General features: G+C 37.5%; 1 protein-coding gene across 1 annotated transcript; it reads left to right on the top strand.

Annotated features, from left to right (window-relative positions):
• Positions 1-54624: 54624 nt before the first annotated feature.
• Positions 54625-131943, top strand: ACSS3 (acyl-CoA synthetase short chain family member 3). Its single transcript, XM_037042806.1, has 7 exons — positions 54625-55206; positions 88199-88343; positions 109411-109599; positions 116337-116471; positions 120315-120455; positions 131650-131730; positions 131811-131943. The coding sequence occupies exons 1-7, from the start codon at positions 54899-54901 to the stop codon at positions 131916-131918; spliced, it is 1107 nt and encodes a 368-aa protein (XP_036898701.1). The 5' UTR covers positions 54625-54898; the 3' UTR covers positions 131919-131943.
• Positions 131944-144179: the final 12236 nt, after the last annotated feature.

Here is a 144179-nt window from a genome sequence, read left to right as displayed (position 1 = left end):
CCATCCAACTTAGAGGTGTGCTTTTCTACAATGGGCCATGCTACCAAGACAGGAGTCAAAGCAGTTCTGCCTAATACACAGAACCCCCCCCCCCCACAGGGAGGCTACAAAAATGAGGAGGCAAAAAAAAACATGCCCAAATGAAAGAAGAACAAAACTGCAAAAAAAACTAAACAAAAAGGAGATAAAGGCCCTGGCTGGCGAAGCTCAGTGGATTGAGCGCGGGCCTGCGAACCAGACGATCGTGGTTTGATTCCCAGCAGGGGATGCACGAAAGGCAGCCATACATTGGTGTTTCTCTCCCTCTCTCCTTCCCCTCTAAAGATAAATAAATAAATAAATAAAATATTGAAAAAATCTTTAAAAAAAAAACAAAAAGGAGATAAGCAATCTATCAAACACAGAGTTCAAAGCAATGGTTATTAGAATGCTCAAGGAACTCATTGGGTACTTCAAAAAAAAAAAAGACCCAGGCAGAAATAAAGATACACTAAGTGAAATAAATAAAAATTTTCAGGGAATCGACAGTGGAATGGATAAAGCCAAGAATCAAATCAATGATTTGGAACATAAAGAAGCAAAAAACACCAAGCAGAACAACAAGAAAAGAAAGAATCCAAAAAACAAGGATAGGCTAAGGTTCTTGTGTTGCAGCCTATCAAGGCCTGGCAGGCCCACTCCAGCTTCAGGGAGACAGAAAAAGGTGCTCAGAGCCGTGGTGATGCTTGACATGCCTTTATTCACGGGTGGGCAAGGCATGCACACTGCAAGCTGCATCTTTCTCTAGTAAGAAGTCCCTACCTGCTTAAGTATTAGAGGTGAACAAAGCCAGCTTCAAGCCAGAAAATTATATAACAACATACTTCTGCACATGTGAGCCCATTTCGTGTTATGGCACAGGTGGCAAACACAAGGTCCATCAGCCGAATTTGGCCCTCCACCTTGTTATATCTGGCCCAGCACCTTGTCCCCACCCAGCAACAGGACTGAACTCCTGCTTAATTTTTAAGGAGTAGTTACATTTATACGATCCTAAAATTACATTTGGCCCTTTGAAGGCAACTGTGAGGTTCATGTGGCCCCTGGTGAAAGAGTTTGACATCCCCGTTATGGGAACAGTTTATCAGACCCAGTCTCAAGGCTATGAGACACTACTTATCAGGCCCCTTCGAGGCTTTGAGAACACTTCTTCCCTTGGTTACCCAGACACTTGGGTGAGGAAGCCAGACTGCCTCCACATACCCTACAGAGCCCCTGGGACAACTTCAAATGCACCAACATTCAAATCATAGGGTTGCCAGGAGAAAAGATAGATCAAGAAATTAAAAACATATTTGAAAAAATAATGAAAAAAATTTCCCCAATTGGGTGAAGGAAATAGACATGCCAGTCCAGGAAGCACAGAGAGTCCCAAACAAGATGGACACAAAGAATACCACAAGAAGACACACCCTAAGTAAAATGCCAAAGATTAAAGAGAAAAATCTTAAACACAGCAAGAGAAAAGCAGATAGTTAACTGAAAAGGAGATCCCATAAGACTGTCAGCTGAACTCTCAAAAGAGGCTTTGTGGTTAGAAGGGAGTAGTGCCGCCGCCCGCGGCAGCAAGGTGTTCGTGAGGTGAGGCGATGGACTTAACTTAATTAAAAGAATGGAGAGGTCCAAGTGCTCTTTACTGGCAAATGGCGAATTTATTCAAGGAACTGCTGGCTTATATGCAGAACTGCAGTGGCCTGAGAACAATGCTGTTTTACAAAAGTTTGTACATTCCCGAAAGCTATCAAGAGGGCAAGATGTTCTCACATCCTGAGAACATTAGCCCACAGATAACAGTGTCCTCATGACTATCACTTTCCTGGATCATGACACACATACCAAGACCTTGTTCTTTCCTTCAAGGCTGAGAAGGAGAAGGTCCGGAAGATGTCAAGATACCCGCCGGCTCCCGGGACCAGAAACCAAGTCCCGCCACCGTTTTCACAGTGGGGGTCTGTCCTTGGTTCCCTGCGGCCTGGTGGGCTCCCACAGAGTAGCAATTATTCAAAGTGATGAAAAGCAAGGACCTACAACTTAGATTACTCTATCCAGCAAAGCTATCATTTCAATGGAAGGGCAGATAAAGTGCTTCCCAGACAAGGTAGAGCTAAAGGAGTTCATCACGAAACCATTGTTATATGAAATGTTAAAGAAACTTATTTAAGAAAAAGAAGATCATAACTATGAACATTAAAATGGCAATAAATTTGCAACTATCAACAATCAAATCTAAAAAACAAACTAAGCAAACATGCAGAACAGAAACAGAATCACAGATATGGAGATCATTTGTAGGGTTATCATTGGAGGGGGGAAGGTACGCATAGGTACAAAAAGACAGGGGAAGGTCAAGAACAGTATAGAAAATGAAATAGCCAAAGAACTTATATGTATGACCCATGGACATGAACTAAAGGGGTTGAATGGTGGAAGGAATGGTGGGTACCAGGTGGAGGGGGGAAATGTGAAAAAACTGGGACAACAGTAATAGCATAATCAATAAAATATATTTAAAAAACTTTATTGGTATATAAAAAGAGGAAATACTTTCCAATGATTTTTATGAGAACAGAACAAACCTAATACCCAAATCTGACAAGAACAGTGTAAAAAAGAAAAATTACAGGCCATATCTCTCAAGACATATAAACAAATCCCTTAAATAAACATGAGCAAATTAAATAAAAATTAATATATAAAATATATAATTCATTATCATAAAGAAGAGTAATTTCAAGAAAGCAGGGTTGTTTAATGTTAGAAAAGTTATAATTAACCACATTAAGAGAATAAAGAATAAGAATATAATCATATTATTATATGCAGAAAATCATTTGACAATATTCAAAACTCAATAATGATAAAAAAAAGCTTTCCACAAGTTGCAATGGAAGGGAAGTATGATTATTCAATTGGTAAAAGATATTTACAAAAAAACATAGTTAACTTGATACTTAATGCTGAAATATTTAATATTTTCCTCTTAGGTCAAGAACAAGACTAAAATGCCTCTATTTTAAAAAGTATAGCAATTGGGGAGAAGGGGAATTAACTAACATAATTGTGTATGTGTATAATTTGGTAATATTTATAAATAAACTAGTAAAAGTTTCTGTGTGCATTTAGCAAGATTGCTGGATTCAAAGTTAACATGCAAACTAAATTTTATTTCCATATGCTTAAAATATGNATGATTATTCAATTGGTAAAAGATATTTACAAAAAAACAGTTAACTTGATACTTAATGCTGAAATATTTAATATTTTCCTCTTAGGTCAAGAACAAGACTAAAATGCCTCTATTATCACTTCTTTTAAACTTTGTACTATATGTTCTTTCCCATAAAATAAGAATTTAAAAAGTATAGCAATTGGGGAGAAGGGGAATTAACTAACATAATTGTGTATGTGTATAATTTGGTAATATTTATAAATAAACTAGTAAAAGTTTCTGTGTGCATTTAGCAAGATTGCTGGATTCAAAGTTAACATGCAAACTAAATTTTATTTCCATATGCTTAAAATATGAATTTAAAAATGACACTAAAATACCATTTATAACAATAGAAAAAAATACAACTTCTAGGAATAAATCTTCCAACAGATTTGCTAACCCTCTGTAGAGCAAAACTGCAAAATATGGCTGAGCCCTGACTGGTGTAGCTCAGTGGATTGAGCATGGGCCTGCAAACCACACGATCACGGTTCGATTCCCAGTCAGGGCACATGCCTGGGTTGCAGGCCAGTTCCCAGTAGGGGATGTACGAGAGGCAACCATACATTGATATTTCTCTCCCTCTCTCCTTCCCTTCCCCTCTAAAGATAAATAAAAATAAATAAAATATTTTTAAAAAATATGGCTGAGAAAATATTCAAATGGCATGATAAATACAGAAAATACAATGTTCCTGGATTGGAATATTTAGTACTTCCTACTACAAAGAATTTTAAAATGAGCCCTAATGATTCAAACTTTGCCACAGTCTCCTCCTCTTGACTGTGAACTGGACATTTAACTTGCTTCCCCCAGAGACGATGCAAAGGTAAAGGGATTTTGCAGATATAATTAAGGTTCCTAATTTGTTAATGTTAAGAAAAGGGCAATAATCCTAGTTGTGTCTGACTAATCAATCACATGAGACCTTTAAAGAAAGCAAAGAAGGAATAAGACAGAAATCTCTTCTCCTGGTCTTGAAGAAGCAAGCTGCCAGGAGTTCTATAATAGTTGAGGAACAAATACTGATTCCTGACCTCTGAGGGTCACTGAGGCAGATTGAACTGGCCTCAGGATAACTGGAGATAAATCACACAACCAATGAGCTGGTAAGGACCTTCATGGCACTCTTAATGCAGGGACCAAGGTAAACTCATACCCACAATGATCTGGGCCACAATAAACTTCAGGATTCACCCCTCACAGACAGCTCAGGAGATCCTAGAGTCCTCAAGAACACTGTGGCTGATGACTGCATCCAGTTCTGTGTGTTGAGTGGCTTTTACCCCTGCTTGTCAGCACGTGTAACAATCAGGCCTTAGATGGCCAGCTGTTCCACCACTCACATAGTCTGTCTTCCCAGAAGTCAATAATGTCCCTCAGGTCCTTGTATTGGCAACACAACAGACACTATACAAACTTCACCACAGGCATCTGTTGGTCAATCCCATCTACCCCCCGTTTCCAGGCTTTAGTGCCATTAAAGGAATCAATGAGAAAATCCCAGTCCAAGCCTACAACACACAGGTTAATTTTATCTTTGAGTTGAGTCAGATTGCTGACGCAGACCTGGGTCCAGTTTCTCGCCTGCACAAACTGTGAAGTGGAGGAGTCCACTGGAGTCCTTGTCCTTGGGCCAAAAGTCATCCAAGTGGAAAAGCCAGTGTTCATACAAGTTTGGTCAAAACCACATTGCAATACATTGCCCAAATACCTTGCTCACTCCAAAACCCATTCAAGGAAAAGACCTGGGGTAAGTGAGAGCCAGCAGGAATCTGGTTCTTCCTTCCTCCCAGTATCTTCATCCTCCCACTGACCAGTCTTCTTGTCCCTCTCATCTTGGAGGGTATCTAGGTTGTTTGTCTTCTGCTGGTTGTTTACGTACTCCTCCCTCAAGGCCTCAGTTATCAAATGCAGAGTTGAAAAATCTCCAGCAGGTTGTACATGCCAGAAGTGTTGAATTTAATTTAGGGCGGCCTTCCCTAGGGCTTATATATTTCTACTTACTGTTACTTTCTTTCCTGCTTCCCACCCCCTCTTCCTGTGTTATTTAGCTGTCTCTTCATCTTTTCTTTTCTGCCCCACATTCCTTCCCTTCCTCTCCAATTTATTTTGTATCTGCAGCAGGATATAGTCAAATTGACACGTTACCATAATTTTTCAACAATTAGTCAAAGTGATCTATGCAGAAAGAAGAAAAGGGACAAATACTTGAAAGTGGACCCAGAGCCTCAAATCCTACCTCAGACCCCAACAAGACTTTGACTGCAGCCTTGTGAGCGCCGGCCCTGGACAGTGAACCCAGACATACCATGTTCAGACTTTCGACCAAGGAAAAAGAGATCATTAGTAAGTGTTATTTTAATTCCGTACATTTGTGGTAATTTGTTAAGCAGCAGTAGAAAACTAAAGCACTAAAGATTTTTTACCCATCCAAATTAATCTACAGATTAAACAAAATCCCAATCAAAATGCCAGCAGGTTCTTAAATGAAAATTAACAAGCTAATTCTAAAATGTGTAAGAAAGTGAAAATAACTTATATCAGTCAAGAAAATCTTGAAGAATAGCCAGATTACTTATATTACTATATATGAGACATATTATAAAGCTACAGTAATACTAACTCATAAACTGGCAGAAGGACAGACATAGATTAAAGAAACAGAGAGTTTAGAGATAGATTCATAAATATTTTTATCAGTTTTGTGATAAGAACAGCACTAGAGTTTTTGGTTCAAAGATGGTCTTAACAATAAATGGTGCTAGGTCCAGGGATATTTATAAATACTATGAATGAAACTTGATTCATAAAAATTAACCTGATATGGGTCATAGACATACATATCAAAGGTAATAATATAGGAAGATATCTTGATGTGTCTGAGGTATGCAAAGATTCCTGAAACAGTTCATAAGAAACAAACTCTAAAGGACTGACAAGTTGGCTTTTATGAAATTAAGAATAGCTCTTCCACAATGGACGTAGTGGTGAAGAATGGAAAGATAAGCCAGTGACTGGACAAAGGTTACATGCATCCATCAGAAAACCTGTGTTCATATACGAATCTTATTCAATATATAATCAATCAAAAAGATTAAATGAATTAATCAATAAGAAAAACATAAATTTCAAGTATAAAATGGAGAGAACAAAAAGGCTTAGAAAAGAAAGAAGATTCAGTTGGCTAAAAAAAGCATGAAAACATGTTTAGCATCATTAATCGTCAAAAAATGCAAGAAAATGCAAATTGAAACTGCAATAAAGTGTCATGGCACAGAAACTAGAATTGTTAAATTAAAAGACTAATAATAACAAATGTTTTCTTCTTGCAACTTTCCTTTTAAATGAACCAGGATATAATGTACAATTCAGATTCCTGTTTCAAGATCAAGTTGGAATTGATAATGCAGCATTCTATTTTTTTCTTTTACTCTACATGTTAATCTTCATGGTGGCAGTTACAGATATTAACTATTTAGCTTCTTGAAAGAAAATCTGTAGTTCTTCATGTTAATGAGTAAGTCTATGGTACTATCCAGTACAATGGAAAGATCAAACAAGCAAAGAGAAAAAGGTCATAGAAAGCTTCTGAGTGGAACTGAAAGTGTAAGTTACTCTCTTATAAAAAATATGTGAAAATACATCTATAGATATAATATCCAGGGAACTGATTATTGCACTTCTGAGTATGAGGTCTTAGTTATTATTTGTTTTGTTTCTGTATTTGTTTTCACTTCTTTGCTTATAGAAAAACATTATTTTAGTGTAATCGATAAAATATATTTACTTTATTATTTTTTAAAATTTAAAACACACTTTACATTTTTTCTTTTTTTATAAATCCAATTATAGTTATTTTATTTTATTTTTTAATTGTTGTTCAAGTACAGTTTTCTGCCTTTTCTCCCAACCCCTCCCCACCACCCCAGCACTTCCCACCTTCTTCCCCTGTTTCCAACCCTCCTTGTTATTATCCATGTGTCCTTCATAACTGTTCCTGTAAACCCTTCACCCTCTTCCTACATTATCCTCTCCCCTCTCCCCTCTGGTCACTGTCACCCCATTATCAATTTTAATGTCTTTGGTTATGTTTTGCTTGCTTGTTCATTTTGTAGATTAGGTTCCAGTTAAAGGTAAGATTATATGGTATTTGCCTTTCACTGCCTGGCTTAGTTCACTAAGCATAATGCTCTCCAGTTCCATCCATGCTGGATGGGTAGGAACTTGGAAAAGGTAGGAGCTTTTTCTTTTTTTCTGCTGTGTAGAATTCCACTGTGTAAATGTACCATAGTTTTTTGATCCATTCATTTACTTGTGGGCACTAAGGTTGCCTCCAGCACTTAGCTATTGTAAATTGTGCTGCTATGAACTTTTGCGTGCATAGGTTCTTTTGGATTGGTGTTTCAGGGCTCTTAGGATATAATCTTAGCAGTGGAATTGACAGGTCAAAAGACAGTTCCGATTTTAGTTTCCTAAGGAAATTCCATACTGTTTTCCATAGTGGTTGTACCAGTCTGCATTCCCACCAACAGTGCACTAGGATTCCCTTTTCTCCACATTCTCCCCAACACTTGTTTGTTGCTTTGTTTATGATGGCCATTCTCAATCGTGTAAAGTGGTATCTCATTGTGGTTCTAATGTGCATCTCTCTGATGGCTAGTGATGTTGAGTATCTTTTCATATGTCTCTGGGCCCTCTGTGTGTCCTCCTTGGAGAAGTGTGGGTTCAGGTCCTTTGCTCACTTTTTAATTGGGTTGTTTGTCTTCTTGGAGTGGAGTCATGTGAGTTCTTTCTATATTTTGGAGATCAAACCTTTGTCTGAGGTGTCAATGGCAAATATGTTTTCCCATACAGTTGGTTCTTTTTATTTTAATGATGTTTTCTTTAGCTGTGCAGAAGCTTTTTAATTTGATGAGATCCCATTTGTTTATTCTTTCCTGTATGTCCCTTGCTCTAGGGGACATATCAGTGAAAATATTGCTGTGTGGAATATCTGAGATTTTCCTGCCTGTGTTCTCCTCTAGGACTTTCATGGTATCACAACTTATATTTGTCTTTTATCCACCTTGAATTTATTTAGGTGTATGGTGTAAGTCGGTGCTCAAGTCTCATTTTTTTGCATGTAGCTGTCCACTTCTCTCAACACCATTTGTTGAAGAGGCTATCTTTACTTCATTTTATGTTACTGCCCATTTTGTCGAATATTAATTGACTGTAGAGACTTGGGTTTATTTCTGAGCTCTCTATTCTGTTCCATTGATCTATGTGTCTCTTCTTATGCCAGTACCAGGCTGTTTTGATTACAGTGGTCTTGAAATACAGTTTGATATCAGGTATTGTGATCTTTCCTACTTTACTTTTTTTTTCCTGAAAATCACTGCAGCTCTTCAGAGTCATTTATGGTTCCATATGAATTTCTGACATGTTTGTTCTATATCTGTGAAATATGTCATCAGCACTTTAATAGGTATTACATTGAATCTATAAGTTGCTTTGGGTAGTATGGACATTTTGATGACCTTAATTCTTCTGATCCATGAACATGGTATATGTTTCCATTTGTTTGTGTCTTCCTTATTTTTTTCTTTAGTGTTGTAGTTTTGTGAGTACAGGTTTTTTACCTCCTTGGTTAGGTTTAGTCCTAGGTATTTTATTTTTCTTGTCGTTATATGAAATGGGATTCCTTTTCTTGATTTATGTTTCTGATACTAGAAAAAACATTTTTTAAAGAATAGTATAATGATAGAATACTTCCAGACAGCAATATCTTATTCCTAAAGTATTCTATAAAAATTGCTAATTAATATTGTCTGCCATCTCTGAGTATAAGAATCTTAACTACAATTTCTGATGGAAGTTCCTATTGCCATAATTATATTAGAAAGCTTTCTTTGACTCAAATTATGAGAAATTGAATGAGAATGATTCAGCTCACACTACGGAGAAATCCAAATGTTCTATGCAGTTAAACACAATTAAATAACTATAAATAATTCATAATTTTTCCATCCATATTATGAAAGCACTTGCTCAGACCCTTAGACATAAAGTCAAGGAACTGCCTCTGTGAAGTATCCTTTCTTTTTCTTTGTCCAGCTTCTACTGATCTCTGTGTGTCCCAATGTCCTCCAATCCTACTAAGCACCGATATAATGCTGTGTCCTCTTGTTGGGAAGATTATTATTCATAGTGACAACTGATCAGTTTATGATTTACACTTCTCCTTTTTTTAAACCAGAAGATTCTCCCTCCTGGATGTAGATGAATGAATCATTTATGGACATTTAACCCTAGCTGGGCCAATTGGATTCTCCCTTCAGGAACTTGAAAGGATGATTCAGAGACAGGTGGGCAGTCATTGTGCGTACATAGTTATCAAGCTGCAAACTCAGGAGTTGTAGAGTTCCTGGGCTTGAAAACTCATGCTGATTAAAGAGCTTTACCCCATAGCAGTGGTGTGTATATATATGTGTGTGTTGAGGATGGCAATATAAGCATTCTTTCTTGTAGTGACTTATTCAAACTATAAAAATAACTCCCTTGGGCATGGATTTCTGTAAAAGAGACTTACATAAGGGTTCACCATAATGTGTGCTACTACATAAAGGACTATAATAGTCTACGGCCATACCACCCTGAACGCGCCCGATCTCGTCTGATCTCGGAAGCTAAGCAGGGTCGGGCCTAGTTAGTACTTGGACGGGAGGACTATAATAACCTTCCACAAGGAAACTAGCTATTTGGAGGATGAAAAGAGTTAATATATATAACAAATTTAGGATGGTCCTTGGGAAATAATAAGGACTCAATAAATTTTACCTATTATTATAATTATGAAAAGCTGGGTTGATGAAATGATACAGAATCTCTTACAATTAGAAGTGAGGTGTGGGGGAACAGTGAAGAAAAGAGGAATGACAAGTTTATCAGAATATGTGAAAATTCTATCTTGAGAGTTCACGAGACTGGTCAGAAAGGAAAATAAAACTATTGTACTTAGTGGCTCAGTTCTATAGAGGATTGATGAATAACTACAATGAATTTTATTCCCTTCAATTTTCTCAAATGTGTTTTTTAAAATGTACTAATTTTCTTTTAATACTTTTAAGTGTTCAGCCAAAATTGGTGCATTTGAAAGTGTATCACAAATAAATGCAGCTTGAGATACAATAAACTAGTTAATGAAATTAATGTAGTTTTTGTTGCCAAGTCAACCGTTGCTGAATGACTCATTTAATTTATAAATATTTTTCATGGAAAAAATCATGGAGGGTAAGAGCAAAAACTTGTTTGAACCAAGTTATATTATTTGACTGTCTGTACAGGCAAATTCAGCAAATTAAATAACACCTGTCCAATCTTGTCATATATTCTAGAAAAAATTTCTAAGATACTGTATATAATCTTGCCTTCCATATTTTAGTGTCTGTTAATAAAATGATCAAATAAAATGAAAATAAAATGCTTAAAACATTACCATACTGTTATCTAATGTTTATGTATATTTTACTGTGTGTCAGATTTTTGCTGGGCATGTTGGCCAAAAAGTTCATTTATTTTTCCATACAATGTCTCTCACAGTTCTTAGTTTACTTTTATTTCTTTCAAAACAATTCTGTTAGATTGTATTGTGATGGCTGTCATATCAGCATGCATTTAATAAAAACATCAAAATTGGTGAATTTTTGTGTAGTCATTTTGATATTGAAGATGAAAGAAAATAAGCCACATTTTTGTCACATTATGCTTTATTCTTTCAAGGTGAAACATAACTGAAAATCAAAAAACAAAAAAAGACAACAACAGAAAAGAAGATTCGTGCAATGTATGAAGAAGTTGCTGTGACTTATCGAACATGTCCAAAGTGGTTTGCAAAGTTTTGCACTGGGGATTTCTCACTGGTCAATACTCCATGGCTGGCTGAGCTAATTAAAGCTGATGGTGATCAAATTGAGACATTAATTGAGACAATCAATGTTATACCGAGCAGGGGGTAGCCAGCATACTTAAAATATCCAAATCAATAAAGTTATCAATGACACTCAAATACGGAACAGGCTGACAGGGTCCAGAGGGGAGAGGGGAGAGAATCATAGGGGAAAAGGGGATGGACTCACATGTACAAGTATAAAGGACACATGGACAATAACTAAGGGTGGGGGGCGGAAATGGGAGGGAGGCGGGGAGCATGGGGTGGGGGGCAGGCAGGGTTGGGAATATAAGACAGAAAGCTGTACTTGAACAAGAATTAAATTAAAAAATTATTTTAAAAAAGTTATTGGTGAAAATGAAAAATGTGTCTTTTATATTATGGAAAAAATCAGACTTTCTGGCCAATCTTACACATAGGTTATTTCTTTTGATTTTTTTAGCCACATTATAAGGCAGGCTACTCAAGACATTGATTCTGGCATCCCCAGCCACTTGTCCTGTCTCTTTCCTCATTGTGAAGTCACTATGTGGCCTGTTTAAAACTGAGCCTACTCCCAGATCAACACATTGGCCTAAATCAGTAACAGTACTCCTTCTCATTATTTGTACTGTAGAAACATTTTTTTAAAGAGAGGGAAAGAAACACCAATGTGTAGTTGCCTCTGTGTGCTCCTTACTGGGGATGTGGCCTGCAACCCAGGTACGTGCCCCAGACTAGGAATTGAACCAGTGATCTTTTGGTTCATAGGCCAGCACTCAGTCCACTGAGCCACACCAAACAAGGCTATAGATATAATTTTAATGGCTAGGCAGGGGACCCTAATTCAATTAAATCAGGATGTAGCTTGAGGGGCTTGTGATTTGACGGATATGAGAAGAGAAAAACTCTCTTACTCTAGAATGAACAGTGTGAGATGGGAGGGGCTCAGAACTAAAGCAGTCATTTGGCTAACCCAAAGTAAGCCAGCATTGGCAACAACCTTAGAAAAATGGATCCAAAACTGTGATCAAAGCATTCCTGAAACCTCTGGACTCTTAATTACATGAGCCACTAAACTGTGGTTTTTAAGTTTGTTTTGAGTAGTTTTGTGAAACCTATAGTCAGACATGCTAAATTATTCATTACATGGGAAAAATTTGATTCAGAAATATTACATCATTGTCTAAAAAATATTTTCTAGAACTAGGATTTGGATTCTGCAAGTCAGAACTCCAGAACCATGAGTGTTTAACAGGTAAGATAGATGGCCTTCTTAAATGGTTATTGGAAATATTGCTTTCACTATCAACGCATTCAAGGAATTTTAGTGTTTCTTTATTATTTCTTCTAATTCAAAGTTATTCATGGTGAGGTTTTTTTAAATTAATTTCTTTGGACAAAGTGAAATGATTGAGATAATTATTTGCATGTTTTGGAATCCAAATGCTTGACATGCTCTGTATAAAAGAATTTTGGAAGATTGAATAATAACAATAATTTTTCCATTTTTATAACTCTAAATCACTGTTGGGCTCTTTAGTGTCTTCTGTCTCTGATGTATTGAAGAATACAATACAATACAAACTGTATCCCAGTTTGCTTGGGATATTGGGAAGAATAAGAATTTATGGAATTAGAAGTTTGGAGACCTTTTATTAAATTCAGGAAATCCCCGAAGGGTTCTACTTGTCAGTCTTTGAATCTGAGTGTCTTCTTCTAAAAAATTGGTTAATAATACTTCCCTTGCTGTTTCTTGAACAGATGAAATGTGATAATAGAACCATCTATTATGGAAGAAAAAAAGCCCTCAGAAAGGATATCTAAATCAAAGAAAATATTTTTGTAAATTCTATAGCATAATAAAGCCAATTAGCAGTAACATCCAATATTTATACATTTTCCCTCAAATTGGCTTCCTTACATGAATTGTGTTGGCAATACATTCATTCCTCCTTTACAACATACAAGGGCACTAAGAGTAAACTCATGATTTTATTGGACACATTTGCACAACTTATCACCCTTAGTTAAAATTCTCTTATCACCCTTCAGGTTCACTCTGTGTTGGACAGGATATTGATTTTGTAGTCATAGAGAGTATAAAGTTCAAATCCTGACCCTGATGCTGTAATTATGCAAATTGATGTTAACATCTCTCAGGTCATTTGGCAAAAACAAAGAAGAACTTTTAAAAAATTAAATAAATGAGTGCATTACAAGAACTAGCATCAACCATAATAATAATATAAATCATATATATAGAATGCCTACATAAATTAGTCGTTACTTTAAGATTCATTGCCATTTGTGTCTCTTGCCTATACCCTTCCTCATCGTCACTTGAGCACTACAGTCTCAGGATAGTTTTTCTGTGTGTGCACCGACCAGTACCTTCCACTTTAATGACTAAAATTTATTCTCTTTGAAATCTGAGTAAATAAAGAAAATTTAGAAAATAACCATCAGAAAGTGCTGAATATGCTTTATTTTCTTTTCTTTTATTGTGTTTTAAATATGTTTTATTAATTATGCTATTACAGTTGTCCCATTATTTTCTCCTCTTTTTACCTTCTGCTTGGCAGCTGCCTTCCTACCAGCATTCCCCCCACCCTTAGTTCAGGTTCATGGGTCAAACATATAATTTCTGTGGCTTCTTTATTTCCTAGACTATTCTAAACTTCCCCCTGTCTATTATGTACCTACCATTTATGCTTATTCTCTGTAACTTTTCCCACATTCTGATAACCCTCCATGTGATCTCCATTTCTGTAATTCTGATCCTGCTCTAGTTGTTTGCTTAGTTTCTTTTTGTTTTTAGGTTCAGTTGTTGATAGTTGCGAATTTGTTGTCATTTTACTGTTCATATTTTGGGTCATCTTCTTTTAGATAAGTTCCTTTAATATTTCATATAATAAGACTTGGTAATGATGAACTCCTTTAACTTGACCTTGTCTGGGAAGCACTTTTTCTGCCCTTCCATTCTAAATGATAGCTTTGCTGGATAGAGTAATCTTGGATGTAGGTTCTTGGCTTTCATAGGTTCTTGGGGCTTTCAAGGATGTAGGTCCTTGACTTTGAATACTTCTTTATAGCCTCTTCTTGCCTATAAGGTTTCTTCTGAGAAATCAGCTGATACTCTTATGGGAACTTCTGTGCACGTAGCTCTCTCCTTTCTTTTTGCTGCTTTTAAGATTTTTTCCTTCTCTTTAATCTTAGGTAATGCAGTTATGATGTTTCTTGATATATACTTTCTCAGGTCCAATTTCTTTGGGACTCTCTGAGCTTCCTGGACTTCCTGGAAGTCTATTTCCTTTGTCGGATTGGGGATGTTCTCCTTCATTATGTTTTCAAGTAAATTTTCCATTTCTTGCTCTTTCTCTCATCATTCAGCACCCCTATCATTCGGATGTTGGAACATTTAAAGTCGTCCCAGGCCTAAAGAAGTTCCTACGCCTCTCCTCATTTTTTTCAATTTTTGTCTCTTCATTCTGTTCTGGTTGAATGTTTCTGTCTTCCTTCTGCTCCAAACCATTTACTTGAGCCCTGGTTTCTGGTTTCCTTCCTTTTACTGTTGGTTCCCTTTATTTCCTTAGCCTTCACTTTTTCCTGTATTTTGCAACCATACTCAACCATTTCTGTGAGCATTCTGATCATCACTATTTTGAACTCTGCATCGGGTAGGTTGGCTATTTCTTCATCATTTAGTTCTATTTTTGGCTTTGTTTTTCAGTTGGGCCATATTTTTGTCTCTACACACCTGTTATGTAGTAAGGGACAGAGCCTTAGGTATTCATCTAGGCAGGAAACCCACATTCCTAGGTTGTGGCACTGTATGTGGCATAGGGGTGTGAGAGAGAACAATGCCACTCAGCTCTCAGTTGGCTTTCAGTCACTTCCCTTGCTACCCACAAGCAAATTAGGCCCTTCTGGTGCTGATTCCTGGGTGGATGGGGTGGGCTTGTGTGTACTCTAGGACCCTGTGGGTCTCTCCAATGAACTCTTCTGTGAGTTTGGGAGTTTCTCCCACTGGTTCCTCAACCCCCACGGATGTTTTCATTTACAGGTTTTGAGGCTTTATTTCCTTGCCCTGGAGCCCCGGGTTGTGTAGTCTCTCTTACTCCCCTGTTGTTACTCCTGGTTTATCCACATGCAAATGTGGGACCACCTGCTCTGCTAGCTGCTATCTCATCCACCCGGGTCCTCCAGCCTCTGCCTAGCTGCGCATCATTTCTTCCTGGCTGCCCACCTCTGCCCCTCCTACTGGTCTGGATGAATGTTTCTTCTTTAACTCCTTGGTTATCACACTTCCATTCAGTTTGATTTTCTGGCAGTTCTGGTTCATTTTTGTTTTTAAATTTGTTGTTCTTTTGCTTGTGCAAGCAGGCAAAGTATGTCTACCTATGTCTCCATCTTCTCCAGAAGTCTCTAAATATAGTTTAAAGTGAGGCTTAAAAGTAAGCCAAACAATATTTTTTGTGTGTCAGACAAGTTAATAAAATCCTTCGAAATACCATTTGAAAATATTGCTTCAAAAACTTCACCTGGCTGAAGAAATGTAGGGTCCTTCAGAAGTGTTTGTTTAATTTTTACTGCAAAAAAATACCAAATTTGTCATGAACATTAGAATATGTTATAATTCCATGTATTTGCTACACATATGCACACACACATACAGAAATCATACACAAAGTAATTTAGTTATCTAAATTATGCAGATTCAAAATCTTTCTTCTATTTATATATATAATAAAATTTTTAATTTTTAAAGCATAAACAATTGTTTCACCTCTCAATTTTTCATGTGCTTTATAGATCAACTTTAAATTTCACACTTTTAAGTTAACTTTGCTTGCTTTTCCAACAGACTCACACTATATAGCATATATAAAACATGTTTTTTAAAAAAACTTTATAATGCATTGTCTTCACTAAAGTAAATTAAGGATTTCTTTCAAAGGAAAAGAATGTCTGTATAGAATATTAATAAGTTAAATGTTCATTTTTGTGGTACCCCATTTCTATTACAAACAACACTGGTTCTTAAAAAAAAGAAGAAGAAAAAGAGGAAAGAGAAGCAGAACAAAGCAATAATCTAAAATAAAACCTGAGCCAGTACAGAGTAAGTCAGTGTTCAGGGCAGAGTAATGGCAACCTCTCCCTCTGGGTACTTGTCGTTAACATGTTTTGCACTTCTCAGTGTCCACAGGAGATTAACCTATACAAAGTAAACTGCATTGGAAGTAGAAGCCTCTCTAAAGGAGAGGTATATTATATAGGGTCTATCATTCTGTGGTCCCGAAACTGGTGCCAACAAGCGAATATATTAGTATGCAGGCATTTGTGTTATATTCTTTTTCCAGTTTTTGTTCTTGGAATGAGCTGTCCCCGTGAAACTTATTAAAGCTCCTATTTCTACAGCTGACACTCTATGAGGCTTGAATAATCTAAGGGGTAAATTGAAAGTTGATATAAATATGCAGACATTTTTGATGAAACATTAAATAATAGGTAACCGAGGAACTGAAAGTCAACACGAGAATTTTTTTTGCTACTTGACACTCTAATCTGGGTTTTAAATACTTGTTGAAATTGTCATGTTCATACAAATATAAGGTATGAGTAGTCTGATGGTATTTAAACACAGAGATGAGAAAATTCAAGTGAGAATTGTAAATTTATTTTCCTTGATCATCTTTAAGATAATGTGTTACATACCTAGGCCACAATGGGGGAAAGGGATCATTATTTAATAAGTTATTTGTGGATATCTGCTTATTACTTTGAAAGACATACTGTATTTTGTTATGTATAATGCATGCTTTTTTGCCCAAAAATTTTAAGGAAAAATAAGAATGTGCATTATACATGGATATAATAATTACATACCATGGCATAATAATTGCATGTATAATGAGCAGAAAAACCACAGGTGCACATTGTACATGGCAAAATATGGTACCCTGGGATTCATAAATAATGCAAACTCACAAAATAGATAATCTATTTTCAACAAGTAATTGTGTAATATATCCCAAATAACCAAAAAGAAAAAAAAATCTTTGTGAAATGGCCACTGATAGAACAATTAACATTCATCAGATTGTTATTTGTAGGAAAGTAGAACTTGTACCTTACTGATGATAGTGCTAATTTGAAAGTTTCTTGGAAGAATAATTTGATGATAGCTAATGAATACAAAAATGAGCAAACTCTTTACCTCAGCACCTGCACGCCTCGGTGCCACCTTTGAGAGACAAATGCTCGTGTGCACACAAGAATGCCTTCTGCCGTATTGTTTGTATTACTGAAAATTGGCTTCACTGTGGTTATTGATGGAGTGAAAATAATTAGAACCATACCTCACATCATACCTCATAAAACCGATTCCATATGGATTAATGACTCAAATATAAAGGCAAAACCATATAAAATGTTAAGGAATGTGTAGAACAATTCTGTTTTCTTATTGGAACAGGAGAGAAGAGAACACAAAAACATAACATTGCGAGTCATATATAAAAACTTGCTGAGAAATATACTCATTAAAATGGCAAGTTTTTTTTAAAAGACACTGATATCTACAAAGGCATATCTTGAACTTAAAAGGGCATTTGAAAATGCATATATAACAGGGTACTGTTTTAGAATAGATAAAATAATTATTACAATCAATAAGGAAAGGAAAAATAAGCCAGAATAAAGTAGGTAGAGGATACAAGTAGGCAATTCAGAGAAAATATGATAAAAATATACTTAAAATGCTATACTTAAAAATACACTTCCAGCCAAGATGAAGGCATAGGTAGATACACTTTGCCTCATTGCACAACCAAAAGAAGGACAACAAATTTAAAAACAAAAAACCAACCAGAACTACCAGAAAATCAAACTGTATGGGAGTGTGACAACCAAGGAGTTAAAGAAGAAACATTTGTCTAGACCAGTAGGAAGGACAGAGGTGGGTAGCCGGGATGGAGAGGATTGTGGTATGGTGTTGGCTGGTGGACCTGGTAGTCCCACATTTGCATGTGGATAGACCAGGAGGAATAAGAGGGGAGTGAGAGAGACCACACAAGCCAGGGTTTCAGCATAGGGAAATAAAGCCTCAAAACCTGTGACTGAAAACATCTGTGGGGGTTGAGGAGCCAGTGGGAGAAACTCCCAGCCTCACAGAAGAGTTCATTGGAGAGACTCACAGGGTCCTAGAATGTACACAAAGCTGCCCACCTGGGAATTAGCATCAGAAGGACCCAATCTGCTTGTGGGTAGTTGGGGAAGTGACTGAAAGCTGACCAAGAGCTGAGTGAGTGGCATCGTTCCCTCTTACACCCCTCCCCCACATACAGCATTACAAAGGAGAGATGTGAATTTCCCTGCCCTGGTGAATACATAAGGCTCAGCCCCATACTATGTAACAGGTGGGGGAGGGGTGTAAGAGGGAACAATGACAAAGAAATATGGCCCAAATGGAATAATAAAGCTCCAAAAATAGAATTAAGTGATGAAAAGATAGCCAACCTATCAAATGCACAGTTCAAAATACTGGTGATCAGGGTGCTCACAGAAATGGCTGAGTATGGTTGTAAAATAGAGGAAAAAGTGAAGGCTATAAAAAGTAAAATAAAGAAAAACGTGACAAAGCCAATAGTAAAGGGGAAAAAAATGGGACTCAAATCAACAGTTAGGAGCAGAAGGAAGAAAGAAACATTCAACTGGAACAGAATGAAGAAACAAGAGTTCAAAAAGATGAGGAAAGGCGTAGGAACCTCTGGGAAAACGTTAAACATTCCAACATTCAAATCATAGGGGTGTCAGAAGTAAAAGAGGAAGAGCAATAAATTGAAAACATAATGAAGGAGAACTTCCTCGATCTGGGAAAAGAGTTCAGGAAGCTCAGAGAGTCCCAAAGAAGTTGGACCCAAGGAAGCACACACCAAGGCACATCATAATTACATTACCCAAGTCTAAAGAAATGGAGAGAATCTTAAAAGCAGCAAGAGAAAAAGAGACAGTTACCTACAAAAAAGTTCCCATAAGACTATCAGCTCATTTCTCAAAAGAAACCTTATAGGGAAAAGGGGCTGTAAAGAAGTATTTGAAGTCATGAAAGCCAAGGACCTGCATCCAAGATTGCTCTATCCAGCAAAGCTTTCATTTAGAATGGAAGGGCAGAAAAAGTGCTTCCTAAGTAAGGTAAAGTTAAAGGAGTTCCTCATCACCAAGCTGTTATTATATGAAATATTAAAGGTACTTATCTACAAAATAAAAGAAGATAAAAAATATGAACAGTGAAATTACAACAAATTCACAACTATTAAAAACTGAACCTAAAAAAAAACAAAAATAAACTAAGCAAGAAACTAAAACAGGATAAGAATCACAGAAATGGAAATCAAATGGAAAGTTATCAGTGGGGAGAGGGAGGGAGAGGATGGGGGAAAAGGCACAGGGAATAAGAAGCATAAATGGGAGGTACGCAATAGACAGGTGGAGATTAAGAATAGTATAGGAAATGGAGAAGCCAAAGACCATATATGTACAACCCATGGATGTGAACTAAGGTGGAAAATGCAGGTGGGAGAAGTACAGGGCAGAGAGAAATAAAGGGGAGAGAAAATGGGGCAACTCTAACAGCATAATCAATAAAATATATTTTTTAAAAAATGCTAAACCTCAGTAGTAATCACAGAGATAAAACTTTACACAATATTTTGACATCACTTTGCAGAAAATAGTTTGACAAAACTGTAACATTCTGATAAATATAGGGGTAAATATAGATGAACTGCTGAATCTCCTAAAATATCGGCCTGAATGTAAATTGGCATAACCATTGTAAATAGCCACTTGTCAATTTGAATTAGTAAACTTAAAGACGTGCACACATTTTGATAAAGCAATTCTATATCTAGTCATATATGTCAGTGAAATTCTAGCACATATGTTCCATGTTAGAAGCACAAAATATTCATATCAGCATTAAAAATAAAATATGATTATATTTTTAGTTCTGTCATCTCATTTCTGAATTTTTCAAAGTCTGATTTTATATGAATTTTATGTATTTATTTCTTATGCAATTTTCTTGATACCTTTTATCTTATTTTCAGATAGGTATGCTGTTTTATATCTATCTATCTATATCATCTATCTATCTATCTATCTATCTATCTATCTATCTATCATCTATCTATATACTGGATGTCCTCTCTGAGGTCTTTCTACTATATGGGTGTGCCTTTGTTCTTGGTTCTTTTTTTACTTATGGGATTCAACTTTGATATTTTTTTCATGCTCATTTTTGTGTGAAATTAGTTGCCCTGAACTTTTGAAGGAAGATTTGATTCAGAAGTAGTCTCTAATTTCACAGAGCTTCCTCTTCTGTGGCGCTCTGTAGTAGCTTGCTTCCTGTTATTCCGACTCTACTCTCTCCCCCACGTTCACCTGGGCATTCCCTTTCCTTCCTCTCTCTTACCTATGTCTTGTTTAGTCTGGATACCATTACCAACAGTCACTCCCTGGGGTCTTGCTCTAGAAACTGGAGTTGGCAGATCAGTTTGGAACCTTGTTAGAACTAGCACGTCCCTACTCCTTTACATTTCCTTACTGCAAGCCTTTGCATTTATCTACATTTGGAACGTGCCCAAACTCCTTCTACCGCCAGCTCCAGTTCTTCCTGTCTCACAAAGCTTTCTAGTGAACTTTAGTTGGCTGCTCATGTGTTCTCTTTTCAGCCTGAGGCATGTGCCTCTATTGTTTTATTTCCTTTTCTTTGTAGCTCTCTGGGTATATTGCATTACTTGTCTCGTAGAGGTCTTGCTGTGGGAGAAGCAAACTGCCATATTGTGAGCTGCCCTATGGAGAGGTCCGACTGGCAAGGAAGCAAGGAAGGCCTCCAGCCAATATCTTGTGAAATGGAACACGATGCTACACTAAGAAAGGATAAAGGATGCTCTTTATGCACTGATATGAAAAGGATATCAATTATAAGTTTAAATAAAGCAATGTACAGAACAGTGCATAGCATGCTACTATTTATTTAAAACATTTCTGGAAGGATACACAAGAAACTAGTAACAACGGGTACCTATTTTGGGTGACTGAGGTGGGTGGGTGAAAACTGGGTGGTTAAAGCACAGAGGTGGGAGGGAGACATTTAACTCGGCATTAGGGTTCTATGCTTATGGACTTTGGAGCCAGGGGAATGGATTAGCTATTCCATAAATTAGGTAATTGTGTAAATGCTTAAAAGGAAAAATAAAATACATATCAGAAATGCATTTACTTTTTTGGAAACAAAATGAAACATAACGTTTAATAACAAAAAGCAAGTTGAATAAGAAAAACCAAAGGAATTCTGTGTGGTGCCTATATATGTTTTTATAGCAGGCAAGTCAAGAATATATAACTTATTGATACTTCCTTATATAGTAATATTTCAAATATACGCATAGTAGAGATAGATTACAAATTGAGGCTAATGGTTATTTCTGAACAGAGGAAGAGGTGAATAGAATTGGGGAAGGGAAAGCTAGGTGACTTCAAATGTATCTTTTACATAGTTCACATTAGGTCACATGGACTTAAAAATTTCAGAGAAAGGCATTATTTTAGGAAATTCATTTAAATATATTTTAGTAATATTAACATTAACTATACTTCTGTAAAAAGAACTGCATAAATTCAAAAGATGGCTATAAATTGATAGCCATTAGATTTATTTTTAAAAGTTTTTGTAAAGGAACATAAAAGGTCATGTATCTATCTTCAATATTAGGAGCTGTAAAAGTAAAAATGCTAGTATTATTAATATCTCTTAATTATTGATTACTTTACCAAGGAAATTTTGTTCTACATTTATAACAGCCAATCAATCTGTAACATAATTAAAGTCCACTTTGAAAAAAACAAAGTGTTATAAGCTCACTTTTAACAGTAAAAGTTAAACCAAACCAACATAATATTTCAAGGAAGGTAGAGCCACTCACATGTAAAATGAGTAATTTTTATAGAACCACCTTAATACAACCCAAGAGTTTATCTGAAATTCAGAGGTCTTCTAGTTCAACCTATTAACCCAATGTAACAACAGTCTCTATAACCTTCTGGAAGGCTGATTTTTTAATTTGCATTTTTATCCAGTTGGTTCTAATATGTCCTCCAGAGAAATGTGGAGCAAACTCAAATCCTCACTGCATTAACCCTTTCAAATATTTGGAAATAGTTTAAAGTGTATTTTAAGTAACCATTTATAAAGTACATATTCATTTTTTTCAATTTTTAAAAAAATTAAAAAGTAATCCAGGCCTTGGTTAATTAATTTCTAAGTGCTTCAATTTGTCAAATTAGTTTTGAATTTTCTTCTCAAAATTACTATATTACTACTCTGGATGCACAATTAGAGTCAAAGTCAACTCCTCACCAGAATTAGGAAGATAAGTCAGGCTTGGTGGAGATCATGGTGACTGTGGCTGCCTCCCACTGTTTGAAGTGGGTGTATTAGTCAGGTTAGGTTAAATGATGTAACCAATAATCCCCAACTCCACATAGTTTAAGACGATATAAGTCTATTTATCATTTATATTACAGTGGAGACTAGCAATGGGCACTCTACTCCCTGTAATATTCAGGGACCCAGGCTTCTTTCATGCAGTGCCTCCATCATCTCTTGTGGCCTTGAAGTCTTCCAACTGTATCCTCTGCATCAGTCAGACATACAGAGTAAGCACTTGGGCATTAAGCATCATATGGACATTTTTTTTCAGTGGCCATTCTTTGAAGTTAATTATATTATCATTAACTATATTTGATTTGTTGAACTCAGTTAAACACTCATAATTAATTTTTTAAGAAGTGTGACTCGGTTAAGTGCAAAGGAAGGAAGGAAGGAAGGAAGGAAGGAAGGAAGGAAGGAAAGAAGGAAGGAAGGAAGGAAGGAAGGGAAGGAAAAGGATTGATTTAGTGCACACATAGCATTGTGTCTTCCAGAGGGATAACAGATACTCAGCTCATGACTGTTAATGACGTGTGGGCATGTTGGCCCAAGTTGCTAGATCTTTGAATTTTTAGGAGAATCTAGAAATTAAATTTTTTAACATGACATCTTCTGATTTTTAACATTGGCTACTAAATCACTCTTTTAATGATTCTGTATGAACCGAACAAAATATGTCTGAACCTAGATCCAGTCTGAAGGCCAACAGTCTACAGACTTTGACTATATTAAAATAGCACACAATTGAGCACTGAGGAGAGGATCAAAATTCAAGATTTTTCTCCGGTGCATGGTGGCTGCATAGTGTTCTAACAGTAACATATTAGTCAGCATGCATAAGAAGAATTGGTGTGTGGTTCCACAGGAGACAGAGGGTGGGATGAGTTTTCGTAAACAACACTGTGTAACAAAATTATACCGGGTAAACTAGGATGAAGATGTAAAGGCCATTTCATCTAGTAAGTCAAAACCTAGGTCCAGCTTCCACCCTGCAGTAAAGTGCTCCTTAGCTTCTTGAAATCTGCAATGCAGGTGCAGAAAGACTGCACATAAATGCAAGTCAGTGTCTGCAACATAATGCAAGCCTGACTTTGTGGTTTAGACTGAATACATAACAGTTCAAAGAGGTATGGTATACCTCGATGAATAAATCATCATTCTGAGGTATGGTAGTGAGGAAAAGTTTTGTGAAGTAGGGAAGACGAAGTAAGGTGCTACAAATTTAATAATGGAGAACTTGTGAATATTGACGTAAGTGGAAATGAGATAAAGAAAAAATGGATTTAATTCAAAAATTAATAAAGCCTTCCCCTGCCCCAAGCTAGACAGGAATTTTAAAGAGCTGGACTGACTTTTAAGTTCAGCCTTAACTAGTTTCCTGGGTGGCAGAGGCTTCTAATTTTGTTCTAATCACTATTCCCACTTCTTTCTCAATTTTTGGCTGGGCACATAACTACGTTCCTTGCCTTTAGCTTTGGTCATATGTCTAAATTCTAGCTAATGAATATAAGGAGAATAGGGTATGCAACTTCCAGAAAATGCTCTTAAAGAGTGCCCTTTTCATCCCTCTCTCCTTGTTGCTAGTTAGAACCAGCTCCTAAATGCTGAAACTGCAGTAGCTATTAAGGGACCATGAGGTGGCCTAGGGGCTGAACACCCTTTAGCATGTCAATAAGACTGAAGCCTGAGCTGGAGATCTTAGAGCTCCCTGAATAGGAGTGATAAATACATTTGTCTCTTATTTCTGCCCCAGGTATTCTCTTTATTATTTTTATGTTAATTTTTGCTTTCCCTCCCCAATACTAAAGCTTGAATATATTACTTTACCTCCTTGAGCCAAAATTTTCTTAAAACGAGGTAGGTAAATTTATTAAATGGTTTCATTGACACCTTCATACTTTAATATTTTGTATGATTTAGAAGGAAATTTTTTAATAATCTATTTAAACAATTTTACTATGTCAGAATTTGCATCAACATGCGTCATAATAAAAATATACAAAATTTAGTCATTTACTCAGGTATTTTTTATTTTTTTATTGTAAAGATTTTATTTGTTTATTTTTAGAGGGGAAAGGAAGGAGAGAGGGAGAAACATCAATGTATGGTTTTCCTCTGGTGTGTCCCCTGCCGGGAACTGGCCTGCGACCCAGGCATGTGCCCTGACTGGGAATCGAACCGCGATCGTCTGGTTCGCAGGCTCGCACTCAATCCACTGAGCTACACCAGCCAGGGCACAGGTATTTTTTAAATGCACAGGTATTTGTCTTTGAGAAAATGTGTAATGATATGCATCACACCTAAAATGGAATAGACTATTTTTCTAATGGGAATTGGAATAAAAAATTCCAAATCAGCTCATTCATTAACATGAAACTCAAAATGAAAGCATACACCATTAGCAATCATATTAAAATAGTCATAATTGAGTCTTTAAAACAAGTGAACAACATTAACATCCACTAAGCCTACATTTTCCAAAGTACAGTCAGTTGAAAAGAAATCTTTGTAAGAAATCAACAAAGTATGTATGCTGGGGTGAAGTAACAGTTTTTCCCGCTTTTATCCATATTTGCTTCTGAGATATTCACCAAACACATTAGAATGAGAAAAGTCCTGAGCTATGTCAAATAAGCAGATAAACAAAAAATTTGTTGAATCAGTTATTTCTGCAACCTATTTACCACAACAATATTTTTCTTCAGAAGAAGGCTTGAGAAAGATTTTTAGATGGTATTCTTTCCCAGATTCTTTCTTATATCCTGCTGTTTCACCATTTAGGAAAGCAAATAAAGCCCCAAGGTAACAGATAAGTCAAAATCAGTTTGTTATTTCACAGCACATTCTGCAAGGAGACTGGGTGTAAGCCACAGCTTGAGGTTCTTGGAGGAAAAGGTGAATGATTGGTGAGCTCAGTTTAGACACTGCACATACAATTTCACCTTTTGTGCTGTGCCTTTTGTAGCAACACTAAGCTTTGAATCCTGTGACCCAGTATCAGTCATATAATGAACATGGGTCAGACAACTGACATACAGACCTGGATTTTATATGCTTGGAAAAAGAGCTTAAGAGAACTTTAGTGGTTGCTTCTAGGCCTTGCTGTGGTCATAAACCTTATAGTTCACATAGGCGATAAATATTTGAGGTGTTTTATATTGGAAAAATGGAAACAAGGAACTAGCTTAAATGACAAAAGTAAAATACAAAACTAAGCAGTTAGTACTTGGAAACAACTCCTTTTTGGGTACAGAATAATTTTTTTTGTTCTTTTAAATGTTTTGTCTACCAAGAGTACAGAAATCTTCTCAGGGACTAGGACACTCCATCTGGTGACTTTGTATAATATTACTAGTAAAAGGCTCTATTTTTCCCAATTATAAAACATCTAAAGACTGATTCTTTTGAGTTTTGTGATTGTGCTGAGGGAAACAGATTTGTCTTTAATTCCTTTGAAGCATTCAAGAAAATAGTCTGAAAGCTATTTTCATCATTTATAACACCTCCATAGATTTGTAATACAAAAGTAAAAAATGGAAAGAAAAACTAGTGCATATCAAGATTAATAAATCCATAAAGTTACTAAGAGTCCAAAATATTTTGAGAAGTGCTGTCAAAACTTACCTTAATATATTTCTCCTGGAACTGTAACTATTAAAAGGCCACAGAGGACCATATTGTAAACAATTGGATTTTGAATAATAGAAGAGATTATAGGTTTTCATTTATTCAGTTGCTTTACAAATGGATGAATCAAACACTTGGTTGAACTTTAATTTTTATTACGTTTGAACTTATAAATCTAATTACATAAAATGGTGTGCTAACAACAGTTAACCAAATGCTATTATAGAAATAATAATAATAATAATAATAATAATAATAATGTAGGATTATTGACTTAAAACTGCTATTTCTGGGAAGAGTCCAGAAATCAGTAAATGCCGCATAGAATATGAAACATTTACTTAGAAACAATGATCGCCTTCACATTTAAAAGTATATGGGTGCTCACACATAGCTCTTTTGGGTAGTGATTAGCATTGATGTATGTTGATAGGTTAAAACAAAGGATAGGTCATACAGGAAAGAGAGGACATCTGTAGGAGATCAGACGAAAGCCTGCCAATTTTAGTTTTTAGCCAAATTGAGTTTCACTGGGCTGTTAATAACTTAATTGGAGGTGACCATTTGTGCTTGGTTTTGGAACCTGTTATTTTGTGTGATAACAAAATGTAATAGTCCATATGTAACTCAGACAGGAAAACATGTTCAGTCGCAGAGGGTTGTATTTTCAATTTTGATCGGAATGTTTATTTGCCCGCAGCAATATTTCACAAAGCCCTTGAACTTATGAACCTGTGCCATTCTACATGGATGGTTTAACATGTACAATGTTTGATCATTTTTCTGATAACCACGAATGTTAGTGTATGAAATTCACAATATTCTATTTTAAAATCCAGCATAACATTTTATTTCAAACACGAATTTAGTCCTCTAGGGAGGACAGAGACTATTAAATTTTCAAAGCTTCTCAGTGCTATTCCTGTATCTAATAGAAATAGCCCATTGAAAATAACCTATGTGGTTTCTCCAGAGAATCTTGCTGTACCTTATTACACAATGTCCATTTTCTGAGACATAATGTAATTCATAATTAATCTGCAGCTTATTAAATTGCTATCCTGACCTTTAGAGATGACTATTTTTATGTGAATAAATTTTAAAAGTTTCTAAAGAAACAGAGGCGCTGCCTGCTGTTATTGTTGTATGCCTGCTTCTGTTGTAAATATGTTGCTTCAGTAATAAATTGCAGATAAGTTGTTTCTTTAAGTATCAAAGACAATATTTTCAACAATAGGTATTTTAAGTTATAACCCTACTAAGGTGAAAATGAAACAAAAAACTTACTAAAATAAGCACACTTACCTACTTGCTTTCAGAAACAGCAAATTTCAGGCATAATTAACTTTTCTTTTAACGTTTAAGAGCCATTTTCATGGCCATCAATGGCATTATTGGTTTTAGTACTTTTCCAGGTCCTCCCTTACTATTATTTAGTTATTATATAACATTTTAGTTTGCCAGTCAGTGCTGCGTGAATGGGAAGTTTTTCTATTAAAAAAACAACTTGTGAAATGAATGCATGCATTCTCAAGGGAAGCTCTCAACTCTTCTCTTTCTAATTTGATGTAGACAGAGAAAAAGATACCCAAACTTATTGGAAAAGTGCATTCATGACATCTAAGATTGAATCATGGGTCTATCCAATGATTATTATCCAGGAATCATAGAATACCAGATATTTCAATAGATCAGAACTTTTTCCACTTATTATCAGGTTCTCAAACTTGTTACAGATATTGAAGTTGCCAAAAGATTGACCGCCGGAATAAAATCAATGTATTATCAATGAACAAACGACATAATAGTAAAGTATTGTGTTCTTTGGCAATGCTATTATGTTAACAAATACGAGTTTTGCCTTAAGTGTTTTAGTTTTGTTTATTTCTTTTTAGAGAGAGGGGAAGGAAGGGAGAAAGAGAGGGAGAGGAACATCTGTGTGAGAAACATCGATTGGTTGCCTCTCGTACCCACACCAACTGGGGACCAAACCGGCAACCTAGGCAGGTGTCTAGATCAAGAATTGAACTGGAGACCCTTTGCTTTATGGGACGACTCCTAACCGACTGAGCCACACCAGTCAAGGCACTTTAACTAGTTTTATATTTACTTATAATATAGAGGAAGAGGCACACACAAACTTTAGAATCTGCTGTTTTTCCACGTATAAGGCCAGAATTAGTCTTAAATAATAGTACCCTGAGAAGATAATAATTAAAAACTAACAAGATTAGGGAACATTCCCTTGGGAACTAACTCTTTGGGTTTTGTTTTATAATCCCAAACTGTCATCTGTACTTCTACTCTTACCAATATCTCCTGGGCTGACTATATTGAAACTTTGTCTCTGTTACATCTACATTATGGAGAACTAAGATTGTCTCTAAAATTCATCTGTTTTCATATACTCCAAGTCTATTCCCAGCCCCCTAAGATGTTGACTTGATAAGGTCAGTGATAAATTAGAGAATGGTGATCAAAAAGAAACAAAAAGAAACAATGCTGTTAGATAATCATTTTTAGAGAATATCTGGATACTGGGGCAATAGTCTTTACATCCAGATTGTCTAAGTTTTTGTAAAAATATAATTTCATCGGTACAGTTATTGTGTTCCTTTTTTCTGTGTTTCTTCTTTGAGTTTTGATACCTTTATTCTGTAATAAAGTTTTAAAAAATTGATACTAAAGTACTAAAATTATTCATTTTAACCTACAATGCTGATTGTAATAATCTTTATTTTATTTCATGACTGTTCCTGAAATTTCTAATAAAATGACAGATAATTTAAAATGAATATGTTTATTTTGATTTTAGGTGGATCTCAGTGAAATTTGTTTATGAAGCATATACTATAGACATTCTGTGGTACTGACATAATCTCTAGGTGAGAGGCTGTTGTGGATTTAGATGGCACCTAAGAGCTGGAAAGCATTCTGCTTAGAGAACCTCATTTTGGTGTCTGTAGCTCTCTGAATCTGAGAATGTTTTCTGCCATTTTTACAAAAGTTGTGCTTCATTTTGTGTGTGGGTAGTGAGTGTCAATTTAGTTATAAATAGTATTCAATTCAGCAACTAAAAACTCAAAACCAAGGAAAAGGGGGGGAATCCATTTTCCACATTCTAAAGATTGCTGAACATAATTAAGAAGCCATGCTCTCCGACAGCTTATTACTAAGCAAAGAGTTCAGCCATTCCAGATCATGCCCTAGTGTTTACCCCAATTGCAAGGCCTTTCAAGCAGAAACTTAAGGAGTAGCAAGACCGGAAATTATCCAAGTTATGAATTATTAACCTGGAGAAGGAATTGTGGTTTTCACTTCTTTGCTTTAAGAGTAGAGAAATGGTGTCTTCCAAATCTAAGAGAGAAGGTCTTGAGGGGTGCCACCCCCAGGGTTAGAAGACGTCAACACTGGTATCTTACTCCCCAGTTGGACATTTTTTAATGATGCATACTTATTGATTCATGCCTATCTGTCCAGACTCAAGAAAACTTGATTAGGGATATGAGTTCAATTTGATTTATTAAAAATTTCCAATAATTCTGTACTTCACATGTATTTTTTGAACTGAGTCATTTCTTCCTTTCTTCTTTTTTTTTAAATCATCACCTGAGAATATACATGCTCATTGATTCTAGAGAGAGAGTGGGGGAGAGAAACATCAATCTGAGAGAGAAACATCGATTGGTTACCTCTTCTAAGTGCCCAACCAGGGATTGAACCCACAACCCAGGCATGTGCCCTAACTGGAAACTGACCCTTGACCTTTTGGTTTGCAGGATGACACTCCAGCTAACTGAGCCATACTTACCAGGGGCTGAGTTATTTCAGAATGATACGCATTCATTAAAAGCAACATGTTCAATAAACATTATTTTTAAAAGTAACAGTAAACTTGTTAGAAATATAAAATAACTTATTAGAATCTTATAATGAGATTAATCTATTTTAAAATATGAGGGGGGTTCTACAATAGAATTTATTTATAAAAATTGTGTATTAAATCTTACATGTTTAAATATCCATTACTTTCAAAATACTCTCCATTTGATGCAATACACCTATTGAGACATTTTTTCCACTACTCAAAACAGTTTTTGAACTCATTGCTTTGGGTGCCTTTTAGTGCCTCTGCAATTTTTTCTTTCATTTCTTCCACATCAGCAAAACATTTCACTTTGAGGGAATGTTTTTCATCTGGGGAAACAAAAAAAATCTCTCAGGGCAAGATCAGGTGAAAAGAAGGGTGGGCCATAAGGAGGTCATGCTGTTATTGGTCAAAAACTGCTGAACACTCAACACAGTGGGGCAGGTGTGCTCCTAAATTATCCATCATGAAATGGGCAAATGCATTGAAAAAGTCTTCAAAAAATTCACTAAAGCCAAACACAGCCTCTCACAACAGTGCCAGCTGGTACACTGATGTGGATGGGCTCCTAGAACACTCACGTAGTGGGAGAAGCCTGTACTACAAGGGACCTGCCCTTGAGAAGATAATTTTGGTTTGGGGGGATTCTACCTTCATGTTAATGTGTGCCCAGGTGTATATTACTTCATGTTAGAATGGAACAAGTTCTTTTTATAGTTGTACAGACAAAAATTGCTTTCATGAATATGTTGATAGGAATGACAGTATTTTAAAATATAACTGAATTATTTGAATTCTTCCTTTTTTTAGTGTTTTTTAAGTTTATTTAATTATTTTTCAAGTACAGTTTTCTATTACTCCCATCCCATCCCACCCCCCCGCCCCGTGCTTCCCTCTCTCCCATTTCCACCCTTCTTAGTTGTTGTCCGTGTATCCTTCATATTTGTTCCTCCAAATTCCTCCCCTATGTCCCCTGAAATTCCCTCCCCCTCCCCTCTGGTCACCGTCCCCCTGTTCTCCATTTCAGTGTCTTTGGATATATTTTGCTTCCTTGTCTGCCTTGTTGTTTAGCTTCCTGTTAAAGGTGAGATCATATGGTATTTGTCCTTCAACACCTGGCTTATTTCACTCAGCATAATGCTTTCCAGTTCCATCCATGCTGTTGCAAATGGTAGGAGCTCCTTCTTTCTTTCTGTGGCATAGAATTTCATTGTGTATATGTACCATAGTTTTTTTATCCATTCATTTACTGACGGGCACCTAGGTTGCTTCCAACTCTTGGCTATTGTAAATTGTGCTGCTATGAACATTGGGGTGCATATGTTCTTTGGGATTGGTGTTTTAGTTATAAGTAAAAACATAGTAATCTATCATCAAAAATCATGATTAATAACCTATAGTAAAGCTCAATGAGGCCCTCCTTCAATTTTGTCAAAAGCAAAGAATTTGAAAACCACTAACTTCCAAAATCATTTGTTACCTAGTGGTCAAAATAATTTAATTTCTCTCTTTCTGGTAATGCCATTTCAGAATACTAAGCAACTATTATCTGTTACTATTACCTTCATTAATGGATTTAGTTTAACTGGACAATAACTAATAAATATACAGTACAGTTTTCCCATATGCCAGGCACCATTTGTTCTAAGAACTTTCTGTGTATCTGTATTAGGTTAAACCATATGAAGCTGTTGTCTCTATAGCTCAAAACTGGTTGAGCACAGAAACCTCCTATAGTTTAACCTATTAATCACTCAGCCTTCATCACAATGTTATAGCTCGGTTCTATTGGCAGCCCATTTTAAAGAAGAAAATAAAAGCACAAAATTCAAGTCACTTGATTGGTAAAGTCAGGATTTGAAATTTTTCTATACTGAAAATAAAAACATTCTCAATTTCAACTCGTATTTGCCAATATAATATTTTAAATGTTTTTATCTTGCCATGTGCCCAAATCAACTTTATAAAAACTTTGGAGCTGCAGATTTATCTAAATTTAAACGCTATGCAATTTAATTGGTAAAGCCAGTTCTCATTGTCAAGACAAAAAGCTATTATCAAAAATACTCTCTGATGCCCTGGCTGGTGTAGCTCAGTGGATTGAGCGCGGGCCTGTGAACCAGAGGATCACGGTTCGATTCCCAGTCAGGGCACATGCCTGGGTTGCAGACTGGTTCCCTGCAGGCCAACTCCCAGCAGGGGATGCACAAGAGGCAACCATACATTGATGTTTCTCTCCCTCTCCTTCCCCTCTAAAGATAAATAAATAAAAAAAAATACTCTCTGACACAAACAAGTGCTGGAGAGGTTGTAGAGAAAAGGAGACCCTAGTTCACTGTTGGTGGGATGGCAGACTGGTACAACCACTGTGGAAAACAGTATGGAATTTTCTAAGAAAACTAAAAATGGATCTGCCTTTTCACCCAGCAATTCCACTGCTAGGATTCTATCTTAAGAACACTGAAACACCAATCCAAAAGAACCTGTGCACCCCAATGTTCATAGTAGCACAATTTACAATAGCCAAGAGTTGGAAGCAACCTAGGTGCCTGTCAGTAAATGAATGGATAAAAAAACTATGGTACCTATACACAATGAAATTCTATGCCACAGAAAGAAAGAAGGAGCTCCTACCTTTTGCAACAATATGGATGGAACTGGAAAGCATTATGCTGAGTGAAATAAGCCAGGTGTTGAAGGACAAATACCATATGATCTCACCTTTAACAGGAAGCTAAACAACAAAACAAACAAGCAAGCAAAATACAACCAAAGACCCTGAAATAGAGTACAGGCTGACAGTGACCAGAGGGGAGAGGGGAGAGAATTTCAGGGGAAAGGGGGAAGGGTTTACAGGAACAAGTATGAAAGACACATGGACAAAAACTAGGGGAAGTGGAAATGGGAGGGGAGGAGAGGGCTGGGTGGGAGGGGTGGGATGGAAGTAAAAGACAGAAAACTGTACTTGAACAACAATTAAAATAAATAAATTAAAAATAGCTCTCAGACAAAGAAAGTCTAATTTCATTTTCTACTTAAATAAGCATGATAATACTTGTTTTTGAAAATTGAAAACCACTGAGAAATCTTGTATAAGACATGTCTTTTTTTTAAATCCTCACCTGAGAATATGTTCATTGATTTTGAAAGAGGGAGACATCAATGTGGGAAACATTGATTAGTTGCCTCTCTTATGTACCCTGACCAGGAATCAAAACTGTGACCTCTTGGTGTACAGGACGATACTCCAATCGAGTCACACCAGCCAGGGTTAGAACAGGTTCTTTTTTTTTAGAATATGTTTTCTTAATAAGAGGATATAATGAGTCCTCTTAATGAAGCTATGATTAATTCATATAATTTTATAATAACATAAAACAATGATAAATCATTATGCTATTTCTCATTATTTAGTTTTAATAATGAAATGTAATACATAACTCAGATCATAAATCATTTATTTACACAAAAGTAATTTCCTTATGGACTTCCGCCAAGATGGAGGCATAGATGGAAACACTGTGCCTTCTCCCACAACCAAGTTTGAATACCATAAAAGTTTTGGAGAACTAGGACACACCCAAAGACCAGAAAACGGAATTATACGGAAGTCCGACAACTACGAACCGTTCAACGGGGGACAGTAAGAGAGGCGGAGCCAGCAGTGTAGCTGGGCCGGGCAGGACAGATCCCCCGACCTAGGCGCCCAAGGAGCCCGGAACCAGTCGGGGTGTGGGGCAGACTGACCAAGGTCGCACATTTGCGCACAGTGAGATGGACCGCGCAGGCCCCAGGGGGCGAACCCAGTGGTGGAGGGCTGACAGCGGTGGCACACTTGCGTGCAGTGGAACGAAACGCGTGGGCCTGGTGACGGTGGTGGCTGCGATGCCGGTGGGGGTCGTGGCAGCAGGCGGCAGAGGGAAGCTATTGTCCCTCTTTGACCCTGCCCCCACATACAGCATCACGACCCAGAGACTTATTTGCCCTGCTCTAGTGAACACTTTAGGGCTCTGATCCTGCTACGGAACAGGCACGAACAGCCCAAAAGATGGCGCAAGAAGAACTCAAAGTCCCAGAGCCAATAACTCTATCGACCAACAGATTGCCAGCCTCTCAGAAGCCCAATTTAAGACACTATTTATCAGGATGCTCACAGAATTGGTAGATTATAGTCACAAATTAGAGGAACGTATGAAGGCTAAACTAATTGAAATGAAGGGAGATGTCCAGGAAACCAATAGCGATGGAAAGGAAACTGGGACTCAAATCAATGGAATGGACCAGAAGGAAAAACAAAACATCCGACCAGAAAGGAATGAAGAAATGAGAATTCAAAAAAATGAGGAGAGGCTTAGGAACCTCCAGGACATCTTTAAACGTTCCAACATCCGGATTATAGGTGTGGGGGTCCGCCAGGCCGCAGGGGATCACGGACAGAGCCCCCACTGTGAAAACGGTGGCGGGACTTGGTTTCTGGTCCCCGGAGCCGGCGGGTATCTTGACATCTTCCAGACCTTCTCCTTCTCAGCCTTGAAGGCAGGAACAAGGTCTTGGCATGTGCGTCATGTTCCAGGAAAGAGATAATCTTGAGGACACTGCTATCTGTGGGCTAATGTTCTCAGGATGTGAGAACATCTTGCCCTCTTGATAGCCTTCGATAATGTACAAACTTTTGTAAAACAGCATTGTTCTCAGGCCACTGTAGTTCTGCATATAAGCCAGCAGTTTCTTGAATAAACTCGCCATTTGCCAGCCGGAAGCACTTGGACCTCTCCATTATTTTAATTAAGTCAAGTCCATCGCCTCACTTCGCGACCACCTTGCTGCCGCGGGCGACGGCAGAGTGGCGCCCGAAANAAAGAACTTGAGACACGTGGTTATAAACTAAGGGGGGAGAATGGTGGGGGAGGGAGTGTGCGGGTGGAGGGGAATGAAGGGGGGAATAGAACAACTGTAATGGTATAATCAATACAATGTATTTAAAAAAAAGTAATTTACTTATTAAATGTGTGTACATACCTGTACCAAACTCTAATGCTTGCTCATAATGAGCAATTAAATTAAAATCATATATAAAGTCAGGAAGAATTTTATTAATTTTACTAGGCATGATGATTGAATTTTTCTTATGTCTACATAAAGAGAAACTTCCCTATTGCTGAAAACTGAACAGTCTAGCACCTAGCACACATTTTCATTTTTGCTAATAAAAAGTACAGAATAGCCATGTTATAAAATTAAAGAAGAGGAACATTAATTAATTAGAATATTTCCTGGTATGACTTGATAAAAGTTCATAACTATGTTGTTAAATAATACATACCAAATCTGAAAGAAATCATAAAAAATGTATTCATAGGTTTTATCCAATGTACCATGAAATTTTTGCTGATCTCAAAATATTCCCATTGTATTAAAATGATATAATTTATATCATTATAACCTGTCCTACTTCAAGTCTTCAAAATTTTTTCTTTAGATAATGACATATTCCAAACATGATTTTGAGAATGGTTAAAAAGAACTGCTTGTATTTAAGTGATAGTTAAATTTATAAAAAATTGTTTTAAATATTCAGATTTCTTATATTTTACTGGCTTTGCTCTCATGGAAATTCCTCAAAATTGATGCATTCTTTCACAGTAGTAGGAAAATGGAAGAAGTGAGATCTTTAAACCACAATTATCAACACCAATCTTTTAAAAATTTATTTCTATTATATTTTTCAATACCAATTTCGTTTAACTACCAGTTTTTCACTGTCAACAAAAATATCTATAAGAAATATCTATAAGACACAAGTCTTAAGATGATTTGTACTGCTATCATTATTGGTTGACAGTGATTTTTTTCTTGTACCAATATTTTAAAGCCACTTTGTTTGATGACCAGTTTTTGATGAGAAATTTTTGAGGTGTGTGCCGTTCTGTGAAGCAGGTCAGAAGAGATAGGGAGATGGAGGTGGAATGGGAGAAACTGCTTTTAAATTTCTTCTCCAAAGAAAGGAAATTACAAGCCAATATCTCTGAAGAACATAGATGCTAAAATCCTCAACAAAATACTAGCAAACTGGATCCAGCAATACATCAAAAAGATCATACCATGAACAAATGGGTTTTATTCCAGGGACATAAGGATGGTACAATATCCACAAATCAGTAAACCTGAGAGTCTTCCAGTCAAGATGGAGATAACAAGTAAATGTGGTTTTCTTCCTCCCACAATCATAGCAAAATTATAGCTAAACTACAGAATAACTACCATTCAGAGCCATCAGAAAATTGAGTTATATGCTCAACAGGTAAGGAATTAGAGAAACTACATTCATCCACACTGGTAGGAGGAGCGGAGTCATGGCCACACAGAGACACAAAGCAGGTTGATCCCAAACCCATGTGTGGTAGATATAAAACAGAGGGAGCAAGGAGCAAGGGATCCCAACCCCACACCAGACCACCCAGCCCAGGGTGGTAGTGCCAGGAAGATAAGTCCCCATAACTTCTGGCCACAAAAACCAGCAGGGGTTGGATTGGTGAAAAAGCTGCAGGATTCTGAGGTGTCACTTCTTGGAGGGCCCTGCACACAGACTTATTCAGACTCTCTCTCTAGGCTCCAGCACCAGGGGAGCTCCTTGAAGGGCACCAGTGGCATAAAGGGAGTAACTGAAGTGTCTGGCATCAGGACAAGGGCTGTTTGACAGCTTCCTCCAGGACAGAACTGAGACAGTGGCCATTGTTTCTTCTCTGAGCCCTCCCCAACACAGAGCCACAGTGTTGTGGCTCCATATCTGAGTCTCCATCAACCTAGCTCACACAATTAGCCTTGCCCTAATGATTGCCTAAGGCTCTGTCCCATCCAATTTATTGATCCACCAAAACTGGTAACAGTGGCTTTTCCATTTGATAGCTGGGCAAGGTAAAGGCTTTCAGACCTTCCTAAATCTGCTCAAACAAGCAACAGTTGAGCCCAGGCTGGGTACCTCTTGCTGAGTTGCCATAGGCCCAGCACTAGCAGCAGCAATCTGCCCATGACTACATGGCTCATACACCAAGGATCCCCAGAGAGAGAACAGGTGGTGGCTGACCTCAGCCTGCACCACCTGGGAAACCCCAGAGCCTGCACACCCAGTGAACAGTTATAGACCATGTCAGAGCACCACTACCCTACCACCTCCACAAGTAACAGACAAAAATGGTTGCTGGCCAGTGGTCACAGAGAGTCGTACCAACTGTCTCGCCTGGGTAAATTTCTCCTATTGACCTGCTGATAGCAATCAAGGCTCAACCACAAGAGGAATGTGTACTCAGCCCACACAAAGGGTGGACCTCAAGTATCCAGCTTGAGAATAGTGGAGGCTGTGCTACTGGCCCATATAGGACATCTACTACATTAGCCATGCTACCGAGACACAGAGTCACGGCAGCTCTACCTAATATGTAGAAACAAACACAGGGATGCTGCCAAAATGAGGAGACAAAGAAACATGACCCAAATAAAAGAATAGGACAAAACTGAAGAAAAAGAACAAAGCAAAATGGAAATAAGCAATCTATCAGATGCAGAGTTCAAAACACTGGCCATAAGGATTCTCAAGAAACTTAATGAGGACCGCAACAACATAAAAAAGATCCAATCAGCAATAAAGGAGACACTAATTGATATAAAGAACAATTTACAGGGAATCAACAGCAGAATTGTTGAAGCCAAGAATCAAATCAATGATTTGGAACATAAGGAAGAAAAAGACATTGAATCAGTACAGCAAGAAGAAAAAAGAATCCAAAAAATTAAGGAGGGTGTAAGGAGCCTGTGGGAAAACTTCAAGCATTCCAACACTCACATCACATGGTTGCCAGAGGGGAAGAGAAAGAACAATAAATTGGAAACCTATTTGAAAAAATAATAAAAGCAAACTTCCTTAATTTGGTGCAGGAAATAGACATATAAGTCCAGGAAGCACAGAGAGTACCAAACAAGATGGACACAGAGGACCATAACAAGACACATCATAATTAAAATGCTAAAGATGAAAGATAAAGACAGAATCTTAAAAGCAGCAAGAGAAAAGCTGAGCATTACCTACAACAGGGTTCCCATAAGACTGTCAGCTGATTTCTCAAAAGGAACTTTGAAGGCTAGAAGGGATTGGCAAGAAGTATTCAAAGTGGTGAAAACCAAGGACCTACAACCTAATTTACTCTATCCAGCAAAGCTGTCATTTAGAAGTGAAGGGCAGACAAGGTGCTTCCCAGACAAGGTAAAGTTAAAGGAGTACATCATCACCAAGCCCTTATTATATGAAATGCTAAAGGGGTTTATTTAAGAAAAGAAGATCAAAACTGTGGACTTTACAATGGTAATAAATATATAATGATCATCAATTGAATCTATAAAAACAAGCTAAGCAAAAAAGCAGACTAAAAGAATCATAGATATGGATAACATTGGAATGGTGGCCAGTTGGGAGGGGTTTGTAGGGGAATAGGAGAAAGGTGAAGGGATTAAGAAGTACAAATTTGTAGTTACAGAATAGCCATGGGGATGTTAAGAATAGTATAGGAAATGGTGTAACCAAAGAACTTATACCCATGATCCATGGACATTGACAAAGTTGAGGGATTGCCAGGGGGGGGGGGGGAGCTGAGTGGAAGAGGTCAAAGTGGAAAATTGGGACAACTGTTATAGCATAATGAATAAAATAAAAATATTTAACTTTAAAAAATAAATGTGATACATAAGCAAAGAACAAAAATCACATAATTATATAAAACATTTGATAAAATCCAGCATCCATTTATAATAAAAATACTCAGCAAAGTAAGAGTAGAAGAGGCATACCTCAACATAAAGAAGGCCATGTACAAGAAACCTGCTGTCAACATTATATTCAATGGTCAAAAACTGAAAGCATTTCTGTTAAGATCAGGGACAAGATGGAGGTGTCCGCTATCTCTTCTCTTGTTCAACATAGTATTGGAAGTCCTAGGCACAATGGTCAGGCAAGAAGAAGAAATAGAAGGCATCCAAATTGGAAAAGAGCTGTCATTATTCATAGATGATGTGATATTGTACAAAAAAACATAGTGGCTAAACCAGAAAATTGCTCAACCTAATAAATGAACTTGGCAAAATAATGGATGAAAATTCAATATTCAGAAACTGATGGCATTTTTCTACACCAATAATGAACTATCTCAAAGAGAAAGCAAGAAAACAATCCCATTTTCTATTACAACAACAACAAAATAAAATACTTAGGAATAAATTTAACTAAGGAGGTGAAAGGTCTGCACTTGGAAAACTATAAAACACTGAAGAAAGAAATTAAGTAAGGTACAAATAAGGTACATGTTCATGGATTGGAAGAAGTAACATAATTAAAATGTCCATGCTACCCAAAACAATCAACAGATTTAACACAATTTCTATTAAGATACCAATGGCACAATTCACAGATCTAGAACAAATATTCCAAAAATGTATATGGAAGAAAAAAAGACTGAATAGTGTCAACAATCTTGAGAAAGAAGACCAAAGCTGGAAGGATCACAATATCTGATATCAAATTATACTATAAGGCCACTGTAATCAAAACAATCTGGTTCTGGCATAAGAAGAGACACATAGATCAGTGGAACAGAATAGAGAGCCCAGAAATAAACCCATGTCTATGGTCAATTCATATTTGACAAAAGGCAAGAGCATACAATAGAGTAAAGACAGTCTCTTCAATAAATGCTGTTGGAAGAACTGGACTGGTACATGCAAAAAAAATAAATAAACGAGACAACCTCCTTATACCATACACCAGAATAAACTGAAAATGCATAAAATATTTAAATATAAGTCATGATACCATAAAAATCCTAAGGGAAACACAGGCAGTAAAATTCTAGATATCTCTTGTAGCAATACTTTCCCCAAGGGAAATAAAAGAAAAAATAAACAAATAGGCTACATCAAATTAAAAAGCTTCTTCAACGCTAAAGAAACCATCATCAAAATGACAATGGAACCCACTGTATGGGAGAACATATTTACTAATGATACATTTGACAAGGGTTTAGTCTTCAAAATATGTAAAGAACCCACAGTACTCAACAACAGGAAGACAAACAATCCAATTAAAAAATGGACAAAGGGCCTGAACAGACAGTTCTCCAAGGAGGACATATGAATGGGCCATAGATGTATCAAAAGATGCTGAACATCACTACCCATCAGAGAGATGCAAATTAAAACCACGATGAGATATCACCTCATACCTTTTAGAGTGGCTATCATTAATAAATCCACAAACAAGTACTGGTGAGGATGCAGAGAAAAGGGAACCCAAGTGCACTGTTGGTGGGGATACAGACTGGTGCAGCTACTGTGGGACACACTATGGAATTTCTTCTAAAAACTAAAAATAGGACTGCCTTTTGACCCAGAGATTCCACTGCTGACAGTATACCTGAAGTATCCCAAAACACCAATTCAAAAAATTTATGCATCCCTATGTTTATAGCAGCACTATTTATAATAGCCAGCGTTCAGAAACAGCTTAAGTACTCATCAATAGATGAGTGGATCAAAAAACTACGGTATGTTTACACAGTGGAATAGTACACAGCAGAAAGAAAGGAATTCCTACCTTTTGCAACAGCATGGGTGGAACTGGAGGCTATCATGCTAAGTGAAATAAATCAGTCAGTGTAAGACAAATACCATATGGTCTCACTTATAAGAGGAGTTTTATGAACAAAATAAATTAATGAGCAAAATAGAACCATGGGCATAGAATCATCGAATCGGCTGACAGCTTTAAGGTGAGGGGGAAAGGGGGCTGATTGAAAGCAGGTGAAGGAATTAGCCAAACAACATACATGGAGGACCCATGGACATGGACAATGGTGTGGGGACTGATTCTGACGGGAAGGTGGGATGGTGGGGTGCAGAAGGGGAAAAAGTGGAACAACCATTGTATCATAAACAATACACTATTTTAAAAAGAAAACAATTGATTTCTTTCACAGATTCACTCTCATCTAGATCAATCATAGGAAAGAGCACATATGAAAGTGAGTAAATGGTAATTGATACCCTTCAAATTATCCTCGCTCTTTATTCCTTTTGAAGTCTTGGTGTTATAATGCTTTGCATACCTAGGTTTAAAGACTGCTTCAAAGAGTATTATAAAGGCTCTGTTTAAAGAAAACTAGAACTCTCTATTTGTACCCAGCCAAGTCCAGATTCTTCAATAACTAAGTGAATAGATGAATAAGAAGATATACATGTGTGTATAAACATATTTTAGATAATCTGATAGATCCTTTTATCATCAATTAACTTTTAATTAATTATGACATAATTTCTATGTAAATTTGTTCATGGTTTTATTAGACTAAATATAACATAGTAAGATTGTGTTCTGTCAAAAGTATTTCTCAGTCTAGGGCCTATAGATCCTTAGGGATCCACAGATCCCTTCTCAGCAATGTATAAGCACTCAGGTCTGAGAAATTCTGATTAATGGACTTAGTCAGAAAGTGTTTATGTCATCAGATCCCATCTCATCTCGGTCAAATTACAGCTTCCCACTTACTAGCTGTGGATCCTTGGGCAAGCTACCTTCCATCTCTGAATTCCAATAGCTTCTTCTGTGAAATGAGATACATAACGTGCTGTAAAATGCCCACTTCCTCTTTCGTTGAATTAAGAGAAACACTTCATTCACCCACAAAATCAGTAAGTCAAGAATATTATTTCAGAATAACATAGAATCCTTGTACTCCTGATGTTTGGATTCTGGATCCGATTAAATAAATATGATGTACAATACTTCAGACATAATTATTCTACTTTTGTTAGTCACCATGATCAAATTTTTTCTGTGATTTAAAGAATGAGAAAATTTTATTGCCAAAAGTAAATTAGTCTGGTAACTAGAATATAACTTTGTTATTTTAAAATAGAAGAAATATGGCCTGGCTGATTGTAGCTCAGTGGATTGAGCGAGGGCCTGCGAACCAGAGGATCGCGGTTCGATTCCCAGTCAGGGCACATGCCTGGGTTGCGGGCTGGTTCCCTGCAGGCCAACTCCCAGCAGGGGATGCATGAAAGGCAACCATACATTGATGTTTCTCTTCCTCTCCTTCCCCTCTAAAGATAAGTAAATAAATAAATAAAATCTAAAAAAAATAAAAAAGAAGAAATATTTTTACTTTTTAAAAAAGATTTTATTTATTTATCTTTAGAGAGGAAGGAAAGGAGAGAAGGAGAGAAATATCAATGTATGGTTGCTTCTTGTGAGTACCCAGCCGGGAACTGGCCTGCAACCCAGGCACGTGCCCTGACTGGGAATCGAACTGTGATCATGTGGTTTGCAGGCCCACGCTCAATCCACTGAGCTACACCAGCCAGGGCCAATATGTTTACTTTTATGATGAAATTTAATGAAGATTAACTTTAATTGGAATGAGTAGTTCATGATATGATTTGACAAAATGGCTTTTAACTATCAATACGGATTTTTATTAAATCAAACTCCCTAGAAGTTCAAAATGTTCTAATGATAGGAAATTTTCCAGAAAAAATACCTTAGCAAAAAATATAGAGCACATGGGAGAAGAAAATATTAAAGTGTTAATAAAAGTGTGTTTTGTGGGGAAAAGTGTGTTTTGTGGGGAGAATATTTTGGCTCTATGGTAAGCACCACGTACTTCTAACTTAGACTCAATTCTTATTGCACAAAGGCTGCAAGCAATTGATAAATAGATTTCCTAGCAATATCCAGGTCAAAATAAATCATCTTTCTTTAGACCAGTTGGTATGAAAGTAATGCAAATTTCATATACAGCAAGGTAGAGCATGCTGAATGATATTTAAGAGAGGGAAGCATGAAATAAATTTGGGGTTTTTCTCGTATCCTCTGTATTGTCTAGGTTTGATTGTCTACTGTAACAGAGTATCTCTAAGTCTCACTGGCTTAACACATCTGTTTCTCATTCACATCACGTCTCACCAGGAAGTGGTAGACTCTGCTCTGTATGGTTTATCAGGGACCTATGCTCCTGACATGTAGCTCCACCATCTTCTAGGTCCTGGAATTTTCCACAGGATTTTTCTGCAGTCAGTTATCGGAGAAACAGAGAAAAGGATTGGCAGTATCCTTTCCAAGTGCTTAGGGGCCAGCCTAGGACAGCACACATCGGTTAGGCCCACAGGAATGGGCCAGAACTTGAGCTATTCGCCCAACCTCATAAGGAGTTAGACACGTAGTTCAGCAGTGCACCAAAAAAAGAAAACATACACATTGGTCAGCAACTGTTTGGGCTCTGCTGATGCCACAGAAATGCAAAAGACTGGGTTCAGTTCCACATATTCTTGCTGATGTGTTACTGATGTTACTTTTGCAAATATTTCTATTAGATTCACACACTACTTTTATTTAATCATAATTGACATTCATTAATTTTTAACTCCGTGAAGTGGAGTAATCTTATATACATGGTGACTTCATTCTATTTTAAAGTAATTGAATTACTTATAATAGAAACAATTAAATAATTGCCAACATGATAAATTTGAAAGTTTTTAATTTCAATTTCCTAAAAAAAATCCACAGAGTAAACAGTTTTACATAGCACCCAAGTAAACAAATATCAAAATCTTGAGGTTAATAATAAAAATTATAATCATGAAACAAAAATTACATAGATCTTCTCACCAACAAATTACTAATTTATTGTAATTAAGATATACATTTTATTATGATAAGAACTAACAAGAACGAAACATCACCCAAACCCTGGTAATATAATATTGTACTGTCTTAAAATGGTACCGACTTGTAAATATTCTTCAACCTTCTATTCTATCATTTATTATATGTTAAAGTCTGGCCTATTGTTTTCTATTTTCAAAACACCCACATCAAAAATTTTAAGTTTCTTATTCTCTCAAAACTCTAGTTACCGAAGCTTGGATTGTGTCACTTCTATTTTAATTGATGCTGCATTACAGACATTTGAGATTTAAATTATTAAATTTCCACTCTTAATAATATTTTTTTCTGAGAGAGATTGGACAAATGCTGTTTGTCCAAAATGCTAATATTTATCAGAAGGTCTAGGATGTCTGGAGCTGAAGTTTCGGATCTCAGCTTTTCCAAAGTGAAATAATCATGACCACATGTCCTAAGCAGAAAAGTATATGCTTTACTCAAGGTTCAAACATTAGTTAGGCCACAGGCCTTTCTACCCAGAAACTTTCAAGCATTAAAATAATGTAACTATCATCTCATGTCAATAAAACTGATGAACATCAGTAATGTTTAAACTGACATTAAAGGTGTCCATATTATTTCACTGCAAACCTCAATACCAGTGCATTTATCCTGTACTCTATCTCCTACAACCCTTTAAACATTTTTCTGTATTTGCACTCTACCCTTTACCTCAAAGTCTTACAGTTTCTGATTTGGTTCTAATTGGAACTCTCCTACATACTATCAGTTTAGTCCTCAAGAAGACATTATTAGTAATTTGGATTAGCATTCAGTTCCTTGCCTATAAAACAGGGATAGTTAGATTTAATTTAGTTTTTACTCTAATAATCTTAGCTTTGCTTTACATAATTATTTTGACTTTCATAGAAATTTAAGAATTCCATTCTATCTCTTCATTACAACTTAATTATGACAGTTTTGTCTTTTTGATGACCAGAAATGCATTTTTGATGTTGAGGTTTAAATTTATCTTCCTTCTGTAGAGCCTTATAGACTGCTATCACATGTAGCGCTGCTAAAATCAATGGGCAATGCACACAAGATAGATCACAAAGAAGTGCACGGAGCAAACGTCAGTCACTTTCCTATTAGTGCTTATCTAATCCTGACAAGAATAAATTGTTCATGTATAAGAAAATTTTGGTATTTGAAGTCTTTAATCCATATACTGATCGTGGGCTGTTAGTATTGAAGTCCCACGAGACAGTGCACCATTAGCAAACCCAGGCCACCTCTGCATCTGGATGTGCTGTTGGCCTTTTGTCACGGGTGTCAGATTCAGGAGCTACTGCTCATAGTCCAGTCCAGAACAGGAGGGTCAAACTCCAAAGCTTTATAAGCGTGAATCAGGTATCACTTCTGCTTCTGAAACTCATCCAATAGCTCTCAACCGCATTTAGAGTAAAACTAAACTCCTTTCCATATTCTCTAAGGTCCTTCATGATCTAACTCCTCCTATCTCGCATTCTCAATCTCTCAACCTTTCAGTATGCTTCCACATCCCTTGTTAACTTTCTGACTGCCATATATGCCAAGCTTGTTCCAACAACAGAGACCCTGCCCTTGCTGGTCCCTCTCTTCCTCTATCTAAAGTTCTTTTCCCACAGATGTTCATGTGGTGATCTTCCCAAAATGTAAGTCTCAGTTTGAATATCACATCTTTAGAGAAATTACTTACCTACCCTTTATTTTTCATCATAGCCCACATCCTTATAAAAATATGTTTATTGTTATAATGTGCTAGAATATACATGTTTATTTTAAAAAGCTATTCTGAGATGTGAATTGTTATGTGAAAGTGGGCTCATGTCTTATTTCCTAATGATGGAATAAGCAGAGCCTGGGTTAAAACAGAGCAGATCAAGATTCTACAGTCTACAATTCTCCCCTAAATGGCACCATCCTCATGCACTCATGTTCACAAACACAGACAAATGCCGCTAATTTGATTATTCAGTCAACTCACTTGCATTAAGAAGTGTTTACTATGTGCAGGGACTGTGTAAGGTGTAGGACAGTGAGATTAAACTAAGATTATAAAATATAGCTGTGCAGGGTCTCACCGCCTTCCGAGGGAGGAGGATTGGTAAAGGAGTAATTATAGCAGCATAATAGAGCTATAGCAAGGATGTGAATTGGACGGAGAAAAGCAAGGGCTCATCTGCTTAATGTGATCAGGGAATGCATCCAGGAGATGAAGATATTTGTACAGAATCCTGAAGAGAGTGTTTGGAAGATTGCCAAGGCGAGAGAGACACTGACGCTGGAAGGGAGCTTTGTGAGGATCAAAAGAAATTGCATTTTACAAGAACTTGCAAGAAGCCAGACACAGATAGAGCACAGGTGTGTGCGTGTAGGAAAAGACAGAGTGCACGTGTGTAGAAGAGCCATTTGTCAACACTGGTGGCCACTTAGTAAGGGGCTGCAATCCTCTCTTGTACAAGACTTTAATATCCTCGGGCCCTGCTCATGCTAGCAGCAATCTCCAGTCGTTATGGCAAACCAAAAGCATCCTCACTCTTGGTAGCCAGTTTCCAATGTGGTGGTGACCATCCAGACTCACTATTCATACCTTTGTATAATGTCATTCTACACTGTACACGAGTTCGTGTGACCAACAGCATAAAGCAGAAATGATAAATTGCCCTTTGGAGGTTGGAATTTAAGAGATTATGGAGTCTCTCTTGGTCTCTCTCTCTCTCTTTCACACACACACACACACAATTCAATCACTCACAGCACTCTGGAACTTGAAGCCTTTTCAACAGCCGCATGAGTAACTTGAACCAGATTCTTCTGCCCATTCAGATGACAGTAGTCCTGACCAGCAGCCTGACTGTTCTCATTAGAGCCAGAACCACCCAGCTAAGACATTCTGATTCCTGTTCCATTGCAGCTCATATGAGATAATGAACATTTGTTATTTTAAGCTGCTAAATTAGGGTATAATTTATCAGATAACAATAGACAGGAATGCACCACTCACTTCCACATGCCCCTTAGGGGAACAGTGTGGATACCAAGTGAAACCAAAGGTCTATGCTAAGGGCTTAAGACTTTTCACTGCAGGCAGTGAGGAATCATGGATAGATTTTAAGCAAGAGATTTTGATTTATGCTTTAGGAGTTTGGAATTATGCTTTTTGCCTTGAACAGAGTGTCTTCCATTCCCTTCCTTGGTCCTTCATTATTGCATTTTCATCTACCTCTAAAATGCCTAACAAACGACATAGTATTTTTTGTCTTGTTTCCCTTCTGCCTAGACCATGAGCTTCCTGCAAACAGAAATGGATTCTTACTTATTTATAAACCATCTTTTGTGTTCCTGGAAACCTGCTGAGCGTGGTGAGAGGTGCTTAGTACCTGCTTGTGATTCATTGAATGATAGGAGGTAGGCAAATCTGAAGAAAGGGAGTTGGCCTAGCAGCCTATTACTTTAATTCATTGGAGAAGTAATAAAGGAATGTACTTCAGAGATGATCGAGAATAAGAAAGCAGAAATTAGTCAATTTGTACGTACACACACACATTTATAGTTAGTTTTGCAGGTGTAATCATCTACTGAAAAACATAAACCTTTGTACTGCCTCCTCGCCCTGTGGCAGCTCTTAAGCAGATACAAAAGGGGGAGATTTCAGTAGCTGGTGTAGTTTGGCAGGGTCCAGTACTATTAATTGAAGTTTGTTGTTACAAACAACAGTAAAAAATGACAAATAATAAAATTAAATGACTAATAACAGTTTTTCTCACTCTTTCAAATGTGATGAGTTGATTTATACTAGACTGATACAAGCCATTTGATGTTATACAGAAATAAACTCTGTGTCTACATGAGTGATAAGTACATAGCTACAAAGAAAGAAACTTTATATTCACTTCAAGGTATCACAGTGGCTGAATTAAACACTAATGAAAATGTAAGCAAATGACAAAGAGATGTCAATTTAAATCCTTTTTATACATAACATATCTTTACCAGAAATTTTGAATACATTCTGGAGCACTTGATAAAATGTACAAAAATCTCTTTTAAAATAAAAATTCTAAGAGAGTGGAAATATTTACTTATTTAAGTCTAAAAGCAGATAGAAAATTGTATCAACATATAGAACATGAAGGTACCATAGGATCATCTAAGCATCTCATCATTCAAAATAATGGTTGCCAAAAGTTGTCTAAGTACCCAAAATGTATTCCGTGCTTTTTCTTCTTTTTTTTTTTCTGTCTGCAGTGCTTCTGATAAATAAATGAGACATCTGGTTTCATGATCTACCTAGTCTTTACCTGTATATTTTCTTCCATTTTAAAACAGTACTTCAGTTGAAATCCTAGTTTTGTCTTTAAAACCCCCAACTTAATGCTCACTTCCTTGTTACATAAAAGCAGCTCTTGTTTTGGCAACTTGGCCTTGAGTTTCATTTTCTAGTTTAATTTCGTATGCACACACACACAGAAAAACTGGCATTAATAGTTGATATGAAGCAATCAACTTCACTTTGAAAAATATTATTGCAAAGTATATTTCTTTTTTCATTTTTGTTCCCTAATAAATATAAATTATTATACTTATTAATATAAATATATCAATATAATTTGTTACATTTAAAGTATCATTACAAATATTTAAATACTATATAATGGTTTTAGTTTATGAATATGAAAGAGAAAAGGGTAATTTCTTAGAAATTATCTACGCAGAAGAATTAAAGTGACCTCTCAAGGATTTTGATGGTATGATTAAAATATTAGTTACTTTTATAGTATTTTTCATGAGAACTGCATTGATGAGATACTTTTTCCTCAATGGCAAATGGCTATGCAGATGAAGAGAGAAAAAAAGAATTTGAAAACATGATTGGAAATCTTTGTTTAGGTTGTTCCTTTCCAGTTTTTTTTTTCAAAATAGAAGCAGCTAAATACTTTTTCTAACTAGAAATAAATTCTAGTTGCTTCGTTTTCAGAAATGACAATGAAGTTTATGGATGAATCTTGTGCCTTATTTTATTGCTTGCACAAACTAGTTGTCTAGAGCCTTCCCATTAATGAGAATGTTATTTGTTTTATTTTATTTAAAAAAATATTTTACACACATGCAATTTAATTTATTTACTTTTACAACTAATAATTCCAAAGGCTTAACTTGTTTGTTGGTACAACACCTTTATTATTTCAGATCAAAACATCACATGTTCTAGCCCAATATGAGGATGCAACATAATTTAGCTCCTCTTTGTAGCTGAAATTCAGTAACTTGTTTCATTCCAGTGATTCCTGAGACATCTCTTAGGTTCCAGTTCCTCCTGCTTGCCCACGGTATGTTCTATTTGGAATCTGCTATAAGTGATTTCACAGTCCTCTTCCTCTTCAACTTGCAAATCAGAGAGATGTTCTCATATTCAGCATACTTATTATTGTTGTTCATATTTCTGTGGGGACAGACAAATTGGGGATGTGGAGATAGAGAGATCTAGCTGTCGGACGACCTAGTTGCCCTGTGTGCCTCATCATGGAAGTTTGCTTTAGAACTCAGAGAACTAACGTCTACAAAGAGCCATTCTACCCCATACCCTTCCTATTCCAACTCATAGTCGTTGGAGTCGTCGGGAAGCCTAATGTTCAAGATAGGAATTTTTTTTTTCAAATGCACTGTCTTACGATTAAGAAAAACGCTTTTGGGCATGGTCGCCTGTGTTTGATTTCCAATTCTTGGACTTTTTTCTACACCTCTTTGTTGTGAACTCCGGTGACGACTCTTCATTTACCAAAGGCATTAATTTGCTCAGGAGATATCTGGAGCTCTGCATCCTGACAACAGCTCCCGTCACCCCGATGCCTTCACCAACTTGGTTAACCCGAGCCAACCAGGCTGCAGGGAGAATAGCCCTCTTGGAGTGGCTGTTCTGCCCTCACTTCCTCTTCATCCAGCTCCCTACACTGTGCCCACTTTTTCACTGCTCCCTTTCTATTTCCTCCTGGTGACGACTCAGGAGACTGCTCCAACTCTGGATCCTGCCACCAGCTCACTTCACATTGGATGGCTTCATCAACTTTGTTAAGCCGCAGCGGGGGGATGGCAGCGGCCTTGCTCTCCTGCTTTCCCGATTCCACTTTGTGTACTTTCTCAGGGGAGCGGCCTTCACCCTCATGAGGGTTATGGAACACACACCTACTGTCACGGGAACTCTGTGAAATCCCATGGGGCTGCACCTGTCGAAGTTCCGTTCTAGTCTCTTTGGTTCTCATTTGCCCCCTATAGCCACTGTAGTGCCAAAATCATGCTGGATTATGACACGCAGGGAATACAGGGCTTCGGTTAGACATAGTGGGCAAGGGGGGTTGGGGCGCGAGGAGGCCAGGATACTCATTGGGCACCACTGAATGGCAAGCACGGATTTCCATTTCTGGATCCTACCCTAGGAACTGAGAAAGGATTATAGGCAGGATTCTGGTACCAGAAACTTGGGTGAGGCTGTTTTATTACTATGTGGGCAAAAAGAAAGTATGTACCATATCACTCTAGAAGCTGTAAAAATATTTTTAAAGCTGTGAAAATCAGCATAGTTTCCAGAAACCCTTTGCTGAATCAGAATAAATGTGAAGTGTTTCTGCAGGCTCAAATCAGCTCAGCATGTCTTTGCTACAGACATCAACTGTGTACTTTGCCCAAACGTTTCCATGTTTACTTGTCAAATTTCCATACTAACAACGACATGGATGTATAGGAACCTTCTTGTTTGTGTGATAAGCAAAATCTCAGTAGCTCTAATATATACCTACTTGCCCAAAGTTAGACATGTGACTCTTAACAAATTTATGTGAAGATATAAATTGGATGGCCAGCAAAATATACGACCAGGGTAATCTACAATTATTTTAAAATTGTGCATTCTTTAATAAATTTTCTTCTCTCTGGTAAGAAGGTTTGGTTTTACTAGAGATGACCAAACCTAGCTAAAAATTGTAGAGTGCAAAAATATAAATTACAGGATTTCTGTATCTTTTCCCCCTTTCAATTCTAATTTCACTCTGCTTTCCTGTTATTTTTTTTTAACATCTTTTCCTTAGGAATTAAGTTTTCGTGCTCCAGGCTCCTTTCCCTCGTTCTTTCTTTTTTTAAAAAAATATTTTATTTATTTAGTTTTAAACAGAGGGCAAGGGTGGGAGAAAGGGAGGGAGAGAAACCTCAATACGTGGTTGCCTCTCATGTGCCCCCTATTGGGGACCTGGCCTGCAACTCAGGTATATGCCCTGAATGGGCATCGAACCAGCAACCCTTTGGTTCACAGAGTGCGCTCAATCCATTGAGACACACCAGCTAGGGCTACAAATGTAACTTTATCTTTTTAAAATGCATGTTTAAATTAAAATAATTTATTTAGAAATTTTTTGATTGTACATTTTTTAGTATTGGTACAAAGCCGAAGGTTTTGAGTGTTGATTGTTTGGACTGGTTGGTTGTTCACAGGCTTTGCTGCTGCCCGAAGTTTGTTTGGTTTGCTCCTGCCCTAATGCTAAGCAATTCACACATATTTAAAATTTGCAATAATCCTATGAGCTAAGCATCAATCTCAGAATACAGATACTGAAATTACACTGTAGGAAAGTTAATATGTTTTCCGAGTTTTCATACTTATTAGTTACTAGGATGTAAGTGGCTAGTCAAGAGATAATGATTTTAAGCTTTTCACATGCCTAGTGACCAATCAGTAAGCTTTTAGTGTCCTACTTTAAAGGCCAATGGTTTATCCTTGGGCCCTGGGCTGCATTTGACGCTACTTTGCACCTCCCTGTCTGGCTCCAATACAGGTTTTTAGTCTTCCAGCCCACTCCCACTCTATCTGCACACTACCTGTACACTACACTTCTTCGCTGGACTGTGCCTTCCTTGGACTCATGCTGTTCCTTGCACTACATGAAACTTATGTTAATCATCTATGTTGTACAATTAGTTAAAACAAGACAATGTGAGTAGCCATCACCCCTAACTCAAAATCATGATTTTGCATTCTGCATTTTGTTACTTGTAGTTAGCTGTAGTCCAAAAATATCTCATGGAAAATTACAGAAATGAACCATTTGTAAGTTTTAAATTGTGGGCTCTTTGATGAAATCTCATACTGTCCATGTATGTCCTGCCTGGACTACGAATCATCTCTTCATCCAGAGTATCCAGGCTGTATAAGTTACCTGCCTATTAGGCACTTGGTTGCCATCTTGGTTATCAGTCAGGATTGTCTTGGTACCACTTGTGTTCCAGTAACCCTCACTTTACTTAACAACAGCCCCAATGCACAAGAGCAATGATTCTGGCAATTCAGATATGCCAAAGAGAAGCCGGAAAGGGCTTCCTTTAAGGGAAAAGATATGTCCATATTGCAAAAAGTTCGCCTATATAGGTTCTGGTACTTTCCAAGGTTTCTAGCATTCCCTGGGGACTATGGTACTGCTGAATTCAGAGAAAATGGTTTCATCTGCAATGAGTGGGGGGTGTCTAACTTTACCTTACACAATCCTTTAATTAGTCCTTTTGTTTTTAAGCCCTTACCTTTCATTTTGAACCTTGACAGGAACCCAAGGCCTCTAAATCCTGAGACATTCGAGGTTTCTGATGAGAAAATATTTTTTTCCTCTAACAGCAGTTACAGTCAGCTTCCAGCCCACCTTTTAAGTCATAGACTACAAATCTACTTTCTTTCCAACCACTCATTTGGTTTCTTCTCCTCTTCTGTTCTCTTTGTGTTTGTGGGTCTTTACTGCCACCACCGCCATCACCACCACCTCCTTGATTCTTTTTCAATGGGGTTTCTAGATGAACAAAAATCATCTGGATATTTAAATTGTTATATTTTATTGGAAGTCTAAAATGTCTCCTCTTCTTCTCCTCCTCCTCCTTCTTCTTTTTCCTCTTCTTCTTCTAATAGGGAAAAACCAGCTTAGTGGGAAAAACCCTGGACATTGGAGTCAGATTCTCCATCTTATTCAAGTCAGGGAACAGAGAGAAAATGGAGACATTTGTACAGGACACTGGGGTAAGCAACAAGACCGAAGTAGACTGTCCCTGAACCGGCCCTCTCCTGCACACAGTGCTATCTTGTATCACAGCACACAGGGCCCACAGAGTGGCTGGGCTGCCAAGCTCTGAGTATCAACAAGGTTTGAATCCTGTTTTGCTTGGTAGCTTCATGGCCTTGATCAGGTTAACTTCTCTCAAGCTTCATTTGTAAACATGGGAATTATAATTCCCACTTCTCAGTATTCCTTTGAGAATCACAGGGGCTCATATATTTGAAAGTGAGAGCACAATATGTACCCACAGTAAGGCAACAATTGTCTGCTTCCTTCCATCATAACTCCCCCAACAAACCACAACTTGCAGTACAGGTACTCACATATTTCTTAAGCAAATGCCTGAGGTGGATATTGTTGTAATACAATAGGGAATGATTTAGGGTCAGGGGATCTTGTACACCAGGGAGCAGCATTAGGCAACTAGGCAGAGGGAAGGAGGGAGCCAGTAGGTTAAATGATCTTGTAATTTTCTCTGGATTCAAGTGGGGGCAAGCATTTTTTGCTATTGGAAATCATCTGATTTGAGGCCTTTGGAAGGAATAAAATAGGTTGCAGTCCTCAGGGAAAAGTCTAGTGCCTTGTTTCTCAGATGAAAGGAAATAGCGGAGGTGGTTAGTTACAGAAATTTTCTTTGTTTTGTAATAGATTTATTTCTGTTCTGCTTAACCTTTACCTCTACATTATTCTTTTCTTGAAGAATAATCTGTTTACAGCTTCTCAAGTTTACAATCCTTCCCAGGGCCAGGGACATTACACCATTTCTCACTTACAATTTGGGGTGCACATCTTTACACTTAAAACTGCAAATACTGTCACACCAAAACAGAGTGTGTTTCGCATAATCCAAAGACAAATGAAATCGCTCCTGAATTTCACCACGATGTAAAAAAAAATAAAACTGGGAAGGAGCTTGAAGAATGTTAAATTCATGTAGCTAGCAATTTATACCACCTTTCTCTTAATTTCCCTCAACCTCCTCTTTTCCTCATTGGTTCATTTTATCTCTATGGAGCTCTTCTTTTTTGCTTTTTTTTTTTTTCATTAAAAAAAGCCACAGAAACTCAAAAGAAGCAAATTAGAAGGGGGGACATGCAACAAGTAAATTCTTTTTGCCTCTAATCCTGTGGGGAGTCCAGAGAGCAGGCGAACCCCTTATCTCAGTGGGGTAACCTACCCAGAGGCCTGCCAATGCCCCCCCTTGGAGGCCTTTCCAAATTCTGCTGTCCGAAACCTTCCACTCCTACTCCCTCAGCTGTCAGGAAATCCTGGAGCAGTTTTGCCCCAGGAGCCGTATGTGTTTTTAATAATCAGGATTGGAGCTGAGTTTTAATTTTTAAAACTTTTATCTATGTATTTTACATAAATAAAACGACCACTTTAGGGGCCTGCCGCAAAACCCAGGTTTGCAGATTTCCGTTCTGGGCAGGCCAAAGGCGATGCGGCTTCCACTGGCTCGCTCTCCAAATAATAACCCAGAGAGGCTGTGCCTAACTTTCTGGCTTAAAAACTGAGAGTGGGACGGGTCCATGCGCCTCATCCTAGGGGTACCTGTGTGGGGGAGAAGGGAGGACGTTCTGGGCTTGAGGGCACTTTCCCTGGGAACCGTGGGGTGGGCATTGCACGAAGGGATTAGATTTCTTGCAGGGCCGAAGTCACCACCCGCAAGGGCGCTGTGACACCTCCCCCTCTTCTCCAGCCTGTTGCTTCCCGGGTGGCTCCAGGTCGGTTTTTCCCGGCGACTCTAGTGTGACTTCCAAGCTCCTAGGCTCCGCGTTCCACTCGAAATTTGCCCCCGCCTCCCGCCTGCTCCCCTCGGGCCCAGGGAGTCTCCAGGACCCCAGTTGCGGTCTGAAAAGTCCATTCGAGGGCTGCAGAGCCTGCGAGGGGTGGGGGCAGCTATCGGTGATGAAGCCGTCTTGGCTGCAATGCCGCAAAGTCACTGGTGCCGGCGGACTCGGGGGACCCCTGCCAGGGTCCTCACCGGCTCGGGGAGCCGGCACGGCCCGCAGGACTTACGTGGCCCCCGGCCCGCGGGGCGCTCTCGGGGGCCGGGGCTGCCGCGCGCTGTCTTCGGGCAGCGGCGGCGAGTACAAGACCCACTTCGCGGCCTCGGTGGCCGACCCGGAGAGGTTCTGGGGCAAAGCTGCGGAGCAGATCAGCTGGTACAAGCCCTGGACCAAAACCCTAGAGAACAGACACCCTTCCACCAGCTGGTGAGTGACTCCTTCGCCAACCGTGATCTCTGGGCTCGATGCTCCCTGCACCGGGAGCCTGGAGTTCAATTATTAGAAATGAAAATCGAGACTGGAGATGTGTGTTCAGATCTTTCAGTCTGTGTTTAACTTCAGTTTCGTAGATCTGTTGCCTTCTGTTGAGGGATTCAGTTATATTGTGAGTCCAGTTTCCTATAGACAGAGTTACTTGTATGTCAGGGCTCTACTTGGCCCTGGGGATGTTAAACCAACTAAAATAAGGGCCCGTGCACAGTCCAGGGTGGGTGAAAGCCATGTAAACCAATGCAACCAGTTTCTTTCATTAGGGAAACATTGCTAAGTAGCCCTGGGGAAGAAGAGGGTAAAGGAAAGACTTCAATAAAATCACAGCTAAGCATGGTTTGGGCGGATGGGTAGGTCTTCTCCAAGTCCAGGTGGACCTAATTATTACAGAGCAGGAGATGGAAAACAGGTTGAAATTTGATAGTTTCTGTGGCTGTGAATAATAGCGGGTGTTAGTGGGAGAGGTGGGGTGGGGGGCGCTGCCAGTCAGCGGCTGCATCCCGGTCTTATGTGTCAGGGCAAGTAGCTTGGATTAGGTCTCTGCTTTGTCTAGGAGGTTGCAGTATGGAGTGCCCAGAAAGAATGCCCATATAGGCCAGGCGTGCTAGGAATCATGGTAGAAATCACAGGTTTTCTCCTAGAGTTGCCATAATGAGTAGTTATAGACATTAGTTGTATATTACAACAGAAAGACATTGTAGAATAAACGCCAAAGTTACTAGAATATTAAGGGTGAGGCACAGTCTGTGAGAACTGAGCTGTGGCTGACTTTTTGGCTATGTGCCTAGCTTGTAAGAGTGTGGTTGCTCTCATCTCCCAGCCAGTAGGGAGAGATGTTTTCTGTAAAAGCTTAAGAAATACCGCAATAAGGTTTGCCATTTCCAGTTCTAAGTTCCCAGCAGTGAGAAGGGGGAAAATGGCATGGTCAGGTTCACATCTAACAAATGCCACCTTGTTGAGGACAGAGAACCTGGAATGGGGAAGGACAAGCTGACCAGAGTCTCATCTGTTTTGCCACCATGCCCTGTCCTGTCCTGTTTGAAAATGCTTACATGTTTTTCCCTTTAGAATCTGAGTGCCTTTCCTCTTCCAGTTCTTTTTACACCAGTAGCGTTTGACGCACCCTCTCTTACACGCCTGGCGGTTCCCAGGTGCTAGGTATATACCAGTGAGTGACATAAAGCCCCCTCTCTCGGGGGAGTCATGATAACTAAGAGCTGGAACCAGAATCCCGCATTTGAGTCTTGGCTTTCATAGTTACTGGCTGTGTGTTCACAGGCATGTTACTTAATCTCTCTGTGCTTTCATTGTCATTTATAGAAATGTAGAAATGGTATGAAGATGAACTCAGTTAAGAATTAAGACCATGTCATGAATGAAACAGGCTCTATAAATACTAGAAGAAGAATAACTAACTTTGAATTCTTATACCATAATTATTTTAGAAGCAAGACACCCTTTTAGTATTTCTTAGATAAAAACACAGATTAGTTCCTCTACTAACTGTGTGTTCTTAAAATTCTGCGTCCACATGTGTGTCACAAATTATGGTACTAAAATGATTTATGTGACTGTCCCTCCCCATAAACCTGTGTACAAAGAACTTAATTAGGAAGTCGCTGAGACATTCCAAGTAAAAACCAATGAGAGCCAAACATAAGGCAGAGCCCAGGCATCCATGGAAGAGAACGAACAAGTTGCTGGCGGGTTAGTCAGGGTTAGGAGGGCCCAGGGGAATGGAGTGGGTGTGGAAGACAAGACCAAGTGTCAAATAGACATTGAAGACCTGGAGATTTTCACTCTACCTTCTTTTTTTCTTAATATCTAGTTGCTTGCTTAAATTTTCTAAAATTGTGTGTAGAAAATGTGTTTAATGAAGCATTTTTGCCACAGAATCCTTGCATTTTCAAAATTCAGTACATTGTAAATTAGTGAAATCTGATTAGTAAAATTTCATTCAAACACCACCAAGTTGAACTGAAAAATTCAGTCAATTTGAGTTTTTTATCTCTGCAATCTCGGAATCTTGTGGTCATACCTGTTCAATAGCAGGCCAAGAGATCAAAGTGAGTGAGAGATAAATCTTAGGTCTGTATTTATTTCAGCAGTGTGACGCAATTTTACTAAGAAGTTTGTTTGGCAGAGTAGAGTTGGGAAGAGAAGTAGAGGTAGGGGCCAGATATCTAGTATTACACTTCATTCAGTAAGTAGTTTCGATTTGAATCCATTACTGTGTTGGACACATATTTGTAGATACTCATCATTAGTTAAAATTTTTCTACAAAGCTAAATCCAAGGGCAGGGTGAATTTTTTGTTGTTGTTGTTGTCTTTATGTCCCTAGAGTCTAAGGCAAAGATGACATGGTTTTTAAAATGATAGTCAAATAACAGTATACATATATTTGATGATCTTTTCTAGGTCTTTGGAAAGTGCTCAGTCTGTATGAATACAATATGATGAAGAGCTTTGCTTATTTTCTTTGAAGCTGGGGTCTGGGAAGAGATGTTGACAACCAAGTCCTTAAGTAAAATGAGGAGGGGTTGCTACAGCTAGGTGTTCTCTCCTAGATGGGACTGACATACGCGTATGGTCAAGATCTCTGACGCCCTTTGGATAGCCAGAGGCAAGAAGACCTTTTATTTTTCGTTACAATCTTGTCTGTCTTTAATGAGCGTAAGCTCCCTTCTGAACATACAGGCCTTTCAAAATCCCCAACACATCAAGAGTAATGCACATCAGCTTCCAAAAAGGCAGAGATTGCCTCTCTGAGATAGTTGAACCCCAGTTACTGTAGGTTCTTTAGCAACGTATGAAGAAATGCCCTTCATCACGGTTTGGTGGCTAATTCACATTGTTGACACCTGGCTTTTGGAGTAAGACAGTTTATTAAAGAGACTTCAGCAACTGCCATAAAAGGTGGAGCAGTTAGAACTCCTAGCAATTTCTCTAATCCTGGGAGAATGGAATGGATGTTTCGTTTGTTTTCTCTGGATTGGACATCTTGCTCTCTACCTGAAACTGAAATCCAGCTGCCACCTCTGAAGGCAGAGGCGATGCCCTTGCAGCAGGCCCTGCAGTTGACTCTTCTGCTCGGTCATCAGGTTATCCCTTTCCATGGAACCTTTGTAATCCATTTGAGTCACATTTATTTGAATAACATTCAAGGATAAAGCTCTTGTATACTAGTTAATTTAGAATTTAACATGTATTAACAGTGACCATAAAAAAGAAAAATGATTTTAGCTTCATTCACATCTCTGTAATGGAAATAGTGTTTTCCAATATGTAAAATCGCAGTTATTTACTAGCTATGAGGTAAACATTGTTTGATTTCGTCAAGTCTTAAAACAAATCATGAGTGTTAAAGACATCAGTCATTCACTCACTGTGTGTACAGTACAGGAAAATGATGAGAAATGTGGAGAGAGAGAAAGAACTCACCACACAGCAATATGGGAAACATTAAGTAAATAGTACCAAACTATTTAGAGTTGCAGAAGGTTCTATGAAATACCACGGCTAATGGAGGATTTAACATAGTTTTCTCTAGAAGAGTGACAGAAGGAGTCTTGAGGAATTGTTTAGAACAAGACCACAATGAATAGGGATTAGATGTGAGAAGAGGGAAGGAACATTTCAGGCAATGAAAACAGTATCTGCAAAGGCCTTGGTTTATGTAGTAGCTCAGTAAAGTCTAGAAACTGAAAGAAGGCTAATGTGGCTGAGGCTTAAGGAATGACTGGGAAATCATCAAAAAATGAAAGAAAAGAGCTATGTTGTGAGTGGTCTTATGAGTCAAGTTGAGGATTTGAATTTTTTTTCTGGCACGTGTTATACAATGCCTGATTAAAACATGAGTATCCTACTCTTTTTGCACTGGAACAAGACAGGTGTGCATTCAACCCTGTTCGGAATAAGTGGGCCTCTCTGTCTGGGTGCATTCAAGTGCAATCACATGCAAGCAAGAATTAGTTGAGGAAACAGTGCAGAGCCTGGAGTCCCAGGTAAACTAATTTTCAAAGACCTGGCTCCCAGTGGCTTCCAGGGGATGGGTTATACATGAGAAAAAGTCATTAATCTTGGTGGTGGAAGGACTTAGTGCCTTGGATTCTACTGATTGATTAGGGCCAAGATAGGGGTTAGTTGATCACTGTGTGGGGCCCTGATATCAGCCTGGGTGTTGTTGTGTCTGGTTACCTGAGGGTGTGGTCCAAGGGTATGATTAGGATAGGGTCTTTCTGCTTTCTTTCTTAGACCTGGGGCTGAAATACACCTGAAGTCAAGTGTATCTTGAGCTTCAGGGAAATCTGTTTTGTGCACAATAGGCCTGAGGCTTTGTTCCTAAGACAGTTTGATGCTGACCAGAATCTGCTGTCCTAAGGAGTTAATGATTGAGGGAGGGAGTGGAAGGACAGAAAGGAGAAAAAGTCGTGTTAAAGGAATGGAGTTTCTTCATGTTTACAGCCCTCAGGTCTGCCACTTATCTTGAGGGATCTTCAATATTCTCATTTGTAAAATGACAATAATGGTAGTATCAATTTCTTAGGATTATATGGTAGCAGGGGCTAGGTGAGGAGGAAGCTTATAAAATGTTCAGGACTGTGTCTGACATACAGGACTAGAAAGAAATATAAACTAATAAACTAATGTGGTTTAGGAAGTTTTCGGAGATGTGATAGCATTTGAACTGGATCATAAAGTAGGACCTGGGGGTGAAAAACCATTTTTAAGTGGGGAACAATGGCATGGAAGTAGGAAAGAACCAAGTGTGCTGGGAGGATTGGTATAGCTGAACAGTTGGCTTGTAGCGAACTGTAATTTTGAATTACTGGAATTGGGAGTCAGAGGGTAGTTTCAGGATGGTGTTAGAAGGCTTGGAATCACAAGGTAAAGCATTCGCATTCACTTGTAAGTCACAATCTCACTGAAAGACAGCAGATAGGTGTTGTTTGACCCAGTTGCCATTTTTTAATACAAATTAGTTATCAGTATTTAAACATTGAAAGATTTCACCTAAAATCTAAATTTCCTTTTGCAATTCAGTTTTGGGGCTTCTCCTGAAAAAGAAAAAAAGCAGAACACATATCAGCAATGGGTCATCATTCTTTTGTGGCTGGAACTGAGTGGCTGCTGTCCCAGGTGAAGTTAAATGTAGGGACTGCCTGGTCACAAGGTGCAGAGACGAAAGGAGGGTATGGTGACTGCAAGGATATGGGTCAAATGTCCAAGTGGAGGGACTGATTGTGAAATTAAAGATAATGGGCTGAAAATGTGAGAGGACTTGATGTAGAATTTAGCTATAAATTGCAAAGAGGTGGGGGTTGAAGCCTGGTGAATGTTGAGTGAATGGATGGGGAGAGGAAGGAAAAGGAGGAAGAGAGAAGGAGACAGAAGGGAAGAGAAAATACTAAGAATTAAACTTCAGAAACAAGTGGAAGAGGAAAACAAGTGAGAATGGTTGGGACTCGTTCAAAGAAGTAGGAAAAGGAAGAGTGGAATATTTTAGTGTCATGGAGTATGAGAAAGAGAACAGAAAGTATGGGAAAGTCAATAGAAATTAAGGGCTCTGGGGATATATATTTTGAGGCTATTGAGGATTGAAAGAGTGGTTTGACTGAGATATCCTCAGTGACTTCTAATTATGTGATGTCAGTGGAGAGAGGAAGGCCAAAGCCAGCACAGTGCATTTCAGAGTGAACTGATGGGAGGCAAAAACATTCCGTGGATACACGTGATCATGACCGAAGGGGAGACAAGAGGACAGCATGCCCAGGTACCACGGTCACATAAAAGATATTCCCCACTCTTTACTATCCTCTTTGCTCCCCTTAGGAGAAACCCATGTTTAAAGGCAGTAGTGAAGAAATCTGTGGAACAGGAAGAAAGGGAATTTTGCTTATTTGAAACCCATTCTTCATTGGCAAGACTCCCTGTTTTTGCAAGTTTAATTTTGTGTGGCTTACCTTTTTTTCTTTAGATATAGATGCTGGAAGTTCACAAAAGAAAAGTGTGAGAAAAATTTAAAAGATGGAATAAAGAGTTACTCAGCAGATCTGATTGTTTCTGTTTATACTATTCAGCTAGTTATCTCAACATTTAATTGTAAGGTTGACAGGGAAGATAAAGAGACAGTTGAAAGGGGATGAAAAAATATTTGTTCAACTGTTCTGGGCTTATCAGGCGTCATGCTGGTAAGTTGTTCAGAGGGGAAAAGTTCTCTATTTTGTACTGGTAACTTTTTTATGAGTTGACATGGTTTCAAATATATATATAATGTGAATTTCATATAATCAGAAAGTAATTTAACTTCCCTATGGAATTTTGGTTCTTTGGCAAATAATTAGGCACATAAAACTGTTTGGAAAATTTAATGTTTGTTTTTTTTAACTTATTAAGGTTTTGTGAAATTTCCTTTATATTTCTCAGATTTTATAGTTATATTTAATTCTGGTTTTAAGGTGAGAGTTTTGTCTAAAAATGAAAAATTTGTCCCCTTTGACAAACTCTAAAGGAAATGAACTTATTCATAATATTGTGTACAGTACAGGTATATTTAAATTTAATTTTATAAATATAAAAATATATTTTAAGAAGATACATGGTCAGCATGAAAACTGCCTGTTGGAAATACAGTCCCTCAAAATAACCTCATTGAAAAGACCAGTTTTACAAGGTGGGCTTTATTTTACATTCTGGAGGTCAGCAGCTTGGTGCTGTGCTGTATCTAATTTTCTCAGTCTGTCACACAGCTGAGTCTTCAGGACAGAACAGAGTGAACCACAGGGATGCTGCGATTACATAAGCAAGGACGGATTGCCTGACAAATGGCACAATCAATGAACAATAGAAATTCGAGCAGCTGCAACCAATTCACTACCAGGTGTGGGGGAAAATGTGAGATCTGAGCACCTCTGGAAGTGACTTACTTTTCCTTTGTTTATCCCATACTGTTATTGAGAAAGGAAAAAAAACAAACCATGGCTTTAAGTTATCGCCTCCCCTTCTTCCCCCTTCCCCTTAAAAAAACAATTACCACTGTTATAAACTACAAGTAGTAACTTCATGAAGAGGTCCTTATTTTTCATTGTAGTGTTATATTCACAAGAGAAATGTGCAAGAAGGTAAGGCATTCTTGTGAAAATATATATGAATGCTGTAATACCCACTTAAATTACATTTTTAGGAAGCACATCTTAATGTGGAACTCAAATTCTTGATCTAAACTATGTGGATAGAGGGCTTGTTATAAAAGGTATTAGTTATATTTTCTTTTCCTGGTATTGTGACTAAATGTGGTGAGGGGCCAGTGCTTAGAAAGAAGAGGTAATATTCTTATAATACCTAGGAAAATTGAAGTTGGAGAATTTTGAATTTGAAATGTCCACCATTTGTCCACTGTCCACTTGACAGTCTTAGAATAGCTTTTATAAAAAAGAAACTTAAATTCTAAGTTAGATAGAGTTTAATTTATGACTTTTAAGTAAATAGTCAGTTTTACTAATTCAAAATACAAATTGCTCTAAATGGTAGAAAAGCACTTAAAAGTCCTGTAGGTGTTTGACTTAAGAGCTAACTCTGGACAATAGGAACACCTTTTCCTTAGGTTTTGATATTAGAATAACAACATTTACCAAGTATAAGTTTCCAAGATTTCTCTCCTAAGTTGCTTCCAGCACTTGGTTATTGTAAATTTGCAGCTATGAACATTGGGGTGCATAGGTTCTTTTGGATTGGTGTTTCAGGGTTCTTAGGGTATAATCTTAGCAGTGGAATTGCTGGGTCAAACGGCAAATCCATTTTTAGTTTTCTGAGAAAATTCCATACTGTTTTCCATAGTGGTTGTACCAACCTAGATGCCCATCAGTAAATGAATGGATCAAAAAACTACGGTACATTTACACAATGGAATTCTATGCAGCAGACAGAAAGAAGGAGCTCCTACCCTTTGCAACAGCATGGATGGAACTGGAGAGCATTATGCTAAGTGAAATAAGCCAGGTGGTAAAAGACAAATACAATGTGATCTCACCTTTAATGGGAACCTAAACAACAAAACAATCAAACAAGCAAAATATAACCAAAGACACTGAAATAGAGACCAGGCCAATAGTGTCCAGAGGGTAGAAGGGAGGGAATTTCAGGGGAAAAGGGGAAGGGTTTACAGGAACAAGTATAAAAGACACATGGTCAAAAACTGGTGGAAATGGGAGGGGGTAGGCTGTGTTGGGAGTAAAGGACAAAAAACTGTACTTGAACAACAATTAAAATAAAAAAAAAGATTTCTCTCCTAAATGGATGTATCAGTTACGTAAAATGAATTTGGGAAGATTGAGAAAAAAGAAAGAATGCTAAGTATCTACTGTGGACATGTCCAATATAGATAGATATTTGTAAAAAATATTTAGTATACAGAATAAAAAGTTTAGTAGATGAGGGGACATAAAATCAGTATTATTGACTATTAGCTAAATAATTGTAAGTAAAAGCATTGCAGCTTAGAAAAATCTACTTTTGCACTGATCCCACTTTGCTTTCTCTCTACACTTTTTCTTATTTTTATAGAGCTTCATTGATTCTCAGTTGAGAGTTAAGGGCTTTTCTATACCACAAATGCCCTGACTTTGCCTTCCTCCCAGCTCTCCCTCTCAGTCAAGTTTGCCACTATTACCAATGGAAATTTGTCAGATACCCTATTTGCGTGAGTAGAAGAAAAAGCAGAGGATAATTATTTGTGAAGAAAACAAACTGATTTCTGGGTTACAATGTTGACTCCACTCTTTGAACATTACCTGCCCTCAAATAGTCATAAGCTAGGAGGAATTAGAAAGGGCAGATGTGATGGGCATTATTGTTAAGCAATATCTATTCTCCTCTACCTCTGAGCACACAGGAGATTGGATTTCCCCACGTAAGTATGGTTATGTGATTAAGGTTCTGGCTATTGCAGTGAGAGGAGTAAGGCGTGCCAGTAAGCTTCCATGCTTGCTGCTCTCTGCTCTTTCACAGACACTATGGAAGCACAGGTAGCGTAGAAGTCGTCTGGATGGCTGAGCAGAAATGAGTAGGTGGCAGTGCTTCGGGAAGTCCACCTGAACCCACAGTGAAGTTGCATAAGTGAGAAATTGATACTTATCTTTGTGAGTTACAGAGTTTACAGTTATTATTGTAGTGAATCCAGTCCCTTCCTTACTGATTGAGATTTAGAGGGTGGGGCAAAAGTAGGTTTACAGTTGAGTACATCAAATGCAGAATTAATAAAGCTATCGTAATAATCATAAGCTGTGTGTCTTTTTCCATAGTACAATGTAAACCTACTTTTGTCCCATCTTATAAAATATTTGAAAAGATTAAATGTGCTAATATACATAAGTAGAGCCCATCTCATAGTTAAAATAGCTTTATGCTCTGAGTCAGGTACAACACTAAGGGCTTTGATTTATTTAATATTTATAATAATACTGTCAGTTTGGTTCCGTTTTTATTCTCATGTAATGGTGGTAGAAATGAAGATGCAGAGAGTTTAGGAAACTTGCCTAAATTTTTAAAACTATTGAGTAGCATATCTAGAATTTTAACCCAAGCAGTCTGAATTTAACATCTATAATCTATCTAAATACCATATTATATTGTTTCTATAATAATAGTCTTAGTTAGTTTTAGGTTTTTTTCTTACCCCTTTTCCACTGAAACAACTAAAAGTAATTTAAAAATTCTAGATCTACATCTCAGTAACATTTGGAAAATATTCCTATCAGATATGTTATAGGATAATATATTGATGTTCTTTGAAAAAACTCTACTTTATACATAAAATATTTAAAATGTGTACAACAGTCCCAAAGGCAAGGAAAGGATAGGAAGGCTTTACATCATTACCTACTGTAGAAGTATTTCCTACACAGTTGAAAGCAACATTAACCTCCTCTTGTAAAAATGCTCTATTCATTTTTTGGCTTAAGGAAAATCTGTAATGAGCACATTATTCATTGCTTACGCTATGCTTTAATATTATAGTTATAAAAATGATGATAAATAACTTAATTAATTAAGCTAATTATGTACATTTGAGAAACTTCCTTTCCTCCGACCTCTTAATAAAAGAAAATACTAGGACTTGTTGCATGTTTGTAATTGTGAAAGTTGTTGATTTTCTTTACTTTTTTATGCATTCAGGCATCCTATCCTTTCCTGTTGTTCTTTCTGCTCTTCATCTCGATCCTAGTGCAGGCATGCAGACCTGCATATGTGAAGTGCGGAGATAAGTTTCTCAGGAAACATATTGCACACAACTTTCTTAGTTCAAATATGATGTGTCACTTTTTGAAATTCAGTAGAAGGACAATGAGTTGTGGGCTCTCTCGCTGCTGTTCTGTTATTCCATAAGTGTCGCCAAACCCTGGGGAACAAATGATCTAAAAATGTTCAGTACTTTCTTTGAGTGTTTAGAAGGTCAGCCACAGTAAAACTTGGGATATTTGCATGGCCTGTACAGGACTGAGCAGGGAATTTGGATGTGATTATTTTCTAGCTTTGGACTGAGTGATTCCTTTCTTTAAAGCTGATGTGTTATCTCTCAACAAGGATAGCCACAACAACTACAACAATAAACAACCATGGCCATGACAACGGCAGTTGATAATTACTGAGCACTTGCTCTGGGTTAAGCCCTATGCTAAGATTGTGTGTGTATGTTTCTTTTGATTCTTCCAGCACCTTATGAGATACGTGTAGTTAAAATGCATTTTTATAATTGTGTAAACTAAAACACAGGGAGATTAAGTGATGGTGGGCTTAATTTTTCAACCCAGTTGGGTCATACTGTATTGCTTAATTTTTACTGAGTCATAACTACACTTTTAACTTCTGCCTGGTAGTCATCTGAGTGTTTAGATGTCAGGACCTAGAGAGTACAGAAGAATGAGAGCAGTGTTAGAATTCTGAAAATATTAAATCAGATGTAACTTCCTTTCTCCTCATTTGTTGTCTGTGCTTCTCTGTGTCTTCCACTCTCTCCTCATTTTAGAGGAATATATCTTCATTGTTTTCCCGCAGTCAACTTGTACATGTCTTATTGACACATGGTTCTTACCTGCAAAGCACATCACCTTGAATCTTATTTCCCTCTAAGCTAGTTTGGCAAGAATTCTCAACACTCATCTCCATTTTGTCACTGTACATTCACTATAAAAGCTTGCACTCCACTAATGCTTTGTTCATACCAGTAATTTAACAAATCACCACGAGGCAGTGGAAGGGCAGGGATCAGGGCTTAGTCACCTGTGTTATATCCATAGTGGAATGCACAAAACTGTGTCCATGAAGTGAATTGATTTTAAAACTTTAACACACAGGCTAACCTTCTTAATCTAGCTTCTTAATCTGGATGTGTACCTGAGTTGCAGCTAGATATTATTTGACTTACTCATCCCACCTGAACCCAAAATGACCCATGAATCTTTGTTCTATCAAGGCATCAACGAGTTGAAAATTATCTTGTCTTCATGGGTCTAAATTTTATTAAGGGGCAATTGGATCCCTTTGCTCCTCTTTAGCTCATCTACCTTTAACTTGTGGCAGGAGAATATTTTACATCAGCATGGGTTTCTAGTCCACAAGCTGGAGACACCCAAACTGCAAGGAGGGAAGCATGGACCCATTTGAGTGTAGCCTGAAACAGTTGTGTCTCTTTGGCACACGTCAGATTCTACAAATTTCAGATTTAAGAACTGGATCAACATTATGTTACTAGATTGTCATTTTGTAGTGAATTTGTTAACCATATGTATCATTTTATTAGCCAAATAAAAATCACTGGTTAAAAGTGATAAAAGGTATGCACACCATATGACTTCACTTTTATGTGGAATTTTTTTTAAAAAAAGAAACAAACCAAAAAAAAGGTAAAACAAAACAAAAAAAAACAGGTTTATAGATAGAACTGGTTGGTGTTTGCCAGAGGGGAAGAAGGATGTGGGGTGGATGAATTGAGAGAAAGGGGTCAAAAGATTGAAACTTTTACTTATGAAATAAATGAGTCATGGGAATGTAATATACAACGTGATGACTATAGCTAATGATGTTGTATTGCATGTTTGAAAGTTGCTAAGAGAATAAATCATTAAAGTCCTTATCATAATGTTACCGAACAAGGGTCCGAGGGGGGGGGCAATACTTGGCCCACCGAGGGATGCCAAAAACTGCTGCAGAAAACAGGGGCCCCTCCCAAGGACGATACACTAATATCTATAGGGCTCTTCTGTCCGCCGCCAATTGGAAACACATCTCTCAATGCCAGAGATTTGTGAAAAGGAAACAAAATGTTTATTTAATGCTATTCAGGCCTAATGCCTTCCTTAAAATATTAAAGTCTTTAAGGGTATACACCTACACACACACACACACACACACACAGCGCTCCCTTCTCCCACTGTCCCAACTCCGGGTACCGTAAATCAGGAAAAGAGCACACGTCCGTTTTTCTCCCAGGCCGCTGGCACGTGAGCTGTGTCGCCTGCCTGTCCAGGCAGGATCTCCAATTAATCCAAAGTCATGCGGCACCTTCCACTGGCAAGAGTTCTTTGTACCAAGTTCTAGTCAAAGTCTCTCCTGCTTTCCAGGCTACTCAGCCAAAGGGAGCACGCCAAAGCCGTGTGGGCCTCTTCTACCAAAGCCGCGTCTTTCTTCTTCACCTGGCCGCAGGGATCTCCATTCTGGCAAAGTTGCGTGGTTTTCTCTTCCACCTGGCCAAGAGGGGGTCTGCACTCTGCTGAAACTGCATGGCTCTCCCTCCTAATGGCTACAGGGGTCTACATCTTTCTAAATAGCGTGGCTCTCCCCCTCATCTGGCCAAGAGGGGGTCCTCACTCTGCTAAAGCCACATGGCTCTCCCGCAGGCACTCTCTCCGAGAAGCAGCTCCCAATTCTCAATTCCAGCCTGGTTAGCCCCCACTCTGCTAAAGCCACATGGCTCTCAAGCAGCCCTCTCTGAGAAGCAGCTCCCAATTCTAGCCTGGGTAGCAGCCACTCACTTCTCCCTGGCCCAAAACTTGGCCACAGCTATTTAACATATCTATGAAACCAGTTAAAGGTTATAGATATGTTAAATACCATTCCAGAGGTTAGCTGCAAAACTGTTGCTATGCAAAACAGCTCTCAATGGCCCTGCTCCATTCATCCCTTCCCCCAACTGACACCTTGGGGGGGGGGGGTGAGGATATCTTAATATTTCCTCCAATATTCCTGTACACTTTGAGTTCTGGACACCATTCCAAATCTTTTCTGGCCCCCCCCTTGGCTGCACCCTGTATCAATAAGAATAGAAAAGAAAAATTGTAACTAGGTATGGTGATGAGTGGTAACTGGACTTATCGTGGTGATGATTTAGCAATTATACAAATGTTAAATCGTTATGTTTTATACCTGAAATTAATATATGTAATATGTAAATGATGCTTCAATAAAAATATTGTTAAAAATCAGAGAACAAAAATACTGTTTCCTTTAGAACACATTTATGGTATTGCCACAAATGACAACAATCTTAATATTTATGTTATTGGAGTAAAAGCTGACCTTAATGTAATAAATGCTTGAATTAAAATAAAAGCTGATTTTATTATTAGTTTAAAATGTTGGGCCCCGACTCCTCAAAATTTCATACATGTGTCTGCTACAAAGATTTCATTTACATAGTTCAAGAACTACTGGAAATATGATTGGTAATTACAGGCTTAGTAGATCTAATTTGATGAAATCTCCTGTTAATTTGATGAATTTATAAAGGGATAATTTAAATATTTAATATAAGTTTTATATTAATATATTTTAATATCAACATGTTTCACATTAATATATTTTAATATTTAATATAAAATTTAAAATGTAAAATATACTTTTAATCGGGAAGATTTTCTTTTTCTCACTAAATATCTAGTTATTTCAAAGGCTATAATTGATAGCAATAATAACACTCAAAATCTCTTTAGTCCTAATGGGACAATTTCACTTTATATGTGTGAGTTTGTGTGTGTGTTTATTTGTGTGTTCGTGAGAGTGAAAGTGTTACAGGATACAAAAATATTATTATGTTAATAATAGCTATAATAATAGCCCTTACCATGGCTTTTTACCCTCTCAAGGACATACTTTTTTAAAGAAGAATTTGGGGAAGGGTAAGTAATTTGCGTGTCACTTGGCATGTGGGTAGCAAATCTGGCGTGAAAAACCACATCTGTTAGAGTATTACCATAGCTTCTTATTGTATCATATTTCCTTTCTAATTAATCCTATTTTATCTTCATAATACCACTGTTACAGATTTAAAATCAAGCCAGGTGCTTATATATATATAAGCATACGCACACATATGTGTTTGCTGACTTGTTATATTTACAAAAGTGAAATTTGGGGGTTCTAGAATTTATTCATTAATGAACTCATTTGTTCCCTCATTCATTCTTTCCTCTTTCTCTTGTCCATTCAGCAAATGTTTATTGAATGTTTTCTGCGAGGCAGGTGCTAATCCAGGTGCTGAGTGAGAGTTTAGATAGTGTGTAACTTTAAAGTGTGAGAGTCTACAAGGACAGTGTGCAACATTAATGTTTGTTTGCAAATAAGATAAATGTTTGTTTGCAATAAGACAGCTTTTATTTTTCTGTTTAATAACAGAGCAGTCATTGTGAGTGATATGGAAAACTTAGTTATTATTTTCTGAATAACAGAATTATTAAAATGGTAATAGAATTAGTTGTATTTTACCATCAACTCTCCTCAGAATTGCCATTGTGGAGGTGTGAGTGCTAGAGCACACCGCCTTACATTTTGGTGAACAATGGCCATTCTCCAACTAATGAATCCCTTAATACATAAAAGACTGAGCTAATTGAATTTTATCCTTTTGTGCAGCTTCTCGCCTTCTTGTAGAACTGCTAGCACACAGGAAGGCGAGGGAAAGACAAGTAACAAACAAGCAAAAAGGAATAAAAGGAGCTAATGGGCTTGGTGGACATTAGCTAGATAATGAGTTTTTGGATAATTGAGCAAGCCATACTGTATTCAAGTTTCAAATTATTGAATGCTAATGGAAAATGCTTTATTTATGAATGCGATGTGTAGATAGTGGGAGAATTGACAAAAGGAGCAAGATGTAATATGTGATATTATTCCCATATTATTCTGAAGGATAAAGCTAGGAAAAAAGTCATACTAAAAATTGTATCTGTTTTGCTTCACATTTTAAGTTGTGCTCAATAGTAAGTATTTAGTCAGTTAAGTTAGCGTTATCTTTGCAGTTGTATCTGTTGTGTTTGTATCTGTAAGGCTTCACCTGGGAGAGATGAAGGTAGTGAGTTAGATGAAAGATATAACGTGGCTTAATTAAAAGAGCAGAGGTTTTATGTTCACAAGACTTAGGTTTGAGATTTAGGCTTAAATTACTTTTCCTTGACATTTCTTAATTCAAAAATAATTCTGTAATTTAGGTTCCTATTTTTGTTTGGCAAGAAGCACTATTATTTAAAATTTTAATTGGGTGAACTTAGGCAAACCAAAATAGATAGAAAAATCAGCTGTAGCTTAATATCTAAGTATATTTTCAATTTATATTCTCGTGTATATCTTGGTATATTTATCTTCAATCTTTCATTTCTTTCTTTGTAAAATTTTATTTTGGAATAGTTACAGACTCACAAGAAGTTGCAAAAATAGTACAAAGATTTTCCTTGTACCCATCACTCAGCTTCCCCCAAGGGTAACATCTTAGACGACTAGAGTACCTTATCAAAACCAAACTTGACAATTGGCAATAAACTTCACTAGACTACGAACTTTGTTCAGATTTACCAATTTTTTGTATGCATTTGTGTTTTTTGCACACACACACACACACACACATATGTTTGACTTTTTAAAACCTATAATGTATGCTTGTTTGTTTGACTTTCTATTTTTGTTCTTAGACAAATGGGATCTATTGCTCACACCATTTGATACCTCATTTTTTTCTGCTGGTAAAACATTGTTATTTTTCCATATATCTCTTCTATTTCATGATTTTTAGTGTCTGCAGGCTATTTTAACACATTGTTTGGTGAATGTAAATTATTTCACAATCTCATTATGTTGATATTTAAGTGGTTTCTTTTCATCAGCTCTTATGAACAGGAAGAAACTTGCATCTTTGGACACAGAAGTCCAAAGATTTTTCTGTGTGTCTCTTCCTTTCACTGTGTTTCTTTTTTCCTTCCTTCCTACTGATTAATTCTTAGATTTTGGGGTCAAATACAATTTATATACTTTCTGAGGTACATTGTCAATTTTTTTCCTCCAAAAAGATTAATAAATATTGTGAAAAGGTCCTATCACCTTTGTCCTTATGAATTATTTAGAGAATAAATAAAGGTATCAATTTAGTGGACACTGAACACTAGGCTCTGTACAATCTTAACATTGTGTTGTATTTGCTTCAGACCTTTTCATTTTAAGCAATAAAACAAAATTGATGCTCTCTTTGTATGTTCCCCAATTATGTAGCCTTTACAGAAATAATCTCTGAAGGATTTAAAAGGCTCAATGGGAAGAAAAAGTTCTTAGATATTCTAAAATGATTTATTGTATTCCTCCTCTTTAATAAGAGCTTGTATTAAACATTTCTCTGTGGACACGGGCTAAGTGTTGTGCAGAGTAAGTTAATGAATGTGGTGCTTGCCTTCTGGGAGCCTCAGCTACAGAAGAGTTTCATCAGAATATTGTAGTATGTCATTCTGCATGAGTTAAAGAGAATGAAACAGATAGCTAAGACAAAGACGTAAGAGAGAAACAGAAAAATATGCAGTCCTAAAGGCGAAGGTTTAGAGCACATTGATTTCAACCTTTACCTATTTCTCTTCTTTCATCTTCCCATTTCTCTTTAACCAGAGTAAGATAACACCATGCCAAAAAATTAGCTGCCTCTTCCCCTGCATGTCGCTGGGGCTGTGCTCTCTTCTCCTTTGTCCCTTCCCCCTTTCATTTGTGATCTTTCTCCATCGTGTCATCATTATCATCAGGATTAAATGCTGATAGGTATCCTCCCTTCCCTCCAAGAAACACCAGTTGACAATGGAGAGTGGGCCTCCTCTTCTGCACCTCCCTGTGTCTCTGGATTGCTTTGAGGTTTGCAGGGTTACGTTCTTGGGCCTCTGTGGGCATCCTGGTCCGGAGGTCTGGTTTTCTGAGAATCTGCTCTTGTCTAGAGTTTAGTTTCTTATGAGCTCATCACTACTTATTTCTAGGTTGTAAGATTGACAGCGACTGTTCCTAAGAGAGTCCTAAGTGCTGTTTTGAAAAGGGCTGACTAATGAAAGCTACTCTCATTGAAAACATACTTTTCAGTTTATATTTATTTAGGATTGCATTTAAATTTTAATAAGTTATGCTTTGAAGTTTAAATGTGCTTTGATAGTATCTATTACATTTTACATTGATGGTATCTTTTAATATTAATTTAATGAATTATAATTTAATTTTTTGAAAAAACACTTTGTTATTTTTTTTTATCCTCACCTAAGGACATTTTTTTACTCATCGCTTTCAGAGAGAGAAGAAGGTAGAGAGGGGGAAGGAAAGAAGAAGAGGGAAAGGGAAAGAGAGAGAGAAACATTGATTTTTTTTTTGCCTTCTTGTATGCAGCCTGACCAGGGTATTTGCCCTGATTGAAAATCAAACCCATGACTTTATGAACCGTTTGGTCTACAGGATGACTCTCCAACCAACTGAGCCATAGTGGGACCAGGCCATTTATCTTTTTCTTTTCTTATGTTAAATCAAGTCCTGTTTCTTTTTGCTTCAATTCTCTGTTTCCTGCATTTTCTCTAGAATAAAAATAAAACAAAATAAAATGGTGTCCTCACCTTCTGCTTTGAATTTAACTGTCAAGCATGACTCACAATGGGTGGATCTTTAAGATGATTCGTTTATGCCTTTTCTCTTCATTGACAGTGGATCCAGTTCAGTTAGCAGGTATTGATTTCTTGAAAGCCTTTCATTCCATTCTTTTTCCCTTTGGCTGCATGTCTCACCATTGGCAATTCACTCAGTTTTAATCTGAGATGATCTGGCTGGGCTGCAGACTTCTGTGCTGTCCTTTCATGTTGAGATGGAGCAAACTGTGGCCGGAGCTGGGGAGATGGGGCTGGGGTCTAAGTGCATATACTCCTGTATAAAGGATTAGCAAGGCCAAAGGAGTCTCTCTCTTTGTGTTAGGTTTCTGTGTTAAAATATTTGTCCTATATAGAGATGTGCTTTCCAAGTACTTTTTTCAAAAACAAAGTCCCTAGTGGTTAAATTACCATAAGGTTATTGTGCTGCCCCAAGTAAGCAATTACCCAATTTGGAGGGCTTCCTGGAACAGTCAGTTGATACTGCCCAAGACCACGTATCTAATTTAGATGGGATGTCACTGTGTGAATAAAGCAATATGATGCCCTCTTAAAAACACTTAAAGCCTTCTCTGTTTGTGGTCAATAGTAGTCTTTTGAGCCAGTCATTGTGTTTGTTGAGTGTTTACCTCATGAGACTCTTTATTTGTGTTAATGTGTCAGAAGAGTACTATGTCAATTCACATTCATTCACACTTGCAGGCATTTACTTATAAATAATTACTGAGCATTTGCTGTGTGCTATTAAGGAGCTAGTGCATGGTCTCTGGTCACAGGAAATAGTATCCAGTGAAGGCACAAGAATGACTCAAATAAGGCCACAGACATAAAATGGGAGACTCAAGACATTTTTCTTGGAGTTAGAATGCACTAGATTCCATTCTGCTATGCGTTGGTTTAATAATTCTGGAAAGTTACTTGTTTGGGGAAGAAGCTATTTTCCACAAGGGATAGTCTGTAAAGCAAATGATTTGATGAATATAAATCATTTTTATCAAACTCAGAACCTGGCACATTATTGGTGATTAAAAAATGATAGTTCCCTCTTCTACTTCATAACAGTTCTTTTTTCTGTCTTTTCCTAAATTTCCTTTAAAAGAACATACACTTGACTCTCAGAGATGAAAAAATCGCAATTTTCTTTGATACTACTTTTCTTCTACTTCGAGTTCCTTTTGATTTGTTTCCTAAATAGTCCTCCCTCCCCACCGTTTCATTACTTACCTTCACTTCCTTGGCTTGTCAATAGATACTAACTGATTCCATTTCCTTGTTCTCCTCTCCATTGCTTCTCCAGTCTGACCTGAAATTCATTTCTGGGCAGGGCATTCTCCTGCTCAAAACCCTTTAATGGCCTCCCACTAAGAAGGCATTCAAGGCTTTTAAGATAAGAACTTCACTGGTCTTTCTTGCTTTAGCTCGTGTTATGCTCCACCTCAAATGCACATCTCTTATTTCAGCTACATGAATGCACCTGCACTTCCAAAACAGAACCTGAATTTCACCCTGTTTTTGTACTTGTCTCACTTGATATTGCCATTGAAAAAACGAGCAATATTCTCATTAATTTGCCATCTCTCTCTCCTTAGCTACCTTTAATTTTCACCTTTCTTTTTTAATTAAAAAAAGGTTGCAAGATTTGCACAAGCTAAAGAGAAATCGGAGCCTCCTCCTGCTCTCTCTATCCTAACGTCTTGGCCATGTCGTCTGTACGCTGGGTCCTCCTCTCCCTTATGCGCCTGCCTCCACTGCCAGGTGGCCTCCGTCCTCATCACCATCCAAATTGCCTCCAACAGATCATCTGTATCTATCTGTTGCTTACTCAGTGGACTGACTTGAAGTCCTTACCTTAAGTGGTCTCTCTTTAGAATTTGACTCTCTGAACAATCTCTGTCTCTTTGAACTTCTATGAATTGTATTCACTGTGTAGTATGGTAGCTAATAACGAATGTGGCTATTTAAGTTTAATTAATGAGAATTAAATAAAATGTAAAATTCACTTTTGAAGTCACACTAGTCAAATGTGGCTGTCAAACACTTGAAAGGTGGCTAGTGTGATTGAGGAACTAAATTTTAAATTGTATTTACTTTCAATTAATCTAAATATAAATTTAACCAGCCGCCTGTGGCTAATGGCTACCTCGTGAGCATGAAAATACAGAACATTCCCATGATCACAGACATTTCTGTTGGACAAGCCTCTAGCAAGGTTTGGCAAAGTTTTTAAGGGCCAGTTAGTACATATTTTTGGCTTTGCAAGCCAGATAGTTTCCATTGCAAACTCTGAATTCTGCTGTTATTGAGCAAAAGCAGCTGCAGAGAACATGTAAACGGCTGAGGGTGGCTGTGTTTCTGTGCAGGAGGTGGGCCAGGTTTCTCACGTGGCTGCAGTTTGCTGGCCCCTCATAGAACCCTGGTTTTCAAAATACAGTTTTTTAAATTATCTTCCTCTTTTTCTGTAAAATGCTACCTTTTTAGTCTTCCCATTTCTCCAACCTCTTTACCCCAGTTTACCCCAGCTCACCATCGCAAAGGCTGTAAAGACGCCCTCTCCTAGTGCCCTGCTCCGGCCCACCACACCCACTGCCACAAGACTGTGCTTTCAGGACTTATCTGGGCCAGTTCCTTCATCTGTAAATATGTGTAAACTATTGTTGCCTGATAGGCTTATTGTATAGGTTATGCCCATCATGAACACAATTTTATAAGCAATGAAGTACACATTTGTACGCATTTCATTCCGTATAAAATTGTGTTCGTGGTAGGTATAAGTACTCTCACACTAACTCATCAACACTAAATGGTGGTTCAGACTTGGAGCCTGACTGGCTGACATCTAATCCTAGCTTGTCACACACCACTGTGATCCCCGGTAGGCCACTAACCTCTCTGTACCTCAGCTTCCTCGTCTGAAAAGTGAGGATGCTGTTAGGATACATGCAGTATGGTTATGAGAACTAAATGAATGAATTTATGTTAAATGCTTATCGTATTATCATGGTGCAAAGTGCTACATTGCTGGTTTTCATTTTATTTTGCTGGTTTTATAGATGAGGGAAGAAAGGCCTGGATATGTTAATTCGCCTGCAGTCTTACTGCTAATAAATGACATGTCTGAGATTTTAACTCTGCCCCTTTGACCTTGGAGTCCAGGCCTTTACACTCTACTATGTTCCTTTCAACATCTACTGGCTCCTTCCCATAGTCTCTTTGTTGGAATGAATCTCATCTCTGTCCTGCACTTTCATTTTATTTAGTTTACACTTCTATCAGGAAATTGGCCACATTTTCCTCCTTATTATAATTATTACAAATCTGTCTATCTTTTGAGAGAGAAGAGCATGTTCCCAGTTATGTTTTTCTCCATTCCTTCACAGTCTCAAGTTCAATCAACAATAAATTATTAAATTTGTTAAATAGAAAAACTTGTAAAGAGAAAACCATTATTGATAATAAATTTATCAGTAAATAGGGAGTTGTAATCTGCTAACATCTCCTTGTAAAACAATGAGTTATTTCTAATAAACGTTATATATTCATCACTGGTATATAGATTTAGTATTTTAGTGAGTGTACAGATAACCAATGTGTTCATCATCTTTGGACTTGATTCATTTAACTTTTGAAAGAGAACTTGATATTTGTTTTTGTTTTTTTATGAAATTGTGATGAAATGAAGACCCAAATAGTAGGTCATCAATGAAGGAAACTGGAATATGATCCAAAGAAGGAAGATCATATCAGAAGGTAAATTATGTGTTGGACTTTCCAGTGGTTTAATAATGAATCTTTGCAGACGACAGAAGTCAGTAGCTGAGACCATAGGGGGGCGGCTACAACACTGTGACTAGTAAGTGTGGTTGTGCTGGAGGGAGGAAGCTTTCGACAGCTATTTCAAATCAAAACATGGCCGTTTCTGAGTTACATGCGCCACACCATTCAGAGTACATCACATTTTGTTCTTGGAATTGGAGGGGCTGGTGAAATTGAGAGGAACATTTTCTCCTTATTAATTCAACTTTCCATAGCTGGGTCATCAGATTCACAGAGTAAATGCTATCAATTTTCTCCTCTAAAAGAAGTAATTTTTTGTGTGTCTCAGAGATTTTTCCTTTTATAATGTTTAAAATCAATGGAATAAATACATGCTTAAATAAAAAGAAATTAACTCTCAGCGAGGGGAAGTTGGTGGTGATGGGAATTCATGGAAATGAGAATTATGTGAACATTTGCCACCAGCCCCTCTGGCACCCAGAGATCGAGGCCCTGGAACTCGTCAGTCTCCCGATCTCTTCCTACAAATCCTTCAGACATTGACCATGTTCACTGACCTAGCCTAGTGTGTGGGCCGAATACGCACTCCAGTGTAACTTCTTTGATGAATGAGGCCAGAGTGAAATGCAGGGTGGGCTCAAGTCTCATATTAGGTATTAAAAAGCCCGATTCAGGGTAGGCTAGGGTGAAGAGGAGAAGAAATCAAATTCAAATAAGATTCCCTCCAGAGAGCGGAATCTTTCTGTGTTAGATGTAAGCTAGCAGTTAGCAAGGAAAGGGCACGGGGAAGTAGACAATTGTGTACAAGAGGAAATCCATAAGGACTTTCAAGAACTTTCTTCTTTACGGAGCTCCTTCTGAGGACCCTGAGCAGTGCATTGGACACTGATGGTGTCCCACCTTGACAACTTTTCACGGACGTCTAAGATGGCTGTAGTGACTATATAATTGCACTACTGGCAATTCTTCCCATTTCGTTTGCCCTGGGGTGTATCCCGCTGTTTCTTAATTATGAAATATGGCAACTTTAACGTTTGTTTCAATTTTCAAAAACTGACAAATCTTAAGACTTTTAGATCTGTCAGGATAGGCTAAATTTTTCTGCAGGAATAAACAACCCTCAACTCTCCCTGGTCTAAAAAGCCCAGGTATGTGTCACTCATACAAGTTTATCTTGGGTTACCTGGGAGATTTGCTCCACATTGTCCATCTCCACTGAAGGATACAGGCTCATAGTTACCCCTTGGAAAGTCACTTGTTTTTGTGGTAGAAGAAAGAGTGAAGAAAACGTGGTGAAAACGCATTGGATCTTAAAGATGTCTTTGATTACTTCTGTGGCTGTGTCACAGGCCAGAGCAAGCTTTTTGGTCCTGCCTCATTTTATGGATATGAAAGTGCAGTCTTGTGAGTATCTGGAGTGAGGACAGCGGAAACCATAGTGGACAGCAGGAATGGTGATGACAGATTTATAGCAAATCTCTGTGTGATTAGAAAGTTCTATGTAGCCCTTTACTGTAACTGTTCAGCAGCTTGAGGTTGATTTTGATGAGAAAATTGAATAAAAAGAAGCAAAAAGTGTATGGCCTAATTTTTAGTTTCTGAAATCTGAGTTTAGATGTTGTCATAACTATAAGAAATGCTCCTTTTTACTAGGTAAAAATTAAAAAGACATTTTCAGCCCTGGCTGGTGTGGCTCAGGGGATTGAGTCCTGGCCTGTGAACCAAATGGTCCCTGGTTTGAGTCCCAGTCACGGCACATGCCTGGGTTGAGGGCCAAGTCCCCTGTTGGGGGTGTGCGAGAGTCAACCACACATTGATGTTTCTTTCCTCTTTCTTTCCCTCTTCCCCTTTCTCTAAAAATAAATAAATAAAATCTTTAAAAAAAGAGATGTTTTTATTTAATGAAAAATTTTTCATTAATATTAGTTATAGTGATTGTAAAGTTAAGTAAGTAAGTAAGTTAATTCAGTAAGTCTAAGAGCCAAGCAATTTTGACCATTTTAATTTATATTTATTTAAATATATTTAAATCACCTATTCAGTACATAAATACATGTTCATAAAAATTAAGCAACACAGAAGTCATTTATTAGATAAAAATATAGACTATCCCTTTTCCATGCTGCCCCTCAAATTTTTCTTTACCCAGAATTTAGCACTATTAACATTTTCTTGTCCATTTGTCTAGAATCCTTCTTGTTCTTTTATACAACAGAGATTAACACACAAGTGACTTTCTTTGAGAAGTCATCTTGGAGATATGTATCTTCTCCTATGTTGCTGAACTATGTACTTTATGTGGTCATAAACATGATATGAGAATGCTGGTTTCTCTCCACTCTTACCACACAACTTATTTTACCTTTCTGTCAGTCCAGTGGGGAAAAGGGCATCTCATTGTTGTTTTCGGTCATCCACTTGATTGTTGTTAGGGCCGAACATGACTTTTTGTTGTTGTTTATTGGCCAGTATTGTCTTATTCATCTATGAATAGTGTCCTGAGATTCTTTGCCTATTGGATTTATTTTCTTATTGATTTTTAGGTATACTTTAAATATCATTGAGGTTGCAAATGTATGTTTCCCCTTGGTATTGATGTTGAAAATATGCCCTCCCCACAGCTTTATGTTGTTTTCTACTCTTTTTTTCTTTCTTTCTTTCTACCTATCTATCTATCTATCTTTCTAGCTATCATCTATCTACTTTCCCAGCTGTTTGCCTATCTATTTATCTGTACACACAAACACACACACACACACAACTGAGTTTGAGATGCAGGTGCTGAGTGGAGTACATTTCAGAATCCAAGTAAGGATCTCTGTTTACTCATTAATGCTGATTTTGGTTACTGGAGTCCTTCTTCCTATGGCCTAATTTTTAGGGACCATTTAAGGGAGAAGTGGGGTTTTCAGGTGGTAATGGTACATGGGGTTTTTAGGACCCAAGAACTTATGCAGAGCCTGTTCCCATTCTATGGGCCTTAAAACTCCTAGAGGGTCATCCATGCGGAAGCACTTCCTATTTCAGAAAGTTAAACAGCAGGCTGTTAAATATTTGTCTGATGTGCATGTATGTATGAATGCGTGTGTGAAGGGGGTTGCTTACGTCTTAATTATAGATCCAAACATCCCTGGTCCATCCTTTATTTCTACTTGCCTCTGATCTTGAAGTTATTTCAGAGTTTTATTGACTGATTTTTTTATGACATGCTTAGCCATTTTATTATATGCTCCATTAGGATTTAGAGATTTCCCATGAATGGGTTCTATAGTATGATTGTATAAATTCTTCTACATCTCTATATTCTTTTCTTTTGGTTTGATAGTATGTAAAATGTCACGGAAATGGTTCTGGGCCTTAAGAGCTTGTGTGGAGGTTCTAGCAGGGGAGTGCAGCTACTTGTATACCCTGGACCGAAGCTGCTCCTCTCCTCTAGTGGGAGGGTCATCCCCTTCGACCAAGTGCATGGCTTCAGGAGTGATGCATCTGGACCGGTGAGGGAGGAAGGGGACACCCCCCTAGCCAGCCAAATCAGCCCAGTCAACCCTGGCAATCAATGGGGTGACAGATGTCGCAGCCAGATCGCCCTCACATCCTGCTTCTGCATTAATATACTCAGATCTACCATGTTTCTCATGACTTCTGGACTTAGTCATTCTGCTCCTGTCTGCTTTATATATTCCCCCAAATTTGCCACTGTTCTTCTGACCAGTGATAGCACCATTTCTAGTGGTTCCACTATTTTTATCAATTTAACTTCAGTTTTATGGGGTTTTTTCCTGTTTTTCAAGTGGGCTATACGATCTACTTTAGGTTGCTTGCAGTTTTCTACAGAAGAAATTTGGGGCAAGAGTGGGGTGGGATAAAGAATATGAAATGTTTTATTTCTTTCCTCAATGGAATTAAAAGCTGAGTTTAAAGAGTTATTCACAAGACCCTATTGATGTAACATTCCAATAGTTATATATAGAAGTTATATAGCCCTGGCAAAGACTCTATTATCTATCCATCTATTTATCTATCTGTCTATATCTTTATAAATATAAAATGCTAATATATATGGGACAAATGGAGTATCATAAATGAATGAGGACAGTAAGCATTAGTCAAAAAAATGATGCCCGAAAAGTTGATAAACACATACAGTTGTACGGCCACATCACAATATGTATACACATGCATACCATGCAGTACATGTGTACTAGAGATATATATCATATTGCACATATACACATGAATAAATTAATGGCACCTTGAAGAGATCAATGAAACAAACAAGAGTAGAATTAATTATCTTAGGGGAAAAACTTGCAAAAGAAAATGATAGGTTTATTTGACTACATAAAAATTTTAATTTTTTTATGTCTTGAACACTATAGTTTAAAATTAGTGAAACAATTTAGAAAATAACTTGTAACAATGTCAGACTTAAGTTTAATGTCCTGTATAAAGTATTTTAAAATATTGAGAAGACCTTGTACTTAGTACTAGTAATAAAAGAAACTAAAATAGAAACTGTTTTTTTACTTCTGAAGTTGGAAAAGACTGAGAATAATTTGTTTTTGGAGGAGTGTGATGACATGGGTTTTCAGGTACTGCTGATGGTTATACACACTGATTCAATATTTCCAAATAGCAATTTGGTTATTTTATTTGTGTGTGTATGAGTCATTTGATTGTAGGAACTGAGCCTGCAAATATAATGAAAACAATGTGACCAATATGTCTCTACAAGAAACATCATCCCGGATAATTTAAAATAATGACAATAGTGTGAAAGGCGGTTTGAAACAGTATAGGATTAAGTTAAATGATAGAAATTCATTGTAAATTTAGATCATTTCCAAATAAAATAAAATACTGAAACATTAATTACCAAACATAGATTTACCCACTTTTTGCTTTCTTTTACAGAGGGATTAAATCTATTTTGGTCTAGTAGTAACACATCTTTTGTGCAATGCTAAGAGATTTTTTCTGTATGTGAAAAAGCATGTGCTGTTAGAACTCATGAAAATAATATTTATGTCCGCTAATCCACAGAATGTTAAAAACATTTAAAAAACAGTTCATAATTGCTTAATTCTTACTTTTCACTAGAAGTTTTCACTAGTTGTTTTCACTTAGCATTCAGTTAGAATGCTTAACCCTCAGGAACCTATTTATATAATTAGGTTTATATAATTTATATAATTAAACCTATTCAAAATAATAAGAGGAACATCTTTGTGTGCAAGGAAAGTGAAATGTATGTTGCAGTAAAAGAAGCTATGAGGAATGAAATACATGTTGTTTAGGGAAAATAAAGTAATTTCCTCCTAAAGAGAGACCAAAACCAAAAACTGGACAAAATTTGAATATAAAAAAAAGAAAGTTGTAGAGGTTTATAAAAAAGAATCTTTGGAGAGGAATTTATGTTTGGTCAAGCTGATTAAAATTTAAGTAAATTTATCTAAATATCAAAATTACACTGACACAAAATTAGAATTGGTCTTCTTTTTGTTGGAAGGACAAATTTTGTTGGACTTTTGATCTGATTTTGACAACAAATTGAAGGTTCCTTTATCTTTCAAGTAGCCTACCTGGAAACAAAGTGGTTGTGCTTTGTCAGCATAATTTCTGTGCTTCATGTTGTCTCTGTGGTCAAGTCTCCGATTACTCAGGAGTCTAGTCTCTCCAATATTAAAGGAGCTAAGTTTTGCCAGCAATTATGTGATCTTCTGTATCCACTTTTGAAATTTTTTATTGTCAATTTGGTTGAATAGATGATTAGGTACTGATTCACAATGACCTATGACCCTGTTTAGTCAAGTGTCCAGTCCTTTTCATATTCTTGACAAACTTCCCCAAATCAAATTCCAAATGAAGTCCTTCTAATTCTTAGCTAACTTTGAGATTTTTAACAGGGTCCAGAAGATTTGTTCCTCCACATATAGAAGAGAAATATTAAACCAATTAGGCTTTCTTGACCTGTTAGATTACATGGCGAGCATTGTCAAATAAGTGATAACTGACCTTCCTAGGTTCTATTGCATGGGTGAATATTATCAATACGCTAATGTATTATAGAAATTATATAAAATTTATGTCAATGAGGGGGAAAATTTCCCCTAATCCCTCTTGAATTAATATGGCTAGACTAATAAAATAGACTTAAAACAGATTAAAAGGGGAAAAACTGATTTAATTTTGTGCATACAGGAAGATAAGTGGATACTCATAGAGGAACTAAGAAATCGGGAAGGTTTTATATCTTTTTACACAAAGTAACAAAAATTTGTAAAGGGTAAAAAAAAAAAAACCCAGCTTAGGTTTAGGTGGTCATTTGTGAGGAATCTAATTAAAGGATGTGCTTGAGTAGTAAATTAGTAAAAAAAAAAAAAATGTAGAAAGAGTAGTTTATACATTCTTCTCCTCAGCCTTGAATTCTCTGATTCGGGTGATAAGGATGTTTCTCTCAGTCTCCAGGGGCAGAGAGGGCTCATTGCACAGGGATTTGTTTCTCACTTCCTGGAGAAAAGGAAGTGAGAAAGGTTAAGGTGTCCTTGCATTGGCTGGTTTTCAATTAATTTTAATTCAGAATAATCAATATTTTAAAGTGGCATATTTTGAGTTGCCTGCCCTATGCCTCACCATGCTAAAATTCTGGCTAATAATATCAGTCATAATTCCAGTTGTCTTCTTATAATGAGTATGTTACAGAAATAAAATTTATTTATCAATTTAATTGTGGTAGATGCTTATTAGATCTTTTAAAATGGGCATTTTTAAGTTTTGCCATTTATAGAGGAGTATTGTTTTACTTTTATGCTTCATTTTTAGAGAAACTCATGGAAAGAACTCTGACAAATATTTTAGAATACAAGTTTCTGACAACTTTTAGATCATACCACTGAATTGGACCTAAGGAAACTTATTCTCTTAAGCTGTCTATGACTTACAGCAATTTGGTAAAGTACATCTTTGTGAGCAAAGATGAAACAATCCCTTTTTCACTCTACCTGATCCCTGTGGAATTCAGAATATATCAAATAGCATTCTTTATTCTCAGAGCAATATTATGTATGATTTGAGTTCAATAAGAATCGGTTCTCCTTGTAGAGAGGCTACTGCTTCCTCTGTGGCTAAAATTATGTTACAGAAAATAAATTATGCTGACCCGGGGGACCCCTTTTGAACTTTAGTCATAATGACTCAGGCACTCATTTCACCAGTCAGGTGATTCCACAGGTCTCTGATGTTCTCCAACATTTTCCCTGTGCTTACTACCTTCAGATCTTCGGTTCAGCAAATCTCATTATCATAACTCATGACCTGTGCCCACTGGGATTCATTTTCACTTGCACTTGGCAGAAAAATCTATATGGGAGTTGCTTAAATTATTATCTACTTGGAAGGTATTGCACAATCAGATTATTGGTTACGTCTATTGCATTACCTAGTCAATCAGAGACTCAGCATTGATTATCACCCTTAAATTTACACATTGCAGAATAAAACTAGAAATGGCAGGTGATGTGTCTGACAATGAAGGGATAAGATTTTCAAGAATTTTATTTCCACATTGGAGTCTTGGTGCAAATGAATATATGGTCACAAATTTCTTTAAAACTTTAGGGGCTATTGCTAAATCTATTGCCAAAGCCATGGCTGCACTGGAAAAATCCTTACATTTGCTTGCTCAAGTTGTTTCAGATAACTGAATTGCTTTTGACTATATTCTTGCAGAACAAGGTTATATCTGTGTCACCACTGTGTACTTGAATAAATTCTTCAGGGCCGATAGAAACACAATTATAGGAAAAACAGAGAACAAGCCCACTGGTTATAGCTACCTCTGCAGGGCTTTTGGTCTTTTGATCTGCTTAGATGGGGCGGCCTCATGGTTCAGACTTATCCTACAATGTGGAACTGGTGTCTTGTTTTTTAATTTTAGGACTAATTGCTGTTGTTAAACCCTAAACCGACCATCTTTCACAGTGCTATAAGAACTCCACACGAGTGACGGCAGCGCAGCATTTGGGGTTGATTTCTAATACACACAGGCCCTTAGATGGACATTTGAAAGACAAGATGAGATGATTTGAACACCAGTGCTGAACTTTGCTAGCTTTTGCTTCTTTCATAGGACTGCATGACAAGCCCTCCTCTGCTTTGGCATGCTTGTTGCTCAGAGGTGGCTTAGAGGCTCCCAAGAACACCAGGTCCCCTCCTATGTGGGGTGTGACATACCAGGAATGAGCATTCCTCACAATAGGGGATCACAACGTGAAAAGGGGAGAAAACTGAGAAACTCTACCCTGATTGATAAGTGGTGCTTTTGAAAAAAAATACTGTGATCAAAAGGGAAAAATGTAGAAATTGACCTAAGTGGAGCCATTTTAAAATGGAACCAGAGCAGCCATTTCAGAGGAACTGCTTTCCATGTCCTGTTTCTGAACCTTTGAACTGGACCAGACCACCCACATTCCATGACGCCAAGAATGAGAATTTCCTGTTGACAGGACTGAGAAAGGTGAAATGTTACCTAGTGACCACATCACCTGACCAATCAATGAAGTACAAATATGAAATCATTTAAAAACATCTCACCTCATTTTCTTTTTTTATATCATAAAAACCATGATCTCCTCTTCTGTAATCTAAAAACTATTTGGGTTTTTGCCTAAATCTGTTTACCCCCAAAATATCAATTTTGGGATCCCAAATAAACACTTTGCCTCATAAACTGGTTCTTGTATTTTAGACTGACAAGCTAAGCTGTGGGTTGGAGGTTGGCTGAAAATGATAATAATTTTGGACTTATTTTTTCCAATATAAATGTCCAGCAGATGATGGGCTATAAGTGTATGGAACTCAAAAAGATTAGGGCTAAAGCCAATGGTGGAGGTTGAAACCATAGGAATGTAGAGATCACTTAGAGAAAGTATGTATAGTGAACAAAGGAATGGATATAGAATGTTAGAGCTTACTGTCAATTAAAAATTTGGCAAAGGGAGAAGATTCCATGAAAGATATTGTTGGTTTGCAGACCAACCCCCATGCAGAGAAGGCAAGAAGGACCAAGAAAGAGGCAGGCCATTCCAGATTGGTAGGTAGCAGGTTTAATAAGCAAGGCAACTTCCATTCCAGATTTGTCTTCGGTGGCTGCAAGATGAGCAGTTCTCTGCACCTGCCCATTAGAATTTTAAACATTTATGTAAAGGTCTTAACTGGATTCAGTCATATATTCAATCCCCATGGTCTCAACAGCACCTTACTCTCTCAAGATTGTGTCTTTGGAAGGCTGCTAGTTTGGGAATAGTAGGTGTGAAGTACACAGTGAGGACGGGGGCAGGGTGAGAAGCCTCCGATTGTCTGGGTTGAGCTGAGGGTGAATTATGAAGTAAATTTTCCATGACTCTTTGGAATTGAAAGGGCCCCTTTCTGTGACATGTCAAAACATGATCGAATGTTGAGCACAAAAAAGTGGTAGAGTAGAAGCTGTAGATAAAGGGAAAAAGAAAAATGGCATGAAGACATGTTCCAGCAACTCAACCTTCATGTGTCTGAAATGCAGTCTTTTCAGAAACACAAGCAAATATAGCAACAAAAAATACACAGGGATATCTTGTAGGAAATTTTTATATAACATCTTTCCTTATTTTTGCTACAGATGTTGAGTAAACTGTACCTTTTTCTTGATGTATTGGTTAATTATGGCTATAATTATGCTGCGAATCAAGTAACCATAAAATCTCCCAATCATGAAAAGCAGTTATGTCCATGTGTCTTTAGATTGTCATGGGATCAGCAGGTCTGGGATGTGTGTAACTGGAAACGTTGCTCCAAGACATATCAGGCTGGGTTGAGCTTTCTGCTGCTGGTGGGCTCTGTCCCCACCCGCAAATTTTTTTTCTGAGGTCCAGGGTGAGAAGGAGGCAGCAGCAATACTTGGAGGCTCTTCTGGAGAAAGCAGACGAGAGGAAGAGCAAGTCTAGTGTCCAAGTGCGTTCAGGCCTCTGCTTGCATTGTGTGTGCTGATTAAACAAAGCAAGTCACATGGAAAAGCCAAAACCAAGGGAATTATTCTTCACTGCAGCAGGTGGGGGCGTGGGGACAGAGACAATGTTTTTGAAAAATATTGAATCTCTCACCCTGGGTAATTCAGAATCATTATGTTAATTACTTCTCGTACTATGCTGTAAGGTAGTCATAGCCAGTGTTATTGAAGTATGTAGTGTTGTTTGATTGTGATGAAATGATCCCTCCTCCTGCTGCCTTCTGAATCTATTACTACTTAATGCTGCCGCTGTGTCTACATCTGTTCTTAATTCCCTGCTTAACTTCACTCAAGACTCTGAGTGAAGACCTGACTGTGATACTCAGCTACTTAACAGGAATTTTCTTGTTTCTTCAATATTTTTTCCTATTATTTGGTGTTATAATGTTTGTTTGTCTGACAAATGAACCATTGTTGTGCTTGTATTTTTACTCTAGTCCCTCCTCTTCCAAAAGCGGTAAAAGCTTAGTCTCTTTGTAAAAATGAGTTATATTTTCTTAAAAATGTATTTCCATCCATCTATGCAATGTTTGTATTTTCAAAGGAAGGCATTGATCAATTAAGAGGTGAAAAGTATTGAATCGTGAAATTTCATATAAATTAAAATTTTACATGCAACACATTCTTTATTAAAATTACAAAGCATTTCCAACATGTGGGAGGAAATTATATATTTTAATGTAATTGAAGACATCATATTTAATTGAAACTAATATAGTATATGTCTGTCTATCCATATAGATATCTTTCAAAGGAGATTTGAATTTTCCAGTAAGTCGGGCTTTTTTCTTTTTCTTTTTTGCAGCAGCTGCCCAAGCTTCAGCCGTACATCTATCATTTGCCCTCTCAGCCTATTGCATCTGTGCTGCACTTCTGTCGTGTTCATTTTATCGATGTAGATTATTTTATTGCTCTATACTCTAGTTTCATCCTACACAATAAAATCCACAAAGATGTCACTTAGAAGAGTGAGGTTTTTTTTAGTGTACATGAAAATAAATACATAAACATTAAAATCAAAATGTCATTCGCGTACGATCTTAAGCATCTAGTTCATACGATTGTTGCCTGGCGTGACATACAGAGGAAAGCACTGTTGTAAGGACAGTGCTGCCAACCTAGAAACGTACAAGGCTAGTGAAGTATTGGTATCTTCTGAAAAGAGTCATTCACGTTTACTTTCCAAATATTTTTCAGGTTTGTGGAAGGAATGCTTAACATTTGTTATAATGCCGTTGATCGTCATATTGAAAATGGTCAAGGAGATAAGATTGCGATCATTTACGACAGTCCTGTTACAAACACTAAGGCGACTATCACCTACAAAGAAGTCCTGGATCAGGTAATACTATGAGTTTTCTGTACATGTCACTTGGAAGTCACACAGAAATTCTTTACATAGCATACACTATCATTGTAAAATCTTTAATTCTCTTAATACATTGACATGTTACCGTATTTTTCTTTTGATGCACATTGCAAATAGAGGCGTGCTAACTCATTGAAAGTGTTTTTATCTTTTAAATTTATATTTTGTGGTACTGGAAATCTCTAAGAATATGTTTAAGTCCTTTCTGGCTTTTGTTTTCCATCCCTCTTGCCATCACCTCTTCCAGCCATTCTAAATTTAGCTTTTATACTATTGAAGCTATCTTCCAGCATACTTCTTACTCATGTCAGATCATCACTTAAACTGACACCAGAGGTTTTTTTTTTTCCTTAAGAAACAACATATTATTCTACCCTACCCAGAATTTTTTTCCTTAAAAATCGCTGTTACTCAGAGAGTAAAATGGGGGCTACTGTGACATATAAGATGCTTTGGAGTCCGATCATGGCATCCCTCAGTTTTATTTCCCAATGTCTGTGGCTGTTAACACAACAATTTCTTCACCCGGGGTGTCCTGTCACTCCCTCAGGCACTCTTGGCCCTTTGTAGCTCTGTGCCCATGTTCGCTCCTTACTCTTATTTACTCTTTCTTTTTCTTTTTTCCCTCACCTGCGTAGTTGTATGGGAATCGTGATATTGACAAATGAATTATGAGATTCTCTTTTAACCTTAGGGTAAGAAGGGGGTTTCAGAAGCAATTATAGCAGCATTCGAGCATTGTGGACTGTGGGAGAGCTGTTCTGGCTGTGTGGGGCATTTACCATATTCTGCCAGGTATAACGTGCAACCTTATTTTTCCCTAAAAAATTTGCACAAAAAGTGCACATTATACATGGTAAAAATGGTATCTACATCTGACTTAAAGGGAGATGTTAGTGTAGACCAGGGTATCTCAACCTTGACACTACTGACATTTTAAGGGAGAGAATTCTTCGTAGTGTTGTAGCAGCATCACCCTTCTCCGCTTGTTAGATGCCAGCAGCAGCACGCCTCTCCCAGTTGTGATCGTTAGTGATGCCAGATGTTGCTAAATGTCTCCTGGGTAGCACAGTCACCATGAGTTGAGAACTGCTGGTTGAACTGAGTCTGTCCCACTAGGATTTGCAAGCACTTGCCCTTAAGTTAAGGCTCTTTGAATCACATTTTTTCTTTTGCTTTTTAAATATATTTTTAGGAAGTTTGTTCAACTCTCCATGACTCTCTGAAATTAATATTCTTTTGCAAAGGCAATGTTCCTGTTTAACCTTCTAAGAGAATACGAGAAACGTAACTAAGACAAAACAATGATCTCCCCAATCCTGAGTTCTTGCAAATAATCATGACAGAAAGCAGAAGCCAGTTCTGCTCAGGCTCAATAATAGTCCCAGCCTCCGCTGATTTAAATGTTGAAGGATTTATGAACAGGGAAGACTGAACAACCAGACTCAGAAAGATGGCACACCCCAAAGAAGGGGCAGCAATGGTGGGTTAGGAAAGCCCACAAATTTTCTAGTAACTGGACTTGCTGACTTGAATCAATATCCTATAGATTGACAGAGGAGGAACACCTAATTAGCCTAATTTAGGTTACGTGCCTAGAGTACCAGGGAATGGGGAAAAAATGTCCTTTCTGAATTTCATCGTAGGAACTGGGGCCCTCCTTCCTTCTGGGACTCGAGTTAGGGAAATCCAATCTAATAAGAAGAGATAGCCCAAGACAGAACAAAACAAAACAATTTTGAAAATGTATTGTTGGTAATTTATGTTGTTCTGTAGGTAAGAGCTCTGTGTTTTCTCAATAAATTATATTGAGAACTCATATTGGGGCTGAGGAAGGTAGGCAGGCACTCTGTAACGGAGTGACTTTGCTGTCATCTGAAGCCCTGCCTTAGTTAGAAAGCATGAATTTCTTGATAACCTGTTATACTCCATGTTTTATTTCAGGTTTGCATTTTCAGCTTTTAGACAATGTTTATTTTTTCATTAAAAACTTGTTCTTATTTAGGCATATTGTCACACTCTCATTTTATTAATATTAAGGCCCAAGATGCTGGGAAATCTTAATTGGTATACAGATTAGGAAGCTAATTTGCATGTTATAAAAATGTGCTCTATATCAACATACTATATTTGATACATAACCAAACAGCAGAGTCAAAGAAAAAGCTTTAGAGAAACCTAAAATCTGGAGAGTTAAATAATGGTTATTGTTCTTCTCATTTTCTGTTTTCTTTTTAATCAAGTACCTAAACATATATATGGATACAAATCAAGGACATAAAAATGCGAATACAAGTCCACATTTGGTTTAGAAGCTATTTTGCTTCTCATCTTGATTTTCTAATATTAAGTGTAGACTCAGACCCTTTTGAGGTTTGTACTGGTTCATTGGTTTCAGTTTAGCTTGTCATCAAAGTACTTAAAAGGTCTGTTTCTCTCACCTGCTTGCAGCGTCTGATTCCCCAGGCTTTTCTTCTCTAAAGTAAAGGAAGAACTGTTAGGAAAGAGAGAGGCATTGTGTTCCACTTTGATTACTTTGGTTCCCTGTGGCCTTTATTTCATTAAGTAGAGAAGACAAAGAAAGATTTAATGGGTAATGCCTTTGTGAACAAACAGAAAGAAATGCCTTTGTACTTTGCTTGTTTTAATCAACTGCCTCATTTCTACTGGGAGTTTCTGGCTAGGTAAAACTTTAGTTAGCATTTCTTATTTAATTAGTGAACCAACTAATTTTAAGCTAAATTGTTTTACTGACATGAAAGAACTGGAGGTTTTATAGGATGATTCAGAAGTAGAGCTTTTTCACAAATTGCCATCTTTTGTGTGGACCTGATAAATTGAATAACTCTATAATTTTGTAGAGAGATTTAAGCCTGGTTTAAGATCAATCATTCATGCCACACATATTTGTTTTATATGCCAAACCCTGTTGGGAACATGGGATACCAGGTAAATGGACCCACCCCTGATTTTCAAGGGACTAAACTACCATGTAAACATAATAAAGAACGTGATAGGGGTAGTGTTATATTCTGTGAAAACATGGGAAAGCACTCAGCTAGCAAGAGGTTGATGACACAGGAAGGCTTTCTGGAAGAGTCAATACCTGAAATTAGCCCAGATGGCCGAAAGGGGGAAGGGAAAAACTGTGGGGAGAGGGAGGTCTCGCAGAGAGGAGGAGTGGGTCCTGCAGAGATACTGAGGGAAAGGTGAAGCTAGTGCCCCCTTGTGACTTTGATGAGAAGTGTCGCAGGAGGGGTTACGGAGAGCTAGGGCTAGCCTGAGCCGGACTGGAGGACTGAGAGTGCCACACTATGTATTTGCATTTTATTCTGAGGGCCATGGAAAGAAAAAACAAAACCCAACTCTGTGACCTGTGGCTCATTGTGACCTGTTTCTGTGACCTACTCCTGTGACCTCTGCAGTGTGCTGCACTCCACAGCTGCCCTGCTTCCCACAGTCAACTCCCAGGGCCCAGCCCAGCCCACCCGACCCCACCCCACCCCACCCCACCCCCACCCAATAGCCCCTGTACTCCCCTGCCCTCTGCTTCAAGTAGCTTAGTTCTGTTTTTATCTTGTAGAATAGTAAGCTCCATGAGGGCAGGATTTTTTGTTTGGTTCACAGAGACAGTGCTTGGTACATAGGCAACATCTGTTGAATGACTGAGGAATGGATGAATGAAATACCATTTGAAATTTCTAGGTAACTCTGGTTTGCCTTATTACAGAAACTTATTTTTGAACTGTATTAATAATAGAACTCGATGTTCTCTCCGAGTAAATTCTAACTTAATATCTGTCAAGGATTTTAGCTCATTGATATTTGGCTTGGTAGTACAAAATAAATATTTCCGTCTTGAATTTTTCACAGGTGCAACTCAGATCAGCATTCCAGGAGATATGTATGTGTTCATTGTGTCCCTCTTCTTAGCTTTTTTCAAGTTAGTAACCTCAATGAAATAAAAGGTGTGTGTGTGAGAGCTTGTATGTGTATATATAATACACATATAGTGTTTATTATTATTAGAAATTCCTACATTAACTTTATTTTCTCCATTTCTAATTTTACTTAGAACTTACCTTTATATATGCTAAATTTATTTGTATGTAACAATTACATATATTTTTTGTATCTATTCACTAAATAAGAACATGAGCCCCTAAAGGGCATATGAAAAATTTTCATGAATATATGTATACAGGGAAAATTGATGAAACCCAGTTCAAGCTAAATTTTTTTCTGATTTAATTTAAACTGAAAATGTCTATTATCTCTATGAAAGGTAATTTTTGGAAATATAATTATGGCAGTGGTTGTAATTTTGAAGGTTGAATAATTTAAAGGGGGAAATTTCTCTGAAATCTAGGGTCATGTCCCGTAAGTTCTCCTGCTCTCTGCCCTTTAGAATGCTCTCTTCAATGTGTGAATCTCATTGTCTCAGAAATATGTCAGGGTGAGATAATATCATACTCGTTTGTCAGTCACATCATTAGTATTTCCTCCAGCAAAAACCTAAAACAAAAACCAGATGATGCAGAAAGTCAGTCCTGCCAGTGGTTGGTTGCCTCGTTGAAGGGAAAGGATACAACAGTGCCTATTAAGAGTTTCCTTTCCTGAAACTTCTTAAATAAGCAATGCAAAGTCCACTTGAGTTACAGTCAGCTGCACTAAAAACTATCTCTGTAAGGTAAGTTACCCTTTTCCTGTTTGGTAAATAAGTGAATGATGCTAGTATGAGAATGAACTTCCAATAGTTCATGTATGTTTTTTCCTAATATATAAATTTTATAAACTTGTATTGAAGTGTAATATGTTCAGATTAGTGCATAGCTCATAAGTACAAAGTTTGTTGGATTTTCACAAATAGAACATGCCATGTGACAAGATCTGTCATATAACCAGAGAAAAAATATTCCCAGCCCCCTTGAACCCCTAATTATACCTTCCTTTAGTCATTTTCTCCCCACGCTCACATGATTATATCTAGACATCAAAAGACCACTCATGATGGAGTTTACCTGCTTTTGAGCTTTGAATAACTTGAATAACAGAATGTATTCTTTCCATCTGGCTCTTTTCACTCAACATTTTTTGTATGAGTTTCTTTCATCTCATTGCAAGAGGCTGTAGCTTGATTGCTTGGGTTATGACCAGTGCGGACTACCACAAATGATGCTGCTCTGCGTATGTCTGTGCACTGGTGTTTGTGACCGGATATAGGCATTTGTTTTGGGAATGTGCTTAGGAGTGAGATGGCCACTTCATGGAATATGTACAGGTTCAGGTTGAGTAGATAGTGCCAAGTAATTTTCCAGAGTGGTTGTACCAATTTGTATCCCTCTTCTGGTACATGAGCATGTAGTTGTCGACACTTGGTATTGAGAATCTCAAGTTTTAATTTTGGCCTTTCCAATGAATGTGTAGTGATACTGCACTGTGGTTTAAAGTTGCATTTTCCTAATGACTAATGAAGTTGAGCTCCTTTGCCTGTGCTTCTTTGCCATTTTTTGTTGTGCTTTTCTCAAGGGCCCATTCAGATTTTTACCCATTTACTTTTCTATTGTGATTATTACCACGTTAGCAAGCTATGGGTGAAATATTCTCACATTTCAGTAAAATACCATATTATTCTCCAAAAACCTTAAGAAAAAATAAAGATGTTTTAATGCAAGTATTGATTAAGTAGTTTTAAGAATCTAAAGCTAAGAAGAGAGTCTTCCCTGTTTTAAATATAATTAATGATAAAATTTGCACTTTACTCATCCCTACTAGTCTTTCTTTGGAAGGATGTTTAGAAGCAGATGTCCTCTGGTAGAATAACTTAAAGCAGGAAGCATGTGCCCGATACTGAAGGCTGGAAATGATCTACTGAAGAGGAGGCTGCACTACTACTTTTAACAATGAAAGGCTCTGGTCTCTCTCAACCTTGTTTTCCCATTGGCCTCACTATTTTTGGGATTTATTTTGTGTAATACAAGGTTGCATCATGAGTTTTAGCAGAAACACTTGTATTTAATTTGAAATAAAAGATGAGTATATACCAACTAATGATTTAATTTTTTAAATCAAAATTGTAACTGGAACCTTGTTTTGAATTACTTTTAGAGTTAATAGAATATAAGTTAGATTCTGAGAGTACTCCATATAAAGAATATAAATATTAGATCAATTTAATAAAGAACATAGGAAGAAATTAATTAAATAAAAATAATTTTAGTATTTCCCAGCTTCCTTTTTTTGTTAGAGCCATGTATTCAAAACTAAAAATGTCTAGAGATAATTTTTACATCAACTCAAAACAACAACAATTAACTGACTCTTTAGAATTTGAGATCTCGGCTAGATTTTTAGAAATTATGTGGTTTCTGAAATCAAGATAACTGCTTGAAGTGGAAACTCACTTCTTTTCATTGCTCCCTATCCCTGAAGCTATTTAATCATACTTTGAAGCTAGAAGTCTTTACTTGTACCTTTCATATGTAATTTACTTTTGCTTTTTATTTTATTCGTTAGTGTACTTACATTATTAGTGTACCTATTTATTAGTATACCTCTCAACTGGAGTAAATACATTTTAAAATAGAGGTAATATTATATTAGACTTATTTATTTTACCTACACAGTGACTAATATAGGCCTTGTAGTATAAGTTCATGTTATATATTAAGTTTATAAGAAGAACATTCACTAACTCATTCATTAAAAAGTGAATAAAAATATAATTTTTGTTTACAGGAAATCATGATTTTCAAATATATCACTTGTGTCCTCTACATTGTGATAATTTTTTACCTTGTGGAATTTTTATTTAATTTTATTATTATTTTAATCTTCACCCAAGGATATACTTATTCATTTTTTTTAGAGAGAGAGGATGAGAGAGAGAAAGAGAGAGAGAGAGAGAGAGAAAGAGAACATTGATGTGAAAGAGAAACGCTAACTGGTCGCCTCCTGCACACACCCCAACCAGGGATTGGACTCATAACCTAGGCATGTGCTCTAACTGGGAATTGAACCCTCAACCTTTCAGTGTATGAGACCGCACTCCAACCAACCTAGCTACCCAGCCAGGGCAGGGAATTTTTATTTTTTAATAGGGTGAGAATCTTTCTTGTTTTAATGCATTGCCTGACTATAAAGGTTCATATCCTGCCTTACCTAAAGCTCTGCTAAAATTAGTTTACTTGTCCAATCTTAGAAACCTGGAAATCTGGTCCATGGCTTTTATGCGTACACATGTTTAATTAATTTGTTATTATTCATTAATAGGTGTTTATTAGATGACTTGTCTTCAAGTTGGCTAGATGGTAACATTTACAAAATTAACACAATGAATTCAGCAGATCATCTGGCTTTGAATTTAATTTGTTGGACTGGAATGATGATAGTATTACATTTATTTATTCAAAGCATACTGTTAGTGTTATAGAACAAAAGTGGGGTTTAGCTGTCTATTGTCGAACTCCAAAGATAACATTTGGTGGGGAAGGAGAAAGGTCTATTAAAACAGTGCATAATTTGGGGGTTGGGAGACTCCCAGGCTCCAGGCTGATTTCTTCAGCAAAATCTAGGGAAACCCGTTTGTTCCCCCCAAAACTGAAACACAAAACCATGCACAGAAATCCTACACCATCCTTATCAGCCCTTTTTGGAGGCCAAGGCTGCTAAGCAGACGTCTTTCCAGGCTCAGGCTTCTCTGTAGTGTGCGTGCAGGACAGGCGCTACCATCTCGGTGCTGTGGCTTCCTGGCTTCCTGCCCTACGGGCCTGGGGCTTAGGGCCTGCCGCCTGGCCACACAGCTCTCAGGACCCACTGGCCAGGACTGCTCCAGCTCCCGGCAGGGAAAGCAAGGGTAAGAAAAGTATGTGTGTTTTCCCCGTTCCTCCATTTAAAGCTCGTGACCCCGAGTTCCATGCACTTTGGAGGGGGTCAGCTCCCCAGCCAATCCTTTCCTTTTCCCAGGCTAGACTGGCAGGTCAACACCTCCCCCTGCCACCACGTTCTGAGAGGGAGTAGGCAGGCCTTTTCCTCTAGCAGACGCCCTTGTCAGCCTCCTGCAAACTCTGTGCACATCTCTGTCCTGTGGGATCTCTGCCTGAGGCCAGGGAAATCTGCTCTCACGTACCACATTAACAACTGCTCGCCTCCACCCCCACACCCCGTCTGTGTGTTTCCTGTGAAGCCTCCCCCATTCTGGGGCCTGGCTAGGCACCAGCATCATTAGGACACCTAATGTGTATCTGGTACCACTGTGGGTATCAGGGATCACAGTAGTGGATAATATAGTCTTTGCTCACAGGAAAATTACATTTTAACTGGGGAGGTATAAGTAAAAACATAATACAATATGACTGAAAAATAGTACAATCTAAGTGAAAAATATATGTAAGGCCACAGAGTGACTGGGGTGCCATTTTAACTAGGTTTGTCAGGGAACACTACTTGCCTTTGAAGAGATGACCCAGTGACATAGACCCAAATAATGACTGGGAGCGAACCATGTGAACATTTTAGTGAACACCATTAACAGGAAGAAATACCAGAGCAAGAATACACTTTGGCCATTGGAGAGAGCCTGGAGGCCGGGGATGAGAGTGGTAGAAAATGGGATTGGGAGAATGTCCAAGAGTCAGATCATGTTGGACCTTGAAAACCATAGTAAAGACTATGTCTTATTCTAAGTATAATGAGAAGCTCCTTTCTGTTAAAGAACTCACTTTGGCTTCTCTGAAGAAAAAAAATGATAGTGGGCAGGACTGTAAACAGGGAGATGACAAATGATCCAGGAAAAAAGTGAATAGGCACCCCTTAGCTAAAATCCCCTTAGCAGTAGCAGCATTTGCTTGCCCGTGGGCAATTAACAGATGGCATGTGGTGTGTGCTGTGCAGAAACTATGCCTTGTATGTGTCTTCTCTTGCACCTCTGACTACACCTACTGGGTCTGAAGAAGTCTGACTCTGCCAGTCATAGAACAGCCACTTATAAATACCTAGTTTGCTCCCCATCTTTTGCAGTGTTTTGAATGTTGCACTCCAAGGGAAGATTTCTGTATAATTTTCACATAGGATCCTAGGAACAGTGCTTTGGTTCTCTTTCTTTCAGTTGTATTACATAAAAAATCTACTTGGATGATTGTCATCATTTACAGTTGCCCAATAACTGATAGAATTTTTTAAAAATTCTTAAATGTTAGGTTGAAGGCTAAGCTGCTGAAACTAACATACCAATAATATAGTGATTTAAGATTTTAAAAATGCACTTCTCATCCGAAGATTTTGAGGTTCAGTTTGGCACAACCCAGAAAATATCTTATTGTCCCTTCACCCGCCAGTTCATTGCCCTTGTCTTCACCTTTGAAGCTCAAACAAAGGGATGCATGTGCCAACACTTGAGATGGTGGAAGAAGATGCAGAAAGTTAGACATGCCGTTTCAGGGTCTATTCTCGGAAATGTCCTGTGTGACCTACCAGCACATCCCATTTGGCCATCTGCTGCAGGAAGACTGGGAAATGTTGTATAGCTGGATGATTTTGATGCACATTCAGGAGTTTCTGCCACAAATATTTTTACATTTCACAGGTTAAATAAATACCAGAATTTATATATAAATGAGTGTAACCCATTAATGACTATATAATGAGTCCAGGGAAACAAATAAAAGCTAGAAATAAAGTCTCATAGGTAGCACGCTAGAGACGGAGAAGGAAGACATCTTCAGCGATATGTATTCCTTAGACATACATTGAATATTTAAGGTGTATTATTTACTGTATTAAGCAGTGGGGCCAGAAATATGAATAAGACATGGTTTCTGCATTCAAGAAATTTGTAGTGTACCTGGTGAGAAAAAGACAAGACCAAATGTATCATAAAATAGCAAGAAAGCTTTGTGCCTTTGTAGCACAGAGGAAGAGGGGACCAACCTGGCCCTGACAGGCCAGAGAAGGTTTTGCCGAGGAAGTGAAAAATTAGCTAAGTCATGAGAGGAAGATGGACATCTGTGCTGTGGACATAGGTGGTCTCCCTATGGGTGTCCCGAAGGACCGCAGCAGGTGTGTTTATTTAACAGTTGGAGCTGAAGTTGTTGATAATGCTGGTGGGCAAAATATTGTTGAAGGGTAAAGGCAGTTTTTAAATTCAAGGAGGAACAGAATAGGAAAAAGAATTGTTCCTACAAGTAGAAGTGGGAGGGATTGATAACTATTATTCTTTTATCTGTTGACTAGCACCTGTACCTATTACATAGTTAGCAACTTTAGGACAGCTGAATGCATCAATGCTTTTAGCTTCTGACTTTGCTAATGTATGAAATTGTGAAATTATTTGACCTGACATATTTTTATAGCTAGTAGAGGATAAAGCTAATGAACACAACTTAAAGGCATTGAGTGGTTCAAGTGATATAATAAAAATATGAAGATAGAATCATGTTTTGAGTCTATGAAACATTTTCTTTTTTAAAAATTAATTTATTGTTGGCACTATTGAAACAAAATATTTTTCATATAAAACTTTTGAAATCAATGAATATGTAGTTATTTATTGTGAGGCCGTAACATTATTTTAATTTATTTGACAGTTTTATGCTTGCATATGGGCACTTGTAATAGTTAAGTAAAGTAAATTTAAATAAATCAATGAAAGGTTGCATTTGATAGAATTGTTGTCAAGATTAGAGAACATGGAATGTTGATTATTCATTTTTTCATGCCATACTTGATTTAAGATAACTTTGTTTCCATTATGCAACTGAATTACATTAACTTCATTATATATAGTTTTTGTGGGAAATACTTATGAATATTTATCATAAATTCTTGGTGTACATTATTTATGTTTGCTTTGCTTACTAGTTACTAGTGGATGCATTATTTTTGTGAATTTTTCATTTTTAAAAATGTGTGTGGCTCCTTTTGTTGAGTGACGTTAATGCCCTTGGAACAGACTCAAGTACTGCAGTGATCTCACGTCCTTGTGCCCTTCCTGGGCATTTGTCACGTTCTCTCTGAGCTCTTTGTACAGACTGATTGACTTTCGGGATATACTGGCCGACAGCCCCATAAAGGTTAACAGGAGCACAGCCAAATGCTGGGAAGTGTGGCTGATGTGGCCAGATAGTTGTTATGTTTTACCGTCCGTAAAAACGCCAGAGGTGTTTGTTTAATTAAAGCTTTGATTAAGTAATCAGTGCAGAATTAATCTAAATGATGCAGGTTCCAGTTGATGTCTCCTGTATTCTCATATTTGCCTTACATTGTGAGGAAAAATTCAAAGAAACCATTTTTTTCTCCAAAATTGTGAGATTTACCAACAGTTTATAAAGGAAAAACATTCTTACATAGTTTTTGTACTGACTTAAGTTATTTTTATTTTACTGTATAATTAAAATTAGGTCTTCATACTATCTTTAAACTCAATAAATATACAAAGCCATGTCTGATTTATGAACAGGTTCAAATCGAATCAACAAAGTCAGTAAAGCTCAAATTGGCAATATTCATTTCATATAATGAGTGACATTTGCTGGAATAAATGACATTGCAAAGTGCTTATGGTTTTGAGTACCATGGCCCTACATCCTTTAAATTTGGCAGCATGTGTTTGTGATGCCTCACATCTCTGTTCACAAGAATATTGGATTTTCAAGCCTTTTACTATACAATGCACCATGACATCATCTGGTCTTTATATGATATTACATGAGATTATAAAAACAAATACAAAATTTCAGTGGAATTGTACGTTTGCCAAGTAAATCAGAATATGCTGTGTTTGGTTTTTAAATTGGCATCAAAATGAAAACACAAAATTTGAAAGTTCTCACAGAGAACTCATGAGCTCTGAAAATATCTCCACAGACCCCAGATTCAGAAACATTACATTAAACAATTTATTGGATGGTGTGAAAGGCTTTAATTGACAGCATGAGTTAATGCTACTTTGAAAAGAATATTTTCCATAAGCCATTTGTTGTGATGTTTATAGCAGCCATAATGTAATTGTTTTAAAATAATAACTGTTTTACATTTTGTATAAAATATTTTACATTTCATTACTGTATAAGTAAGTATGTAGGGAAATAATTACCACAGTCTGTACGTTTAGTGAAGGAATATAGCCATATCTAGATGACTGACATGAATTTGTATGGAACTGAATGTTCTTTACTAATAGTTTGTAGTAGATTTTGTAACTCTTGAAACATAAATTTGGAAAAATGTTCATGTTTATTATGCTTGATTTTAAAAGATATCTATATAAACATATTTGAATGCAAAATTGTGAAAAGTGGCTTCTCCAGTAGTTGAATTTTCTGTTTTATTTTAGTTCAGGTGGGTTATTATATATTTTTAAAAATAATAAAACTTGCTCCAGGAGTTGGAATATTTTATTTAGAAACAATCTAGGAAGCATTCAGAAAGTAATCAATTTTGAACTGAGCTGTGTTTTAAAAATTTATTTGAGAACTGTTTAAATGGAATTTGTACTGCATTTCCCATCTATCTATGAATAGAACTTTGCTGAGTGGGGCTTGGTTTCCAATCTAGCCACCAACCTGCTTAACACATACCTGAAATACAGTGCATTAACCGTGAAAAGTAATGAAGTTAATATTCCTGCAATGCTCATATTGAGGGAGGGAAATAAAATGAATTCAAATTATGAATTATTTGGAAATATTGGTGCTAGAGAAAACCAAGTTCAATTAGAGGGAAGTGCAGAAAGATAGAGACCAATGAAGAAGTTTTGAGAGGTCTTCCCAAGCATCTCAAAGAGTAACAGAGACTGTTACTGTGGAGGAGGCAAGTGGAGGTGGTCTGTGAGAAGGAGGTTGCCTGAGGTGGGGTAAGCTGAGTGGCGTCAACAGAGGAGGGAAATCAGCATACCATAGTGTGTGCTGATCCCAGTGAGAAAAGGAGGGCATTCTGAGAACCAGCTGGACACAGATGCATGAAGTAACCACAGAGTTTGGCCTTTCTAGTAGATGGAGGTGGGGAAAGAGTAAACCGTGTATTTGAATTGGAGCTTATAACTTTCAGAAAATCAGTTTTATCTGATATTCTTGCACAGTGTAACAAAACTACATTACCAGACAGTTTGCCAGTTTAGACATAATATCCACTTAAATACTATAGCTTTAAATGATCCTGACTTTGTGTAGTCACCCGCAAAGGGTCCCTTCTGTTTTCACCTCTCTGCTTACACTGGTTAAATTCTTCAGTTGAGCAACACAACTCTCTTGCTAATATCCTCACTCATCTTGCAGTTATTCAACTTCCCTACATGACAGGACTCCAGACCTGGATCAATCCTGTTCTTTACTGTCTTCCCTCCTGTATCTCCCAATCTGCTGAATCCTGTTTTAGGAAATAAGCACACTCCAGATTTGGGTTTCCTGGTTTCCAGTATTCACTGGGACTTCAATCGTGCATTTTCATTTTATCTCTAACATTTCCTTAATATGTTTTTGTCTGCCCTCCAGACATTATTTTAAACTTCTGACCTTTTCACCTCCCTGCCTCAAGCTTAACAGGGAACATTAATTCAAACCAAGGAACCAACTTTGTGAATGGCATCACTTTCCAACCAGTTGCCAAAACCAAAAACCTGGATCCATTCTTACACTTCCCTTCCTCCCACGGCTTCCCTGCCTCCCTCAGTCACCCATCCCCACACAGTCGGCAGTAGGTATTTCTCAAATCATGCCCTTGCTTTTTATCTCCCTTGTCACAATTCCGTTTCTTGCAATAATCATTGCATTGTAAGATATGGAAAGTGACTGCTTCTAAAAAGGATTCAACACTTTAAAATGATTGCACGTCGTTCTTAGGATAAATCTATACTTAACAGGGCTTACCGAAGTTCTAAATGATGTGTGATAGTGCGCCTCTTTAGACTTCTCTGGCCCAGCTCACAACCTGCTTCTCCAGGATTCTTGCTCTAGCCATTCTGAACTTTATTTTCTCAGGCAAATGCATGGTTTAAATTACAAATGCCACAAGAATTAGGAATTTGGCAGAAACTATCAAAAGAGTAAAAGCAGGGGGAGGTCCTTATTACTTGACTATTCATGCCTAGAATACAGAGATGTTAAAATTGCACAAAGGGAGGTGATCATTAATTATTTTCTACCCTTTTTATTACACGCACTCAGCCATTGTCATGTGTTAACGATAGGCATCAATTACACTTCCCATTCTCTTAGACCTTGGACTTCTCCTTGGTGCAGGGTTATTTTCTCTGTCAACAATGGCTAGACTGTTAAGTAGAAGCACAATTTTGAAATTAACAAGACGCCCCTCTTAAGATGTGATAAATTCCGATGACCTATTTTAAATCACAACATATGAATATTAAAGAAATGGACGAGCACATTCTTTATCAAGTCTATGAGCTCATATACATAGAGAAATGTAGGACTGAACTACTCTTCTGTGAAATAGAGTCTGAAAATCACATTAGTCTTGAAACCATATAGATTATTGAAATTGTGGTTATTTTGAGGCTGAACTAAGTGGATTAAATAATTTTCTTTCATTTTGCTTGCAAATACAATCTTAAAAATGACCAAATATTTACGGTAACCCACTTGTGAAGAAAATGGAATGAGAAAAATGATTATTCTAAGTAAAGATATTTACCCCTTCATTTGGAGAAAATTATTTGAGAAGAAGTATGTTAGTAAATTATTCTAGCCCAGTGGCAGATAACTCCTTTGAACATAAGATTTTATAATTTTTCTTCTAAAGCTTAATAGAGTTCCATTTTAAATATGAAATATATTTTTCTATGTGTTTTAGGTAGTAATAAGAAAGTTCACTCTTGAATGTAGATGGAACATTTTTATCTTTTGAGGAAAGGTTTCTTTTAGTAACACCAACTCTATTTTTCTGCTATTATGAGACATCTCAAAATTGAATTGACTTAGTATAGTATCACATGTAAATGAAAATGATCTCAATATCATAACCCAGTAAATTATCCCTGTCTCTAAAAGTTACATTTCTAGGAGCTTCACTCTAAATTTCTGTCTTTTTTTGTAGTTTCTCTATGTGTGTCCAGGTGAGAGAGCAAAAACTTGTGCACGATGTGTGAGTGTCCTTCTTACAGCACTGATTGTTGGGGGAGAGCCCCAAAGTTGAAGTTCAGGATGAGTTCGGAAGAGCCGACACATAGCCTTGTTCCAATTCACATACATGGGGAAACTTACAAACATGGGCAAAGCAGCTGCTCCTAGGGCTGGTCAGCAGGGACAAAAATCCACACCCCTCCCAAGAGAGGGTGTCTTTATTATAGGGGGTTAGTAGTAAAACCATGTAGTGGGCAGTCACGTAGACCACTGGAAAGAACATTGCATTTCTAAGTTAACAGATAACACTGGGCTGTTATCACAGTCTGTACACTTGTTCGCCGCCTTCCTGGGGACTCTGCTGCTTTCTGGGTAGTTGGCCCAGCCTGAGGCTACAGAGAGTTCAATAGTCACAAAAGTTTAGAGTCCAGCATTTTCCAGATGTCTTTATTGCTGAAGCCATATTGCATCTCTGATTTCCCCTACACTGTGTATACATAAATACGTGATTAACTTAATATATTTAAAAGTGAAATGCAGGTATTTTAAGTAATCATCTCTCTGTATGGGAAATTCTATATATTCTGAAGAATAGGTCAGATAGACATTTATCTCCAATTTTAGTAAGCTGTTTTCTCAAATATCATTACTGGGTTTTAAGTTACTTCTGTTTGCTGTGACTAGACCAGGGTTTGCTGAGTAAATCATTGCAGTTTGAAAAGATGCCTTCTCTTGTCCTTTCTCTCATGTCGTTTTCTTTGACGTGGCACTGAGGTTGCTCATGATAGTTGTCTGTTTACTAGAGTTTGGGCCCAGCCCTGTCTTTGTCACACAAACCTGATTTTCTCTGAATGCACACATTGGCTGTTTGTGAGGCCAGTGCTAATGTAGTCTACAGAACATAGACTTTAGTCAGTTTTTAATGTTTTTATTTGTATTATGGGCATCTGGTCATGAAAGTATACTAACTCATAGACTGCTTTAGAATGAAGATTTTTCCAAATGAATAGATATTAAAAATTATTGAAATCTTTTTTTATTATTTACACTTTATAATTCTAAGTTTTAAAGTTTTACTTTGTATCTAAGCCAAATATATATATATATATATATATATATATATATATATATATATACCATTTAACATTACATGAATATCTCTTGTTGCATTTTCTTATTTTATCATTACTATTTATGCATGCTGTTGTCAATACAAGAAACATCTAGACCAGTAGGAATTTTATGAGTTCATTTGAGTCAAACTGTTGACAGTCACCAGGGAGCAAGACTTCAATGGATTGAGAAAACTCTCTGGAGAATGGCAGTTTCGCATCCTATTTTATACATCAGAATCAAAGGAGAAGACATAGGGGGTTACGTGAATTTCACTGGTGGTGTATCAGGGAGGTGGGAGAAAGCAAAGGGGGGAAATCTCTGAGATTGGATAAAAAGTGGAATGAAGAGAAACATACTTCTTTGACACTGGTGGGTATAGGAAGGTTAACAACATTTCCAGCAGATGGAGAGGGTACATAGGCAACAAGATAACAATGAGGGGATTTGTGATCTGCTGCTCTGGTGGGAGATTGTGCCCTGAGGGTGTGGAATACAGGGGATTACTCTGACATTTCAAAGGAGTATTATCCTAGATGCACAAAGACCATAGACAGGTTCAGTGAAAGTAAAGACTGACCTTTGTTCAAGAAAGATACCTAGTAAATCACTACCCATTGTGATTAACTCTTTGTCAGGTTTAGTCTGTGGACTGGGCATTTCTTTGCTTTAAGGACCACGTGTTTCTTATTTTTGCATCTGCAGACTTGACTTCAGAATAGGACACGTGTAAAAAAAACCGAGCCAATGACTGGATACTTCATACATCTTTAGTGGGAAGGAGCAGGCAATGCTCCATCTAAGTGAAGATGTACATCTGTCCTGTTTTCCTGGCTGCCTCGCGCAGCTCAGTTCCGCTCACTCTAGCAGAGCTGTGGGGCCTGGCCCTCACTGCGTGGGGTTTGTATTGTCCTTGATGTCAGAACAAAAACCAAATTTAGTGGTGTGTGCCAAATATAAAACTATTACGTTGTTCATAATTAAAACACAGTTTTAAAAAGGTGCAAAGGTGACTGTGAATTGGGTGAATTGCAGATGATTTAACTTCTGCAGTTGAAAAACAATAGGTTGTACAAGATAGGTGGTGAAATATTTTACCTTTGGAAAATAATAGAAATGATAAGTCTATACTGAGATATCTATTTATATCTCTTACCATAGACATCTCAGTATAGACTTATCATTTCTATTATTTTATAGAAATATATACATAGATAAAATAATATCTATTTTCCTCTTAACACTCATTGTTGCTTACCCTTGTCTTCAAAGTGGTTATATTTGCATCTGAAACAAGACTATTAAGTATTCTGCCCTGGGGCTCTCATTAACAACCAACTCTAGATTTAATATTATTAAGGAACATATTTAATGAAACATTATTAAATATTTTAATGTTAAATCAATGTCCTTTTATTTTTTACTTGCTCTGCGCTAATGCTTTGTTTTTTATAAGCATATTTATTAGAAGTTTCATTGGAGACATATTTTCCCCTACATTTTCACACATACACACACACATATATACATATTTTAAATTTAAAAGTTACCATGGAGAATTTTACTAGAGTGACATTCAGTCCTAAGAAGTACTACAAAATAAATTTTCTCTGTTGATCATATAAAACTCCTGTCTTTAGGTTGTCTGTGGTGTGGTGAGCAAAGTATCACAACCTTGGGGAATAGCTAGTTGCAAGCAGCGAGGTTAACTAGGCCAAATGCCCGCCATCTAGTGGTTGCGTAGTTGTCGTGCGGCCTAATTTGGCAAGGTTGTCTTTCAGGGCAACCTTGAAGTTGGTAAGAACTTCAGATGCCTACAGGAGCCAAGCAGATAATATAAATGGAAGAAGTGGGTGGGAGAAAAAAGCAATTCTTGGCATATATCTCATTCTGTGGTTATGAAACTATGGTGTAATCCCATAACATAAACAGGATATAGAGAAATTATTTTAAATTCAGAATGGAAAGGAAAATGCAAGCTGTGTGATAAACAGTCTCAGAGTGGTGAGCTGCATGGCAAACTGAGCAGCCGATCACCAGGGTTAGTTGACAGCTGTCATGCAAGAACGGAAACCCGGTGTTGGGTGACCTTCGGTTTTTCAAGAGAAACTGGAAATCTGGATTTGCATATGAAATAGTTTAATATGGATATGTTGGTTCATTTTTTAAAGATGTGCTATGGCCCTACCTTAAATGCATTTTAGCCATTGTGAGGCCGTTCTTTCGAAAAAGAGCTTGAATTTGTTGTTTTGATTTCGGAGGAGAGAGAACGTTCCTGCCATCTTTCAGCAGCATTGTGAAGTGGGACTGCTATATAAAGTTACTGAATCAACTGCTAGCTTGGGTCTTGTTGAAGATATTTAAATTCACCAACAGCCCTGGCTGGCGTAGCTCAGTGGATTGAGCACGGGCCTGCGAACCAGAGGATCGTGGTTCAATTCCCAGTCAGAGCACATGCCTGGGTTGTAGTCCAGTTCCCTGCAGGCCAACTCCCAGCAGGGGATGCACAAAAGGCAACCATACATTGATGTTTCTCTCCCTCTCTCCTTCCCCTCTAAGGATAAATAAATAAATAAAATCAAAAAAAAATTAAATTCACCAACAGACACTACCGAGATGCTAAGGTTAGAGCTGTAAATAGGACAAGCTCTTCTCTTTGATCGCTCCCACTACTGTGTCTTAATTGGGGTCCCCAGTAATGCGATCACGGAGCACGGCCACTTTCTGTGGAGATTGCACACTGAGATGTTTGTGTAAAACTTCCCAGTGTTTATCTTGGTTCTGAGCTCCACACAGAACTCAAGTCTGCAATTTATAATACTTGAGTGTATTTTTCTTGTAACTTTCTGCGGGGCAGCTTTGGGTTCTTAAAAAGCACTAAATTGTAGTTTGCAATATGGAGGAGAATAAACACTGATAGTTGGTTGTTACTTTCTTTCGCTGCCGTTCTTAACCTTGACCACATCTTTCCCCATCTCCACAGAGGAAGTGAATAAAAAGAAAAAGTAATAAGAATGGTCAGGATGTAGGTCCTTTAAGCTTGTTCAAAATATGAGAGGCAGAGTGAAATGAAAGGAACCACAAATAGCCCTGTGGCCCAATTCCTTCTCTCAGGCCTCCTCTGTTCATTATCTTGAATGGTCACATTTAAAGGCAGCCCGTAGTCCCTCCAGTTGTCCACCCGATCCTGACAGGCCCTTTAGCTCTCTGACCTGACCTACCACAACTTTTTACTTGTTTTGTTTTGTTTTTCTGTTTCATATCCCCTAGTTCCCCTGCTGTTCCTTCTTCACATCACGCATGATACCCCTTACACCTTTGTACTGGTGTTCTCTCTGCTGGAAATAGTAGACATACAGATATCTACTTATTCTTAAACTGCTACATGTCTTTGCTAAAACATCACTTTCTTAGTGAGGTCTACCCTATTTGTCCCATTGAGAATTATATTTCCTGTTCTTCCAATCTCCTCTGTTTCGCTCTACTCAATAGCACTGATTGCTGTAATCATGATGCATTATTTACTTATTATGTTTATTACAAACATTCCTTCTTCTAAAACATAAGCACTCTAAGAATAGAGGCCTTTGCTTACTGGTGTTTCAGAAAACAGTGTCTGACATATACAAGTACTCTATGTCTCTCTACTTGTGTTTTTAAAGATTTTATTTATTTATTTTTATAAAGAGGGGAAGGGAGTGAGAAAAAAAGGGATGGAAACATCAATATGAGAGAGAAACATTGATCAGTTGCCTCTCACACACCTCCAACCTGGGACCGAACACGCAACTCAGACACATGCCCTGACCAGGAATTGAACTGCTGACTTTTCATTTTGCAGGGTGATGCCCAACCAACTGAGCCACACCAAAATGAACGAAGGTTGAAGTTCTTATTCACTTAGGTCTGGGCATAGTTCCCACAGCTTATTATGATTGTCCATGGAAAGGTTTCTTGCAATAAGTGATATCATGTGTGGGCTTATGATCTATTTTGTCTTTATTACTAGCAATTGAAAAAACACACTAAGAGAATAAAGACATTTGTATATTTGGTCTCTAAAATGTGTTAAAAGTGAAAGAGGGTGGTGACTTTGTATAGATATAATAATATGTATAAAAAACTATAAAGAAAAAAATTATTGTCTTACTGCAGTAGAAAGAGCAAAGGACACAAAGTCAAAAGAATTGTGATGGTATCTTGGCCACACCAGTTTCTAGCTTTCTCACTCTGGTTAGCTGTTTATTATTTCTGCGTCTCAGTGGTAACTGAGATATAAAATAGGACCAGTGGTAACTGGTCCTATTTTAAAGATATGGTATATCTTTAAAATAGGACAATAATAATAATAGACTCCATCTTTTTGCCTTACAAGTGTACAATATGTTTTCTTTCATAATACATACCTGTTCAACAACTAACCCAACATATATCTAAATCTATAATCATTTTATTTTTCTGTTCCTGTGACAGATTCACCCTGTAGAATAAAAGCTCCACAGGGACATGTTCGTTTTTCAATGTCGTATTCCCAGCTCTAAACACAGCATATGACATGTAATAGTTGCTCAGTACATATGTTTGTTATTAAATAGGTAACTCAGCAAATTTAAGCCATGAAGTTTAAAAGGTATAATAACAGTAAATTGGTTTGTAGTCATTTGTTAAAATACAGATGTCTGTTATTATTGTCACTATGCAAACCTTATCACCACCATCATCTTCATCAAATGTACGTTACACAAGCTGCCTGAATTTGATTCCAAGAGGGTGATCATCTTCTTGCATTGCTGACTTAACCTTTGGTGGAATAGCATGGAAAACATTTCAATGACCTGATGACTTTGTTACAGGTCTCTAAGCTGGCTGGTGTTTTGGTCAAGCATGGTGTCAAGAAAAGCGACACTGTGGTCATCTACATGCCCATGATCCCGCAGGCGATATACACCATGCTGGCGTGCGCGAGGATCGGAGCCATCCACAGTCTCATATTTGGGGGATTTGCATCCAAAGAACTAAGCAGCCGCGTTGATCACGCAAAGGTAAGGCCTTATCTGGAGAAATCGAGTAGTAGGTCTTTATAGTGCTGCCACATCGGCAGATGAGTCACGAGGAATGATCTGCGCTCATTAGACCCTCCTTTCAAACAGGGTACTCAACGCTTACTTTTTCTTTGGAGTGTATCTATTAACCACAAATTTAGTTTCGAGTCCTTTGTGAATGACATCTTTCTAGGTGCTGTGAGGAATATGAAATATAAGCTAGTTTGCCGTATATTGGATGTATAAGACAAGTAAAATAACTAATAACTAATTTATTTATTCAACATATATTTTTTAAGCTCCCACTGTGTGCCTGCTCCCATCGTTGGAATAGGATAGTAAATGATACTGATCAGATAGTTGGGGCACATAGCTAGTTTTATAGTCTACATACTTCCTGGGAGAGAGCAGAGGTTAAGAGAGGGTGTCACTGGGGAGTGGGTTACATGTTTAAATGGGGTGCTAAAATAACAAACTTGGTATGGCTGCAATGAAACATCCTTGAGATGTGGAATTTAAAACACTTAACATAGTGGCTAGCATGGAAGACCCATTAAAAAAAGGTTAGCTACTATCATTCTATGAAGTTAGAGCAGGGATCAGCATGCTGTTTTATGCCTATTAACAGGCAATAAACATTTGAGGCATGGTGGGTAACATGGTTTCTATTTCAGCTACTCAGCTGTGCTGCTGTAGCACAAAAGCAGCCTTAGAAGCTCCCTAAACTAAGGTCATGGCAGTGTTGCCGTAGAACCACACAGAAACGTGCTGTGGGCAGGGTGCAGCTCTCAGCCAGGTTGCACACCCCTGAATTGGAGGAAGGAGAGATTTATTTTGGTTGAGTGGCCAAGGAAAACTTTCCAAAGGATGTGAGATTTGAGTTAGATCTTGGCTAAGATTCAGCTAGGTGAAGGGAATGATGTCATGAAACCCAAAAGGAGAGAAAACCAATGTTAAGCTTTACATTAGAGGTAGGAATGGGTAAAATTCATGTGGAGGCCAGTGAATAGACTGATGTGATTGAGGAGGGGCAGAAGGTGAGCTTGCATGGGCAAGGAGTTTAGTCTGAACCAGATCCTGTATGCCTTGGCCAGTTAGTTTTTGAGCAGGTGAGTTACATGTTTTAAGCAATGTTAAGAGGAGGCAAATCTTTCAATATGGTGTCAGTGGGGCAAAAGCTAGAGACTGGAATAAGAACCTTTGGTGGGAGGACTTCCGCCAAGATGGAGGCATAGGTGGAAACACTGTGCCTTCTCCCACAACCAAGTTTGAAAACAACAAAGGTTTAGAGAACAAAGACACAGCCAAAGAACAGAAAATTGAATTATATGTAAGTCCGACAACAACTAACCGTTCCACCGGGATGGTAAGAGGGCAGAGCCAGCAGCAGAGCAGGGTTGGGCAGGAAAGATCCCCAGACCTAGGCGCACAAGTAGCCCGGACCCAGTCAGGGTGTGGGGCAGACTGACGGCGGTCACACATTCGTGCACAGTGAGACAGACCACGCAGGCCCCAGGGGGCGAGGGCTGACGGCGGTGGCACACTCGCGTGCAGTGGGACGAAATGCGTGGGCCCAGTGACGGTGGCAGCTGCCGCACCTGTGGGGGCCGAGGCGGGAGGCGGCAGATGGGACGCCATTGCTCCTCATTGACCCCGCCCCCACATACAGCGTCACAACCCAGCGACTGAGTTGCCCGGCTCTAGTGAACACCTTAGGGCTCCTATCCTGCTAAGTAACAGGCACGAACAGCCCAAAAGATGACACAAGAAGAACTCAAAGTCCCAGAGCCAATAACTCTAAGCGACCAACAGATTGCCAGCCTCTCAGAAGCCCAATTTAAGACACTATTTATCAGGATGCTCACAGAATTGGTAGATTATAGTCACAAATTAGAGGAACATATGAAGGCTAAACTAATTGAAATGAAGGGAGATGCACAGGAAACCAATAGTGATGGAAAGGAAACGGGGACTCAAATCAATGGAATGGACCAGAAGGAAGAACAAAACATCCCACCAGAAAGGAATGAAGAAATGAGAATTCAAAAAAATGAGGAGAGGCTTAGGAACCTCCAGGACATCTTTAAACGTTCCAACATCCAAATTATAGGGGTCCTAGAAGGGGGAAAGAAACAGCCACGAGTGGAAAACGTATTTGAACAAATAATAAAGGAGAACTTCCCCAGTCTGGCAAAGGAAATAGACTTCCAGGAAATCCAGGAAGCTCAGAGAATGCCAAAGAAGTTGGACCCAAGAAGGAACACACCAAGGCACATCATAATTACATTAGCCAAGACCAAAATGAAGGAGAGAATCCTAGAAGCAGCAATGGATAAGGGGACAGTCACCTACAAAGGAGTACCCTTCAGACTGTCAGCGGATTTCTCAAAAGAGACCTTACAGGCAAGACGGGGCTGGAAAGAAGTATTCCAAGTCATGAAATCCAAAGACCTACAGCCAAGATTGCTTTATCCAGCAAAACTTTCATTTAGAATGGAAGGACAGATAAAGTGCTTCTCAGATAAGGTCAAGTTCAAGGAGTTCATCATCACCAAGCCCTTATTATATGAAATGTTAAAGGGACTTATATAAGAAAAAGAAGATGAAAAATATGAACAGTGAAAGGACAGCAAACTCACAGTTATTAACAACCATGCCTAAACCAAAAGCAAACCAAGAGGACAGCTAGATCAGGAGTGGAACTGTAGAAATGAAGAACACATGGAGGGTTAGCAACAGGGTAGTGGGAGGAAGAGAAGGGGGGAGAAGGTACAGAAAAGAGCATAGACAGTAGGTAGAAAATAGATAGGGGGGAGGGAAGAATAGTGGGGGAAATATAGAATCTAAAGAACTTGAGACACATGGTTATAAACTAAAGGGGGAGAATGGTGGGGGAGGGAGTATGTGGGTGGAGGGGAATGAAGGGGGGAATAGAACTGTAATGGTATAATCAATAAAATATATTAAAAAAAGAAAGAAAAAGAAAGAGCCTTTGGTGGGTGGTCTGTTTATGAAGCAATGGGTGATGTGCAGGAGAGTAATAGGAAGTGTCACTTCCTAGTAGTAGAAAGTGAAGGAATGTTGTTATAAGAGTCAGAGATGATTGACTTTTAGAGTTTTACAAGCCCAACATGAGACATTCTCAGCGACAAAGGGAACCAATATATGTTGAGGGCCCGCTGAGTGTTAGGCATAACGTAATGTTTGCATGTCTGACTTTACTTGGCGGAGGTCACTAATTGGAAATACTAGTAGAAGCTGGTTTGTAGACTGACTGCTTGGGCTTTTAAACATGTTGAGTGCTTTTAAATATGTTGAGTTAGGACGCATGAAGGGAAATCTTGGGGGAAATACCAGTCAGGCATTGACCTGTGACACGGTGGGCAGCTGGAAACTTCTCTGAGGAAGTTATAGACACCAGTTTTTTCCCTCAGAAATCGAAATACCATTTGGGTAAAGGTATGAGATATATTATTTCCTTTTTGTAAAATTTTATATGATGTGGGAAAATTAAGGTATCCAAAATGTAAGTATAAAATTTATGCTGTACTAGTGGAGGAGTTTTCATCTGTACCACGTACACACTCTTTTTAAGGAGCTTAGGCAATATGCACATTATTTTATGGGCAAGACCATTAACCATGCCAAATTAAAGGCAAGGAGATGGAAATAGAGATGTATATCAGAGATGTTTGGATACAATTAATAGCTGAAATCAGGGATGGTTTTGATGTCATGGTTTTCAAATAAATAGTTGAAGGAAACATTTTATTTTAACAGAAAATATGAAGAATAAATTGTAACAAGTCAAGACCAAATACAACTGTTACCAGCAATGTCAGCTCTTGGTTCCTGAGTTTGGCAAAGAAAGAATTCAGAGCCAACAACTCTAGTGCAACAGGAAGTTTATTTAGCATGTAAAGCCAAGGTATATGAGGTGGGAACCTAAAAAAACCCCACCTGAATTGTTTTCTGGAAGACAGGTCCTTTTCTGGAATACTCTGGGTGAGTGTTCTAGAAATCCATCTGTATGAGTGTCTTAGCTGGCATTGTTATGAGAGTCTGCATTTGGCTTTAGTGAATTTTTCGGAGACTCAGTACATTTACTCATTTCATGATGGGTGATTTATGTGCACACCTGTCCACACCGTGCTGAATTTTCAGCAGTTTTTGACCAAAACCAGCATGATCTCAATGCCCTATTCACCTTTCCTATTCACCTGATATCACCCTGAGTGATATTTTGTTTTGTTTTGTTTCCCTACATGAAAAAAAGTCCTCAAAGGGAAATGTTTTTGCCCTTGTGGAAGAGGTGAAACGAAAAATGACAGAGGCTGTAAAAGACATCAAAATGGACAAGTTTAAAAACTGTTCTCAGTGGTGAAAAAAAGTCTCAATAGGAGTATTGCATCAAATAGAGAATACCTTGGAGGTGAATTAAATTTAAATGTGTAGTAATGAAAACACAATTTTTAATAAATAAATTCCAGGGTCTTTTGGGTCCCTCCTTGTACTTAAAGAGAAGATTCCAGCAGACTGCTCAGAGAGCTGCCTTGGCCCTTTAGAATGAAAGTCCCAAGAGGCAGAGGAAGTGAGCCAGCTGGGCTGCATGCTCTCAGGGGAAATTACAGAGGCAAAAGAAAGGCCCTTGGAGCTGGGTTTAGTGGGTTAGCTCTGGACAAGCTGCCACTGCCTGCCACTCCCCTGCATGCAAGTCTCAGGAGGACCTTTATGGAGTAGGTAAAAAAAGGAAAGATATGCACCCAAAGAAAGAAGTCATGGGCATGCTTAAGAGAGAGCACCCAGGAGATCCTTTACCCTAAGGGTTTTTATCTGTTTTCTAAAGGTGGGAATTTTAGGGGAGATCTTAGGAGAGGATCTCAATAGAATATCAGTTTTTTCAGGTGTATTCTTCTTTATGCTGATGCATCAAAATGAGTGTATAGGTCATTTTCTGGTTAGTTTCACATTCAAAGAATGTCACCAAAGAAGGACTGGGACCATGGCAGGTCTGTCTCAGCATGGTCTGGAATGCGTATGATGTTGCGGTTTATTAGCTGCCTGTAAATTGCTCGGCCAGCTTGTCTGGGTATTTGTGTCAGCTTCCCCATTCTGCTTGCCAAGGCACTTTCCGAGCTTCTTCCTATCCTGCCTCAAAGCCTCCAATAACAGGCCAATAGAAATGTGAAAAAGAATTATTTTTTGTAAAGGAAGAGTCTAATTTTGACTTTATTAAATTATTCAAGTTTTGATATATTCTATATGTTCTTAATTTGAGATGCAACTTTTATTTATTCAGAATTATAGTCTTATAGAAGGCTACTCAGAGTTATTTTTCTAAGTATTGCATATATTAAAATGTAAATTATATTCAAATGTGTGACCTTTAAAAACATAATACAAAGAAATAAGCCTTTCATTCTTTTTTTTTTCCTTTTAAATGGAAGTTTGATAGAGCAGAAAGAGAGAGTTTCTATAATCAGACACAATGGGCCTTCCTCTCATTCTGCCACTTGTAGCCTGGGCAGGCTTTGTACCTGCACTGAGCCTCAGCTCCATGAATATTAAATGAAATTCGGAAAGCAGGAAGTACTATATATTCATATATTTGGTGTAATATGAACCTTCCCTAGATGAAATGTATTGTAACCAGAAATCAGAATTCAGGAATAGATGCACTATCTTGGATTGATTATTTCTCTCCTGAATAATTTAGTATGTTTGCTTTGCTTTGGATTTCTTGGTGAAGAAGTAGTGTACTTGAAAGAATAATGACATATTTGTTTCTGCAAATTAATGAAAATTTTGGTTTAGCTCAAATGTTTATTGAAAGCTTGTGATCTGACAAACATTATACCAGGCCTAGGAGACACGGAGGTGAATGGCATCCAGGTTCGGCATTGGAGAGCTTCCAGTGAAGAGGTGGGGATGAAGGAACGCTGACTATATGGTCAGGCATCAGATGCTTGCCCAGGGTACACTGAGGAAGGGAGATTAACCCTAACTTCTTTGGCCCCTTTCTGGGGTGTCTTTTGTCTACAACTGTGGACATCTTGAATAACTAGCAAACTGTCTGATAAACAAAAGTGCCAGGTGGGTCTTAATGACAGAGGCTTTTTAAGGCTTTGTGGGGCTGAAAGCCTAAATCATTTGGGTATCCTTTTCAGAAAAATAAGGCAGAATTTCGCATATTTGGTGAAAATGAATATATATTTAGAATGAAAAAGAATCATAAAGGAATTATCAGAAATTTGGGTACCTTCCTTCTGTGGTCTCTAGGCATTTAAGTGGAGATGTTTATCTAAAAAAAAACTCTTTAAAATCCTTCCTGAGAGCAACCAGCCTGCCCCCACCACCACCCAAGGAAATGCTCCACCCTCCACAGCAGCCAGCTGTTCCGGGGCCTCTGTGAGTGAGGGGTCCCTAGCTTGCATTCCACTGGTTCATGGCAAAACTGCTGGCTTAATGAACTTGTTGTAAAGTATTTTTTGGCCGCTCATACCTATTAGCCAAAAGCATGTTGACATGTAATTTTGAATAGGTAAGTGAAATTTATGTGGAACTGGTTAGGTTTATAACACTTAAAAAAGGCTTATTAGTTTTGGGGTCATTTATTCAGTAGAGAACAGAATTATTCAGACATTTCTTTAGAAGTGTTAAAGTGCTTGCCAGCACCTGAAATACTACGATTACCTTAATTAGGATTGTTAAGCTTTCTCATTTTTTTTTTATTGTAGCCCAAGGTGGTTGTTACAGCATCATTTGGCATTGAACCTGGAAGGAAAGTAGAATACATACCACTTCTAGAAGAAGCGCTGAGAATAGGACAACACAGACCAGATAAAGTTCTCATTTATAATCGTCCAAATATGGTAATCTGAATATTGAATTTGGTTCTTGCTTATAGTGATGTGCTAAGTGTGACTCTGGTTTTGACCATTTAACATAAACCCTTGATTTATGAACTGTTAAATATACTTCCTGAATGTCACTATTTTTGGCAAAAAGAGATATTAGATATGAATGATATTTTCTCTCTTTACAAAAAAACTAGCTTAAAATGAAAAGACCGACACACAGCCTTGGCCGGGTGGCTCAGGCGGTTGGAACTTCAGTTCCCGGTCAGGATGCACACGTAGGGTGTTGGTGTGGTCCTGGAGGGGGTGCCTATTGGGGGCGACTGATCGATGTTGCTTTCTCACATCCATGTTTCTCTCTCTCTCTCTCTCAAGTCAGTAAGTATATCCTCAGGTGAGGATTAATAAAAAAAAGATCGAAAAAATAGCTGTAATATCAATGAATTGATTCTCTGTATGGTCTATTATTATATCATTTATTAATTTAAATTATAACAATAATAATAGCACTAGCAAACACTAACTGACTACCAACTATGTGATTTTTAATACATTCTACTAGTGACTAATTTTAAACAAGGGAAAGGGTCATCAAGGAACATGTATAAAGAACCCATGGACCCAAAGCGGGGTAGGATCAAGGGTGGGAGGTAGGGGTGGGTGGGGAGGAGGAAAGTGGTGGAGACACTGTACTTGAACAACAGTTAAAAAAAACTTCCAGATAACTCTGTGTTCTAGCTGATAGATAGCATTAATCTAGCGAACAATACCAACAACAAAAACTTGCCCAGCTAATAAGCATCAGGGTTGTGATTTGAATGCATGAACTTTGACCGCCTGCTTAATCCCTAAGCTGTCCTGGCTTGTGGACAAGTGTGATTAATTTGAATGTAAAATATCCTTTAAAAACTTGAGTAAAGATATTTAGTTCAGAAATAAAAACTATGTTCAGGAAAGCAAAATTTGAATACTCTAAACAGATATAGTATTCTGTGATCCATGAAAGAAGACAAAGCAGCACACTCCATCAAGAGATATATTTTATAACTGCCTTGCCTAGTAAATTGGACCTGATGGTCACCTTCTTCCTGCATTCAAACAAGTATCCAGCTATTTTTATAGTGGGACCAGCTTGGATTTCTTGCTGATTAAATTTATTTTTACAGAAGAAAAATGATTAAGAGTAGAAATAATCACGTATGATTTTTTGGAACTCTTGAGAGCTTATCTGCAGAAAATGCTTAAATGACAAGATATAAGAATAGAGAGCATTGAAGCTATGTCATTTTGATCACCACCTAGCAATTCCCATTACCACATTAAATTCCTTTGTAAAATTTTAGTAGACTGCGGTTCACAGACTGCTGCACTTACTGATTTTAATACTCTTCCTGTCACAAAGAAGAATTTTAAGTTTATTTCGGATGACCTCAAGCATATTTTTAAAAAGGCTTGTTGCTATTAAACCAGGGAATGCAAAGTCAGCAGTAAGGAAGGCTTTGGGGACAGAAGGTTATAGGAGGGTAAGAACACACACACAATAAAGAGTTTTTGTGGATATGTGTGTGCTATTCACACATATATGAATTCAGGGAAAATTTATAAAGAATTTACGCCAGGCCCAGTGCTAAGTACTTTCAAATACTTCTTATTTAATTCTCTTAAAGCCATAAAATAGATGCTATTACTGGCCCCATGTCGTGGATAAAGAAATTGAGTCATGGAGAAATCATGACCCACAGTCACATGTAGTAAGTAGTGGAGTCAAGATTTGAACTCCAGCTAAATGCCTTTTAACCAACATGTTTCTTTTGCTTTATAGCACGCTGGCTATGGATATGAATGTTTCCTATTCAGATTCTTCAAATGCAAATCTCTTCTCTCTCCTCTTAATAGATAGAGATCCACTCTCCCTCTCCCCTTCCCATACAAAACTGGCTCACTTTCTCTCCCTCTACCTTTTCCTTAAGAGCCTTCCTTCTATTTTGACTTATCTTTACTTTAGAGGAGAGCTTTGGATGTCACTTGTCCTTCGTATTAGTACCGCTGTTCAGGCAGTAATTAAGTCCAATGGACTGGCTTTTTTTTTTTTTACTTTGGAGAAAAACAAATTGAAGCTTAGTGAAGTCTTTCATTAACCAGATTTGCATTTTTGCCAGTAAAAACCTGGCAGTCACTCCTAAGCCTCAGGGAGGCAGTGACAAATCAAAGGAATAGCACATCAGCCAACTCCAGTGCTGCCCCAATTATTGCCTTTTAAGAATAACAACTAGGGAGGACTTATTTATAGAAGTAAGTGTCTATATGTAAACGATAACGTTGAATTTCTCTCTTTCTTCCTTTCATCAAATCGTCTTTACACGTGGCTGTATTTCTTAGCCTAAAGAACAGCCATTCATTCAAGTCTTCATTTCCTTTGATCTATAATTATTTTTGTAATGACTCAATTGACATTTTTAATTGTGTAGCGTGATGGTTTTTTATAGGTCTATAATACAGATGTCAAAGCCTTGACACTTTGAAATTAGTTATGTCTGTCTAATGCATAAAAATAAGTGAAAATATACAACTTGGTCACAGTAACTATTTTCATTTATCTCAGTGTCATATCTAGGGCTTATCACAGTGAGGCTGGAGGTGCATGAAACTTCACTTTTATGAAAGTAAATTCAGACTGTTATCTATTAATGTATATATTCATATAGGTGTTGTGTTTCTGATGTTATATTCAAGTGATAATTTGTAAATGGATGCACTTAAAATATGACCATTTTTCATAACACTGACCAATACATTAAGGAGCCTGAAAAAGAGAAATGGTCTGGTGTTTATAAACCTCTCAGAGTCTCTGGACTTAGCTTCACTTTGATGAATGAATAGTTACCTATACTCTCTAGGTGGTGGATTGTACTAACATTCACTGAGGAGTGGGCAATCTTGCCTTGTGCCTATGCTAAAAGCTCACCAACTATAAGCTTCCTGATGTGTCATCTTGAGCTTAGTTATCATCAAAGAAAATAACTAGACATGTACTGAGTCTTAATTCTACCTAAACAGATGTATCTCTCCATTAGAGCAATTTTTCCCATAAGCTGCTTACTTATTCTTCACTTTTCTGACCTATTTCACTAGCAAGTTGTAAAGAGGTCTGCCTGCCTTCTTTTAAGGTGTACCTGTCCAACTCATGACGATATTATCATAATGTTTACAATACAGATCTTGGTTCTAGGAACAAGAAGAAAGCAAACCATTTCTATTATATTAATCAATGACCTAGATTGAGGGAAACTTGCATAGCATTTTAGATATGTCACATATTGTCATTAATTTTTAAAATTGATTTTTCTTCTTGAAAAAATAAAGGTCGATTTTTTCCTTTACCCCTGAAAATGATTTAATATTCTCTTATTTGGAGAGATGGCCACAATATTACTCCTAAAAGGCCCTTTAAAAAGAGAGATTTTAATGGATTAGTTGAGATTTGATTGTAAAGATGATCATTCCGAAGTAAAAGAAATTGGTAACAAAAAGTAAAAATTAGTTTATAAAGTTAATAGTGTATGTACATTTATGAAGACATGAATCTCTGTTAGGCAAGCTCTGACAGCTGATGAAAACATGACTGTATCACATGGGATTTCTTAAGGAGAGCCCTAGATTTGAATAAAACATGTTCTTTTGTCAGTTCAGTTGAAGCCAACATCAAACTGTTAGACTTTTTAATGAACATTTATCTGAGATATTTACAAATCTGATATTTACTGCTATAGAGGTAGCCTAGCCCATCCTCAGCCTAACATTGTCCTTTGAATTTAATTTCCTTTGTTCAGTGCATATTCCTCTATTTTTGCTCTCTAGGAGACAGTTCCTTTGGCCCCAGGTCGTGACCTCGATTGGGATGAAGAGATGGCAAAAGCACAGTCGCATGAATGTGTTCCTGTTCTTTCAGAACACCCACTGTATATTCTTTACACATCTGGAACGACGGGTTTGCCGAAGGTATTCATTCACTCTCTCAGCGATGAACATATGGTGACAGATTTCTTTTGCACTGAAAATATTTGGTTACTGACTGACAACTTGCAGATGATACTTTGAGGTATAGACTTAGGTACTTTATATCTTAAAGAAGTGCTGTGTTTAAATATAGAAAAGTATTAATTACATTTAAGGTCAGGGACTTTGCCCCAATTTCTTTTAAAATCTTCATATATATCAGCAATATGCAATTGCTTAAGTATTAAAATTAATAGATATTTGACCAAATATCAGTTCACTTAATAAACTTTTATAAAGATATATCTTAAGTGAAATATTTTGTGGCATTGAGGCCTGACTTTCATACAGTATGGGATGGATTGATTTTTAAACTAGGGTAATTCAATTCGTTGTTATAAATGCAAGTTTGAGAACTGGTCTAGACAGTTTGAACAACAAGCAATTTATCCTGAGTATTGAACTCTGATTTGCAGCACTGAAGACACTCAGGATCTTAAAATCTACTCACCATGAAACATGTGTTCACAAAACAAAGTTAAAAGCATCAATATTTATGGAGGTGTCAGATAACAAACAAATTCCACTTTTGCCTGGTATCTCCAAATAATACTGTTTCTTCATATAATTTCATAGAGACTTGCAACATTGTCTTCCTATTCATCTTCATCTGAGTGTTCAATATTCACCAAATTGCAGAATTTTAGTGGGGGGAGGGACTGTCACAATCGCTCACATCCTAGAGGGCAGTGACCTTTGTTTTCATATTAGATCTCTGTGGCATCAGAGTTCTGAAGACATAATCAGTTAATGATTTTTTTAAGAAGTAACATTAAGATGTTCCATATGACGCTCACTGACTTTGAAAAAAGAAAACATTTGCCAGGGGAATATAATCTTGTGAGGAGTGAGACCATGTTTTATGACATTTTAGTCTACCATCGCGACTGCTATGAGTGAGTGTGGCTGGTGCTTGTACATTTCTGTTGACTGCAAAATGAATAAATAAATGCCTGTACGTAAGGCTATTTGTGTCATTGTAGAATCAAAGTCTCATGATTTTATTAAAAAACAGCTTTGGCCATCTGAAAAATAAATATTGGTTGTACTGAAAACTCTTAAGGCTTGTTAAAGCAATCCCAGTGATCTGCTGCATGTAATCTTTACTCTCCACTTTTTTTGTGATTTTGCATCATACATCAGTCACACAGAGTCTATCTGAACACTTGGCTATAAAATAAAAGCAAGTTTTGATCTAATATAAAAGTATCCACATGAAAGAAAAACCTTGGCCCTGAAAACATAGTGTAACCTAAACAAAAAAAAAAAGTCATTTAAGCTCCTTAAAAGCCTGAAGGAACCTTATAAAAGCATTTGTACCATCTCAAGATTTTCAATCACTCTACAGTTCACTGTTGCCTGGGGCGGGATCTCTGCAGGAGGGTCAGAAAGTCTTGTCAGAAACGCAAAACTGACCCAGACGGTGTAGTAGAAAGAAAATAAAATAGCAAAGAGAGCATTACATCTAAAAAAGTGGTGATTCCAAATGAGGAAATACCCTAGCTATTGCAGGTTTTCTCTTGGTCAAGAGTTTCTCTTCTGGATTCCTAAATGTTCAGAATAAAGATTATTTGAAGTTTTAATTATTCTCATTCTCGCCTATTATCTCCTATACTGAAGATAATCTATTTCAATAGATTGGAGAAGGCTTTGTTTGGAGTCACGTTGAATTTAGCTCAATATCCATTCACTGAGTGTTCATTCTGTGCTAAAAGATAAAAATATGAGTAGAACACGATCCGTTTAGTCTAGTCAGGTTGACACACACACACACACCCCCACACAGATGGAAAATAGGCTGCGACCTTGCTCTGAGAGAGCGAAGCTGTTTCTCTCAAGGAAAAGATGAGATTCAATGGCATCCAAAGGATTAAATTCAGTGAACTCATCAAATATCATTGAGCACACAAATATGTGTCTTGCTCTATTTTTAGAAGTTTTTCTCCATAGCTGGGACTCAGGCACTAAACAGATAAAAGAGTTATGTAATACGTGATGTTTTATGAGCAAAAGTAAAGCAGGGTCAGGAGGCATAGTGATGGGAGGAGTGGGGGTGCAGGTCTACCAGGGAAAGCTCTTGATGAGGTGACACTGGAAAGATGAGTAGAACTTCTTCAGAGTGGGATGTTACAGGGAGTGGGGCATCCCAGGCAGAGGGGATCAGCACAGCAAAGGTGCGAGTGTGTGAGAGGGAGCTTCCAGGATGGCTAATATGGTTCAAGGCAAGAAGAAGTGGCTAGATATATAGGCAAGAGCCAAACTTACAATTTAACTAAGAAGTTTTAGCCAGTATTCTGTATGTAGAGGTTGGAGGGCACTAATACTTTTTAAGCAAAAGAAAAAATATGAAGGAAGATAATACTCGCAACATTTTATTGGAAATATAAACACATTTAAACAATGGAGGCAAGAATATTTGAGGTTGTTTGATTAGTTTAGGACTTAGGACAGCAAACTTAATAGAGAGGAATCAAATTTGGTCCAAGGATAAGAGCGAGACAAGGGAGGAGTCCAAGACTTTGAAACTGAGAACATGGGAGAATATTTGAATATTTACTGAAATAGAAACACAGGAAAAAGGGTTCAGGTTGGGGAAATGGAGAGTTTTTTAACATGTTGAGTATGATGTGTCTTGGGGACATTAACAGGGCGATGACTACTCAGTAGTTGGAGGTGAAGATTTGGGTCTGAGAAGCACCCCTGGGTTTGTAGATGGAGCCCTGTGGGTCATCAGTGTGGGTTCTGGGGTTTACATTATGGGAGGTTTACATTACATAAAGCTACCTACTTACATTATCAGTGTACGTAGCTTTTGCAGAGTATGACATGTTGAATGGCAAGAGAAAATAGTCATCTCACAAGATCCCTCAGAAATACTGCTCTCATCCCTATAGCGAACTTTAGAATTTCAATTGCCTCAAAATGATACCTTGCCAACAAACCTGTATGAAACATTTTATCCTACTTTCTGCATACTAGTTTTTATTTACTGTCTTCTTAACATTGCATGTTCTACGAGGTCTTACAGTATGTTTCATATATCTTTGACTCCACTATGTCTTTTTAACCTTAAAATCGGGCCTTGGGAAATCCTGAGTATTTGTTAAATGATCTCTTACTTCTCCAGTTAGCTCCCAGCATCCACTATATTCATAAGATCCTCACTTCAGTTTCAGTAAGTATAATCAGGATTAATGGTATCTGAAAATTTAGTATTGCAATTTCCAGAAGAGAAGTATAGGAAAGACGAGTACGTGTTCATTTATGAAGCATTTAAATATAAATTTTATGTCATCAAGTAGGTTGTTTTCTCAATCTTTAAACTTCATGAAGAAAAATAATATTAGTTCATAAAAATATAATGCTTAAAAATACTAACTTTTCATAGGCACATATAAGACACATATAAGGCAATCTTTTCTCTGGTTAGAATTTGCAGACATATTTTGAGCATATTTACATCTCTGCATCCGCCAACCCTGGATTTGTCAGTTTGCTGTACAACAGGCTAATCTGTCAGCTGCTGCAAATACTCCAGCAACCACAGCCGAGCTGCTTAGCACACAGTTGTCTTGCTGTGGGCTTCTACCCTGTTTGGTCTGGGTGCCAGCATTTAAGATACTTCAAAGGGCTTTGTGATAGAAGAATTCCTCACCTGGATGGGGTGTCCTTTTGGGAAGGGGAGATTTAGTGACAGTCATGTGTATCTTCTTCCTGCTTGATGTGGAGAGGTAATGAAACCCACCCGATCTTGAAAAAGAAAAAAAAAAATGTTAAGCGCCAAAGAAAAACGAGAGAAAAGAAACCAAAGGGAAAAGATTGAAAGGAAGGTGTAGATAAGGCCTTTGTCCTGTTGTGCATTTATGCAATTTATGCCGCTTGTCCCTGCACTTAGGTGACTTAGTCATCATCCTTACCTAAGGACAAAAAAATAAAAGAAGGCCAAATGAAAAAGCAATGATTTTTAAATCTGTGGTACAGTTTTTGCCATTAAAATGCTGGGCTTGCTACACCTTTGCTCCTTACCTCACAGTCGTTCTGACCAGTGAAAATTTACACGGCTGCTAGGCTGCTAAAGTATCCTCTGCAGAGGCAGCAGCAGAGCTTGAAGCAAGAGATTTTATGTTTGATAAAATACCCTAAATGGAACCATTCCATTTCTGATAATGTGGTTCACTAAGTTCTACAAGTTTCAAAGGTTTCTCCTGAAGAAAGAAGAGTATTTTTAAAGAGAATATTTTTCAAACATGTGCTTATTCAGTTAATTGTTCATTTAATCTGTCAACAAATGTTGACAGTGCTGAAGAGACAAAGATTCTCCTCACAGGCCACTCCTCAAAGTGGCCGAGACCGCCCAGCACGAGGTCGGGCTGTCAGTGCTTGGAGGAGGTGGGCAGTCCCGCGTGCCGTGGGAGGGGAGGAGACAGCACTTTTGCAATGTTATTAAGGGTGTGTGCCATGAAATAGGAGCTAATCAAGTTCAGAAAACGGGTTGGGGTGGGGACTCATTCTAGGAAGAGGGAATCAATCTATCACGCCATTGTAAGACTATAATATTGTTTATGTATTGGACTTTTTAAGTTATCAGAACCAACTCACTGATTTCTCAACTCTCTAACTTCAACCATTGTTTAGTGATAGATTTTTTTTCTTCAGACTAAAACATTTATTTCTTCTTTCTTCTTTAATTTTTTTCTCAACTTGTCAGCATAAAATGCATATATATATATATATATATGAAACACACAAATATATAAATACTTATGTAAGTAAAAACATTTATAAACATACAAATGTAGAGACAGATGAACATATTTACATATATGTATGTGAATAAATGCATGTCTCATGTATATAAATACTTATTATGTCTTGGATAAACCTTCATCAGAGAGTTGGATGACAGAGGGGCTCAATTTAAGAAGCATAATGTTTTGTCACATACTCCAAACTTTTCTTACATGAGTATTTTGAGACTTTCCTTTCATATTTTTATAGATCAATTTGAAAAGCATTTTTAGGATAAAGAATTCCAAACTCATCACACACATCAGTCTTACTTCCTCTTTTGCTCAATCCATTTGTTCGTATTGTTCTAACTGGATTTATTTTAAGTTGTGGCAACCAAAACTGAACATCACACTTGATAATGACCTGTTTTCTGTTTTACTTTAATGGCCCCATTTATGATTGTTGGTGGCTTTCCCTGTCTTCAAAGACAGCTCATTAAGCTGGATGTCGTTAAGAGCCATCTGTGATGACTCTATGTCCCATTCCTGGGTAATTAATAATCAGCCTGTAATTTTATTTGTACAAATTGAAATTTTTAAAAATACCCTTATATGTTAAAAGATGTTTTTGGTCTTGTTCTTTTTTTTTGAGTACCTTCATGTTGTCTCCTTTCCCATTTTTGAGGTGGAAGTCACTTTTATGTACGCTTTTCTTTGTAGAATGGTGTGTTACTCCCACCTGGATGTCTTTCCAGCTCTCCAGAAGACTTTAAATATAATGGCTGATTCCACAAAAAACAAGAACAGTGTATTGGCAGGTTACAGGGTTTTTCTGAAAATTTATAAGGTCATCTAATGTCTTTACTTTTAAGGTAGATATAGTGTGAGTATATAAAAAATAATAACAGATTCAAAAAATAAAAAGGCAGTGTACTTGTGTTTTACAGTAAGCACTGATATTGAATAAGTATTTTTTCTTCATAATCAAGTTTTAAATATATTTTAAGATACCAGTTTTAGTTTCTGATTAATTTGGTGTACTTATAATAATATTTTAAAGCATGATTTATGTGTTTTCAGAGGCTGAACAAGGTTTCTCATTTGCATTTTAATTATGATTACTTGGAAAATAGGATTATAAACAAGAAAAAATGAGTTACTTTTAGTCATATATTAATATTAATGTTATAATAAATAAGCCCATTTAAAACATAATCTATTAGTTTTTTACTTTCAAATTTCTTGTAAAAGATCTACATGGAGAATATGAAAGGATGCAGTTCTTTTTTTTTTGTACCAGATGAAATACTCAGAAAATTAATGACTATCCTCTGAATACTTTGAAGGCAATACCAAATTTGAGATCTAGAGCCCAGATTAATGAATAGTGAAATAATGCTCTATGGAAATTTTTATACTCTTTTTTTAAAAAGTAAAAATAAGTGGATCTCAAAGATTGCTGAAAATAGATATTATGGAGTTTTTCTCATCTTTAGCTCTATTTTAAATTGTTTTTAATGAACTTCTGGCCAACATGGAGGCATAGGTGGATACTTTGCCTCCTTGCGCAACCAAAAAAAGGGGACAGCAGCGAATTTTAAAACAAAAATTAACCAGAACTGCCAGAAAATTAAACTGTATGGAAGTCTGACAACCAAGGAGTTAAAGAAAAAAATTTATCCAGACCGGTGGGAGGGGTGGAGATGGGCAGCTGGGGTGGAGAGGACTCTCAGCAAGTTGGTGGCTGGCAGACTGGGTGGTACCACATTTGTGTGTGGATAAACCAAGAGGAGCAACTGGGGAGTGAGATAGACTGTGCAACTTAGGGTTTCAGTGTGGGGAAATAAAGCCTCAAAACCTCTGACTAAAAATGCCTGTAAGGGTTGAGGCAGCAGGAGAAACTCACAGCTTCACAGTACAGACCCCCAGGGTCCTAGAATATACACAACACCACCCACCCGGAATCAGCACCAGAAGGGCCCAATTTACTTGTGGGTAGTGGGGAAGTGACAGAAAGCTGACCAAAAGCTGAGCAAGCAGCATTGTTCTGTCTGGACCTCTCCCACACATACAGTACCACAAAGCAGCAATGTGGCTTGCCTTGCCTTGGTGAATACCTAAGGCTCTGACCCTTACAACATAACAGGTGCACCAAGACAAAGAAATATGGCTCAAATAGAAGAACAAAGCTCTAAGAATAGAACTAAGTGATGAAGAGGTAGCCAACCTATCAGATGCAGAGTTCAAAACACCGGTGATCAGTATGCTTACGGAAATGGTTGAGTATGGTTGCAAAATAGAGGAAAGAGTGAAGGCTATGAAAAGTTAAATAAAGGAAGATATACAGGGAACCAACAGTGAAAGGAAGGAAATTGGGATGCAAATAAATGGTTTGGAGCAGAAGGAAGAAATAAACATTCAACCGGAACAGAATGAAGAAACAAGAATTTTAAAAAATGAGAAGAGGCTTAGGAACATGTGGGACAACTTTAAATGTTCCCACATTCGAATCATAGGTGACAGAAGGAGAAGAGGAACAGCAAGGAACTGAAAACTTATTCCAAAAATAATAAAGGAGAAATTCCCTTATATGGCAAAGGAAATAGACTTCCAGGAAGTCCAGGAAGCTCAGGAAGTCCCAAAGAAGTTGGACGCAAGGAAGCACACACCAAAGCACATCATAATTACATTACCCAGATTAAAGATAAAGAGAGAATCTTAAAAGCAGCAAGAGGAAAGGAGACAGTTACCTACAAAGGCATTCCCATAAGACTATTAGCTGATTTCTCAAAAGAAATGTTGCAGGCAAAAGGGGGCTGGAAAGAAGTATTCCAAGTAATAAAAGGCAAGGACCTACATCCAAGATTACTTTCTCCAGCAAAGCTAGCATTTAGAATGGAAGGGCAGATAAAGAGCTTCCCAGATAAGGTCAAGTTGAAGGAGTTCATCATCACCAAACCTTTATTATATAAAATGTTAAAGGGACTTATCTGAGAAATAGAAGAAGATCAAAACAATGAATAGTAAAATTAAAACAAACTCCCAGCTGTCAACAACCAAACATAAAAAAAAAAACAAAAACAAAAATGAACTAAGCAAACAACTAGAACAGGAACAGATTCAGACATGGAAATCACATGGAGGGTTATCAGTGAGGAGGAGGAGGAGGTGAGAATGAGGGTAAAGGTACAGGGAAAAAGAAGCATAATTGATAAGTACAAAATAGACAGGGGAGGTTAAGAATAGTACAGGAAATGGAGAAGCAAAGAACTTATATGTATGACCCATGGACATGAACTAGGGTGGGGAAATGCTGGTGGTAAGGGGGATACAGGGTGGAAAGGAAATAAAGGAGAGAAAAAAATGGGACAACTGTAATAGCATCATCAATAAAATATATTAAAAACAATTGTTTTAGTGAGAATCTTTGATGATATCCTTAATTGTGTTTACATTTCTGCCTTTTGGGTAGTATTAGCACAGGGAAAAATAAAATATCAATAATTGCTAGAACTAAGGAAATAATTCTGTTAATAAGATTTAAAATCTGATAAGATTTAGCCTTTATAATTTTAATTGCTTTTCCATGCACGGTCTCATTTTTAAACCTTGACTTTTGAGGGTCAAATGAATTTAAGTTCTTCCACTTTTCAGATGGAGCGGCATTGGAAAAGATACTTGAATGGAGTATCTTTTCCTCTATTTACCTCTTCACTTGGGAGGCAAATAGAAAGTTGGTAACCTGTCCTTTAAGTTATCTTCTAAGTTTTACAAATGAATTGCTACTTATGTTCTTCCTAGCTTGCAATTCCTTTCTATCACTTTCTTTTTTTAATTTTTTAAAATTTAATTATTGTTCAAGTACAATTTTTCATCCCCCACTCCCTTCCCAGCCCATCCCTGCCCCGTGCTCCCCACCTCCCTCCCATTTCCACCCCTCTTAGTTGTTCTCCATGTGTCCTTTATATTAACTTCTGTGAATCCTTCCCCTTTTCCCCTGAAGTTCTCTCACCTCTCCCCTCTGGTCCCTGTCAGCCTGTTCTGAATTTCAGTGTCTTTGGTGATATTTTGCTTGCTTGTTCGTTTTGTTGTTTAAGTTCCTGTTAAAGGTGAGATCATGTGGTATATGTCTTTCACTGCCTGGCTTATTTCACTCAGCATAATGCTTTCCAGTTCCATCCATGATGTTGCAAAAGGTAGGAGCTCCTTCTTTCTGTCTGCTGCATAGAATTCCATTGTGTGAATGTACCATAGTTTTTTGATCCATTCATTTACTGATGGGCATCTAGGTTACTTCCAACTCTTGGCTATCGTAAATTGTGCTGCTATGAACATCGGGGTGCATAGGTTCTTCTGGATTGGTGTTTCAGGGTTCTTAGGATATAATCCCAGCAGTGGAATTACTGGGTCAAAAGGCAGGTCCATTTTTAGTTTTCTTAGAAAATTCCGTATTGTTTTCCATAGTGGTTGTACCAGTCTGCAATCACTTTCTATTAACTTACCTTGTACTCTGTACCACATCATTTAACACTTGACCCTGTTATAATAATATTTTGAATTATTGATAAAAATGAGCTCTGAATTTAGGGACAGGAGGTGGAGAGAAAATTCTAGAACATCTTGGGTGAAATTGTTACTGATATTATCACTGTCTATCATAATATATGAATAACAAATGAAAAATTCTAGTGTCTGCAAGTTGATTAATAGCATATTCATCAAGGTATTGAATAATAGAAAAAGACCTTCTCAATTGGACAAAGGAATTAGCCAAGTACGTGAAAGATAATACTGACTATACTAGGAAAAGGCCACCCCATTCACATGGAAAGATGCATGTGTGAAACTTACTGGCGGCAGGTTCATTTCTACTACTCCCTGAGTGATCAAGAGAGCCAGCTGCATGCTATGTCATACAACCCAGAAAGTGGCTGTCAAATGCCAGCAAAGCTATGTGGGATGTTTGCTAAGAGACCAGGTGTTGCTGCTGGTAGATAAAATGTGTTCTGCAGCTTGATACCCATATTTTATTAGTGGTACCCGAGGAGAAAAGAAATTTCTGTAACTAACAGGAAGTCAATTTCTTTTTTATTCCACTGATCTGTGTATGTTACGGTTGCAGAGCTATGCCAAACAAGTACAATTAGTAGCACATTTATTCACTAGGGCTGTGCTTGCCCTTTTAGGTAAAGTAATTGTTTTCTTCACAGCGTAATTATAATTTTCTATTAAAATAATGCTTCAAAATACATTTGAGTGACATATTGAATATTTCTTAACAAGAATTCACCTTTCTCCTTTAAGTATCCATATCAAGTCTTTTCAAGCCAATGATGATTAATGTTTATAGTGAAGCAATAAAGAAAATTAATTATTTCATTTACCATCAGTTCTTATTTATCATGACTTTTTGCCCAGTTTTCAAGTATGAATCTTGCATTAAAGTTGAATATGTTCAATGTTGTAGATAGCTGCTAGAAACTGATTCATGGAAGCTGTAGTAATATGTGTAACAATTCCTATTTTTTAAATCCTTACCCAAGGATATGTTTATTGATTTTAGAGAGCGAGGATGGGAGAGAGAGAGAAATGCTGAAACATCAATGTGAGGGAGAAACATCAATCTGTTGCCTCCCACACACACCCTGACCAGAGGTCGAATTGAATCTGCAACCTACATATGTGTCCTGACCAGGAATCAAACCCTCAACATTTTGGTGTATGGGATGATGCTCCAACAAACTGAGCCATCCAGCCAGGGCAACAATCCCTACTTTTGCCCAAAATGTAATATAAGGCAAATCTGTCAGCCTTAGATCCAACAAATCAGGATTGATTCCTCAGGGTTCCATAATTCATCACTGCAGAATTGCTCAGCTCAGGTCCTGGACTAGCATGACTCCCAGTGCCGCATTGTAATGAGGCTCCAGTTAGAATATGACTTTGTTTCTTCTAAGCATACTAATATGTAATAATATTAAGGAACAGACAGCCTTATGTTAGTCTGTATTTTATCACACAGCTACCTTTGACCCTTCTATGTACTTAACTTTGTGTTTCCATTTTTGTTCTGGAAATATGTCTGAAAATGTAATGCTGTTAATTTATGTTACCACTGGAAGAAGTTTTTATTGCATGTGGTTCTGTGAAATCATGTTTTCTACAGAAGGTCAAGAACCATAGGTGAGAACGGGTTCTGCAATTGGGTTGATGTGGGCAAGTTATTCTGTGTTTATTCCTGGAGAAGCCAAAGAAATAATGATTCTGATATAATTATATAAAAGTAATGTGCAGTTTATAAAATATAAAATACTTTAAACAGAAACTTCTCCCTGTAGATAGTTGGAAGACAGAGAATCTCCTAACACATTGTTTAATAACTTTAGCTTTACTTTCTTCTCTTCTAGGGTGTGGTTAGACCCACTGGGGGATACGCCGTCATGCTGAACTGGACAATGTCTTCTATATATGGACTTAAACCTGGAGAGGTAATCATGGCTTTATATCCATTTTACATGACATTTCTCTGATTAGGATGTACACATTTCATTATCCTCTTATTTTCCAGGTGTGGTGGGCTGCTTCTGACTTAGGCTGGGTTGTTGGACATTCCTATATCTGTTATGGACCTCTTCTTCATGGGAACACAACAGTTTTATATGAGGTAATTAAATAAAATTAAAACAGCATATAAATAATAGTTATTCAACTGAAACAGTTTGGGAAGTAGTTCTAAGTAAGAATAGAAAAATTGGAATAGGAAGAGGGACATTTTTATATCTTTTTCTTTTCCCAGTTAAAAATATGATTTCAAAGAGAAAGGAATATATAGAAAATAACAGCCAGCTAACTAAATTTGTTGAACATGCCATAAAAATTATATTCTGAGAAGCATGCACTAAAAGTTTGATGTCTGTCCCTTAGATTTCTAGAAAATATCATACTGATACTGATTTTAGAATCTTAATAAAGAAGATCGTTATCGTAAAACAACACAGCTTGGCCTTTTCGTGTTCTTATGGAATTAATGAGTTTCGAAATGTATGTTGTGTTGAGTTTAGCTAGATGTTTTTGGTGGTTTCAGATGATGGTATATGTACAGGGAAGGGAATCATGGGCTGATTAAAGTCTCCCAGGAATAAATTTCTCTGTGTGTACTAGAAAGTTTTGCTCATGTGCTCCTTCTGGTTAACTTTATCAATGCCCTATGTGAGTACTTAAAACAAATTCCTATCAGAGTTGTTGGAGGCCAAAATTCTAGAGGAACCGCAAAAAGTAGTTTACCAAATCAACACTGAAAATGAAATTGGACTTTTGGTACAAAAAGCACAAGATAGGAAATATGGAAATCTTTAGTCTCATTTTTATGTTAAAAATAATTGCAGAAATGAAGTGTGGGGAACTTGAATTAGTTGCAGTTTATGTGGTTAAGCCTCTTTGTATTATAATTGTCCTTAGTTCAAACATAAAATGTTGGTAGGTTAGGATTGCTTTAAAAAACATATACAATGTTATAACCTTATTTTATTCTTTCACATTTAGAAATTTGTGTTGGTTTAATGGGGAGGAAGAAAAATAACTTATTAGAAAGCATCTGGAATAAGGGAACTAGTCCTATGAGCAAGCAATAAATTGTGAATGGTTAGTCTGAAAGATAATATATTTTGTGTGCATTTATGTTTGGTATCTTTTGATGTTTAAATCATTGCAAACTTTGAGAATATTGTGCTAAGAAAAATAAGTCAGTCAGGAAAAGCTAAGTACCATAGGATTTCACTCATGCGTGGGATATAAAACTGAAACTCGTGGGCACAGATGGCAGTGTGGTGGTTACCAGAGGAAAGGGGGTAGGGAAGTGATGAGGGATGGAGGGGGGCAAATTAATGGTGACAGAAGATGGTTTGACTTTAGGGGGTGGGCACACAGTGCAATACACATAGAACATGTATCACAGAAATGTGCACTTGAAACCTATATGATCCTATTTACCAATGTCATCCCAATTAATTTAATTAAAAAATAATTGTTACATATAAAGGAAACAGTGTAGTAATGCACAGTTACAGAGACCAATACTGGGGGAATAGTGAGAGACAAATGTAACTGTCCAGTGGCCAAATAGGCAACCTCGTGAAGAAAAGGCTCTCTTTCATCTAAGGTTTCTTGACATCAGGCAAGGGATGTGAAAAAGGGAATTTTACGTGTGGGGGGTGGGTAACAGTATTAGATGATGTCAAAGTTCATTACGATATTAAAATTCTGCAACTTAATGATTTTGAAAAAAATTAGAAACTATTGTCTATCTTTGTGGAGTTCTCCTAGTCACCATTTGAAGACACTAGTGTTCCTTCATTTTTACCTGCTGATTTTCTGTTTCTGAATGGTTTGAGATATTGAGTCCGACTTTGACACCTTAAGCAACCTCACAGTACTCTGTATCTTGTACTTATGTTTGAACTTTGTAGACTTAATATGTGTTGTGTGTAATAATTAAAACATAAAATAATCTCAACAAATCTGTTCCCTGCTGAAGTTATACAAAGAATGTTTATTAAATTAATCATTGAAGTAAAAAACAAAAGCAAAACCAAAAAACTTCTACACCAAATGTTTATAATGATCATGTTGTCGCTAACGTAAGTGTGACAGCCAAAGGTGTCGTTATATTTATAAGCATTAAGCTACTTTTAGATCTGAAGTTCATGTATTTTTTTTGCATTTACTATTGGTCTTTTATTATTTCTCAAGTTTATTTAAAACATGATTTTAACACAATGAAAGGGGCTGGGTATGTGTCATTATCTTAGAATGGTGTGCAAAAGAACAGGGTATTTAAGTATTTGTTTTGTGGAAGAATGAATGAAGTGAGCTACATTTATAAACCTTTTCTCTGCACTGATTTCTTCCCTATGACTTGTAAACACTAAATTCTCTTTTTTAATTTTTTTTAAATTTATTTAATTCTTATTCAAGTACAGTTTTCTGTTTTATATTCCCTGCCCTGCCGTGCCCCGCCCCGAGTGCTCCCCACCTCCCTCCCATTTCCGCCCCCCACCTTAATTATTGTCCATGTGTCCTTTATACTTATTCATGGGAGTCCCACCCCTTTTCCCCTATGATTCTCTCCCCTCTCCTCTCTGGACCCTGTCAGCCTGCTCCGTATTTGAGTGTCATTGGTCATATTTTGCTTGCTTGTTTGTTTTGTTGTTTACATTCCCGTTAAAGGTGATATCATATGGTATTTGTCTTTCACCGCCTGGCTTATTTTGCTCTACATAATGTTCTCCAGTTCCATCCATGATGTTGCAAAAGGTAGGAGCTCCTTCTTCCTTTCTGCAGCATAGAATTCCATTGTGTAAATGTACCATAGCTTTTTGATCCAGTCATTCACTGATGGGCATCTAGGTTGCCTCCAACTCTTGGCTATCGTGAATTGTGCTGCTATGAACATCGGGGTGCATAGGTTCTTTTGGATTGGTGTTTCAGGGTTCTTAGGATATAATCCCAGCAGTGGAATTACTGGGTCAAAAGGCACGTTCATTTTTAGTTTTCTTAGAATATTCCATACTGTTTTCCATAGTGGTTGTACCAGTCTGCAATCCCACCAACAGTGAACTAGGGTCCCCTTTTCCCCACAACCTCTCTAGCAGTTGCTGTTTGTTCCTTTGTTTATGATAGCCATTCTGACTGGTGTTAAGTGGTATCTCATTGTGGTTTTAATTTGCATCTCTCTGATAGCTAGCGATATCAAGCATCTTTTCATGTGTCTCTGGATCCTCTGTATGTCCTCCTTGGAGAAATGTCTGTTCAAGTCCTTTGCCCATTTTTTAATTGGGTTGCGTGTCTTGTTTGAGTGGAGTCCAGTGAGTTCTTTGTATATTTTGGAGATTAAACCTTTGCCTGAAGTATCATTGACAAATATGTTTTCCCAAACAGTTGCTTCTCTTTTAATCTTGATACTGTTTTCCTTAGCCATGCAGAAGCTTTTAATTTTCGTGAGATCCCATTTGTTTATTCTTATCTTTACGTCCCTTGCTCTAGGGGATGTATCAGTAAAAATCTGGCTTCGTGGAATATCTGAGATTTTCTTGCCAATGTTCTCCTCTAGGGCTTTAATGGTTTCAGGGCTTATATTTAAGTCTTTTATCCACCTTGAATTTATTTTGGTGTATGGTGTAAGTTGGTGCTCGAGTTTCATTTTTTTTGCATGTAGCTGTCCAGTTCTCCCAACACCAATAGGCTTTTGTTGAAAAGGCTGTCTTTACTCCATTTTATGTTATTGCCCCCTTTGTTGAATATTAATTGACTGAAGAGAGTTGGGTTTATTTCTGGGCTCTCTGTTCTATTCCACTGGTCTATGTGCCTGTTTTTATGCCAGTACCAGGCTGTTTTGATTACAGTGGCCTTGTAATACAGTTTGATATNAAAAGCTAAAGGAGCTTATCATCACCAAAGTAATATTATATAAAATGGTAAAGGGTCTTCTTTAAGAAAAAGGAAAAGATGGAAAATATGAACAATAAAATGGCAACAAATACATATCTATCAATAATTGAATCTAAAAAACAAAATAAACAAATAAGCAGAACTTTAAAAACAGAATCATAAATTCAGAGAATGTTTTCACATTTGCCACATGGGAGCAGAGACGAAAAGGAGGTTCCAGGAATCACAGGAAACTTCCACTAGTGATTTCAGCTCAACACTGCACCAGAGAAACACGCTCCAAAGGATCCAAAGGATGTGAATCTGTTGAAGATCATAAGTTATCCTTACTGGATGAAGAATAACGGTTTCTGCTTCTTTCAGATTTTGTGGCCTCTACGTAGTGGACTCTAAATCAGAACCTGCTGGCAAAGATTCTGGGAAGTTTGTTTCCTAAACCTCCAGTCACTGTGATATGAGGATATGATGAAAAGGAAATAAAGGTGCATACCTGCTGCTCTAGAAATAATAATATGCAATACAATCACTCCTTTGGCCATTCAGCATTCATATAGACCATCTGCCTAAATTTAAACTTAGAAACAACACTAAAAATAAGAACATTCTTAAATCTAACCTACTGTAATTATCTCTTATACAATCAGATGTGCTCACTCTCTCCCTGTAAAAGAATGGCCACGAATTCCGTTAGTTACTTTATCTAAATCAGGATGGTGTTACCTCTCTTTCCAGTTTGGTGACAACTTTTTTGATTAAACTTTATCCTGAACAACCAGTTATAAAATTTTGCACCACCAAAATACTTTACATAAAATAGTAGGGGAAAGAAAAAATAACTTAAGTTAATATATACAAATACAAGGTGAGACAAAAGCAGTTTTACAGCTGTGAGTACATGAAACATAGTTTATTCTTGTATTATTATTTATTAATTATTGTACTATTTCCCATACAAAAAAACTATCAACCTACTTTTTCCCCACCTTGTATGCTTATAACAAATTAAGCAGGAAAGTATGCCCGGACACTATAGTCATTTCTAAACCTAAATAAAAAACAACCAATAGAAACCAATACTTGATATCATTGGTAACTTTTTCTGGTAACTGGTTAAGGTCATCTTTGACCTCAGTTAGCTTGTATTTCTATACCTGGTTTATTTCTGAATTTGGTTGCTATAGGCCTCCATTAGTTCCTCCCTCCATAAATGTATGCAGCAAGAGTTTCCCAGAAAAATCTCTTCTTTACATGCTGGTACTTCTGGAGACATTCACTCCAAACCATTTAATAAACCCCTTCTCTGCCTGCTGTTTCATTGGAAATCTCAGCTTCTCATTTCATATATATTTCCTTTTGTCCTTTGGTAGAGCCATTCCTCCTTCAGGAACTAGAAAGCCAAAATTGTTAGGAAAAGAATTCAGACATTAGTGATAAGATGAGCCACTCTGGTTAATTTCAGACTCAGGTTCTCATGATACTTCTAGATGGTTGGATACCTGATAACATGGGTGATTCCCATGGATATTAGTTTATTCCCTCACTGGTAGCACAGTAACTGATTCCTTGGTTAGAAACAAAGTTTGGGATCTTATGACAGTGAGCCCAAGACTGACGCTGCTGGGAAAAGTTTATGGGACTAGGAAGCTAAATCCACATGCAGTGTTTCTTCCACAGACCTCAGATTGTTCCATTTCATTTTATTTTAAATAACTTTAAAATTATTTATTTAAAATAATTTTCTTGACTTCAACAGATACATAGTATTTATAAAAACTTATGTGTTTCCCAAAATGTTTACCATTTAACATTTACTAATTCTTTTAGCATTTTAAATTTCACATGTTATTATCTTTATGGTGATATACATGTTAACAGATTTTTAAAACTTAGAATATATTGCACTGAGTATAAAGTACTAGCATTACACATTCTTTTTTTCCTTTTTGTAATACATTTTATTGATTATGCCATTACAGTTGTCCCATTCCCCGCCTTCATTCCCCTACACCCTGCACACCCTCTCCGCCCCACATTCCCACCCTTTAGTTCATGTCCATGTGTCATAAGTTCTTTAGCTTCTACATTTCCCACACTACTCTTGCCCTCCCCTTGTCTATTTTCCCCCATTTATTTTCCCCCCACTGTCTATGCTACTTATTCTCTGTACCTTCTCCCCGCTTCTCCTTCTCCCACTCCCATTGCTAACCCTCTATGTGATCTCCATTTCCATGGCTCTGCTCCTGTTTTAGGTATCTGCTTAGCTTGCTATTGTTTTAGGTGTGGTTGTTAATAACTGTGAGTTTGCTGTCCTTTCACTGTTCATATTTTTATCTTCTTTTTCTTAGATAAGTCCCTTTAACATTTCATATAATAAGGGCTTGGTGATAATGAACTCCTTGAACTTGACCTTATCTGAGAAGCACTTTATCTCCCCTTCCATTCTAAATAAAAAATTCTCTGGATAGAGCAATCTTGGATTGCAGCAATCTCAGATAGGTCCTTGCATTTCATGACTTGTAATACTTCTTTCCAGCCCCTTCTTGCCTGCAAGGTCTCTTTTGACAAATCAGCTAACAGTCTGATGGGAACTCCTTTGTCGGTGACTGTCCCCTTATCTCTTGTTGCTTCTAGAATTCTCTCCTTCATTTTAATCTTGGGTAATGTAGTTATGATGTGTCTCAGTGTGTTCCTTCTTGGGTCGAACTTCTTTGGGACTCTCTGAGCTTCCTGGATTTCCTGGAAGTCTATTTCCTTTGCCAGGTTGGAGAAATTCTCCTTCACTCTTTCTTCAAATAAGTTTTCCACTTGTTGCTCTTCCTCTTCCCCTTCTGGTACCCCTATGATTTGGATGTTGGAACATTTAAAGATGTCCTGGAGGTTCCTAAGCCTCTCCTCATTTTTTTGAATTATTGTTTCTTCCTTCTGTTCTGTTTGGTTGTTTCTTTCTTCCTTCTGGTCCACTCAATTGATCTGAGTCCCAGTTTTCTTTCCATCCCTATTGGTTCCCTGTGCATTTTCCTTCATTTCACTTAGTGTAGCCTTCATTTTTTCATCTAATTTGCAACCAAAATCAACCAATTCTGTGAGCATCCTGATCACCAGTATTTTGAACTGTGCATCTGATAGGTTGGCTGTCTTTTGATCACTTAAAAGTATTGGCTTTGATTTGTTCTTCTGTTTGAGCCATACACCTGTTATGAGGGGGCGGAGCCTTAGTTGTTCACTAGGGTGGGACAACCCAGTTGCTGAGATGTGACTCTGTATGTGGGGGCAGGGTCAGAGAGGGAACAATGGCACTTGCTCTGCTCTCTCTCTCAGATTTCAGTCCCCTCTGCCACTTCCCACAAGCAAATTGGGCCCTTCTGATGCTGATTCCTGGGTGGGTGGGGTTGTTTATGTTCTAGGACCCTGTGGGTCTCTCCAGTGAACTCTCCTGTGAGGCTGGGAGTCTCTCCTGGTACCTTTTCAATCAGTGCTTTTAGGCTTTACTTTTTGGTGCTGGGACCCTGGGTTACATGGTCTTTCTCACTGTCTGTTTTTGCCTAGTTTATCTGTGCGCAAATGCGTAACCGCAGTCAGCCAACCACCTTGCACACCTCACTGGATCTGCTCATTGCCTCCCCATGCCCGGGGTCCGCCAGTGACTCCCTTTTCCTACCATGACCCCTCTCCACTGGCCGCAGACTGTGCCCCTCTTACCAGTCTGGATCAATGGTTGTCAGACTTCCGTACAGTTCAATTTTCTGTCTGTTCTTGTTGTGTTTTTGTTACTAAATCTTTGTTGTCCTTAATTTTGATTGTGCGAGGAGGCACAGTATTTCCACTATGCCTCCATCTTGGCCGGAAGCATTAAACATTCTTAATATTGCAATGCTGAAAGGTAATGGATAGAGACATATCATTTAAAGTATGCATTAGTCCCTCACCATGTGTACAAATTGACATCACGTTACTGTAATACAAAAGCTCAAATGGTCGGTGCCATCTGGTATTTTACAATCTAATTTCTTAAATCACCCCGAATCCCTCTTATTTTATAACCTGTGAATAAAAATTTTAATCTCATATGATTGTTTTATAGTTTGTTTTGTATTTTATAACTCATACTTTTAAGTGTTAATATAAAAGGTTAAATGACTAGCATTTCAGTATTCATTTTTGTTTCAAATTTAAGCTCTGAAATTATTTGAATTATAGTTTTATTGAGATATAATATGCATATCAAAAATTTATCCACTTGAGGTGTAAAATTCAGTTTTTAGTACATTCATTACTATCTAATTTAAGAACACTTTATTACCCTCAAAAGCAACCACATAACAATCATTCATTCCTTCTTGACTTCAATCCTTAGAAATCATTATCTACTTAATATTTCTATGGATTTGCCAACTCTGTTCATTGCATATAAATGGCATCATATAATATGTGGCCTTCATTGTCTAGCTCATTCATTTACAATGATATTTTAATCATCCATGATATAACACATTATAATCAGTAATGAGCTAGACAACTTTTATAGACAAGTAGGATGGTATGGATATACCCTATTTTTATAAACTCATCAGTTGATCAACATTTAAGTTGTTTCCAAAGTTTGGCTATGATGAATAATCCTTCTATAAATATTCACATACAAGTTTTTGTGAGGACACAAGTTTCAGGTGTCTTTGGTATATACTTTGAAGTGGAATTGCTGTGTCATATGGTATCTCTGTGTTTAACATTTTGAGAAAATGACAAAGTGTTTTACAACGGGTTGCATAATTTTAAAATCTCATTAGCAATATATGAAGTTTCCTATTTTTCCACATCCCAACAAATACTTGGTGTTGTCTATCTGTTTTGTTTTACCCATTTTTTTGGTATGTGTGAAGTGATACTTAATTGTGATTTTGGTTTGTATATTCCTGATGACTATTAATGTTGAGTCTCTTTTCATTTATATAAAATTTCATTTGTTTATCTACTTTGGGGACATCTCTTGAGCTTCGGCAGATGGGAAATGTTGCAATAGCCTTAGAGTATTCTCCTGCAAGTTATCTGCCTTGGGCTCATAGGTAGCTATAGATAAGTGCTATAAATAAGGTAGCTACACATAAGAGGATTCTTACATTTCTTCAAATTGCCTGAGTCTCAGAAAGCTGGCACTGAACCTGAGAGTCACGGTGTTTTTTCCCAATCTTTACTCTTTCAACATACCCAATGGTTTTCATGTTTTTTAAAAAAGTAACTCCTTTTATGTTTTAAGAGATTTTATTTGATTGTTGTTCAAGTAGTTTTCTGTCTTTTACTCCCATCGCAGCCCACCCCCAGCCCTCTTCACCTCCTTCCCATTTCAATCTGCACCCCCCCCAAGTTTTTGTCCATGTGTCCTTTATACTTGTTCCTGCAAACCCTATCCCATTTCCCCTGAAATTCTCTCCTTTCTCCCCTCTGGACATTGTCAGTCTGTTCTCTATTTCAGTGGCTTTGGTTATATTTTGCTTGTTTGTTTGTTTTGTTCTTCAGGTTCCTGTTTAAGGTGAGATCATATGGTATTTGTCTTTCACTGCTTGGCTTATTTCACTCAGCATAATGCTTTCCAGTTCCATACCCGCTCTTGCAAAGGGCAGGAGCTCCTTCTTTCTTCCTGCTGCATAAAATTCCATTGTGTAAATGTACCATAGGTTTTTGATCCATTCATCTACTGACGGGCACATAGGTTGCTTCCAACCCTCAGCTATCATAAAGTGTGCTGCTATGAACATTGGGATGCATAGGATCTTTTGGATTGGTGTTTCAGGGTTTTTAGAATATAATCCTAGCAGTGGAATTGCTGGGTCAAAAGGCAGATCTGTTTTCAGTTTTCTGAGAAAATTCCATACTGTTTTCCATAGTGGTTGCACCAGTCTGCAATCCCACCAACAATGGAGTAGGGTCCCCTTTCCCCACAACCTCTCCAACACTTGTTGTTTGTTGCTTTGTTTATGATGGCCATTCTGACTGGTGTAAAGTGGTATCTCATATCTAATTTGCATCTCTCTGATAGCTAGCAATACTGAGCATCTTTTCATGTGTCTCTGGACTCTCTGTATGTCCTCCTTGGAGAAGTGTCTGTTCAAGTCTTTTGCCCATTTTTTAATTGGGTCTCTTGCCTTCTTAGAGTGGAGTCATGTAAGTTCTTAATATATTTTGGAGATCAAACCTTTGTCTGAGGTATCATTGGCAAATATGCTTTCCCATACAGTTAGTTCTCTTTTTATTTTAATAGTTTTCCTTAGCTGTGCAGTAGATTTTTATTTCGAAGAGCTGCCATTTGTTTATTCTTTTATTTCCCTTGTTCTAGGGGACATATCAGTAAAAATGTTGCTGTGTGAAATATCTGAGATTTTCCTGCCTATGGAAAATAGGACTTTAATGGTGTCACAACTTATATTTAAATCTTTTATCCACCTTGAATTAATTTTTGTGTATGGTGTAAGTTGGTGCTCGAGTTTCATTTTTTTGGTATGTAGCTGTCCAGTTCTCCCAACACCATTTGTTGAATGGCTATTTTTACTCCATTTTATGTTGCTGCTCCCTTTGTTGAATATTAATTGACTGTAGAGAGTTGGGTTTATTTATTTATTCTGTTATGTTCCATTGTTCCATGTGCCTGTTTTTATGCCAGTACCAGGCTGTTTTGATTACAGTGGCCTTGTAATACAGTTTGATATCAGGTATTGTGATCCCTCCTACTTTGTTCTTCTTTCTCAAAATTGTGGCTGCTATTTGGGGTCTTTTATGGTTCCATATAAATTTTTGAAGTGTTTGTTCTATGTCTGTGAAATATGCCATTGGTACTTTAATAGGTATTACATTGAATCTGTAAATTGCTTTGGGTAGTATGGACATTTTGATGATGTTAATTCTTCCAATCCATGAACACGGTACATGTTTTCATTTGTTTGTGTATTCCTTGATTTCTTTCTTCAGTGTTGTGTAGTTTTCTGCATACAGGTCTTTTACCTCCTTGGTTAAGTTTATTCCTAGGTATTTTATTTTTCTTTTTGCTATATCAAATGGGATTTTTTTCTTGATTTCTGCTCCTGCTGTTTCATTGTTGGTATACAAAAATGCCTTTGATTTCTGGATATTGACTTTGTATCCCGCTGTTTTGCCAAATTCATTTATTAGGTCAAGCCATTTTTTGGTGGAGTTTATAGGATTTTCTATGTACACTATCATGTCATCTGCAAACAATGACAGTTTTGTTTCCTCCTTTCTGATTTGGATGTCTTTTATTTCCTTTTCTTCTCTGATCACTGTGGCTAAAACATCCAATACTATGTTGAATAGAAGTGGTGAAGAGGGAAAACCTTGTCTTGTTCCTAATCTTAGTGGAAAAGCTTTATTTTTTGCCCATTGAGTATGATGTTGGCTGTAGGTCTCTCATATATGGCCTTTATTATATTGAGGAATGCTCCCTGTATTCCCACTTTGCTGAGTGTTTTCATTATAAATTAGTGCTGTACCTTATCAAATGCTTTTCCTATATCTGTGGATATAATCATGTGATTTTTGCCTTTGCTTTGTTTATGTGATGTATTACATTTACTGATTTGCGAATATTGAACTATCCTTGCATCCCTGGAATGAATACCACTTGGTCATGGTGTATGATCTTTTTAATGTATTGTTGGATGCAGTTTGCCGTAGAGGATTTTGGCATCTATGTTCACCAACAATATTGGCCTGAAGTTTTCTTTCTTTGTTATGTCTGTATCTGGTTTGGGGATTAGGATGATTCTGGCTGCATAAAAAGAGTTTGGGAGTCTTCCATCATTTTTTATTTTTTTGAATAATCTGTGAAGGATAGGGGTTAGCTCTTCCTTAAATGCTTTGTAGAATTCTCCTGTGAAACCATCTGGTCCAGGGCTTTTGTGTGTTGGGAGATTTTTGATTATTGCTTCAATTTCATTTGCTGTTATTGGTCTGTCAGGCTTTCTGCTTCTTCTTCATTGAGTTTTGGATGATTATATTTTTCTCTAAATTTGTCCACTTCACCTAGGTTTTCAAATGTCTTGGCATATAGTTGTTTGTAGTAATTTCTTTGGTTTGCAGGCCAGTGCTCAGTCCACTGAGCCACACCAGCTAGGGCGTTTGTAGTAATTTCTTACAATCCTTTGTATTTCTGTGGTATCAGTTGTAATCTTTCCTCTTTCATTTCTGGTTGTGTTTATTTTGGTCCTCCATCTTTTTTTCTTGATGAGCCTGCTTAAAGGCTTGTTGATTTTGTTTATCTTTTCAAAGAACCATTTCCTGGATTCATGATCCTTAGAATTGTGCTTTTTGTCTCTATGTCATTTAGTTCTACTCTGGTTGTTTATCTTGGTTATTTCCTTCCTTCTACTTGCTCTGGGCTTTGTTATTGTTCCTGAAGTTCTTGTAGGTATAGGGTTAGATTGTTTGAAATGTTTTTATCTTTTTTAGAAAGGCCTGTATCACTATGAACTTCCCTCTTGGG

Source organism: Sturnira hondurensis, unplaced genomic scaffold, assembly GCF_014824575.4.
Source record: "Sturnira hondurensis isolate 20B ecotype Veracruz unplaced genomic scaffold, ASM1482457v3 Scaffold0003801, whole genome shotgun sequence".
NCBI lineage: Eukaryota > Metazoa > Chordata > Mammalia > Chiroptera > Phyllostomidae > Sturnira > Sturnira hondurensis.
Note: the sequence above shows the minus strand (reverse complement) of the source record. Positions and strands in the feature narration are given on the sequence as shown.

Excerpts from the sequence above, each read along its gene's own strand:
- ACSS3 (XM_037042806.1), top strand. The coding sequence starts at position 54,899 with ATGAAGCCGTCTTGGCTGCAATGCCGCAAAGTCACTGGTGCCGGCGGA. Across the intron at positions 55,207-88,198 it reads AGACACCCTTCCACCAGCTG|GTTTGTGGAAGGAATGCTTA; the intron begins GTGAGTGACTCC and ends AATATTTTTCAG. Across the intron at positions 109,600-116,336 it reads GCCGCGTTGATCACGCAAAG|CCCAAGGTGGTTGTTACAGC; the intron begins GTAAGGCCTTAT and ends TTTTTATTGTAG.